The sequence below is a fragment of the Cervus elaphus genome, chromosome 16 (assembly GCF_910594005.1).
Source record: "Cervus elaphus chromosome 16, mCerEla1.1, whole genome shotgun sequence".
Classification (NCBI taxonomy): Eukaryota; Metazoa; Chordata; class Mammalia; order Artiodactyla; family Cervidae; genus Cervus; species Cervus elaphus.
The window spans coordinates 28,103,445-28,247,623 of NC_057830.1; the positions used below are offsets into that span (position 1 = coordinate 28,103,445).

At 41.2% G+C, this 144,179-nt stretch overlaps 1 protein-coding gene, 1 non-coding gene and 1 pseudogene across 2 annotated transcripts; 2 read left to right on the plus strand and 1 right to left on the minus strand.

Annotated features, from left to right (window-relative positions):
• The first annotated feature begins 4,845 nt into the window (after positions 1-4,845).
• Positions 4,846-68,474, plus strand: HSD17B3 (hydroxysteroid 17-beta dehydrogenase 3). The gene is made up of 11 exons (XM_043927671.1): positions 4,846-5,326; positions 9,918-9,964; positions 39,413-39,488; positions 41,297-41,404; positions 42,446-42,513; positions 43,679-43,714; positions 46,783-46,817; positions 47,965-48,046; positions 48,582-48,647; positions 51,620-51,769; positions 67,715-68,474. Exons 1-11 carry the CDS (start codon positions 5,173-5,175, stop codon positions 67,823-67,825), a joined length of 933 nt encoding a protein of 310 aa, XP_043783606.1. The 5' UTR covers positions 4,846-5,172; the 3' UTR covers positions 67,826-68,474.
• Positions 15,834-38,483, minus strand: LOC122709868 (annotated as a pseudogene).
• Positions 37,588-37,694, plus strand: LOC122673091. Its single transcript, XR_006334582.1, has one exon. It is a non-coding gene; the product is annotated as a U6 spliceosomal RNA (small nuclear RNA).
• Positions 68,475-144,179: the final 75,705 nt, after the last annotated feature.

A 144,179-nucleotide genomic window follows, 5' to 3' on the forward strand; every position in this document is an offset into this window, starting at 1 on the left:
CTTTACCAACTGAGCTATCAGGGAAACCTTTGTGAAAGCTGCTCTCCATTTCTGGATGACATTTGATGACACACATCATTAGAAAAAATTAGTTTTGTCCTCTTTTACTGAAAACTTGGCAACAAAGTCAGATTCTCTTCAGGTTTCTCTGGTGTGAAACTTCTTATAATTCTTTCCCCTAACACATACCACAACTTACACAGATGCTTCAGGGGGAAGGCCACGCCCTTACAAATATCTTACAGCCTTCTTCAGGCCTCTTTCTTTCTCTGAATTTCTCCAGTTTCCCACCCCCTTGGCTCTCCCCTCCACATTTTATCACCTTGAGTCCAACCATTGTGTCCTCTGGGACAGATAAACACAAAACAAATATTGATAAATGGGTCAGTTGTGAAAGAATTCATTCTGTTCTTTGCCTTGTTTGTTCTTCTGCATTTCCTCGTCACTTAACTCCACAGGCTTCCAGCCGAGATCCAGCCCTCCTCCCTGAGGCTCTGCACCTTGCCCCCAACCTGTACCAGTGTCTGTCACCTGTCTACCAAAGACTTCTTTAACAGGACAAACTTCATTGCACCCACACAAAATAAAGGCTAATTTTTCCTTTTTCCTTAAAGAGTGAATATTTATTGAGTGGGCTTCCCTGGTGGCTCAGACGGTAAAGAATCTGCCTGCAATGCAGGAGACCCAGGCTTGATCCCTGAGTTAGGAAGATCCCCTGGAGAATGAAATGGCAACCCACTCCAGTATCTTGCCTGGAAAATCCCATGGACAGAGGAGTCTTGCAAACTATAGTCCTTGGGGTCAAAAGAAGTCAGACACGAGTGACTGACAACAGCAACATTTATTGAGTCAGTTCAGTTCAGTCACTCAGTTGTGTCCGACTCTTTGTGACCCCATGAACCGCAGCACGCCAGGCCTCCACCCAACTCCCGGAGTCCACCCAAACTCACGTCCATTGAGTCGGTAATGCCATCCAACCATCTTATCCTCTGTTGTCCCCTTCTCCTCCTGCTCTCAATCTTTCCCAACATCAGGGTCTTTTCAAATGAGTCAGCTCTTTGCATCAGGTGGCCAAAGTATTAGAGTTTCAGCTTCAACATCAGTCCTCCCAATGAATACCCAGGACTGATCTCCTTTAGGATAGACTGGTTGGATCTCTTTGCAGTCCAAGGGACTCTCAAGAGTCTTCTCCAACACCACACTTCAAAAGCATCAATTCTTTGGCACTCAGCATTCTTTGTAGTCCAACTCTCACATCCATACATGACCACTGGAAAAACCATAGCCTTGACTAGATGGACCTTTGTTAACAAAGTAATGTCTCTGCTTTTTAATATGCTATCTAGGTTGGTCATAACTTTCCTTCCAAGGAGTAAGCGTCTTTTCATTTCATGGCTGCAATCACCATCTGCAGTGATTGTGGAGCCCCCTGAAATAAAGTCAGCCACTGTTTCCACTGTTTCCCCATCTATTTGCCATGAAGTGACAGGACCGGATGCCACGATCTTAGTTTTCTTAATGTTGAGCTTTAAGCCAACTTTTTCACTCTCCTCTTTCACTTTCATCAAGAGGCTCTTTAGTTCTTCTTCATTTTCTGCCATAAGGGTGGTGTCATCTGCATATCTGAGGTTATTGATATTTCTCCCAGCAATCTTGGTTCCAGCTTGTGCTTCCTCCAGCCCAGTGTTTCTCATGATGTACTCTGCATATAAGTTAAATAAGCAGGGTGACAATATACATCCTTGACTGCTTTTTTTTTTAACCATATAATTATATTTTATTTAATTTTCAAGTTGGAAATCATCATGAGTATTCAGGTTTTTCACTGTACATTTTAGTATAGTGTAATTATTATGGCAAAAGATTATGTGTGAAATGCATATAAGTTATAAAGCACTGTATTATATTGTGTGAACACTCATGTACATGCTACTCAGTTCAAGAATCACATGATACCAGTAGCTTATACCTGCCTATAGGAATTCTCCATCATATCATTTCTCCCCAGATGAAACCACTTTCTTGAATTTTGTGTTTATCATTCCATTGTTTGTAACAACAATTTTATCACATTTTAACATAAGCAATATATTGCTTTATATTGCTTTTTTGAGTTTATAAAATATCAGACTTGTAATATTCTGGCATTTGCTTTTTTCCGCTCAACATTATGTTTCTGAATGTCACATGTCGTTCTGTTTGACTGTAATTCATTCATTTGCACTACTGTATAATATTTCACTGTGAGAATAAACTCATTGGGATAGTTCCCCGTTTTTCCTCTTGGAACAATGCTCTTTTGAATATTCTTCTACTGGTCTCCAGTTGTTATGTTAAGGAGCTGTGGGTCAGAGTACTTTTGCTCTACAAGGCAAAGTCCCAATCCAAAGGAATTTATTTGTCATGGCAGGAGACCCAACCACAAGCAATAAATAAGATAAGCCAATAAAAAATATGCTCAGAAGAAAACTAAACCAGAGTCACAGGACACCCTGCTGGGCATTGGCCAGGCCTTTCCCAGACCTTAGTAAAAACAATATTTGTTGTCTTCATGTTTGTCAAACACCTCAGCCTCTCACTCCTTTGGGAACATTTGTGGATGAGCTGAGATGGTTGATCTATACTATCTGCTTCTGCCAACTAACCATCAGTAGAAAGAGTAATAATTAACCAAGATAGGTAATCCCTGTAATGTGCTTAGTGCAGATTTGGGTACACAAGACATAATAAATAAGGGGCAGTTGGAAAAAATGGGAAGGAGTGGGGAGCTACCATTGGCAAAGGCCATCTCATTTGCTCTAATTTTAGTTTAATCTCCATATTACTTGTACTTTCTTCAGGTAGCCAGCCCATAGCTTTATGAACAAGTGACAATTGGAACTGAGAAGCTGCTCCAGATAAGGACCTTAGTTGAAAGTGCTAGGGTAAATACATGGCATGGTTTAGAGAGGAATGCAGGCTGAACTTGACAGTAACTTGTACCTCTCACTTTCCTTCCCGGGTCTCCTTCTCACTGAAGGATCTTGCTCATCACCTGACATACAAGCAAACCTATCTCCAAGGTTTTTAATCTGAACAGCTGGAACATAAGAGTTGCCATGTTCTGGTATAGGGAAATCTGCAAGGGAAATAAGTTTTGACATTCGAAGGTAATATCAGAAGCCATTGCTAGACTTAAGCTTGAGATGACTATTAAGCATTCAAATGGAGGTGTTAATGTTGCTGCTGCTAAGTCGCTTCAGTCGTGTCCGACTCTGTGTGACCCCATAGATGGCAGCCCACCAGGCTCCCCCATCTCTGGGATTCTCCAGGCGACAATGCTGGAGTGGGTTGCCATTTCCTTCTCCAATGCATGAAAGTGAAAAGTGAAACTGAAGTCGCTCAGTCATGTCCGACTCTTCTTGACCCCACGGACTGCAGCCTACCAGGCTCCTCCGTCCATGGGATTTTCCAGGCAAGAGTACTGGAATGGGGTGCCATTGCCTTCTCCAGGTGTTAATGTTACTTGCTTTCAAACGGAAATACAAGTATGGATGAGCAGCCTGGTTACCACTGAAGTTATACATTTAGGGGTTCTCAGTGCACAAAGTCCTTAGAGTCAAGAGATTAGGTAATGTCATCAAATGAGTAAGTGTGGACACCAAAGAGAAGAGGGCCAAGAGCTGAATATGAGGACACTCTTCTTGGATGATGTCAGAGTCTCTCCACTCCCCTGTTTCAGTGTGTGACCACTCTCCATCCCTACTTCCAAAAGGTCACCTTTTCTCAGCATCAGATTATGTAATTGTCTTGGAAGAAAAGCTATTACAAACCTAGACAGCATATTAAAAGGCAGAGACATGACTTTGCCAACAAAGGTCCATATTGTCAAAGCTATGGTTTTTTCAGTAGTCATGTATAGATGTGAGAGTTGGACCATAAAGAAGGCTGAGAGCCGAAGAACTGATGCTTTTGAATGGTGGGGTTGGAGAAGACTCTTGAGAATCTCTTGGACTGCAAGGAGATCAAACCAGTCGATTCTAAAGAAAATCAACCCTGAATATTCACTGAAAGGACTGATGCTGAAGCTGAAGCTCCATTACTTTGGTTATCTGATGAGAAGAGCTGATTCACTGGAAAAGACCCTGATGCTGGGAAAGACTGAGGGCAGGAGGAGAAGGGGATGACAGAATGAGACGGTTGGATGGCATCATTGACTCAATGGACATGAGTCTGAGCAAACTCCAGGAGATAGTGAGGGACAGGGAAGCCTGGCGTGCTGCAGTCCGTGGGGTCACAAAGAGTCAGACACTACTGAATGACTGAACACCAACAACAATTATTTGAGTGTCTTTGGTGGCTTCCTCTTACTTGAGTAAAGTCCAAACTCCTCACCAGGAGTATCTGGCTCCTCCACATGCCTCCATCTTACTGTATTCTTTCCTTTTGTTCTGTACACACCAGATCCACTATGTAGTGCTATTTATTCCTCAAATACATGCATCTTTCTCATTTCAGGTCACTTGTACTAGCTGTTCCCTCAGCCTGAAGGGGGAAACTTATCTTTGTAGGGTTTTCTCCTTTCCACTCAAATTTCAGCTCAAAATACCACCTCTTCACAGAATTTTTTTCTGTCACTCCACAGCACTTTTTTATGGCACTGATATGTGACATTATCTTACTTATTTGCATATTGACTGTGATTCTCAGCTCCCTCTGGCAGTGATTGGCCGTGTTTACTATTCTCTATTCCCAAGGCCTCAAACAGCGATTCCCACCTGGTAGGCAGTCAATAGATAGTTGTTGATTAAGTGAATGAATGACTTTTAGAATTTTGCATAGTTTTTAGTATCTATTTTAGCTTCCAGATTTAAGGAGGAAATGCTGGGCTGCCATTTTTCTTTGTCCAGGCTTTATCTTTATATTCACCTTTGACTTCTTTAACACTCCCCTGCCTCGCAAAAGCCCAACAGTGCTATAAGGATATTAGAAAGAATATTTTATTCCAAAGCCAATGAATCAGAGGATTGTGTAAAGAAGTTACTCTAATCTGAACGCCTTGACACAGTGACTCATTGGAATGTTCCCAGTGACTCCAGAAGGGGACTGACGCTCCCGCAGAGCAGCCACGCTCACCTCGAAGGCTGTGAGGGACCGGACCAGATCTGAAACAGCATCTGCCGTGGTGCCATCATGGGGGAGGTTCTGGAGCAGTTCTTCATTTTCGTAGGGTTGCTGGTTTGCCTGTTCTACCTGATGAAATGCGTGAGATTCTCTAAATGTATTTTCCTGCACTTCTGGAAAGTTTTGCCAAGATCTTTCTTGAAGTCAATGGGAGAGTGGGCAGGTAAAGAAAGCTTTCCATCTTCTGTTTTTTTTGTTGTTGTTCTTATTATTACTTAGATCTCAAAAGATATATATCTCAAAAGATATATTGTTTCTTTTCCTTTTGAGAGCAAAGATGTAATTCCTTTGGGTTAATTTGCGGGGTTGGAAAGGACAAATGAAATTGACTGAAAAATGTGATGTGCAGCATCAGGAGAGTCATTCAGGAAGAATGTGACTCAGTTCTTCCCTGTGTGCTTTTCCTCCCATCCTCACTAGTTGGGCTTTCTTATTTTTGGGGTTTCTGATGATACAAATCATGGATGAGGCAGAAAATTATGTATCCTCTTCCCCAGATTTTCAAAAACCCAGAGTGCTTTCATTTTCTTAAACGGAACTTCAAAATTCTGAAATCCAATAATAATTTAAATCCATTTTATTATAATAATTTCTCAGAGACCTTTCACAAAGTGAGGGTAATGCAAAATCAAGGCAATAAAGATCTCTGTGGAGACATGTTTTTAAATGGTTATATTCAGAATCTGGGTCTGTTTTATGTCCCAAGTAGATTGATTAATCACTGTCTCTCAATAGAATTTAGCTCCTGAAACTGCCATGCAGAATTTCAGCTCTATACTGAGTTTAAGGTGAAGAACATGAGGCTATAGTTTCAGCATCTCCTTGAATGAAGTGCTAGGTTTGCATTTCAAAGTTGGTATTATGTGCTGGTGTCAGTCTATCAATAACCAATGATGTGACCTGGCCAGCCCTTGTGGGTCTTACTATGATTGCAAAACGCCTTTCGGCACCATCAGGAAACTTAAGGAAAAATAAAGGTTTATTACTTACAGGGCCTGTAAATTATATAGCACACCTGGTTCCACAACAAGGTCGTGTGTAGAAAGAGAGGGAGAGAGTGAACGGGCCTGGGGTTCTGCTTTTATTTTATTCTGGGGTGGGGGCCTAGGGTTTCAAGAACTTTTTCTTTAATGGTGAATTTAAAACATAAGAGAGGGAATTTAAAGTGCAGGAAGAGAAAAAACAAGTGGTCAAAATGGTCAGTTATTGAAACCAACCAAGGTTTTTAAAAGATAGATGCTTGTTCCTTGAAAAAAAAGCTATGACGAACCTAGACAGCGCATTAAAAAGCAGAGACATCACTTCTTTTTTTTTTTTTTTTTTTACAAAGGTCTGTATAGTCAAAGCTATGGTTTTTCTAGTAGTCAGGTACAGATGTGAGAGTTGGACTATAAAGAAGGCTGAGTGCTGAAAATTGATACTTTTGAATTGTGGTGCTGGAGAAGACTCTTGAGAGTCCCTTGGACAACAAGGAGATCAAATCAGTCAATCCTAAAGAAAGCAACCCTGAATTTTCATTGGAAAGACTGACACTGAAGCTCCAATACTTTGGGCACCTGATGCAAAAAGCTGACTCATTGGAAAAGACCCTGATTCTGGGAAAGACAGGGCAAGAGGAGAAGGGGGTGGCAGAGGGTGAGATGGCATCACTGACTCAATGGACATGAGTTTGAGCAAACTCTGGGAGATGGTGAAGAACAGGGAAGCCTGATGTGCTGCAGTTTTGTGGGGTCGCAAGGAATTGGACACAACTTAGCAACTGAAGAACAAAATTTTTTAAAAAAGAGACCTCATGTGGGGGAGGTTGCCTGGCCCTTTACGTTATCCTATGGCCAACATAACTTTTATTAGCGATCCCCATCTTTAAAGTAGATGCCTCTTTGAAATTGATGCCTAACCGGCAATCAAAGCATAAGCTAAGCACTTGCATTACAAAAAGGAAAAAAACAAAATCAAAACCCAGCTGTCAGGTTTTATGCTACAATGGGGTAGTAAGAAATCCAGTGACCTTAAAAAAAAAAAAAAGAATTTAAGAGGCTTTAGGAATACAATCCCAGGCTAAATAGGAGAGATTGTAAACAACCTTATAGGAATGCCAGATAAAATACAGGGTACTCAAGTTATATTTGAATTTCTTATTTAGTGACAAATAAATAATTTTTAATATATGAAACTCCAGTTATTACGTGGGATATTCGTATATTAAAAAAATATTTGTTGTTTATCTGAAATTCAAATTTAACTGGGCATCCTGTGTCCTTATTTGCAAAAGCTGGCAACCTTATACCTTCAGCACTGGAAATGAAAAAATTATCATATGAAAATTGTTTGGCATGAAAAAATGTGTTTTTAACTGTTGCTTGTTATATCTGGAGAGAGAGAGAGAGAATATGTATGTGTGAGAACTCCTTCCTCTCAGGTCAGTAGGAAGTTTCCAATGTACTTGCCGAGCAGTCTGAACTTGAGTGTTCTGGATCCAAAAGTCCTGCTCCACACAGATTTAAATGCCATTCTCTGAGGGGTTAGAACTCAGCCCTTCTAGGAACAAGCATTCCAAAAGAAGTTCACATATGCAGCCATTTGTGGCCGATTTCCTAATTTTGTCACTGGTATCCTCTATAGAGGTGTGGGGCCAAGATCAGAGCCTGGGTTCAGATCCTGCTGCCATCAGCTTTAGCACTGCGGCCTTGATTGGGTTAAGAACTTTCCCTTAGCTTCCTCATTTATAAGGGAAAAGATGGTCCCCGCATTGCAAGCTTGTTTTGAATGTTAGATGAGATGGTGGCTGTGGGGCTGCCCAGCCACACGCGCTTTCTGTGTTTCTGTGAGCCTGACAAGGAAGAGCTTTATTGGACCTACGATGCCTGTTGCACCTTCTCCCTAAATTCAAACAGCCTCATCTGTCACCCTCACTCCCAACTCCCATGAAGAAGCTGCTAGTGGGAGCCCAGGTGGCTGTGGAGTGTCAGAGCCTGGACCTAATTTAACCTGTGTCCCAGGGCCGATCTGGGACTGCTACACACAGGAGCAGGAGCGGAGGCAGCCAGGAACCTCAGAAGCCAGCCGCCTCCTCTCTTCTGCCTCCTGTCCATCTCATGCTGCGTAAAGCTGCTGTGTAATTTAGCTGGTAAATAATTAGGTCTAAGTCAATAACAAACGAACCCCCCAAATAAAGTGCATGGCAGAAAGTAAGCACTCAGAAGATGCCAGCCACTTAGTGACCGTATCTTGACTATATAGTTCAGGCCTGGTACGTGGTGATTTGGAGGATGCCTGTAAGGAAGGGGAAGATGGAGCAGAAGACAACGGAACCCTGAGCATAGTACCTCTACCAAGCAAAACAGGTCATATGCATGGAGTCACTTAAAAGTATCCAAATAAACACGTAAAATAATTGGTAATGATTAAAATGAGGGTGCTTCTGCCAGCGTGCTGCTTGAAGTTTGTAACTAAATGCACACACAGCTTTCGTACACACTTTTGGAAAGCATATCCTTCGATTGTTGCTGCAAAGGTAAATTGCAGATAGGTATATACTGAATTGTAGTTTATTTTGAAATGATGGCATTCACACAATTGAGTTTTACTCTAGAGCTCAGTCATTAAATATGTATCTGCTGTTATACAGTGGAAAATTACCCAGTTATAAAAGGAAAAAATCTGAGTCAGTTGCAGTGAGGTAGATGAACCCAGAGCCTGTTACACAGAGTAAAGTAAGACAGAAAGAGAAAAATACTATATATTAACACATATATATGGCATCTAGAAAAATGGTACTGATGAACCTATTTGCAGGGAAGGAATGGAGATGCATATGTAGAGAATGGACTTGTGGACACAGTGAAGGAAGGAGAGGGTGGCAAGAATTGCAAAAAGTAGAATTCACGTATATACACTATTATGTGTAAAATGGATAGCTAGAGGGGAGCTGCTATATAACACAGGGAGCCGAGCCTGGTACTCTGTGATGACCTAGAAGGGTGGGATGGGGTGCAGGGAATATATAATTATGACCAATTTCCATTGTTATAAAGCAGAAACCAACACAACACTGTAAAACAATATTCTTCCAATTAAAAAAATTTTTTTAATCTATGTGTTATGGACTATAAAAAAGGACTAGATGGCACATCTCACGGTCATCTATTAATCAGTTGATCTAGTGAGCACAAATTCTTTAGGTTCCTTCATGTCACTCCATCCTCTTTTTGCATTTCTGTATTTTCCTCATTAAAAGTTCTCTATCTTCCATGGGTTTTGATTTCTGCTGTCCTATGAGGGTGAAGATAGGAAATGGGGAGAACTTGACTTTCACTAGGAATCTTGAAACATCCTTACAGTGACAACTGGGTGTGTGGGTAGGGAGATAATGGAGTACACTGCTTGTCCTTGATGAATTAAGGCTTAGAACTGTAAGCCCTTATGGGGTCTGAATAAAATGTTCTCTGGCTGAGACACTTTGTTTCATTTTGGACCATGTTTTCCATAGCCTCAGCAACTCTTCACCTCAACCCCATCCAAAAAAAAAAAGCTTCATTTTGAAGTTTAGTGAAGGAAGTCAAGGCTGGAACATTCACAGTTAAGCAAAGTTGGTCACAGTTGAGCAGAGTTGGGTTAGAGAGTAGGAGGGCATTGCTTTGGAATATTATATTGTATCTTAGAGAGTGGGCCTGCAGTCAAATGTAGCCAGCAAGAAAGAAGATCTTAAAGATTAATTAATTCTATCCTTTAAAACCATTTATGCTTTTTTTCAGTGATCACTGGAGCAGGAGATGGGATTGGGAAAGCTTACTCATTCGAGGTAGGTTGTTTTCTTGAAGACTTTCTCCTCTCCTTGTATTAAATACACCATGGTCGTGTGTCACCACAAACACTACTGTTCTGATTATAAAAGCAATAGACATTCTTTTACAAAGAAAACTATTTTCTATGGAAAAGGAAATTTAAAAATCATAATCTCACCCTCTGGCTACCTTAAAAAAATACAATGATATTCAAAGGTGGCAGTATCTCTCCTTAGGAGTTGTTTTAGGAATTTATGGGGGCACTGTTATTTTCTAGGGTAATTGTACCATAAGCATTTATTATACTTAAAACAATAAAAAATGATAAACTACTTTCCTTGTGTTTATCCTTTACATCATAGCCAGGGCATATGTTAATTTAAAAATCATTTGTGTGGGTAGCATATGTATATAAAACTTTCATTTCAAAAAGATTAATGACCATTAAAAAATAATATAAAGAGAGAAGCTGATAGAGTTGAGGGTCACTGGTATGTGATGTCTTTGAGTGTTTCCTTCTAGGCTTTTTGTTTCTCTGTAGATAGGTAGCAGGTAGTTAAGCTTTTCTAAGAATGCGTTTATAGGATATGTAGTTTGGTAAGCTATTATAAGGTTTCCCATGTGGTGCAGTGGTAAAGAATCTGCCTGCCAATTCAGGAGACACAGCAGAGTGGGTTTGATTCCCAGGGACAATACTCTGGAGTAGGAAAGAGCAACCCACTCCAGTATTCTTGCCTGGAAAATTCCTTGGACAGAGGAGTCTGACAGGCTACAGTCAATGGGGATCACAAAAAGTCAGACATGACTTAGCGACTAGGCAGTGGTCTAGGGGTCAGGAGCTATGTATTCTAGTCCTCACTCAGTCTGCAGATTTTGGACAAATTATATATCCTTTCTGGGCTTCCAGGTCTTTACTAGCCCAAAAGATACCATTTAAGAACTTTCAAATTCTGTTTCTGTTCTAGACGAATTCTAGCTTTGCTCTTGTAGAATCTTATTCTTCATTTCCTTTCATTCTTTTCTAAGGCTGTGTTAAACAATTTTCTGGGATCTTTCTTTCATGCAAGATTTTCTCTCTTCCGGAGAACCTGTTCTTGTCTCCCTGCTAATTGCTGCTTCAAGGAAAGCAGTTCAGTCTGGAATACTATGGACTGTAATAGTTAAGAATTTGAGGTTGAAAATTAATTAGTGTTTTGCCTGATGTCCAAATCCCCCAGCGGGAAGAGAGAAGGCTTCTAAGACAATGCAACTCACAAAAAGGGAAGTTTATTACTGACTCGAGCCAGGGCTCCTGCCGCATCCAACGCAGTGGTGCAGGGTCAGAGAGCCCCGAGCCCCAGCTGTTACACCAAATTTATAGGGTGTGCATAAGCGGTTGGTAGCTGGCTTAAGCGGATTGGTTGCATGTTTGCAAAGCAATTTTATTGGTACAAACTTTCACAGGCTTTTGTTCAAACTTAGGCGTTCGCGGGATTTTCAGCTTTCCCTCGCTATGTTCCCTTTGTTCTGTTTTGGGCGCCTGTTGATTGGCTGGCTCCAGGTGGCCTGATGGGGGTAGGGAATCTTACATTTCATCTTACATTTTCGGGAAACCGAAACTTAGGTCCGGGTCACCTGTCATAGTGTTAGCCCTGGCAGCCTCACATTCCCCCCTGTCTTTGTTTCTGTGGAAGGCCCAATCATGGGTCTTCTATATCATCTGTGGGGACAGTCGAATACTGAGATCTGAGTAACATTAGGTAGACGGACAGGCAGTGTGTTTTCCCTAACAACTCCCCCTTGAGAGACTTCATACTCAAGATGCTTTTTGGGAATTGGGGCAGAGGTCTCTTTCTTCTGTAACTTCTTCCTGCTGTGCCTGGGCGTAGGCCTGCCTAGCAGAGCAGAAGTCTCTCTATACCTGACCTAAGTTGGAGTGTTTTATATCTGAAACCAGCTTTTACTCTTGTAATAACAGCAACTTAGTTTGAAACTGTTGGCGCCTCTCAGAGGTAAAATAGACAGGGGCCAAACAGGAGACCTAATAGGATGGTCATCACTGGTCCCCAGAAACAGGAGGCACCACTGGGATGATTGGCTGGTGGTCAAGCAACAGAGCTGTGTTCTAGGAATCTTATGTTTAGTCTGAAGTTACCATCTTCCACCTGGGTGGGGGCTCCAGTTCTGTAGAAGAACTCAAAAGACATTGTTATGCATATTTCTTTGAGTAGGAACCAGGACCCGTCTCAAGGCTGTACCACCATTTGATTGTTTCCCCTCTGTTTCTGTATTTCCTCCCTTCTCTGATTGGCAATTGTTTGAATATACCCTTTGGAACTCAGGGAAGGTCAAGGAGGCTGAATAAAGCCTATGTTTTACAGTACAGCAGGTCTGTACTCCAGAGTCGCCACCCCACAGAGTCCTGCTCAGCTTTAATTTAGGGAACAGGGCAACTATGACTGTGATAATCTCTTGTCAAAATGGGGCATAGGACTGCCTCAGCCTGGAGAAGAGACACTGAATTGGAAGTATTCCTGAGTTCCAAGTCTTAGATCTGAGCCTTGTATGATTAAAATCTCAATCCCTTGGTCTGCCATTTTGTTGTAACATACCCAGTTAGTAGTAGCTGGAGAAGGGATAACTGGAGTTTTAATAGACAAAGTAAATCTCTTTCTTTTAGAAGAATAGGCCTGAAACCCAGTCTGGACCTGGCACTTCAGGGAGACTTGTAGCCAGGTGGCCAGTTGCCTAGTTTTATAAAAAGTAAGGTAGAAGTTACTAGCTTCCAGCAGACATTGTTTTGAGAATGGTGGCATCTAAGCCTGACACAACTCAGCACCCATAGTAACACCTGGTTATTTCCCAGGATGTCTGAACCATAGCTGAGTACTCTATTTTGACTTTTAATTGTAAAATTTTTCTTTAATAGCCAAAGCAGATGGCACCATTCATGATGTCAGTGTTTCTCTAGGTATGAGAAGATGCAAGAATTGGGACTCATAAAATCTCCTGAAAAGATCTAACTATCTGAAGGCCTGTTCTGCCAGTTTTTCCCAGAGCACGGAATGCCTCATTCTTGATCTTCACCCTGAACTCCTTTCAGGGCCGTTGAAAGCAGTTGCAGTGGCCATGATATAATCGCTGTAGATGTAGATGGCAAGTGTCAATCTTAGGGGGGGCATTTCAGGACCATTTTATCCTATGGTGCTGAGAATGTCCATTCTCAGGTTTGGCAAAGATTTTGTCGACCGGCCACTCAATGTGCTGTTACTGGACTAGGCCATAAAACAGTATCTAAAATTCTCTGGACCACCTGTCTTACTAGCCTCTTGGTCCAGGAAAACATTCCCTTTTGTTGCTTTTTCTCATATCTAGAGTTACACTGTCATGATCATCGATCTCATAGGGAACTATATATTATTTTATCAGAGGCCTCAGTCACACATTTGGCACTGTAAGAAACAGCAATTTTGTAAAACAGGTGAAATACAAGAACATAGCCAGCAGTACTAGTAAAGTCACAAGTAAGACCTAAGAGCTTCCATTAGATGTAGCCCAGTATATCCCAGGTAGTCTGACTTAGTCTACTCTGTATGAATCTTTATCTTTCAGGGAAATTATACATTGGCACCATCATCTATAATGCACATAGCCCAGTTTTCTAGTGTTACTAGACTGATTATCTTTAGTATGATTTAATTGTTTTTAACACAGAGGAGACTTTAATCCCAAATCACCATAGCCTGGTGTTATCTATATAAATCTATCTCATAATTGTGGGAGATTTCTTTTTCTTTTGCTAAAACTTTTCTTATTGCTCTGATTGAGCTTGAGGAATAGAAAAAGGCTCAAATTTATAGCCAGAGTCAGAATAAGCATTATTAATTGGCCCAGTGAGGGGATCCCGTCTGGTAGTATCATAGTGACCTGAATATGATTATAATTTTTTAAGTAAATTTCCTCAGGGCCAACCAGTTAGAGTCTTGTAGTAGAGAAATTTACCAAGGTAACCCAGAACTAGATACAGGTAATTGGCCAGAAACCCAACAATTGGATTGATTTCTAAAACTGGCATAGAATCAGGCCTATGATAGAAAAGCATTTGATTTATATACAAAGGTCTAAGAAGTCAAGAGAACACTATAAACGATCATACGAATCAGGTCCAGCATCTTGAACAAGCTGTCTACCTCTGATGTTGTTGTCTTCTCATCCTGGTGTACTGTAGTTTCTCTTGTTTGAGAATCATTTTAAGGTGAGATCAGGTCAGCTGTCTTCTCTATAGACCAATCCAGTGTAGGGGCCTTTGGAAGTGGGAATTAATCTAAGAGTTAATTTCCCTTCAGTTTCATTGTGCATGAGCTAGTTAAGAGTACCTGATAAAAAGTCCTTCCATCCAGGGTGGAGACAGTCTCTTAAATTATGTCTTTTTCCAGTCCTGGTTGCAGGTCATGAGGCATCTGATCTTCATCCAAAGATAGATTACTGAGATAAGCTTCAGAAACAAACTTTCACATTAAAATCACATAACAGAATTGATCATAGACTTTTTATTTTGCTGAAACACTTATAGGATCTCAGACTGAACTTTTAATATAAAACAGGGCTGGGAAACTCACACCAAAGGCTTATCACAGATTTTGCCTAACAAATCTAGGTGAACTCTTTTCTTTTAAGGTCTCAAAAATTCCTTGAGATTTTTGTACCTGTTAGTGAGATAACCTTTTTAGCTCATTTGATAAACTTACTGGAAACTTAAGAGTTTCAAATTTCTGGAGGAGTCAGATAGAGAGAAAATATAATTGTTTTGTTTATAACGTGTAATTTTACCAAATTATTTTTATAATTAGTTTGAGAGGAAGGTTTTCTCTACTCCCGGAAAACACATGATTTAAACCTGTAATTTCTCAGATAGAAACCATAAAAGTTATAAGCATATTCGCTGGTTCATTCAGTCCTTTGTTAACTTTTGTGAAGTCATCAGGTTTTTCATCAGAATATCAAGACATATCAAAATGTTAAGAACTCCATATAATTTCTAGGATATCTGTATTAGTAATTTTTCATACATTATAACATGAGTGGATTTATTACTCATTTGATAATCTTTTTCATGTAATTTAACCAACCAAATAAACAGTTTAATATATCTTTGGGATGTTTCAGGGGCCCTCTGAAACACCCCCAAAGTTAGCTAGATGTCAAAGGAACTTCAAAAGAATTCGATTCAGGAAGGTTTATCGAAAAGATCAATTAAAAGCTTTATAACATTTGGTCAGATTCAGTCAATGTTGATGGGTGTATCATTTAACTTGTTGATATGTCACAATGGGCGCAAATACCAAGGCTCAAGGTCTAGTGAAAGTCAGCTCCGCCATCTTGGACCTAATTGGCTCTAGCCAGTTTTCTTATGACCGTGTCATTCTTAACAAAATCCATTTATTTAACTAATTGTAATCTAATTTTAGAAACTCCTGATCATGCATAACTCTTTTTAGTATTTTTTACACTTTTTTTTACTGAAAGCACACTTGCTTTTCTTTAGCAACCAAGAGCTAACTTTTATATTAGCATTTTATAGATTGGTGAGCATAAATACCAGTGATAATTTTTAAAACCCTTGTTTTCTTAAAACATTTTAGGATGGCATCAAACATTATTCATTTATAGTCCCAAATCTCTTTAGTTTTTCTGTAAAAGGAAATCAGTGTTTAGTAGTAAATGTTTCAAAATCTTATTTCATTTGGAAATGACCTAATTATTTAATAGACTTCCAATACTTAGTTTAGCACAACCCTTAGAAATTCAAGTTACACCAATCTGGAGAGACCATTTTAAACAGATATTCTTAAAGAATAATTATTCTTAATAGAGTTTATATACAAACTCATACCTCATTTACATTTTTTAGAAGTTTTTTTTTACTTGAGGTAATTTCCTTGTCGACAAACCTGTAACAGGCATAATATTTAACTTATATTAAACCTAGGCACAATGAAAACATTTCACTTGATGTTAATTACTCTAAGACATGTCTATATTAGATAGGTCAACAAACAAACATTAATATCAGGTAATTAATACTGAATATTTCCCAGTTCACCTAAACCTGGAATTTATTGTTTAATTTAGAATTATTTGATTTGTAAGCACTTACCCCTTCTTAAGCCAATTAAATAGAGCTCATTTACAAATTAACCTAAAAATATTTTCCAGAGATAAAGACATACCAAAACATATTTAGACAGACACAGTGCAAGATCTATCTTCATTTTCTAAGTTTGGTCATGAATTAGATATTACAATGTAAAATTTAAATAAATAACATTTTTAAAGGCTACTTTTTTTCCTTTTCTTCTCAGTCTCAGGAGTTAAAGATGGTCTAGATGAGTGTTCTTGAGAGCCCTGGTGTCAAGGCACAGGGAAAGAAAATCAAGTTTTAACAAAATGGTGGCAGGTCTAAATGGTGGCCAGACAAAGCAAAATAGCCGTCACAAATCACAACACAGAACAGAGTTAAAACACATGTAAACCTTGCAGTCCTCATCAGACACTCTCTTAAATACAAGAATACAGTCTCTCAGAAAACCTTCTATAGAGACACAAAACTTCAGATGTCTTCAAAGATTTCAAAAGGAGGAAAGGAAGCCAGGTTGAAAGAAGGAGGAGGAGGAGGACCAGAGACAATGCCGGCACACACACAAACACGGAGAGCCGAAGACAAACACACGGACAGACAAACATCGGCCGACAACACAGCGCTGGGTTTTCGGGCCCCCTGAATTTTCTTGCCTCCCGGTAGCAGATTCACCTTACCGAATGGTGTCCACTGTTCACCAGACTTGGGGTCGGGAGAGGAACTTTCCTTCCTGCAGAGCCGGCTGCCTTCCAGCGCGTCCGCTGGCCTCGGCCTTACGCCGGCTGGAACGCCCAATCCGTTTCCCCCTTTACAGAAAGCTTTCTTCTGAGCCAGATACCTTCCTGCTTCACAACAGGGCCTTGGATTTACACTGGACTTTCCTGTCCTGCCTGAGCACCGGTGCTATTATTTATCTTTCCCCTCTGTCTTGGAAGTGTTCTCTTCCCCCGGTCAAGGGATCCTGGACGAGCCCCCAAATGTTTTGCCAGATGTCCAAATCCCCGAGCGGGAAGAGAGAAGGCTTCTAAGACAATGCAACTCACAAAAAGGGAAGTTTATTACTGACTCGAGCCAGGGCTCCTGCCGCATCCAACGCGGTGGTGTAGGGTCAGAGAGCCCCGAGCCCCAGCTGTTACACCAAATTTATAGGGTATGCATAAGTGGTTGGTAACTGGCTTAAGCAGATTGGTTACATGTTTGCAAAGCAATTTTATTGGTACAAACCTTCGCAGGCTTTTGTTCAAACTTAGGCATTCGCAGGCTTTTCAGTTTTCCCTCGATATGTTCCCTTTGTTCCGTTTTGGGCGCCTGTTGATTGGCTGGCTCCAGGTGGCCTGATGGGGGTAGGGAATCTTACATTTCATCTTACATTTTCGGGAAACCGAAACTTAGGTCCGGGCTGCCTGTCATAGTGTTAGCCCTGGCAGCCTCACAATTAGATCCCTGTCTGTTCAAACTCTGCCTCCAGCATGCTTACTGCAGAATTTCCACATCAATAAACTGGAGGAGATGATAATTCCATCTAGGCTTTTGTAAAAGTTAAATGGATGAAGTGGGCAAAATGCTTTGCATAGAGTAAGCTCTCCAAGTTTAGCCACTATTATTATTGGATGTATAAGCTGCCTTTTCTCTCCCATATATTGCTTTTTTGGTGGGGAAGAATATGTGTGGTACTTACCCAAATTTTTACTCTTTCTATTGTTCTTTCTTCTTTTTTTTTTTGTTCTTTCTTCTTCCCTGCTGTTCCAAGATTTTTTCTTTTCTAATTTCCTATCTGTTTAGAGAAGTTCCTGTAGCTGTTCTTTTATAGTAGTTCTGCTGGTGGCACATTCTCATTGTTTTTCTTCATCAGAGAATGTCTCAATTTCCCCTTCATTCCAGAAGGATAATTTTACTGAATATAGGATATATAGTTGACAATCCTTTCCTTTCAGCACTTGGAAAATGTTGTGCCACTTCCTTCTGGCCTCTATGGTTTCTGGTGAGTCTCATGTCATTCAAATAATTTTTCTCATAGGTAAAGTGTTGTTTCTCTTTCATTGCCTTCATTTTTTTGTGTGTTCAGTTTTCAGGAGTTTAGTTATGTTTCTTGGTGTGGATTTATTTGAGTTTATCTTCTTTGAGATTCACTTAGCCTCTTGAATCTGTAAGTTTATACATTTTCACAGATTTGAGAATTTTTCATTCATACTTTCTGCAAATATTCCTTCTGCCTTCTTCTCTTCTGGGACTCTGGTGACACAAATGTGAGACTTTTCTTGTAGTACTTCCTTGTAGGTCTCTGAGATGCTGTGCATTTTTTTCAGTGTATTTTTTCTCTGTTTAGATTGCAGTTTAGTTGCTCAGTCATGTCTGACTCTTGTGACCCCACGTACTATAGCCTGCCAGTCTCCTCTGTCCATGGGATTCTCCAGGCAAGAATACTGGAGTGGGTTGCCATTTCCTTCTCCACTGTTTAGATTGGATAATCCCTACTGTTTTATCTTTAAGTTCATGGATTCTTTCCTTGGTCTTTCCATTCTGCTACTGAGCCCATCGTTTGAGATTTTAATTTCACTTTCTGTACTTTTCAGTTCTAAAATTTCCATTTGATTTTTTTTTTTTATATCTTCTATTTATTTGCTAAACCATTCTATTTTTCTTTTGTTTTACTTGGGTTTGTGATTGCTCTCTGAAGTGTTGTTATGGTAGCTTTTTAAAAATTCTAATCAGATAATTCTAATATCTATGTCATCTCAATGTTGGTATTTGTTGATTGCTTTTATCTTACTCAAACTGAGATCTTCTTGGTTCTTGGCAGGTTGAGTTTTGTTTTGTTTTGTTTTGTTTTGTTTTTAATTGAATCTTGGATATTTTTGGTTTTAAGTTGTGAGACTCTGGATCATATTTAAATTTTCCTATTTAGGTGTATATAGACATTGCTTCAGCAGGTGGAGGGGAGGGTGCTGGCATTTTTCTATCAGGTGAGGTAGGAACCCAGGTTTTCCACTTGGCCTCCACTGGGGGTTGCTGGATATGGGTAGGAGTTCTGGCTCCTCACAGGCCACTATGGATTTTGGAGGGAAAGAGTGCATCGTTACTGCTCTCCACAAGTGGTACTTGGAGACAGTGGTCTCACTGTTACTGCAGTGATGGTATAAGACCTGAATCTCCACTAGGCTTCCTTGGTCATCATCAAGGAAGAGGGGAGAGAGCTGAGGGGTGCTCTGGCACTGTCAGATAGAAGTGGAAGCTCAAGTCTCAGATGACATGAGGGGTGGGATGGCTGGGATGAAAGTCCTGGTATCCTGCTCAGCCTTATCTGATGCCAACCTGGCAGGGGTTGGAATCCTTGTTAAAGCGGTCTCCCCAGGGTGGAAGTGTCAGCTGCCCCCTCAACCTTTGGAGGCGAGGGTAGCAGTAAAAGCTTATATGTGTATATATATGTTTGAGTTGTTTGCCTGCAGTAAAGCAGTTATTTTCTAAACCGAGCCTTGCTAGGGTGCCCCTTTTCTAGTCCTTTTGTTAGAGACAGCAGACTCTTGTTGGGACTTTTTATGTCTGTATCTGTTGGTGTTTCTGAATATCCAGCTTCTCCAGCAATAAGTCTGGGATATATGAGACAAAAATAAAACCCAGGAAACCATGGCTGGTTTCCACCAGGTCTCAAGGCCCATAGCTACTCTTACTCTCTTTTGGAGTCTTCTTATATTTAGTTTATGTATTATGTCCACGTTGCCTGTTTTAGTTGCATTTCATGGTAGAAATAAGGAAAAGTATTTTCACTCCATCTTTCTGGAAGCCTATTCTATATTGCATTTTAACCTAGTCTGTATTTATAATTAGAGAAGCAAGAGGGACTTTGTCTCCTTTTAAAGGAATGTCAACCATTACTGGAAGCAGGTGAAAAAAGTGTTTGAGAGGGATGGCATGGAGGAAGGAGGACAAGAATGAGCCTGCTCTTCACACCTCTGAAGCCTCTGCTTCACTCTGTATTTCACACCATTTCTGTTCCTTTGGCACCTGAATTAAAGCTTTTCTATTTACTGCCTCCCAGAAAAAGCGCTGTCTTCCCTGGCGTTCCCACCACCTTTTATAGATTAGCGGTGACTGGCACCTTCCTTGACCCAGGCCCTAACACACAGCAGAAGGAAAACGGCCTGTTCATCATAGCAGTAGCCATTCTTCTTTAGCCCAGTGCCCAGCAGGGAATTCTGGGAGAGTGAGGGCTTCTGGGGCTTAACTCCCTGAAGCAGGGGTGCGGTAAAACCCATGTATGGAGCCTGTCAGCCTGGACATTCTAGAAACAAGATTGAGCCCTGCTCAAATGTGCAAAGGGAACAATGCTGGCCCAGACAATCAAGTGTTCACCATGCCCCCCTCCTGGCTCTGACCACTTCACATGGAACCTTTAAAAAGTCTATGGCTCTTAAAACAAAAGGCACGATTCAGGACAGGCTGGAAGCCCATAGGCAGAGAGTCCTTTGTGCTGAAAATGCAAATTGTTTTCCATTTAATGGACAGTTTCCTTTTCAGGAGGCTGATGAAGTGAATTGTGAGACCAAGGTGCTTAATTTTTAGCCATGTTTTGCTAGATGCCCAGACTGAAAATGAGGGCTTGTGGGGGGTGGGAGGTGGGGGATTTTCCAAGAGAGAAAGAGAAGACCTCATGATATCACTAGCCTTAAAATTGGACAGTTCTTACTTTTAATTTTCTATTTATTTTGAAAGTTTTAAAATAGACTTAAGTTTTTCAAGCAGTTCTAGACTGACCACAGAATCTTGCAGAAGGTGCAGCGAGTTCACATATACCCCCTGTCCCCATAGACATTCCAGAGTGTCAAGTTTGCTACGATCGGTGAACATACACTGACACGTCATTATCACCCAGAGTCCATAGTTTACCTTGGGGTTCACTCTTCTTGGTTTAGTTTTTCCATGGTGTTTTTTTTCCAGAGGGAAGTGTGGTATGGGCACCACTGAAAATGTGTTTCCTTAGGGACCCTCTGCCCACCCTCTCCTTTGTTCAGTCTGGTCTGAATGAAGCTTTCTCTCTCTCAGGTCAGCCAAAATTGACATAAAAGTCTTTGAGAGATTTTCCATGGCTTATTTCCTTTCCTTAGCTATGTTGCAGCCAAACTGTCTGTGAGTAAATTTCTTTGCATGTCATTTAAAAATATACTAGGAAATCAACTATTTAAAGAAACAACAAATGCAGAATGAAAAAAAAGGGAAGGTGTTAGTCACTCAGTCATGTCTTGACTCTTTTCTACCCCATGGACTGCCAGTCTCCTCTGTCCATGGAATTATCCTGGCAAGAATACTGGAGTGATAGCCTTTCCCTTCTCCAGGGTTTCTTCTGACCCAGGGATTGAACCCAGAATATCACTCCTAATTATATCATATTATACATATATATATAGATGTCTTTTTACAAAGTGAAACCTTTACAGATTCCAGGCCAGGGGTGGGACTTGTAATAATACTTTATTACTGAAGATCAGCTGTTAGACTGAGTATAATTTGCTTTAAAATACTTCAGCATGCATAATATGATATATATGTGAGTCAGTTATTTTGAACAGTTTCTTGAGGTATAATTCACATACCATAAAATTCACCTAAGTGTACAGTACAATGATTTTTAGTAAATTGACCAAAGATTTCACCATCATCACTCTCCAGTTTTAGCACATTTCCATCATCCTAATGATCCTAATGAAGCTGTAACTCTAGTACTTTAGCCACCTCATGCGAAGAGTTGACTCACTGGAAAAGACCCTGATGCTGGGAGGGATTGGGGACAGGAGGAGAAGGGGACGACAGAGGATGAGATGGCTGAATTACATCACCCACTTGATGGGCATGAGTTTGAGTGAACTCTGAGAGTTGGTGATGGACAGGGAGGCCTTGCGTGCTGCGATTCATGGGGTCGCAAAGAGTCAGACACGACTGAGTGACTGAACTGAACTGAACTGAATGACTGTAATGAGATCACTAACAACTGGTCATGGTTAATCCCCCATTCCTACCCCTAGTCCTAGGCTGCTGCTCATCTTTTCTGAACATTTCATACAAATGCCACCACACAATATGCAGTCTTTTGTGCCTCATTTCCTTCAGAGTATTTTTGAGGTTCATCCATGTTGTAGCATATGTCAGTGGTTCTTTAGTTTTTATTGCAGAATAATATTCTATCATATGAATATGCCAGTTTGTTTATTCATTTATTAGCTGATGAATATGTGGGTTGTTCCCACTTGGAAGCTATATAATATGCTGCTGTGAATATTCTAATGTGCTGTTTTGCATGGATGTAAATTTCCATTTCTCTTGAGTAGATTACCTAGGAATGGAATCACTGGGTTGTACAGTAAATTTGTCTTTAAGATTAGTGAGTCCCCGTTTCTGCCATGGGTTAACAGTTGAAGATAATGTCCAGAGGTGGTGTGTGTTGAGTTTCCTCTACTTGCCCCCTCAGGATTCACTCTCTGCTCTTCTTCACCCTCTTCTGTGCCCCAGGAGGCTGACCTGCACCAAGGACCTCAGCTGGCCTCTGGTTTCAGCAGGGTTTGTGGGGGTTGGGAGACAGTGGCAACAGGTAAGAGGGGCCAGGAACATGAAGCTGGCTTTCTCTCTGCTCTTTCTGTGGGTCAGGGAGGGCTGTGTCCCTCTGCTAAAGGCCAGAGCTCTGTTGAGCAGCCCTCTCCACCTTCTGGTTCTGGTACCTATTCATCTCCCAACACTTTCAGTTTCACAACTGCTGTTGTTAATAGCTCCAGAATATCGTGGGTTTTCCACACACTACTCACGCTTTGTAGATCAGCCTTTTATTAAACTCGCTGCAAGTTACCCAGAGAGTGTGCTGTTTTTGCCAAGACTTTGGCTCAATCCAGGTTTCAGCTAATTTTTAAAGATGCTCAATCAGAGTTCATCAACATCTGTGCTTCAGTTAACTTGACTTGCATTAGAGAGTTTGCCCCTTAGCCTAAGAAATGTCATAAAGAATTTTCCTGAGGAAGTGTCTTCCAAGATGTGTGGATTTGCTAGAAGTATTGCACAGGCACTTTTGCCCTCCTGTGAACAAGGATGTGGTATCCGTGAGCACAGCAGAGTGGTGTTCTTGACCTTGAATGGATTTGGCCCTGTGTCCTGCCGAGAGTGGAGGATTCTGTCACCTAACCCTGCCAGAAGTTTGACTGCACCCTGCCCCCAGAACATGATCATATGTACCTGGGATGAGCCTTCACAGAGTGCCTAAGGGACAGATGGCTGGGACTCCACTAAGCTATGATAACAGGTTCATAATTGCTTTGATGCCTGCTTACTGACAGATGTTTTTGTTGGTAGGATTTGGTCTGAGACTTGTTTGCATTTTGCAAACACCATCTGCTGGCTAGTTGTTGGGGGAGGGGAGATCCGTAGCCAAAATCTACCTCTAATCACTGAAGACCACAAGAAAACCCAGTGATTGTGAACTATCAAATAGGTTAGACCCATGAGCATATTTAATGCCTCCCAGGGTTCCAGTCATTCAGAGTTCTAGTCAGCTCTGCCCAGCCCTTAGGGAGCATATGCACTGTTACCTAATTTTCCTGTATTTATTTAGTTCTCCTTTAACTTTTTTTCTTTTAAAAAACTAACCTTTTAATTTTGAGATAATTATAGATTCATAAGTAGCTGTAAGAAACAATACAAAGAGATCCTACGTACCCTTTACCCAATCTTGCAAAGTTATCATATAACTCAGGGTATCAACATCCATACAGTCAAGATACAGAACATTTCCATCACCATAAGGAACCCTTGTGTGACTGTTTTATAAATACCCCCACCTCCACTTGTATCCTCCCTCCCCTCTTTCTTTCTTTCTTTCTCCTTCCTTTTTTCTTTCTTTCATTATTTCTTTCTTGAAGTATAGTTGATTTATAATGTGTTAATTTCTGTTGCACAGCAAAATGATCAGTTATATATATATATATACTCTTTTTCATATTCTTTTCATTATGGCTTATTATAGGATATTGAATATAGTTCCCTGTGCTACAATAGGACCTTGTTGTTTATCCACCCTATACAAAATAGTTTGTATCTGCTAACCCCAACTCCAGATCCTTCCCCCCCCCACCTCTCCACCCACCCCGGTAATCATGAATATCTTCTCTACGTCTCTCACTTCTTTCTTAACCTGTGGCAAATGCTTATCTGGTCTCCAATTCTATACCATGGTCATTTTAAGAATGCTATATAAATGGAATCATATACTTTGTAGTCTTTTCGAATTGGTTTTTTTCTGCCCAGTATAATTCTCTGCAGATTCATCCAGGGTGTCCCAATATTTTGTTCCTTTTCAGTACTAAAGAGAATTCCATGGTATGGAGGTTCCACGTCTGTTTCACCATTCATCCATTGAAGGATATTTAAGTTGTTTCTGTACTTCGGCAACACAAATAAAGCTTCTATAAACATTTATATATAAGTTTTGTGTGATTATAAGGGCTATTTTTTTTCTGAAATAAATGCTCAGGAGTGCAATTTCCAGCTGGTGTGGTAGAATCCCCATGGACAGAGGAGCCTGGCAGGCCACAGTCTGTGGGGTCACAAAGAGTACCACACTACTGAGCGATTAAGGACAGCACAGCGTGGTAGCTACATGTTTAGTTTTTTAAGAAATTGCCAAAATATTTCTCAGATTTATTGTACCATTCTCAACACTGTGTGAGTGCTCCATTTTCTCCACATTCTCACCGGCATTTGGTGTTGCTACTGTTTTTTTTTTTTTTCTTTCTTAGCCATTCTGGAGCTGTGCAGTAACATATCATTGTGGTTTAGATTTGCACTTCCCTGATGGCCAGTCATGTTTATGTCAGCTCAGTTCAGTCGCTCAGTCATGTCCGACTCTTTGAGACCCAATGGACTGCAGCACACTAGGCTTCCCTGTCTATCGCCAACTCCCAGAGTTTACTCAAATTCATGGCCATTGAGTCAGTGATGCCATCCAGCCATCTCATCCTCTGTCATCCCCTTCTCCTCCTGCCTTCAATCTTTCCCAGCATCAGGGTCTTTTCAAATGAGTCAGTTCTTCACATCAGGTGGCTAAAGTATTGGAGTTTCAGCTTCAGCATCAATCCTTCCAATGAACATTCAGGACTGATCTCCTTTAGGATGGACTGGTTGGATCTCCTTGCAGTCCAAGGGACTCTCAAGAGTCTTCTTCAAAACCACAGTTCGAAAGCATCAATTCTTCTGTACTCAGCTTTCTTTATAGTCCAACTCTCACATCCATACATGACTGCTAAAAAACCATAGCTTTGACTAGATGGACCTTTGTTGGCAGAGTAATGTCTCTGCTTATTAATATGCTGTCTAGGTTTGTCATAGCTTTTCTTCCAAGGAGCAAGCATCTTTAAATTTCATGACTGCAGTCACCATTTGCAGTGATTTTGGAGCTCAAGAAAAAGTCTGTCACTGTTTCTACTGCTTCCCCATATATTTGCCATGAAGTGATGGGACCAGATGCCATGATCTTAGTTTTCTGAATGTTGAGTTTTAAGCCAACTTTTTCACTCTCCTCTTTCACTTTCATCAAGAGGCTCTTTAGTTTTTCTTTGTTTTCTGCCATAAGGATTGTGTCATCTGCATATCTGAGGTTACTGATATTTCTCCTGACAATCTTGATTCCAGCTTGGGCTTCCTCCAGCCCAGCGTTTCTCATGATGTACTCTGCATATAAGTTAAATAAGCAGGGTGACAATACACAGCCTTGATGTACTCCTTTTCCTATTTGGAACCAGTCTGTTGTTCCATGTCCAGTTCTCACTCTTGCTGCCTGACCTGCATACAGATTTCTCAAGAGGCAGATCAGGTGGTCTGGTATTGCCATCTCTTGAAGAATTTTCCACAGTTTGTTGTTGTCCACACAGTCATAGGCTTTGGCATAGTCAATAAATAGAAGTAGATGTTTTTCTGGATCTCTCTTGCTTTTTTGATGATCCAACAGATGTTGGCAATTTGATCTCTGATTCCTCTGGCTTTTCTAAATCTAGCTTGAACATTGGAAGTTCATGGTTCATGTACTGTTGAAGCCTAGCTTGGAGAATTTTGAGCATTACTTTACTAGCGTTTGAGATGAGTGCAATTGTATGGTAGCTTGAGCATTCTTTGGCATTGCCTTTCTTTGGGACTGAAATGAAAACTGACATTTTCCAGTTTTTTTCTGTGGCCACTGCAGTTTTCCAAATTTGCTGGCATATTGAGTGCAGCACTTTCATAGCATCATCTTTTAAGATTTGAAATAGCTCAACTGGAATTCCATCTCTTCCACTAGCTTTGTTTGTAGTGATGCTTCCTAAGGTTCACTTGACTTCACATTCCAGGATGTCTGGCTCTAGGTTGGTGATCAAACCATCGTGATTATCTGGGTCATGAAGATCTTCTTTTTTGTGTAGTTCTTCTGTGTATTCTTGCCACCTCTTCTAAATATCTTCTGCTTCTATTAGGTCATACCATTTCTGTCCTTTATTGTGCCCATCTTTGCATGAAATGTTCCCTTGGCATCTCTCATTTTCTTGAAGATATCTCTAGTCTTTCCCATTCTATTGTTTTTCTCTATTTCTTTGCACTGATAAGGAAGGCTTCCTTATCTCTCTTGCTGTTCTTTGGAACTCTGCATTCAAATGGGTATATCTTTCCTTTTCTCCTTTGCCTTTTGCTTCTCTTCTATTCACAGCTATTTGTAAGTCCTCCTCAGACAACCATTTTGCCTTTTTGCATTTCTTTTCCTTGGGGAGGGTTTTGATCCCTGCCTCCTGTACAATGTCACAAACTTCCATCCATAGTTCTTCAGGTACTCTTTATATCAGATCTAATTCCTCCAATCTATTTCTCACTTCTACTGTATAATCATAAGGGATTTGATTTAGGTCATACCTGAATGGTCCAGTGGTTTTCCCCAGTTTCTTCAATTTAAGTCTGAATTTGGCAATAAGGAGTTCATGATCTGAGCCACAGTCAGCTCCCGGTCTTGTTTTTGCTGACTGTATGGAGCCTCTCCATCTTTGGCTGCAAGGAATATAATCAATCTGATTTTGGTATTGACTATCTGGTGATGTCCATCTGTAGAGTCTTCTCTTATGTTGTTGGAAGAGGGTGTTTTCTATAACGAGTCTGTTCTCTTGGCAAAACTTTATTAGCCTTTGCCCTGCTTCATTCTGTACTCCAAGGCCAAATTTGTCTGTTACTCTAGGTATTTCTTGACTTCCTATTTTTTTTTAAATTTTAAAAAAATTTTTTATTAATTGGAGGCTAATTACTTCACAACATTTCAGTGGGTTTTGTCATACATTGTTGACTTCCTATTTTTGCATTCCAGTCCCCTATGATGAAAAGGACATCTTTTTGGGGTGTTTGTTAGTTCTAGAAGGTCTTGTAGGTCTTCATAGAATGTATATGTTTTTAATTCAAAGAAGTGTAAGGAAGAAAAGAGAAAAAAAGGTCATTATCTCTTTGCCCAGATAATTCCTATTAAAGATAAAATAATACAGGTATAAAATTAGAAAACTCAAGTAGCACAGAAAGGCATAGAAAGAGAAATAAAGGACTCTTCTCACTCCTGCCCTTACCTGGCCCTTCTCTGTAAAGGTCACCAGCGTTCACAATGTCTTGAGATTCCTTTCAGAAAAGGTAAAGGAAAATCATGGCTATATCCATACTTACATGTTGATATGGAGGTTGATAGTACAGAGTAATTTCAGCATAACAATCCAGAGACTTTCCTGACTGGTGAGTGGCTCTGTCTAGTTCCTTCTGTCTTGCTTCTTCATCTATCCTGTAAGCCTTTGTGCTGCTCTTCAAGATTGGAGCTGGGTCATAAGCATATCTGTGTCCTGCAGCCCATTGACAGTACTCAGTCCTGCAACCAGAAGAAACACCAGGAGTGTCATCTGGTCACATGCCTGGGAAGAAGAAGGAGACAAGTTTTACTGGCCCATTAGCAGTCTCTGAGCAGAAATTACCTTCTGTTTACCTTTTGCCCACATGAGCACAAATGGGATCCTGCGTCCCACAACCATAAACCCTTGTTTAAACTTTGCTTGTTCATTTAATAATGTAACAGGGAGATCTTGCCATAGCAAAGGCAAACAGATAGCCTTCATTCCTTTTAATGATTTCAGGTTATCCTATCCCAGCAATGTACTATGTTTCTTTTATTTGGATGGGCTTGCCTTTTATTTTTGTATTTACAATAATGTTTCAAGACACATCTTTGAAGATAAACCTACATATATCCAAGAATACATCCCTATCTGAAAGACTGCTGGATCAATGGGTGTGTGCACTCAAGTACTGGATACCATTGCCAGATTGTCCTCTATACTATTGAACCAATTTTAACTGATCCTCTACTACTATGAATGTTAATATTTATACACATATAATATGTTTAATATATATTTAAACATTATAAGATTTACTTTTCATCACTCTAATATATGTAAACATACATTCTTGGCTATTAATGCGTTCAAAGTGCTAGAAGCAAAATATATGACTAAAGATTGTCTGGTTTAATTTCTTCATACCTGGGCAACTCTAGTGCCATCCCCCAACATCTGGGATGGTAAAAATGCTACAAGCTCCAGTGTGTCAGACAAGCTGTTAGAATTCTTCTCAAGACAGATCTGTATCTGTATCTGATCCTGGCAGATACAGGTAATGGCACAGAGTTGCCTCTTCAATTAAAATCCCTTGACTCAGCCCAACCCAAGAAAAACAACTGCTTTACTCTATTCTTGAATATTATCTTACATATACTGGCAATATATGATGGTGTCTTATGCTGTTTCAGCAAGGAATTTCTTCTTCCTAATGTCTAAATTATTCCAGTCTAAATTACTCCAGCTGCACTGTAAGCTTATTTGCTTTCATCTTGCCTTAAATGAAAGCAGCAGCTTTTAATTATATTTTCTTGGATTCATTGCTTTGTTCCTGTGTGGCTTGACTTCAACCCTGTAATTTCTGATTCAGGCTTTGAATATCCTAAATTCACTGTGGTATGTTGTGGCTATGTGCATGTGCATGTGTGTGGAGGGAGGGAGATGTACCAGACAAGAATGTATATAATGTCTAAGTGAAAGTCGCTCAGTTGTGTCTGACTTTTTGCGGCCCCATGGACTGTAGCTTGCCAGGCTCCTCAGTCTATGGAATTCTCCAGGCAAGAATACTGGAGTGGGTTGCCATTTCCTTCTTCGTATAATGTCTGAATGTGATTACAAAAATAAAAATTAAAATGAGTGCAGTATCCCTTATCACCAAGCTTAAGAAATACAGCCTCACCAGTTCCCTTGAAGCTTGTCATACAAACACATGTGTCTTGCCTTTGTCTTTCCCCTCCTTCACCCCGGTAGATGTAAACACTATCATGAACATTGTGTTAATAATTTCCTTACTTTAGAAGAGTTCTGTAGCATGTGTGTGTCTCCCAATACACTTGGTTGCAATTCTTGATTTGAACTTAATATAAATTGATTCATATGTCTTTTGGAATCTGTTTCTGCTTCTGATCAATACTGTGCTTTTTGAAATTCATTCATGCTGGTGTGTGTAGAACTCGGTTCATTCATTTTCAGTATTGTATGGTATTCCATTATATAAATTGACCTGATTTAGTTATTCATAATAATTTAATTCACAATGGCCACAGATAAACCTAAGATATTGGTGGCTGGAACAGCTAAGTGTCCCCCAAATCTCTATTCTTCCATTGTGTAAAGTTGTAGCCGGTAGGCAGCTATCCAGCCAGGGAATTTCCCAGACTCCCTTACATCTAGCTGGAGTTTTGTGACATTTGCCCAGTGAAATCAAGTGGAAATGATGTGTGTCACTTGGTCTAGGTGGTTAAGGAAGGGTTGTATCTTCTCCACCCTCTTTCAATCCTCTCACTGGCTGGATGTCAACAGCCAGGGCAACCTTAGAAACCTAAAGTTGAAGGTGGCAATGTCTTTCTCAGTTGTGAGTCCTAAAGAATTATGTGTAATACAATCTGTTATATAAGATAAAAACCAACTTCATTGTGTGAAGCCACTGAAATTTTGGAGTTATTTGTTATAGAAGCTTAAGTTATCCTAACTAATGCAAACTAACGAGAAATTTCCAAGATTTTTATGAAAAAACTTCTAAAAGTTTTAGGAGAATGCAGAAGATCTGAATAAATAGCATGTTATGGATGAGATAACTGATTGCTACAAAGATATAAATTTCTCCTTAAACATCTCTAATTTCAATATAATACATTAAAAATACAATTTTACCATTTACTTGGGAAATTAAACAAAGAAGAAAACACAAAAACATTTTGAAGGAAAATAACAAATAGTAGAGACTTCTTAAGACACCAGATATCAAAGCCTATTATAAGATGATCAGAAGTGGCACTGACACAGAAATTAACAAACAGTCCAGACCAACAGAACAAATAGGTCAAAGACAGACCCACATACATATGAGAACTGGGCATACAACTAGTATTTCAAATCAGGAAGAAAACGGATAAATTAAAAAATGTTGCCAAGACAATTAGCCACCCATTTTGAAAAAAATAATACTGGATGATTTCAACCTCACACTATTCTCAAACAATAAACAACAGCAACAAAAATCAACAAACTACAAAGGGTTATAAGAAAATGTATTTATATCCTTGAGGTTAGGGAAAATCATAAAGGAAATTCCAAAAAATAAGGAAAATATTAACAAACTTGATAACATTAAATTAATATTATATTATATATTGCACCATAAGCAAAGGAGAAAATAGTTAATACCAAATAATTAATATCAAGAATATATAAAAATCAAACTCCTACAAATTGATGAGAAAATGAAAACCCAAAGAGTAGAATGGGCAAAGGGTATATGCTGGTTATATCTAGACAAACCTGTAATTCAAAAAGATAAATGTACACCTATGTTCATAGCAGTGCTATTTACAATAGCCAAGGCATGGAAGCAACCTAAATGTCCATTGACAGATGAATGGATAAAGATGTGGTACACACATACAGTGGAATACTACTCAGCCATAAAAAGGACTAAATAATGCCATTTGCCACAACATGGATGAAACTAGAGATGATCATACTAACTGAAGTAAGTCAGAAAAACACAAATATCATACAACCTAAAATATGACATAAATGAAACTATCTACGAAACACAACAGGCTGGAAGTTGCCAGAGGGGAGAGGATTAGGAAAGGGATATATTAGGAGGTTGGGGTTATCAGATATTAGCTTTTATACAGAGAATGGATAACAACAAGGTCCTACTGTATAGTACAGAGAACTACATTCAATATTCTATGATATGTACCACGTCTTCTTTATCCATTCCTCTGTTGATTATACACAACGGAATATTACTCAACCATAAAAAAGAATGAAACAATGCCATTTGCAGCAACATGGATGGACCTAGAAATTGTCGTACTGAGGGAAGTCAGACAGAAAGACAAATATCATATGATATCGCTTATATGTGGAATCTAAAAGAAATGGTACAAATGAACTTATTTACAAAACAGAAAGAGCATCACAGTTGTAGAAAATAAACTTATGGTTACCAGGGGAGATTGGGATTGACACATACACAATCATATATATAAAATATATAACTAATAAGAACCTGCTATATTGCACAGGGAACTCTACTCAATACTCTGTCATGACCTCTATGGGAAAAGAATCTAAAAAAGGAATGGATAACTCATTCACTCTGCTGTAGAGCAGAAACTATCACAACATTGTAAATCAACTATACCCCAATACAAATGAAAAATATAGGCACAGTGGGAAAATTTTTCAAAAAAGGTGCACATAAAGGTTCATTGATGATGGGTGAATAAACAAAATGTGATACAGGCATATAGCACAGTATTTTTCAACCTTGACAAGGAAGGAAATTCTGACATACCTACAATGTTGATGAATCTTGATTACATGCTTAGTAAAATAAACCAGTCACAAAAAGAGAAAAACGAAATATTCTATGATAAACCATAATGGAAAATAATATTAAAAAAGGAATGTATATATATGTATAACTGAATAACTTCATTGTACAGGAGAAATTCCCTGGAGAAGGACATAGCAACCCATTCCAGTATTCTGGCCTGGGAAATCCCATGGACATAGGAACCTGGTGGGCTACAGTCCATGGGGTCACAAAAGAGTCGGACACAACTTAGCAACTGAACTACGACAAACAACAGCAGAAATTAACAGTACATTTAAAATCAATTATACTTCAATGCAAAATGATAAAAAAGGTATATGCTGGTACATGTGTGTGGGTGTTCAATTGCTCAGTCACACGTTTGACTCTTTGTGACCATCTATGGACTGGAGGAGCCCCCAGGCTCCTCTGTTCATGGGATTTCCCAGACAAGAATACTGGAGTGGGTTGCCATTTTCTCCTCCAGGGGATCTTCCTGATCCAGGTTCAAAACTCGCATCTCCTGTATTGGCAGGTGGATTCTTTACCACTGAGCCACCTGGGAAGCCCTACATGCTGGTAATTCACATATAAACATACAAAAATATTCAGTCCCACTGATAGTTGGAGAAGTGCAAAGAAAAACAGTAAAGGGATATGATTTTTTTGACTTTTAGGTTGAAAAAGATAGAAAAAGTTTCTAATGTAGGATATAGGCCAGAGTGTGGAGAAGTATCTATAACTATTTTTGATGGTACAGTTTTAAAGTAGGGCATTTTAGCAGTATTGTGAAAATTTAGAAATAATGTACCTTTTAACCCAGCAATTCCACTTCTTCTTGGCTATCCACTTTAGGAATTAATTCACTTGTATGTACAAAGAAGAATATTGAAGGGTTTTCACTGTAGTGACATTGATAACAGGAAAACTTCAAAACAGCTTGAATGCTCACCCAAAAGTGAACTAAAGAGCACTATGAAGTAATAAAAAAAAGTCAAGTGGCTCAGCATGGACTATAGTAGAAATAGATGCATTACTTAGAGGTAAGACAAATCATTAAGTTAAAAAAGACAAGCTCAGAATACCCCTTGGGGCTTCCCAGGTGGTACTAGTGGTAAAGAATCTGCCTGCCAATGCAGGACATGTAAGAGATGCGGGTTCAGTCCCTGAGTCAGGAAGATCCCCTGGAGGAGGGCATGGCAACCTACTCCATTATTCTTGCCTGGAAAATCCCATGGACAGAGAAGCATGGTGGGCAACAGTCCATAAGGTCGCAAAGAGTCGGACACGACTGAAGTGACACACACAGAATGCCACTTATAAAGCGTGAAAAAAAGAAACCCCACAAAACAAACTTCTATTTCTGTATGTACTTATGGAAGCATGTAGATGGAGAAAGTTAGAAAAGAAGATCAACACCAAACTAAAGATAGCAGGAGCCTAGCAGTGATGGGGAAATGGGACTGTGAGGGCAGTGGGGACAACTTTTGCAATACTTGTGTATTTAATACTGTAATTTAATAAATCAAAATAGAAAAAGACATAATGCTGAGGTTTTGAGTCCACAGATTCCTTTTTTTTTTTTTTTTTTTGCAAAACCAAATTTTACTTAAAACACAAATATGTTACTTTTTGCAAACAAATTCACGACACATATATAGATAGTGAGGTTAAATAGCCACTTATCACTCATTTAAGTCTACAGCACCTCTCAGGTGCTAAAAGAGTGGCCCCATGCCCTTGGACACAGGTGTCTGGGGTGGTTCTAGGTGACAGTTCGGGCTAAAATTTAATGCCTTAAATATTGGCTTCACGTGAGTACAACACAATGGCAGCTCTTGATATTATTAAAAAGGGAGCAGTGCACTAAAGGGAAGGTTACAGAGAGGTTTGGTAAATGACTGATTCTCACCACATTAACACGCAAACTTCAGTTACTGTATCTGCCATTCTGAAATTGGTATAGAAACACCCAGGAAGATGTTAGCTTCCTTCAAGGCTAGTTGTAGACCAGGACATACATTTTGGAAGTTGGTCCCTTGAAGTGTCTGTAACAGGAGTGTCCTTGAGATGCTGTGGTGGCAGGACAGATCACTTTCTAGAAGAGTTGCCTGGGGCCCAGCAGCTTCATCCTTCATGCCTTCCTTGGTGCACGTCCAGTTTGGGGGGCATTCTCTTGCCTGGCAAATCTCATGGACGGAGGAGCCTGATAGGCTACAGTCCATGGGATTGTGAAGAGTTGGACACAACTGAGCGACTTCACTTCACTTCACTTCCTGGGGTAGACAGGGAAGAGACTCTCAGTAAATTAGGTGAGAATACAGACTTGGGCTTCACACTCCACCCTGCAGTCCCCCTTAGCCCGTGTAAGCGACTTAGGAAGAAGGAATAGCAGCCAGCAGGGTCTGAGCGGTCGTCTGTACTCCTGCTGGGGTCTCGGTTTAGTGGCTGGTGGCTGAGTGCTCTGATGAGGGCTGCTATCTCCTTTCTGCAAAAGCACCAGTCCACATAGGTAGGATGCAGGTGGGACTGTCCTAGAGCCCCCCAGTGACAGGTTCATGAGACAGTGGTAGGGAAGCAGCTTAATGGTCTGGCTAACACCGTTCTTTCTGAGAGCTGCTGACCTGTGAAGGAGAAGCTCTAGTCCTTGGTCTTTAGTGTTTCTGGTGGAGCAGCAAGTGGAAAACCTGGGCTACATGTAGTGTGGACAAGCTGGCGTGCTGGGCACAGAACTGCCTATGAGGGCAACGACCAGTGCTTGGGGTCTGCTTGGTAGGTGTCTGCTCCAGACAAGGTGACTTCCACTTCCCTCAAGGGAAGAAGAAGGCCTGGACCCCCACCCATGTGGGGAGGCAGGGCTTGAAGTGGTCTCTCTCCTCCCTGCTGGAGAGTCAAATGTGGTTGAAATCACAACTTTGACAGACCTTGTTTAGCCAGTTTTTGTTTCCTTGCCAAAAAAAAAAAAAATGCAGAGAACCAAATTCTAAATGACAATAAATACATTTTTTCTCCACAATATTGCTTAGGAAAATCAAGAGCCAGCAATCCAGTCATCCTGAAGGTCCTAAGAGTCACGGGCAAATGGGGTTTTCCTGGTGAGGCAGATCCCTGCCTGGGGTGGGCTGGTTCTGTGCTGAGAGGCATGTTGGGTTACATGACACCCAGGGGATGTGATCCTCGGAAGAACAGTGATCCCAGAGTGAAAAAATGAGACCCAAACCAACCAGGGGCCTGCTCTTATTGGCTTTAGGCTGATGCCAGAGCTCTGCTAATGGATACGGGGAGGTGGGCAGACACCCCCAAGGGGTTGTCCTTGGCTAGGAGGGAAACTGGCAGAGGGGAGGAGGGTTCCATAGTGTGATTTCCATGTCAGAAAACCCCAAGTAGCCTAGATTAATGCTCTAACAGGTCAACTCTAGAAATCCATCATTTGCAGCGAGATCTGGAGACCAAGGTCTCTACCAGATGCTAGCGCAGTGGTAATGATGATAGCAGAAGGCTGGGTGATTCAGAGATGAGAAATGCTGTCAGGATTCACCACTTCACATTGTAAATCAAAGTCCTGATGCCAGACCAGTCCCAGGCACAGGATAAAAAGAAGCCATAACAAAATTCCACACTTTGTTCACAGAAGAACATAGGAGGGGGGTCCTAGTAATACTGTGGCAGTGTGCTGTGCTTTGGAATGGAAGCAATGTCTCTCCTAGGAAGCAAGGGTGTGGCAAAGCAGTGGTACCAGCCAGGGAAGGCCACCATCTACACTCCAGTGCTGGAAGCCCACCTTTGGACTCATGAAGTGCCAGGAGCACCACGGAGGCCAACAGGGCTAGAACTGCTGCATGAAAGAAAGTGAAATTGAAAGTCGTTCAGTGGTGTCTGACTCTTTGTGACCTCATGGAGTATACAGTCCATGGGATTCTCCAGGCCAGAATACTGGAGTGGGTAACTGTTCCATTCTCCAGGGGATCTTCCCCACCCAGGGATTGAACCCAGGTCTCCCACATTGCAGGCAGATTCTTTACCAACTGAGCCACCAGGGAAGCCCAAGAATACTGGAGTGAGTAGCCTATCCCTTCTCCAGTGGATCTTCCTGACCCAGGACTCAAACCAGGGTCTCCTGCATTGCAGGTGGATTCTTTACCAGCTGAGCTACCAGGGAAGCTCCAGTGAAGCATCTGTAATGAGGGAACACTTGGTTCTTGGGAAGGTGGAGAATGAGTTCCAAGACCACGAGCACCATGAACTCAAACCCAGTTAGATCGCATCTGTTGAATTGAAACCTTTCTTTTAACTTGTCGATGAGCTGCTCCATGTCACACTTGTGGAGGTCGCTGCTGGTCTTGGGGCAGAGCCTGCAGTTCCACTTGTTGAGCTCACCCTGCAAGACCAACTTCTCCAAGTACGGGTAGACATGGACACCGTCAGGGCTCCAAACCACACTTCCTGGACAGGTTCGGCTTTTCTGGTTTTAAAGTTCTAATTTTGCTTAGCATTAGCTCGATATGCAGGGACTTTTCTGGGACGGTTTCGTTCAAGTCCTTCTTGAGGTTGGAGGGCTTCACGCACCCTATCACAGTGGAGATGTAGCAGATGAACACGAGGGTGGAGTTTGTGCTTGCCACAGGGTCCCTAAGAGTCATCCAGGAAGTCGGGGTTGTACTCCAGGGCATCCCCGCGTTGTCCCCGAGTTCTGAGCCGGCAGAGTGTGGGGACGCTGGACCGGGGCTGTCTGTCTTAAGTGTGACCAGGGTGTTGGTGGAGTACAGGAACTGGACGTAAGACACAACCTTTCCATTTGCCCCCAACTGGAAGACTGTCTCAGAAGAGCCGCGGGAGGGATGCGTCTGCTTCTGGCTGTCCACCCTCAGGTCACTGACCCGCAGCCTCCTCCGTAGGGTGGGCCTGAGAAGGCTGCACACAGGGACCCCTAGGCGCAGATCAGCGCAGTCCTGCTCTTCCTGGAGTCATACTGCCTTGTGTCCTGATGAAGTGAGTCTCCTCCATGCCTTTGGGTCTGGGGATCCAGATATGTTTGGTTCTTTGAATGAGGCACACCCCACTGCGTCTTTCGAGGGCAGGCCACAAGCCTTCTCTGGCACTGTCTGTCTAGGCTCTGGCCCAGTCTGAGGGCTGAGCAGGCCCGGGGCGTCAAGGCCCTGCCCTTGGTTCCAGCAACAGATGGCTGTGGCAGGCGCAGCAGGTGCTTCTTAGCTCACAGGCCCAGACTCTGGGGCTGCCCGTCAAGGGAGAAGGTTGCAGCCTGGTTGCACGTCGAGTCCCCTTGCCTCTGCAGCACCTGCTGGGTCGGGTGGCCCTGGCAGCCTGGCCGGGGACGGGCCTGGGAACAAGCGGGGTGCTGCACATGCTATGGCCACTGCCCTCAGAGACTGTTAACTGGATGGTTTTGGTGGGAATTGTTTTGTTTGTTTGTTTGGTGTCTTCCTGGGTGATTCTGAGACCACAGGCTTGAATATTGGCTATTGGAGACTATACGGTAAAGTCCTCAATTCAGCTGAAGTGTTTTTATAATATAACTTGTTAAAATTGGGCACAGTGTTTGCTTTGGCAGCACACACGCTAACACTGAAGCAATGCAGAGAAGATTAGCATGGGCCCTGTGCAAGGATGACATGCAAATTTGTGAAACATTCCATATAGTTGTTAGGGTGGCAAATTTTACATCATGTGTATTTTACCACGGTTTAAAATTGTTAACAGTTTCATTTAATTAAAAACATTAAGAAGGATTTCAGTTAATTGAGCCATGTCGCCATAGTCTGAACTTGGGTTGGAAAAGAATTTCCAGGCAGAGTATTTCAGAAAGGAGTGAGTTTATTAAGAACAAAAAGCAGAGATAATGAAGGTGCTGCAAGCACAGTGGGCTGACCTCCTGACAGACCAGGGGAGAGTCCCCAGGAAGCTATTAGAAGGTGGATTGGCTCAAGGGAGAGCCCAGGGAAGTAATAGATATTTCTGAACAGATAGTTCTGAATGAATTGATACTTCTGAATAGATAGTGAGGGACACTGCAAAATATAACAAGCCGACTTCCTGACAGACCAGGGAAAGATGACTCTTCGTGGGTTAGTAGACAATTTTTGGAGCCTCAAGACAAAGAAAATTCTTGCTGGAAGGGTAGCATTAAGTGATTGGTTAGGGTACTATAGGGTGGGGAGCGGGGTTTTTGCCTAATAAGGGGTCAAGAACTGGCGGATAAGGATTGAGGGCTTTCGGCAGCGGTTACAAAGGGGCTCAGTCATTTCTGGAGATGACCTTGGCTCTGGGCTCCGCCTCTGTGGCCTTGGCGCGCGGCCTTGCACCTGTGGGTTTGGGATAGGACTCCACAAGTCCTTTGTCACTAATTCAAATATTGTCTGTTTCTCTCCAGATGAACGTTGGTTTTCCCGTTTTTCTTCAGGCAAAACTCTGTCTTTTCTTACCTGTAGCATTTTTAGGTGTGAGGAGTCTGGGCCAGTCTGTGACCTCCCAGCACACGTGTCCTCTGGGCCATATTAATGCACACCATTTCTGCACATTGTTGTTCTGCCCCTGTGAGTCGAGGCATTGTCCATTCTGAAGAGAGTTCCTTCTGATCTCAGGAAAACATCCCTTTACTCTCCAGTTCCCTATTTCATTTTCTATCCTGTTGGGAGCAAGAGAACAGAAAGAGAGGGATCGGGTCCATGACTGTGCCTGAGTGAAGAGAACCGCAAGAAGAACATCCTTGTGAATAGGAGGCAGCTCAAAAGTTGCTGCAGAATTTTTTTTTTTTTTATTATAGGTTGCGGCCCTAGACCTTGTTACATAGATTATAGTATAAAATCCCCCAAATTCTGAATTCCAACACACATCTGACCTTTAATGCTTCAGGTAGAGGGCATTCAGATCGTGGATCTGTACAAAAAAGCACTTAGAATAATAGTTCCTGGCATGTAATATGAGCTCAGTTGCTTCTGTCTTGTCCGACTCTTTGAGACCCTGTGGTCTATAGCCCTCCAGGCCCCTCTGTCCATGGGATTCTCCAGGCAAGAATACTCGAGTAGGTTGTCATGCCCTGCTCCAGGGCATCCTCCCACCTCAGGGACTGAACCTGCGTCTCCTGCATTGTAGGTGGATTCTTACTGCTGACCACGAGGGAAGCCCTGGCATATAATAAACATACACAAATAAACTACTGGTATTATGTCACCTTTAGCCTGGCCCAGTGTGGCTGTTTTACTTAACCTAGAAACCATTGTCACATTGTGCACATTTACACTTAGGAAGATCAAGCATATCACCCTATGACCAAATGGGTGATGCCCCAACTCACTTTAATATAACAAGCCTTCCTTTCTGCTTATCATCTCCTTTTTGGTTTTCCCATCCCTACCTTCAGTTAGCAAGACAGGGATTCAATGTTGTGCTTATCAGCCGGACACTGGAAAAACTACAGGCCATTGCTGCGGAGATTGGTGAGTAACTCCAAGAAATAAGGGAGATGTTTGTGGAGCCCACTTGCCAGGTTTGCTCACATCCTTCCTATAGAGGCATCTGTCAGCCTCCCTACATTTGCTCTCTGGTGCCTGGGGTACCAGCCTCCTTCGGGGAGCCCAGTTTACAAAGTTAAGGGCAGGACATAAGTGGCTTTAGCTCACTTCAGTTCATCAGTGATTCTTTGGGCTTCATGAAGCAGAAACACATTTACCCTACAAATAGATCCATTCCTTTCTTGGGTCTAGTGTCTCTGTCTCTAGAATCAGAGCCCCTCCCCAGAGGCCTCAGCTCTCCGATTGCTTCAGTTACTTCCTTCAAAAGCAGGGACTTCCCTTCCCTATGTCTGTGCTTTGCTCCTTGCAGAGGGTTGAGAGACAATGCTCACTGCTTGTTGTTAGATTTAAAGAAAAAAAAAAAAAAGATTTGATTCAGGGCTGCCATGTATGGTGTGAAGGTTGTACACTATACAACCCTAAGAGATAGGGTTTATATTATAATATTTCATTTTGATGATCCACTCTGAAGTGTTTTTAGTTAACAGTAATGATCGTCATATCCCCTTCTGAGCATTTGAATTTTAATAATTAATTACTAACTTAGTGATTAATAAACTCAACGCAAAGGAATGAGTTTTCAACTATGAAGACTCATGAAGACCATAGCAGGCTGTCTGGGGACAGTCTTATTTCCCTGGAAGAAATTCGGGAGAAGAGAAGACCGTGGGGGAGTATGTGGCTGAACAATCACAGTGAGGAGGCTCAATGCCCTTGAACCAGTGAATTCTGCTTTTGTTTTCTGACTGGATCTGAAATAACTTTGAGCAGGACTATGACGTTCTTCAGTATTTTCCTTACTGTGCACTTTTCATTGTCTTTTTGAAAAGCAAGTAGTGTCGTTGAAGTGTCCCCAGACTATGCCTAAAGATCACTTGCCCCAGAAATATTGGATCTAACTCCAAAGCTGAGTGGGCAGCAGCTAGTGAAATCTGCCTGCAGTTTTTATATCTAAGAAAAAGCTCCCACAGAAGGAAAGTTCACATGGACTAGTGACATAGTTCACATAGACTCTTTCCATATAGACTAGTGGAAAGAGGATTGAACTTGGAGGGAGCAGCGGGTGGGTGCCCTTGGTCAAGCTAGTAAGCTTCTTAGAGCCTTAATTTTCTCCTCCAGAAAGTGGAGACAATACCTACTTCATTCTTGAGACTATTAAAAAAAATGTACTCTGCATGTAAATGTTTTTATATATGCCAAAGTGTTGGACAAATGCAAAGGGTTTCTGAGTGTATGTGGAGAGGACCTGATACTCACTGAGCACAAGGATCACACTTTGCTCTGACAGCCCTTAGTCTGTAGGTCTGAAACTTGAGCATGAACCACAGTTACCCCCAGTGTGTGTGAAAACAGATCACCAGGCCCACTCCCAGGGTTTCCTGGTTCAGTAGGTCTGGGTGGAGCCTGAGATTTTATTTCTAACAAGTTACCAGTGATGTTGATGCGATGGTCTGTGGACCTTGCTTTGAGAACTATTGTATTAAATCTGTTATAATGCCTTTGCTTGTCACTGCAGTGAATCTTAGAATCACACAGAAACCATCATTCACAAATCTTTTAACACATCCCAACATTTATCTGAAGCCATTTCTTGTTTCTAATTAAGATGATGGGCTTGTGCTCTTAAAGTGTCTGTTCTGTTCAGATAATACTCAGGGAGTAATAGGGGAACAGAGACAAGAGGGGGATTTGGACACCTGTTCATTGAAAAATAACTGTTGTCTCTAATGCAGAGTGGACGATAGGAAGTACCGTGAAGATAATACAAGCAGATTTTACCAAAGATGACATCTATGAGTATATTAAAGAAAAACTTAAAGGCTTAGAAATTGGAATTTTAGGTACGTAAATTGCAATAATGCAAAGCTTGTCGAAATAAGTCAGTGAAATAATGATCTTAGTGAGATTTGATTATTCAGTAGTAGCTTAAATTTAACCCATGACTGTAAGCTGTAGCATTAAACCAAATATTAAAGTTCAGTTCTACAAAAGGCATTACTGGATTAACAAATCTGCATATGGTTTTGGAATGTAGCAAACCTACATAATATCAATCTTCCCAACCATATTTCCTGGTATTAAAATATTTTTCTTTCACTGAATGATGACATTTGACAGGAATAGGGAAACTTTATTTCCCAAATAGGTCTAATGGAATTAGTTTAATAAACAAACATTGCTGTGATTGATTCATGTAGTAGTGAGTAAGTATGGTTATTTGAGGATAGAGTTTCTAATTTGGGAAATAAGATACAATTTTTTTTCTGTGATAATTTATAGATGATCTGTTTTGTGATCACATACACAGTACAGTGTGTTGTAGAGAGAAGGAGGATTTTGATTTTCAAAATAATTACATGTTTACTAATAATAATGTAAAATGTACTCTAGGAAAACTAGAAAGAGCAGATGAACACATAAAAGAATTATGAGTTCCTTAAAATCTTTAACAGCCTGAGATAGCATCTTGGTACATATCTTTCCAGATACATACATGCATATTTTGAAAATGAGGATTAAATTTACATACTGTTTTGCAACATTTAAAAAAATTATACATCAAAAATGTTCTCCCAGGTTTTTAAAACTCTGAGCAGTCATTGTTTTGAATGACCGCATTGCATCCCACCACATGGCTGTATCATGATTCATTATATCTGCATTGTATTATTGGACCACAGTTTTTTCTCTTCCAATTTCCTCACTGTTATTGAATTATGTTGCAGTGAACAGCCTTTTATATACATTTTTTTGGTACATGCTTTCTTGGAAAACTTCCCAAGAGAAGAATTTCTGGGTTGAATATGACAATTTTTAAGGCTTTCAATAGACATTTGCCATGGAGTCTTCTGATATCTTTTTGTTTTGCCTTTCTTGGTCAGTCAACAATGTTGGAATGCTTCCAAACCTTCTCCCAAGCCATTTCCTTAACACGCCAGATGACATCCAGGTAGGCTTGTACTGTTCTGTGGATGTTTTCCTCTCCCCCAGTCCTGAGCCCGCAGCTGGGTAATACCAGGGCTGGGAAGGGGTGATGGGAGTGTGGCCAAAATTCTGCAATCCAGGTGGATGACGGGAGGTGTCGCCTTCAAGTACTCACCTGAGTACTTGATACACAGTGAAGGGTGTCACTGTTCCGGACTATCTCTAGGAAAAGAATACCTTCCTTCTTCTCCACACATCAAAATTCACTTGTCCCAGTCTTTTGGGGGCTCCACACTGTGCTTTATAAGGGAGGTAATGCTGCTAACAAATTCATAGCTCTGGATTCAGTGGGAGAAAGCCAGGTCTTTGGCTTTCTTTGCCTTTCAAGGTCATAAGGTTTGTTCAACTTTCAGTGTGAGGGAAGTCCATAATACAGACTTTGTGGCTGAGGGTGTTGTAAATTCAACAAGCTTAACTCAGACCCATGACTGTCATTGTTGGTCTTAAGTAAATTTAGTATGCATTAACAGTCTTTGAAGGCACTGTATTTTGACTCTTCTCTAGGCTTTGACCTTTGAAATCAAAGGGTTGTACTAATTTTTAACAGGCTATGATGCTTCTACTCCCCAATCCTGCAAGTAGTCCTAAGGTTCTATGTAAGCCCCAAGTATACCACGTGGATGAATAATGCCGGATTGCTTGGACACTGCTGAACCTCTCACCAAACCTCTTCTGGCCACATATCTAACTCCATGTTCCCTGTTTCTGGCATAAGTCTGTGTCTTTTCATTAAGCTCATTCCATTCCTGCTTCTCTTTATTTATGTCTGCATTTGTACTTGTCTATGTGTCTGTCCCTCTTTCCCTCTTTGTTTGTCTTGGGTAATTCTAGTAGTTTCTTTATATGGCTTCTGTAGCCCAGAACCTCTAACTTGTATTATACAAGCATTCATCTTTATAATCTTTATGTTAGTGTCTTCTAGACCCACATATACTAACCTCCTTTCCTTCAGCTGGAAATTAACCATCTCCCTTTGAGAAACAGTGTCCATATTCCTCCCTAAATTTTCAAGGAAACTCTTAACTGAGGCACACTTTTTTGCCCACTTTGTGGTTCTTTAGCACTGAATATTTCTCAAGAGAATTTCTCAAATGATCCAGCTAAATCATGATTGTGATTATTTATTACAGAGCCTCATCCACTGTAACATCACCTCAGTTGTGAAGGTATGTAATCAATGTATATGCTCAATGCATTAAAATGTAGTAGCTGTTGGAATTTGGCAACTCAGGAGAACTGGCCCCTTCCCCGTAAATGTCGAATTCTTTAAAACTGAACTGTACTTGATTGAAAGACTATGTAGTAGCCTTTTAATTGTCTTTTTTTTTTTATCAAGAAAATACAGTGGATTCACTCTCCCTAGCATCTGAATCTTATTTCTGCATTCAGTTTTGTCATATGTCAGAACATATGAGGCCTGATGATGATGAATTCAGGATTCCAAAGCAACTTATAAAAATTAGTACCTTCCTCTGAATTTAGTCTTTGTAAATAGAGGAAAGCTCACTCTGTTTGGAAAAAGGACAGAGACTGTGGTTTGAATTTTATAGACTCTTGTTGTTAAAAAAAATATTTGTTGAATTGAAGTTCAAGTGCATATGTATTCTGATTCCAGATCAGTTACTAGTTAAGTAGACAGCACTGGGAATGCTATTAGCTCCCTTGAACCTCATATTCTTCATCTGCTATTAATGTATTGAGGATTGAACTAAATTATATGTCAAGTGCCATTCAGCACTCAGGTCCTTTTATTAGAATTTACTGCATAAGCATATATAGCCATGACTACCACAAAGCTATCTTATGCTGTACCTTTCTGTGAATAAAAAAAAAGGTAGACAAATTGTCTGGGCAGACAGTTTGGAGAAAGATGCTGCCTGAGAGCGGACATAGCCCTATGCTTGATGAGTAGATGATGCTTTTGTGTGAAAACAATGTTTCCTTTACCTCTGAATGATGAAAGCCATCTAACTGGCTTGAGTGAACCCTGGTCTTTTAGCCCACACTCACTCCCACAGCTGGGCATCTTGTTTGGTACACAAAATTCCCAACTGTGCATGGAAGCTCTCATAACTGCTCTGGATGGTTCAGTGGAAAGTCAGCAATGAATCAGGCATGACTGATTTCATGAAACCGGAACCCTTGTTGGAAAGCAATGGGAAGCACAGTCTCATCTTCACTACATGCACTGGCAGCAGAAGACTGCTTTCCAGAGGAAAGGGGGATAGATGCTGAGCAGACCAAACCTTATCAGGTAGATAAGGTTGAGCTGACAAAAATTATTTTCACCATTGGTTTGTTTCTTTGTTTGTTTTGGTAAATATACATTCTTTTTATGCTGAGCAATCAATGGCTTTTTAAAATCCCCAGCCCATATAACTGAAAGTTTTATATGTCCTGCTGTTGTCTGCAGCCTTACCACTAAAACCTTTCCATTAATGTATACACTGATCTTTTAGTCTTGGTCCATTTGATCACAGGGTTTCCCAAATGTATTTGACAACTTTCTGACTCTTTTAGCAGAAAAATGCTTTGATTTTCTAAAAAAATATATTTTATACATTGGTAGATGCTAACTTTCTTAAGTGACAAAGAAAACAAATTGAAGGTTAACTTCTAAGTATGTCATGCCCAAGATGGCCATGCTAGTTGGAAACATGACTCAGTTCAGTTCAGTTCAGTTGCTCAGTTGTGTCCAACTCTTCGTGACCCCATGGACTGCAGCATGCCAGGCCTCCCTGTCCATCACCAACTCCTGGAGCTTGCTCAAACTCATGTCCATCAAGTTGGTGATGCCATCCAACCATCTCATCCTCTGTTGTCCCCTTCTCCTCCCACCTTCAGTCTTTCCCAGCATCAGGATCTTTTCCAATGAGTCAGTTCTTCTCATCAGGTGGCCCAAGTATTGGAGTTTCAGCTTCAGCATCAGTCCTTCCAATGAATATTCAGGACTGATTTCCTTAAGGATGGACTGGTTGGATCTCCTAGCCGTCCAAGGGACTCTCAAAAGTCTTCTTCAACACCACAGTTCAAAAGCATCAATTCTTCAGTGCTCAGCTTTCTTTATGGTCCAGCTCTCACATCCATGCATGACTACTGGAAAAACCATAGCTTTGACTAGACAGACCTTTGTTGGCAAGTAATATTTCTGCTTTTTAATATGCTATCTAGGTTGGTTGTAACTTTCCTTTCAAGGAGCAAGCATCTTTTAATTTCATGGCTGCAGTCACCATCTGCAGGGATTTTGGAGCCCAAAAAGATAAAGTCTGTCACTGTTTCCATTGTTTCCCCATCTATTTTCCATGGAGTGATGAGACCAGATCCATGATCTTAGTTTTCTGAATGTTGACTAGTATCATTTAATTATTCCAAAGGAACCATCTGGAAACACTAGAGTTCTCTATCAAGGGCAAAACTGGAGAATGAATTTGAGGGCAAACGGAAGGTAGGATAAGAGACTAAATACTGGAACCTTTGAGACAGGGACCCACAAAGTCCAGTGTTGTCTCTCTAATTGGGATCATTCACCCAATCAGGTTTTTGGGAGACTTTGAGAAATGTTGTCCAATAGTGCTCCACCTTAATGAAGTTAGGAGAATCAAGGCAAGGGTGTTGCTCCAGAACTGGCAGGGAAGACCTCTTCCAGGGGCAGTAAATTGGAGTGGGGAAGGGATTTTTCAATCCTGTTGTAACTCCAGCAGACCAGCAGACATGTATCTAGGGAGCTATTTCATAGACCACATGCAGGCTAACAACACTGCTGTTGAATTGAAGAGCTGTTCTTCTTTATCTCGTACCTTGTATGTGAGATGGACACGTGTTAGGTTTCCTGATGGTCCCCTAATTCTAACTCCTGTGTGAGTTTTATAATGGCCAACCTACTTTTACCTCTCTGCCAGAATGAAGGGTATCTGGGAGCCTCAGTGTTGGTCCCATAGCCATAAGTCAATTCTATAGCTTTTCACTCCATTTTCCACAAAGACTTCAGTTTTATGAAGAAGAAACTAGAGGCCTGTGACCTGTTTGCCATTTGTTTACGATGCCTGCTGTAGGTTCTAGCAGACTCTAATGTTGCCAAAATTACCTCCAGTGAGTGTCAGCAGATTTTCAAGGCCATTTGAGAAGCTGAAGTTCTTTCTCCAGTTTCTTCCAGCGCCTATTTCCCAAATTCCCACTGCCCATTGCTACTTTGTTTCTTTAAAGGTCAGGGCTTAACTTTGGCCTTCTCTTATAGATGACACAGCTGATTCTGAAACACATGCAATCAAGGTAAGTTCTTTCCTTGAAAAAACTTGGAGCAGCCTGTGCTGCCTGGCCTGGCAGTCAGCTGACTTAGGGGTCAGGGGGACAGGGTTCATCTGCTGTTGCTTTAACAAATGATGAAACTGTGGTGAAAGGACATGGAGATTATGGGTTGAAAGCCTAACATTCTGGACCAGGCCAGCTTTGCCAACAGATAAGCATATTTGAAGGTCAAATGTAGCATATACTGGAGGGAGGAAGAAAACAGCAATTCCAGCAGACCTTGTATTAAAAAAAAAAAACTAACTCACAATGAGCTTAAAAGAAACTTCAGAAGTTGGCCTGAGATCATTTCTTTGTTATTATGCATTTCAACTCTTGTCAGAATGAATATTCCAATTTAGGGGTAAAAATCACTATCCCATCAGTGTCTATTTATTCCACATTTTATTTTATTTTATTTATTTTTATTTATTTATTTATATTCCACATTTTAAATTACCCTAGTACAATGCCCATTTGGGAACTGGTTTTTCTCAGGTGGTATTCATTAAAGCAAATGGTTGATAGTTTTATCTTCCCTAGAGAAAGAAGGGGCTTGGCCCTGGTATTCAAATTTGAAGTTTCTTGGTTTTTCTGGATAGAATCCATCTACTAGGAAAGGGTTAAGGATACTGAATTTCCAAAGGGTAAGAACCTCAGAGACTTGTGTAGGAGTGCCTGTGTAAGCTGATGATGGACTGTCAAATTCCACCCAGGACAGGATTCTACATATGACATCTGTCCTGTTGTGGGTCATTTTTACGAGTCAGAAGGGACTTTGAGCTCATGTAGTCACGCTTGAGAGAGAAGGCTCCCTTCCCCCTGAGTCTTGTCTGAGCTGAGTTGGTTCTCTGCATTTTCGTGGGGGATCTTTGCTGTATCTGAGCCCCTGTTTCCTGTCACCAGCCCTTGAAGTCAACTGGCTACCAGCTGACATCACCGTATGGTAGTATTGTTCATGATGGAGGTGAAGTTGGACTCACAGTTCTTGGAAGCCAAATGCTTAGCACACACACAGAAACCTAGAGAGGATGGAAGTTTCTTAATGTTCACATGAGTCCCTTTATATTCTCCCTTCTCAAGGTGTAATCAAGTATCAAAGTAACTGAAACTTTGTTTCATTGCCTGTTAGGCAGAAAGGTCTCATCTTGAACATATCTTCTGGGGTGGCCCTCTTTCCCTGGCCTCTGTATTCCACCTATTCAGCTTCCAAGGTGAGTGACAGATGGAGTCCAAGTTTCCTTCTCCTTCTTCCCCTTGGTTTTCCCATTTAGTACTTTTCCTTCAGATCATCTGGCAAGCTGATAGGCAGATTTGCCTAGAGGCACTCTTCTAGGTACAGGGAGCTAGTCCACCAGTATCTGGGTGCAAATCTGAAAAAGATGTGCCCCTGGGCTGATGAAGACTTGCAGTAGCCCAGCCAGGCAGTTCAGCCCCCTTCAAATTCCAGCCCCCTTTCACTTCCTTGCCTGGGAGCTGGTGCACTCTTCATGCCAGCAAGTAACATTGTATTGATAGTTTCTTTCCATCCCAGAGACCTCTCTGGGTATAACATGGACAGGAGGTGGCCCTAAGTAGGTATTTATTACAAAGTGTATATTCCTGCTCTTTGAGGAAGCTCTTCCCAGACCAGGAAATGGAGTTCTGAATAACTCCCATCAAGGCGAGCTCCCTTGGTGTCCTTTGAAATCTGAGCACCTTGCCTCTGAGAGAGAATCAAGTCCTTAGGTGTTTCTCCTTCTGTTCCAGGCTTTTATGTGCACATTTTCCAAGGCACTGCAAGCAGAATATAAGGAGAAGGGAATCATCATCCAGGTGAGGTCAACAGTTCTGAGTCCTTGGGAATGGGAACTCTGGACCCCATGGAGCCAGGGCCATTCCTTCCGGCAGGACGGGCTGAGCATGTGTGACTGGGAGAGAGGGTCTGTATGACACCACGTGGGTTCCTGTGACCCTTGAGGTGGCAGCGGGGCCACCATGGTTCTGCCTGTTGCTGCCCTCATCCGTGCCCTGAGTGCCGGAGAAGGAAATGGGAGTGGGGTGAGTGAGTGCTCAGAAACGCTTGCCGCCTGATGCTGCCATCAGGACAGAAATTAGGATCTTGTCTAACCAGCCTTTACTCTCTGACCTAGATCCAGAAGATAGGCTCATGTGGGAGGAACTATGTGTGGGGAACAAACAAAAGAAAACCGGATATTGGTCTATGTTGGAAGGGGGAGAGAGTGCTGTGTTTGCTTGCCGTTCACCTGTGATGGGCCCCAGAGATTCCCACACTCTGGTTCTTGAGCAGCTGGGGGAGAGGCTCTCTGCTTTCTCTTTCTCCCACACTGACAGCACAGACATGGAGTTGACCTTGTTTGAACTGTAAACAGAGTTGGATCATCACTGCTGTCCTTAGCCTGAACAATATGCCATGTGCTTTCTCTGGCAACACAGTTAACTCTTAAGTGGTTCTGGAACCTTGAATAAACAGTTTAGAGAGGTTTTTTGTTAATTGTTTGCAGAGAAGTTTGATGACATACTATTATATATGAATAGGGCTTCCCATGTAGCTCAGTTGGTAAAGAATCTGCCTCCAGTGCAGGAGACCTGAGTTCAATTCCTGGGTCAGGAAGATCCCCTGGAGAAGGAAATGGCAACCCACTCTAGTATTCTTGCCTGGAGAATCCCATGGACAGAGGAGCCTGGCAGGCTATATATAGTCCATGGGGTCACAAGAGTTGGACACCACTTAGCAACTAAACCACCACCATTATATATGAAAAAGGCACACTCATAGTTATATTTTTAAAATTAGTGCTGTACATACCGATTTTCAACTAAAACACTCAGGTGGCCATTCTTATGAATTAACCAGCTATAGGATAAAGCTTATTCAATAGGCAGGTGTGAGTTAATAGGAGGAACTGTGTAAATAAAAGCATCTTCCCAGTTATAGTGAGTACAATCCCATTCTCAGCCTTGTTGAACTGAAGTCTTACTTATCAAATATTTTTCCCTTCTATCCATTCTGCAGCTCCTAGCCAAGGACAGATTCCTTTTGCAACAGCATTACTCTGCATAAGCTAATTTTGCTGCAGTAAAAAATAATTCCTAAAATGTCATTAATTTAAAAGCACAAAGATTTATTTCTCATTCGCCCCCAACTATAGGAACCTATGAAGTGCAATTCTATCATGTGTTTGGAAGAAAGAAGAACTAGAAATATTTGGTGAACAGTGCTAATGATTACCAGAGCCACTTGCTTCCTGGCCATGTGACAGTCTCAGCATCATCTTGAGCTTGATAGCTGTGGGCCAGAGATACTGTAGCTGCTAAGTCAGTGGGTTCTGTGGAGCAGAAGATATGGGAGAAGTGGGGTAGAAGAAGGGAGCTCCTTCTCTCAGGCAGAAGCCTTGGAGCTGCTACCAGTCCTGGAAAAGACTCTATGATGTTTTGAAAACTAACTGGTCTCTCCAAACACGCATGTAATTGGTACCCGATGAATATTTGTAAAATTCCTGAGGGAGTGTGCACTGTACACTTGGGTTTGATTTTCAAATCCCAGTGCTGCCATTTATCCTCGGAGTGATTTTGAACAGCCTGTTTAAACTCTCTGAGCTTGTCTCCCCATCTGTAAAAAGGAGTTTAAAATAGCTGCTTACTTCTCTGGGTTACTGTGAAGATCTAGTGAATAAGTAATTATGCAAATTTTTACCAATATTTATTGAGCCCTTGTTTGGTACAGAAAGGTGTTTTGTCAACCAAAACTCACTGTGGGAATGGAAACACTTTTATTATTTCCCTATCTGAAAACTGGGTTTGAAAATGCATGCTTCTTATATTTCTCTAAGGGTACACTTAGAGATCTTTGGAAGAAAAGTATTATACAAACTAATAACTGTCAATTTCCGTGAGAACAAATTGAATTGAATTGACTGATACACATTGGATTCAACTGTGAAACAATGTAATTTCAAGTGTGATTAGAAAAAAAAGTGATGTGACAGAAATTTCAAAAGTAATGTGAAGAAAAAGAAAACAAACATGGGTTTTTTTCCCCCCTTAAAGATGCCAAGGTCTCTATGTCAGGGACTAAAGTAAGAAACCCCATCATTAAACCTCATGCCAGGCCACATATGGTGAGACCACCGGTGGAAAGATGGTGGGGTTTTCAGAGGCCAGTGTGCTGCTGTTGTTTTTTCTTACCAGAATAGGAAAGATTATGAGGTATGTGCCATTCCTGGCTCCTAACTGAAGTGTGAAAGTGGGAATCTAAAGTACTTGAAAGTGCTCCAACTTTGGTCACATGTGTTAGAAATAAACTTCTGTGATATCTCTGCCAGATAAAACATAGGCCATCCAGTTAAATTTGAATTTCAGATAACAGATGATATTTTGAGAGTAAGTATATCCCATTAACACTTGATATATAATTAAACTAAAAAAATTTTCCATTGTTTGTCTGAACTTCAAGTATAACTGGATGTCCTGCATTTTCACTTTCCAAGTGGGGGACCTGGGTTCTAAGAGCTCATGTTCTCACTCACACTGTGTGTATTTGAACCACCTGATGTAGTGTGACCAAGGCATCATCCGGAGTTGGTTGCTAAATTAAGCCAGAAACCAACCTCTCTGATCCCAGCTCTGTGCTGGTTCTACACCTTTCACTATTCTATTATCACATATTGTCCTGAGACTTTTTAAGGGAAGAACAGAATTTGAACATGAAGGGATGATAACGTGGGTGTTAATTTCTCAGGGCTGAGCAGATTTTCCTGTGTCATGGTTTCCATTTCCCGTTGCAGGTGTTGACGCCGTATGCTATTTCAACTCCGATGACAAAGTATCTAAAAACCAACATGATAACCAAGACTGCTGATGAGTTTGTTAAAGAATCACTGAATTATGTCACGATTGGAGATGAGACCTGTGGCTGCCTCACCCATGAAATCTTGGTAATTGATAACTTCTCCTTTCTCGAAGCAAGGGAGGACAGACATGCAGGTGGCCCCAGCAGGGATTAGTCAGCTTCTCCTTGCGGTCGGAGCTTTCGGTAGGGTAGTGATGCTAGAGGTATGCTGCTGAGGGTAATCCAGCCCATGAAAGGTATATTTAGCAAGGGCTAGGAGAAGCTGGAGGGCTGGATGCACAGCTCTAGATGACTCCAAAGTTGGCATATCTCATCCTTGGCTGCCTCACCTCTCCCCTCAGAAAGTGAAGTGATTCCCAGAGCTTTGTGAAGGTTAGGCCAAAACACAACGTGCTTCTCTGTAGGGGCTGTCTATGTTTCTGGCCTTCTGTGCCAGTAAATGTTTAACTTTCCAGGAAAAAAACAAAACAACAAAACACCTTGACTTGTAGCATTTACTGATTACCATGATTGATGTGAAGCTACCAGTGTGTTGTCACTGCACATGAATTCGGGAGGAAGCTCACAACTGGCTCTCGTGAGCAAGTACAAGACGGTTCCTGTACACTATGGACTCCATCAAATGTGGAAATAGTCTGAAGTATGTGGCATGAGGAGTTCTGGCCATCCCTGGGCTGTTTTTAGAAAAAACAAAACAAAATATGAAACAAAGGTAGAGGAGGTGCACGCTAATACTGAAAACAAACAGTGCCAGGATAGTTCTGTTTCCATCATCACCAAAGAATTTTAGCCAGATATTTACTTTTCCTTCGTATATCAACTCTCTCCTCTACCTCATATGCTTTCCTACTGTGGGAATTCAGTTCAGTTCACTGGCTCAGTTGTGTCTGACTCTTTGCGACCCCATGGACTGCAGCACGCCAGGCCTCCCTGTCCATCACCAACTCCCAGAGCTTGCTCAAACTCATGTCCATTGAGTCGGTGATGCCATCCAACCATGTTATCTTCTGTCGTTCCCTTATCCGCCTCCTGTGGGAATTATCTCTTTCTTTCTCTCTCTGATGCTGGAGGGATTCATAGGGCAGTGCACTGAATCCTCCCAAAGCATTCGGCTATCTCCTGGGCCTCAGTACTGAGGCTGTGGCAAGAGATACTGAATGTCTCAGCTGATTACTTGCTGCTTTTACTATAGAATGTCGACAAGGTGTAGAATCACCGTTTGAACTCACATTGCAAAGTAGACAACCAGAAAGAATATAAGATCTTTGTTGCCAATTGCTGATCTTGTTTTTCTTCAGACCACTGCTTTCTGCATGGCATGAAAACAAATTAGTGGAATGTCTAGTGAATTTTAATTTAGTTTGATCTGATAATCTAAACTGTGCATTTAGGAAATATGCTGCCCATTATTTAGAGAAAAATGTTCAGTCTCACTGGAGTGTCCCTTCTTCCTGCCTGTCTAAGATGACACTGGGGAAAGAGTACCTATGATCTCCTACTGGTCCTTAAGTGTGTGTGGCTGGTGTCCCCTCGTCTCCCTGATGATTGCTCTCCTTGCTGGTTTATGTTCGTGGGAGTGAGAGGGTGACTCTTTCTGTCCTTTGGCTTAGCTACTGATGGCTGCAGATCCCTGAATCTCTGCTATCTCCTTCATCCCGCCAGAGGCCAGCTGTCCATCTGCAGCTTTGGTTAACAGAGGCTCTCTGCCTCTCTACTCTGCATCAGCACCAATATGAAGTGAGAGGTGCTGGAAAATCAAATCTCAGCATCTACCTTGCTAAGCTGAGATAATGTTCTGCGGCTGCACTCCAAAAGAGTGGAGACAATAAACCCTCCTTGGCCATCCTTACTTATTTATCACACTTCCCTATCATTCACCCCAGGCCCCCAGCCCTCCAGCCTGAGCCCAGAGGACAAACATATCAGGGAACACACATCTGGCTATGTCTCACTCTTTCTCTTTTCTACTTCCCACCATCTCCAGGGCTTTTTGAATGCTTTCCCACTGTCACATCCTGTCCATCTCAGAGGGATTTAGTGGGTAAGACATCCTCTCCATCCCTTAGGAGAACTCTGTACTTGCAGTCATCCAGGATATTGATGTTTTAAATGGAATTCATTAGCATTTAGAAAATGTTTTCTTGAGACAATAGCATGGCTTGCAAGATTATTGTCTTGCTACATACTGTGATACAATTCTAGATGTCAAAAGTTGAATTAAAAAAATTTTCTCTTTGATTTCTGATGTAACAAATTCAAATCTCTACTGGCAAACAGAAGCCAAAAACAGAAGAAGAAATTCTGTGCCTGGTGAAGCAAAAGAGAAAACAAGGAAAACATGTAAATCATTAAAACCATTGAAACCAATTTTGAATATGCCAGGGTGTAGAAAGATCATTGAATCTAAAGTTATGGGTAATCAAATGAAATCAACCAGCAGACAAGCAAGTCTTCCACTTCAAAGAGTTGAGGTCAACACAGGATGCTGTCTACCCCCAAGGAATTTTGGGGGCAACAACTGAGGTGGGACTGGAGCCTCTACCTAAGAATCCATGTGGAACTTGAGGCTTCATAGTTATCTCATTTAATCCTCCTAAACATCTTGTGAGACAGGACATTGGCTCCCCTTTTACTGCTGAGGAAACCGAAGCTCAGAGCTGGATCAGATCAAATGAAGCTCAGATGGATCCGGTGGCCTAAGAGCACCGGGCTTGTAATGGTGAAGCAAGGGTTGAAACCCACTTTGGCCTGATGCCAGACTTTTCCTGGTCCCCTCTACATGGTGCCTCCAGGTTGGAAGAAGGTAGATAAAGATGGGGATGGGAGAGGGGGCTTTTTAGAACATTTTCTTGGAGCCGGAGATTTCCATTTATTTTATCTATGGCTGACTTCAGTCATCCAGAACATTTGGTTCAAGACAAGGCTAACGATGTATATCTATGGATGATTCATGTATGACAGAAACCAACACAATATTGTAAGTCAGTTATCCTCTGGTTAAATTAATTAATAAAAAACCCAACGTTAATGGTTTTGTTGTGAAATAAAAAAGTTCTGGCTGGGAGAAAAATGAAGTTTTTGAAGAAGTTGCATTGATTCATAGAACTGGCCAGTGGAAGAAGAATTATTCTGGTTCAACAACAGAAGTTCAACTAGAGGAAAACTTGAACCTTGTAGGGAGTAACCCTATTTCTTCAGGCAGTTTGAGCCTTCTGAGTTTTGCACTCCTTTGGGGTATCCCAAAGCAGGAAACTAAAGATGGTTTCTGGGATGTTTTGTAGGTCGACTGAGGAATGTTCGATTAACAGGATGACATTGTGGATGAAATAATTGCTCTTACCTAGACCTGTCTTATAGGACACAAATGTAATTTGAGGCCAAGAACCTTCCAAGACCTGTGCCTCTTGCCTCATATGTATGTAAATAGGCATCTGTGCCTCAACTTGCGGCTTCCCCTCTTTTTCAAAGTAAATACTCCACGATAATAATCTATGCCTTACAGAGGAGCCTGGTGGGCTGCTGTATTTGGGGTCGCATAGAGTCAGACACGACTGAAGTGCCTTAGCAGCATGACTGATTCATTAACTCTTTAAATGAATTTTTTTCTTCCATTTTTATTGGGATTTAATTGATATACAGCATTCTATAGATTTACAGTGTACATCATAATGATTTGACTTACGTGAAATGATTAGCACAATAAGTTTAGTGACCATTCATCATCTCATACAGATACAAAATTAAAGAAATACATTTTTTTGTTTAATGAGAGCCCTTAGAATTTACTCTCTTAACAACTTTCATGTATATAATACAACATTTCTCATGTTGTACATGAGAAAATCCCTGGTATTTTCTTATCTTTTATTTATTTATTTTTTTATTGGAAGAGACAAAATTAACTTTTTTTATTAGTAGATGATAATACTGAATACTTAGAAAACCCAACATAGACTTATAATGTAACCATTAAATTTCTTTCTTTCTTTCTTTTTCATTTATTTTTATTAATTGGAGGCTAATTGCTTTGCAGTATTGTAGTGGTTTTTGCCATACATTGCCATACATTGACATGATCAGCCATGGATTTACATGTGTTCCCCATCCTGAACCCCCCTCCCACCTCCCTCCCCATCCCATCCCTCTGGGTCATCCCAGTGCACCAGCCCTGAGCACCTGTCTCATGCATCCAACCTGGACTGGCGATCTGTTTCACACTTGATAATATACATGTTTCAATGCTATTCTCTCAGATCATCCCACCCTCGACTTCTCCCATAGAGTCCAAAAGTCTGTTCTATACATCTGTGTCTCTTTTTCTGTTTTGCATATAGGGTTATCGTTACCATCTTTCTAAATTCCATATATATGTGTTAGTATACTGTATTGGTCTTTATCTTTCTGGCTTACTTCATTCTGTATAATGGGCTCCAGTTTCATCCATCTCATTAGAACTGATTCAGATGTATTATTTTTAATGGCTGAGTAATATTCCATGGTGTATATGTACCATAGCTTCCTTATCCATTCGTCTGCTGATGGGCATCTAGGTTGCTTCCATGTCCTGGCTATTATAAACAGTGCTGCGATGAACACTGGGGTACACGTGTCTCTTTCAGATCTGGTTTCCTCGGTGTGTATGCCCAGGAGTGGGATTGCTGGGTCAATGGCAGTTCTATTTCCAGTTTTTTAAGGAATCTCCACACTGTTCTCCACAGTGGCTGTACTAGTTTGCATTCCCACCAACAATGGGTTCCCTTTTCTCCACACCCTCTGTTTCTTATCTTTTAAGTGGAAGTATGTACCTTTTGAGTACTTTTCATTCACATACCATATCCTCATCTCTGGTAACTGCAAATCTGATCTCTTTTTCTATGTGCTTGTTTGTTTTTAAAGAATAATTGACTTACAATTTTATGTTAGTTCTTGTTACACAACATAGTGATTAGATACTTCTATAAATTTTAAAGTTATCACCATAAAGTCTCTCACTACAGAAAGATATTATATAATTATTGACCATATTTCCCACACTGTCCATTTCATGCCTGTGACACATTTGTTTTGCAACTATAAGTCTGTGCCTCTTAATCTCCCTCATCTATTTTTCTCCTCCCACCAACCTCCCTTCTGGCAACCACTTGTTTGTTCTTTGGATCTATGTTTCTGTTTTGTTATGTTTGTTCATTTGTTTCATTTTTTAGATTCCACATATAAAAGAAATCATAGAGTATTTGTCTTCCTGTCTGACTTATTTTACTTAGTGTAATACCCTTTAGGTGCACCTATGTTGCCACAAATGGTAAAATGTTATTACTTTTATGGCTGAGTAAATTATATATAATATATAAATTATTACATACACTAATTATTAATGTATAAATTATTACATCATATATATTATACATATATATCACATATTCTTTATCCATATATCTACTAATGGGCACTTAGGTTGCTACCATATTTTGGCTACTGTAAATGATATTGCAATGAACATAAAGGTGCATGTATTTTTCAAATTAGTGTTTTCATTTTCTTCAGATAAATATCCAAGAATGAAATGGCTGGATGCTCTCATAGTCTATTGTTTATATTTTAAGAACTCTTCATACTGTTTTCCATACTAGCTGAGGGTTCCCTTTTCTCATATCCTCATCAGTACTTGTTATTTGTTGTCTTTTTGACAATAGCCATTCTGACAGGTGTGAAGTTCTGTCTTATTATGACTTTGATTTGCATTTCTCTGACGGTTGGTGATGTTGAGCATCTTTTCATGTGCTTGTTGGATATCTATATGTCTTCTTTGGGAAAATGTCTATTCAAATCCTCTGCCCATTTTTTCTTTTTTAATTAATTTTTAAATTGGAGTATAGTTGATTTACAGTGTGTTAGTTTCTCCTGTACAACAAAGTAAATCAGTTATACATGCATGTATCCACTCTTTTTTCGATTCTTTTCCCATATAGGTCATTACAGAGTATTGAATAGAATTCCCTGTGCTATTCAGCAGGTTCTTATTAGTTACATATTCTGTACATAGCAGTGTATATATGTCAATCCCAGTCTCCTAGTTTATCCTCATCCCTGCCCCTGCTTTCCCCCCGGTAACCACAAATTTGTTTTCTACATCATCTGTGACTCAACTTCTGTTTTGTAAATAGGTTCATCTGTACCATTTCTTTGGAGTACACATACAAGCAATATTATATGGTATTTATCTTTCTCTAACTGCACTCAGTACGATAATCTCTAGGTCCATCCATATCACTGCAAATGGCATTATTTCATTCTTTTTTTATGGCCAAGTAACATCCCATTGTATATATGCACCACATCTTCCTTATCCATTCCTCTGTTGATGAATGTTTAGGTTGCTTCCATGTCCTGGCTTCTGCCCATTTTAAAAAAATAATATTTATCTATTTTTAATTGATTGATTGGTTTACAATATTGGTTTGATTTCTGTCATACATCAGCATGAATTAACCATAGGTGGACATATGTCCGCTCCCCCTGAATCTCCCTCCCACGGGTTTTTTTTTTTTTTGATGTTGAGTTTTATGTGATCTTTGTGTACTTTGGATCTCAACCCTTATTGGACAAATCTCTTGCAAATATCTTCTCCCATTCAGTAGGTGACCTTTTTGTTTTATTGATATATCCTTAGCTGTGCAAAAGCTTTTTAGTTTGATATAGTTTCCTTTGTTTATTTTTGTTTTTGTTTCCTTACCTGAGGAGATACATGCAAAGATATTATTAAGACTGAGGTCAAAGAGCATATTACATATGTTTTCTCCTAGAAATTTTATAGTTTCAGGTCTTATATTTAAGTCTTTAATCCACATTGAATTTAATTTTGTGCATGGTGTGAGAAAGTGGTCCAGTATGATTCTTTTGCATGTAGCTGTCCAGTTTTCCCAATTCCTTTTATTGAAGAGAGTGTCTTTCCACTCTTGTATATTATTGTCTCCTTTGTTATAGATTTATTGCCCACGTCAATGTCAGTTCAATTCTCGGTTCTCTGTTCTGTTCCACTGGTCTGTCTGTTTTTGTCACAGGATCATACTGTTTTGATTATAGTAGTATAGTTTGTATAGTACAGCTTGAAATTAGGTAGCATGATACATAACTGTTCTTTTTCAAAGTAGTTTTGTTTATTCTTTTGTGTCTTTTGTGTTTCCATGAAAATTTTAGAATTATTGTTCTACTTCTTTGAAAAAATGCCATTGGCATTTTTATAGGGATTGAATTAAATCTGTAGATTACCTTGGGTACTGTGATCATTTTAACAATATTAACCCTTCCAATTCACGAACATGTTGTATCTTTCCACTTTTGTGTCACCTTCAGTTTCTTTCATCAGTGACCTATAGTTTTCTGAGTATAAGTCTTTTAACTCCTTAGGTAAAAGGTCTTTTTTTTTTTTTTTTTTTGATGTAGTGGTAAATGAGATTGTTTTCCTAATTTATCTTTCTGATAGTTTGTTGCTGTTGTATAGAAACACAGCAAATTTTTGTGTATTAATTTTGTATCCCAAAACTTTACTGAATTCATTGATGAGTTTTTATGGTTTTCTTGGGTCTCTTTAAAATTTGTTATGTATAGTGTTAAGTCATCTGCAAACTGATAGTTTTACTTTGTCCTTTTCAACTTGGATTCCTCTTGTCTGATTTCTTTGCTAGGACTTCCACTAATATGTTGAATAAGAGTGATGAGAATGTTCTGATCTTAGAAGGAATGCTTTTAAGTTTTTCCTCATTTAGTGTGATGTTAGTGGTGGGCTTGCCATATATGGTCTTTTTTATGTTGAGGAAGTTCCCTCTATACACACTTTGTTGAGAGTTTTTATCATAAATGGATGTTAAATTTTGTCAAAACCCTTTTCTACATCCATTGAGATAATTATATGATTTTTATTCTTGAATTTGTTAATATGGTATATCACATTGATTGATTTGTGGATATTGAACAACCCTAGCACCTCTGACATAAATCTCACTTGATCATGGTGTATAAGCGTTCTAATTATTGTTGAATTTACTAATATTTTGTTGAGACTTTTTGTATCTATATTCATCAGTTGTATGAGCCTGTAATTTTCTTTTTTGGTGTGTGATACCTTTGTGTAGTTTTGGTATCATAGAATGAGTTTATATATATATATGAGTTATATATATATATTTATATATATATGAGTTTATATATATACATTAATATATAATATATATTATATTGTATTAAATATTTATATTGTATTTTGTATTAATTAATTGATTGATTTAATTAATTAATTAATTAAATATTGTATATTGTAGTAAATATTTAAAATATTGTATAAATATAAATATATTTATATTATATAAATGAGTTTATATATATGTGTGTATATATGTATACACACATTTACATATATATATTCTTTTTCAGTCTTTTCTATTATGGTTTATAACAAGATATAGGATCTTATTATTTATCTACTTTATATATAGTAGTTTGTATCTGCTAATCCCAAACTCCTAATTTACCTCCCTCCCCCCTGCTATCCCTTTTGGTAGCTATAAATTTGTTTTCTATGTCTGTGAGTCTATTTTTATTTTTTAAATAAGTCCATTTGTTTATTTTTTTTAAGATTCCACAGGTAAGTGATATGATATTTATCTTTGACTTACTTACTTCACTTATTATGATAATCTCTAGGTCCATCCATGTTGCTTCAAATGAAATCATTTCATTCATATATATATATGTGTGTATATATATATATGCATATACATATATGCATATATATATACACACACACCACATCCTCTTTATTCATTCATCTGTCAGTGAATATTTAGGTTGCTTCCATGTCTTGGTTATTATAAATAGTGATGCTATGAACATTAGGGTGCGTATATTTTTTCAAATTCAAGTTTCTCCAGATGTATGCCCATGAGTAGAATTGCTGGATCATATGGCAACTCTATTTTTAGTTTTTTAGAGACCATCCATACTGTTTTCCATAGTGGCTGCTCTAAATTACATTCCTATCAATAGTGTGGAGGATTTCCTTTTCTCCACACCATCTCCAGCATTTATTATTTGTGGACTTTCTAATGATGGCCATTCTGACTCATGTGAGGGCATTATAGTTTTGATTTGCATTTCTGTAATAAATAAGATGTTGAGCATCTTTTCATGTACCCATTGGCCATCTGAACCTTGAGTATTCACTGGAAGAACTGATGCTGAAGCTGAAGCTCCAATACTTTGGCCACCTGATACAAAGAGCTGACTCATTGGAAAAGACTCTGATTCTGGGAAAGATTGAAGGCAAAAGAAGAAGGGGGTGGCAGAGGATGGATGGGTAGATAGCATCACTGACTCAATGGACATGAATCTGAGCAAACTTAGGAAGATAGTGAAAGACAGAGAAGCCTGGAATGCTGCAGTCCATCGGGTCACAAAGAGTAAGACATGACTTAGTGACTGAACAGCAACAATGTCTTCTTTGGAGAAATGTCTGCTTATGTCTTCTGCCCATTTTTCAGTTGGGTTGTTTGGAGGTTTTTGAGTTATAGGAGCTGTTTGTTTATTTTGGAAATTAAGCCCTTATTGGTTGCATTGTTTGCAAATATTTTTTCCCAGTTCATAGGTTGTCATTTTGTTTATGGTTTCATTTGCTGTGCAAAAGCTTATAAATTTGATTAGGTTCCATTTGTTTATTTTTGTTTTTATTTTTATCGCCTTAGGAGATTTGGGGAGTTTTTTTTTCCTTTTAGTATACTTTATTCTATAGAATTGATATAATGAAGTTGAAAAAGGTATCTGGCATAACTAATTTATAAAAAAAATTCTAATATTAAGATCAAAACTCTAAGCTGTTTTAAATTTACAAAATAATAAAATGAACAAATATTGTACATACACACACCTTAAAAATTCAGCAATATTTATATATGTTATCTTTTTTGTTTTTCTTTTTTCTTTATAAAATAAGAAAAAAAGAATTCTGTTCCCCTTCCCGCTCCCCCCTCCTGCCTCCCTCTCCATCCCATCCCTCTGGGTCTTCCCAGTGCACCAGCCCTGAGCACTTGTCTCATGCATCCAACCTGGGCTGGTGATCTGTTTCATCCTTGATAGTATACTTGTCTCAGTGCTATTCTCTCAGAACATCCCACCCTCGCCTTCTTCCACAGAGTCCATCTGTACATCCTACTGTACATCTGTGTCTCTTTTTCTGTTTTGCATACAGGGTTATTGTTATCATCTTTTTAAATTCCATATATATGCGTCAGTATACTGTGTTGGTCTTTATCTTTCTGGCTTACTTCACTCTGTATAATGGGCTCCAGTTTCATCCATCTCATTAGAACTGATTCAAATGAATTCTTTTTAACGGCTGAGTAATATTCCATGGTGTATATGTACCACAGCTTCCTTATCCATTCATCTGCTGATGGTCATCTAGGTTGCTTCCATGTCCTGGCTGTTATAAACAGTGCTGCGATGAACATTGGGGTACATGTGTCTCTTTCAGATCTGGTTTCCTTGGTGTGTATGCCCAGGAGTGGAATTGCTGGGTCATATGGCAGTTCTATTTCCAGTTTTTTAAGGAATCTCCACACTGTTCTCCTTAGTGGCTGTACTAGTTTGCATTCCCACCAACAGTGTAAGAGGGTTCCCTTTTCTCCACACCCTCTCCAGCATTTATTGCTTGTAGACTTTTGGATAGCAGCCATTCTGACTGGCGTGTAATGGTACCTCATTGAGGTTTTGATTTGCATTTCTCTGATAATGAGTGATGTTGAGCATCTTTTCATGTGTTTGTTAGCCATCTGTATGTCTTCTTTGGAGAAATGTCTGTTTAGATCTTTGGCCCATTTTTTGATTGGGTCATTTATTTTTCTGGAATTGAGCTGCAGGAGTTGCTTGTATATTTTTGAGATTAATCCTTTGTCTGTTTCTTCATTTGCTATTATTTTCTCCCATTCTGAAGCCTTCAGAATGGGAGTCTTTTTAATTACTGATTCAACTTCATTACTGGTAATTGGTCTGTTCCTTCGTGGTTTAATCTTGAAAGGTTGTACATTTCTAGTGATTTGTCCAGTTCTTCTTGGCTGTTCATTTTATAGGCATGTCATTATTCATAGTAATATTTTATGATCCTTTTTATTTCTGAGATGTTGGTTGTAACTCCATTTCTGATTTTACTGATTTGGATTCTCTTTCTTCTTTCCTGATGAGTCTGGCTAAAAGTTTATCAATCTTGTTTATCTTTTGCAAGAAGCAGATATTAGTTTCATTGATTTTTCTATTGTGTTTTAGTCTCTATTTCATTTATTTCTGATTTGATCTTTATTATTTCTTTACTTATCCTAACTTTGGGTTTTGAGCTTCTTTTTTTTCAGTTCCTTTTGGTGTATGGTGAGATAGTTTTTCTGAGATTTTCCATGTTTCCTGAGGTAGGCTTGTATCGTTATAAACTTCCCTCTTAGAACTGTGTTTGTTGTTCCCCATGGATTTTACATCGTTATTTTTGCTTTCATTTGTCTCCAGGCAGTTTTTTATTTCTTCAGTGATCCACTAGTTGTTTAGTGGCGTATAGTTTATGCCACTAAACAATGTTCCACATGCTTGTGTTTTTTCAGTTTTGTTGTTGTTGTTTGATTTCTAGTCCCATAGTGTTGTGGTTAGAAAATATGCCTGGTATGACTTCAATCTTCTTAAATTTCCTGAGACTTCTTTTGTGGCTTACCAGATAATCTATCCTGAAAAATGTTCCATGTGTACTTGAAAAGAATGTGTATTCTGCTGCTTTGGGAAGGAATGTTCCATATATATATATGTATTAAGTTCATCTGTCCTAAGGTGTAATTTAAGGCCTGTGTTTCTTTATTGATTTTCTGTCTGGATGGCCTGCCCATTGATGTAAGTGGGTGTTTAAGTTCCCCCACTATTACTGTGCTCCTGTGAGTTTCTCCCTTTATGCCTGTTAATATTTGCTTTATGTATTTGTGTGCTCTTATGTAGGTTGCACATATATTTACAATAGTCATAGCCTCTTGAATTGATCCCTTGATTAATATATAATGTCCTACTTTTTCTCTTATTACAGTCTTTGTTTTAAACTGTATTTTTCTGATATATGTGCTGTAACCCAACTTTCTTTTTATTTCCATTTGCGTGGAATACCTTTTTCCATCCCCTCATTTTCAATCCGTATGTGTCCAAATTAATTAATTAATTTGGTCACAGTGCCACAGCTTGTGGGACCTTAGTTCCCTGACCAGGGATCAGACCTGGGATCACGGCAATAAAAGTGCTGAGTCCTCACAATTGGACCAGCAGAGCATTCCCTGTGTGTGTCTTTAGATTTGGGGTGAGTCTCTTGTAGGCAGCATAAATACTTGTCTTGTTTTTATATCCATTCCACCACTCTGTGTCCTTCGATTGTAGCATTTAATTCATTTACATTTAAAGTAATTATTGATATCTATGTTCTGCCATTTGAACTGGGTTGTTTTTGTAGTTCCTTTCTAAGTTTTTTCCTTGCTTTCCTTTAATTTGATGACAACTGTTAATGTTGTATTTAGGTTCCTTTTTCTTTTGTGTGTGCATATATCTATTACAGGTTTTTGGTTTGTGGTTACCATGAGGTTTATACGTAGCTGTCAAGCCCTGGCGTGGAGCAGTCCATGGTGTCACAAAGAGTTGGACACAACCAGGCGACTGAACAACATATACACATGATTGTTTTAAGTTAACGATTTCTTAAGTTTAAACACATTTTAACAACTCTGCATTTTTACCCCCTGCCCCTCCATATTTACTTTTTTGACATTATAATTTGTATCTTTTTGTTTTGTTTATACCTTGACTACTTATTGTGGATACAGATGATTTTACTATTACTTTTTCCTTTTAACTTTCCTCCTAGCTTTACATGCGGTTAATTTACTACCTTTACTGAATCTTTGGCTATACTGATGAGATGTTTTTATTTAGTACTTTTTGTATTTCTACTTGTGGTCTTTTTTCTGCCTAGGGAAGAAGTTCCTTTAATATTTCTTGTAAAGCTGATTTCATGGCACTGAACTCTTTAAGCTTTTGCTTGTTTGTAAAACCTTTGCTCTCACCTTCAAATCTGAATGAAAATCTTGCCAGGTAGAGCATTTTTCATTGTAGGCTTTTCACTTTCATCATTTTCAATACACATGCCACTCTCTTCTGGCCTGCAGTTTCTGATGAGAAGCTAGCTGATAGCCAGTTGGGAATTACCCTCTATGTAACTTGTTGCTTTTCTTTTTCTGCTTTTAATATTCTCTTGTTGTCTTTAATTTTTACTGTTTTTAATACAATGTGTCTTGATGTGGTCCTCTTTGTGTTGATCATGGTTGGGATTCTCTGTGCTTTCTGGACCTGGATATTTGTTTCCTTTCCCAGATTAGAGAAGTTTTTAGTTGTGATGTCTTCAAATATCTTCTTTTTATGTTTTTTCTTAAAAAAAAAAAAAAAAAAAAGCCGTTAACTTCTCACTCTGTTCATCTTTCACCATTCTGCTCCTGAATTCTTTGAGCATCTTTCTAATCATTACCTTGAACTTTATCAGATAGATTGCTTAACTTCACTTCACTTAATTCTTTTTTCTGGTGTTTTATCTGGTTCCTTCATTTGGAACATATTCCTTTGTTGCCTTATTTTGCCTAATTTACTGTTTTCATTTCTGTGTATCTGGTGGGTTGGTTAAATTTCCCTATCTTGAAGAAGGGGCCTTTTGCAGGAAATATCCTGTATATCCTAGAAGTATACGCTCCTCTGCTCAACAGAGCTATATATTCTAGGGGCGTCCCCATGTGGACTGTGCAAGCTCTTCTGTTCTGGTGGGCTGATTACTGTGGGTGGTCTGATAAGCTTGGCTGGCTTCCAGTTCTGTCTTTTTCAGAGGCTGCTGGTGGGTGGGTCTAGGTTCTTAGGAGTCAGGTGCGAACTCCAGGGGGGCCCTAGGGCTAATGCTGGCTCACTGGTGTGTGCAGTCAGACTTCAGGGTGGCTGGTTGCAGGGCTTGGCATCCTGGATCTAGTGTAGGTCTACTAGAGGATGGGGCTGGTTCTTCACATGGCTGGCTGCTGAGTCTGGTGTTCCAAAGCTGTAAGTGGGGTCTGATTCCAGGGCAGCTGTGAGTCCCATGGTGTCTCAGAGCTGATGTTAGCCTACTGGTGGGTGGACCTGGTCTTGACATGTTAGGTTGTGGGAATGTTGCATTCTTGGAACTAGTGTCCATCTGCTGGTAGGTGAGACTGGGTTCAGAGGCCAGTGACAGCCCATTGGTGGGCAGAACCAGGTCTTGGGTTCTCTGGCTGAAGGGCCTGTGGGTCTTGGAACCGGTGTTTGCCTGCTGGTATTCAAGACTAGGACCCAGAGTGTCCTGGAGCTAGTGACAGCCCACTAGTGAGTGGAACTGAGTCCCAGGGTCTCTGACTGCAGGCCCTGGGAGTCCTGGAGTTGGTATTGGCTTGCTAATGGGCAGGTTTGGGCCTGACAGCTGACCATAGGGCCCTGAGGGTCTTTGGGCCAGCGCCAATACACTGGTGGTTGGGGCTGGATCCTGGGGAAGCTAGGTGTTCAGGAAGGTGTCCTAAGAAAGCCAGCCTACTGGTGGGTGGAACTGTGTCCCTCTCTGGCTAGTTGCTTGGCCTGAGGAGTCCCAGTGCTAGTGCTGACAGGCTGGTGGGTGGGGCCACGTTCTGACACTAACAAGCTGGTCGGAGGATTCCAAAATGGTGCTTACCAGCATCAGTGTCCTTGTGGTAGAATGAGCTCTCCAAGTGGCTGCCCAAGGGTCTATGTCTCCAGAGTGAGCTCTAGTTGTCTCCTACCTTTTGGGAGGCTCTCTACGATCAACAGGCTCTTTTCAAATTACTGCTTCTGCCCTGGTTCCCAGAGTGTGTGAGATTTTGTGTGCACCCTTTAAAAGTGGGGGTTTCCTGGTGGCTCAGTCAGTAAAGAATCCGCCTGCAATGTGGGAGACCTGGGTTCAATCCCTGGGTTGGGACGATCCCCTGGAGAAAGGCATGGCAACCCATTCCAGTATTGTTGCCTGGAGAATCCCCATGAATAGAGGAGCCTGGCAGGCTATAGTCCATGGGGTCACAAAGAGTCAGACATGACTGAGCGATTAAGCACACAGCACTTTAAAAGTGGAGTCTCTATTCCCTAACCCCCCTCTGGTTTTACTGAAAGTAAGCCTGCTGACCTTCAAAACTAAACATTCTGTGGCCTCATCTTCCTGACACAGGACCCTTGGGCTAGAGAGCCCAGTGTGGGGCTCAGACACCTACTCCTTAGGAAAAACCTCTGTGCTTATAATTATCTTCCCATTTGTGGGTCTTCTACCCAGAGGAAAGGGCCTTGACTATACCACGTTCCACCACTTTTACTCATCTCTTTGTGGTTCCCTCTTTCTATCTTTAGTTGTAGGAGATTTTTTTCTGCTAGATTTCAGGTCTCTGTCATTAATAGTTGTTCTGCAAATAGCTGTAATTTTGGTGTGCCTGTGAGAGGAGAGGGACTCAGCATCTTGGCCATTTTCCTGCATTAACTCTTTCAAGCATTCAGGTACACCATTGTATCTCAGCATTGTGTCAGGTGATGGAAAGCATTTCTGATTCTTTCTTGGAATCTCATTTTAGTAGAACTTTGGTAGAATAAATATGAAGATACTGGGAGATCAAGGACCAAGAGAAAGGTGCTCACCAAGAGAAGGAAGATAAGGAGGGTGTTACTATGGACAGAGTTCTCTTAATTTAGAAATATATCACAACTGATCTGACAAGTGACCACTTTGGTTCCTGAGAAAACCTCATTTGCTAAGAAAGTGTCATACATAGGACATTGAAACTTTAACAACTACTTGAAAGGTTTGGTACTTAAACTCATTCATCAGATATATATTTTTAAAGGTGATGCATATAAACTGAGATATTATATTGCATCTTCCTTGCCCCTCTTCTCTCCCAGACACTCATGTTTTTGTCTATTCAAGGCTGGCATTCTGAACCTGATCCCATCATGGGCCTTCTACAGCAGTGCATTTCAGAAGATGCTCCTGACTCGTTACGTGGACTACCTCAGGAAGAATGCCAACATCAGATAGTGTTGATGAACTCGTGTGCCATCCAGCATTGCTTTCTTCACCAGATTCTGCACTGGCCACAGAGGACCCAGGAACAGACCAGTACCTTTTACCTCCCTGAAACTGGAGGGCCCATGTCACAGACACAGCACAGAAAACTCAACTTTTTTTTTTTTTTTTTTTGCAATTTTAGTCAAGTCTGGAGATCTTTGGGAGAGCTGTGATATAAAAACATGTGTTGTGCAATGGGGTTTTCATAGTTAGAGAAGGTAGAAGTGTATGTAATACTGGAAAATTTCTGTATGGAATTATATAATGTGAGAAGAAAGCCTCTGATTCTTTGAATATTGAAAACAATTATACCTAGTAATCTACTTTTATAGCTATATTATAGAATGTCTGAAGTCACTAAGCTTTATCAAGATTACAGTAGTCCTTGAGTAGTCACTGGTTCTCAAACTGTTTTCCTCAGAGGCCCAGGAAACTGTCTAGGAGAATAGGTGGGGGCAAAGGTTACTCCAGGACAGTTTCTGGCAACCCCTTGTTTCACCTAATGCTGCACCAGATTTATCTATTTCAATTTTACTTGGAGTTCTATGTAAGACTGTGTTTATAAAAATAAAAACAAAAAATGATACATTGCTAAATAAAAGTAGTTAAAAGAAACGACTGTTCTAGTGCAGGAGTTGATATCTGCAGAAATGAGGTTTTTACAGGTCTCCACTTCTTGGGGTGCTGGACTGAGGGTTTCAGCTGTCAACATATATGGGGTGGCATGTTGGGGAGTTACTCATTCACGTCTTGAGGGAGTCGAGGGAGGAGCATGCCAGCTGGTGAGCTGGTGTTGTCTGGCGTTAATGAAGCGTGCCCCCCTTAGACACCATCATGCTCCAAGCACTGGCAGTGTTTGGTGGCATCTATCTTTTCTGAGACTGTCATTTGCATTTGTGGTGTGAGCAAAGATTATGTGCTGCTTCTCTGGTTATAAAAAGAGTCTTGGAGATTTGGTTGGAAGTTATGGTACATTTAGGTGTTTTGGAGGAAAGCAGAGGATAGAACATTTAAAACCTTGGTAAACTTAGAAAGGGAACTATAAATCTGTTCTGAGGAAAAGACTGGGAAAGTTTATTTATTTGAAAGTATAGATATCTACCTATATTTTCTCAGTTATGGGTAACTAATAATTATAAACACAACATTTTAATGTATTGATTACTTACTGTAGGGAAGCCTGTGACTGGACCTGACCTAATTTGTCCCATTGATTATCTTTCTCTATCTATGAGGCAGGCTGGTTGTGTGCAATCTCTTTTTTATGATGAAGAATCAAATCTCCTTATCAGCCAGTATCCCAAGAGGAAACAGAAGGCATGATTGAGAAATGTGAGGAATTAATTGCAAATATGTGGGGAGAGTGTTAGGTAGGTCACCTGAGCTAGTGATCGACGGGTGCTTTTACTACCCCAAGGTCTGAAAGGGCTAGGAAAGGAGGAAATATTAGGAAGATTTGGAAGGAGAGAGGCAGAGAGAGAGGGGCATTGTATAAGAAGCACTGCCTCAGAGGAGCTGTGACCTTTGACTGAAAGATGCTACTAGGCTGTGGCCACACGATAGAGAGGGAGAGGCGAATTGCGACATTGTGATTTACAGTAAGAAACATATATTTCACTTTCATTCCCATTTGAAACTTCCTAAATGTAAAGATCTATAAATATGTCAATTGTTATTCATAGTTAACCCCTTTTAGCTGCACTGAGTTTAAGTTAATGAGGTCGCTTTTAGAAAGCCCCTGAAGATGATATTAGTTGCCAAGGGACCAACCATGTGGCTAGAGTTGGAACTTTTAGCCCCGCTCCTCAAATTTTGGGGAGAGGTGAGTAGTGGAGATTGAGTTCAATCACCAGTAACCAAAGATTTAATCAATCATGACTATGTAATGAAGCCTCCACAAAATATGAACTACAATTATGGGGTTTTGAGAACTTCCAGGTTTTTGAACATGTGCAGGTGCTGGGGGGGTGGGTATCATGCCCACAGTGGGTGTGGAAGCTCCCCATGCATTCCCACATACTTTGACCTATGTCAAAGCATCTCTTTCATCTGGCTGATCCTGAGTTGTGTTCCTTTGTGTATAAACTGGTAATTTAGTAAGTAAGCTATTTTCCTTAGAACTATAACCTATTCTAGCAAATGATCACACCTGAGGAGGGGGTGGTAGGAACTCCTGATTCAGGTAACAGCCTGAACTTCAATTCCCATATTAAAGTGGGAGCAGTCTTGAGCGACTGAGTCCTGAACCTGTGGGATCTAACGCTATCTTCAGGAAGATAGCGTCAGAATTGAGTTGAATTGTAGGACATCCAGCAGGTGTCCAAGAATTGCCTGGTGTGGGAAAATCTCCCCACACAGCTGATGATCAGAATTACTTGAGAGTAGCGAGAAGGATGAATGGAAAAAAACAGGGGTGTTTTTCCTTTACTGGAATGATATCCAAACATTATTCTCTTGTCTTCTGAATCTCCAGCTGGTGCCTCCCACTGGACATATCCAACTGGAAACTCATTGATGTATTTCATAAGATCAGTCTCCTTAGATACCAAGGTGCGGGTGGGGGAGGGAGAAGGGTCGAGACTGGATCTGGAGGAAAGGGTTGCAATATACATTCCACATATTAAGAGATTTCCCAAAGTTGTACCATTGATAGTTGGTAGCACCTGGATTGGGACATTAAACTTCTTTTCTTACTATACTTCACTCTATGCTTCAAAGGGGGTAAAACTTTAAGCCAAAAAAATATGTATCTCATTGTGAAATTTATGATAGCAAAGTGGGAGGTATTTAAAAGACATTAAATGCTCATCTACTTAAATGTGAGACAATTACTCTTGCTAGCTGTACCAGTTAATACTGCTATGTAATAAGTGGCTTCCCAACTTAATGGCATAAACTGACAACCATTTTCTTGTGCTTATGGATTTTGGTGGTCAGAAAGGGCACAATGAGAAGGTTCATTTTGCTCCATGATATCTGGGAGCTCAGCTAGAAAGACTCAATGACTGGAAATGGTTCAGCTTCTGGAGATGGCATCATTGGAAGTATTGCTTGGTTACATGTCTGACAACTGATGGGAGTTGTTACCTGGGGCCCTAGATGGGACTGTGAGATGGAAATGCATACATGACTTCTCTAAATGCTACTTGGTCTTCCTCACAGCATGGTGGCTGTGTTCTATGAATGAGCATCCCAAAGAAAACTAGGAGGGAGCCACAGTGTCTTATATGACTTCACCTTGGAAGTCACATGGCATTATTTGAAAGCCCTCTCAGATTCAGTGGGAGGGAACACAAACTCCACCTCTTGACGGGAGAAGTATCACATGTAATAGGAAATATTGTTGTGAACCATCATTGGAAAATGAACCACACTAATTAATCTTACTATAGGTTTGTCCTGGCCTGTATCAATTATGGAAAATAACTTGGCATTTCAACTATCAATGGAACAACTTATAGAAGTGTAGACATTGTGTTTCTAAACCTTTATTTCAATCCCTGGTAAATTTGCCTTTGGGGAAGAACTTATACATCCAGTAGCTTAGGTGAAAAAAGGAATGCAGTTCAGCTAATAAAACCAGGGCCAGATTTTAGATGTAATTTTTAGCTGTGTGAAATAAGGGTTTTTCTGGTGTGTTAATCCTGGGTTGATTTGAAGGACTGATTATCTAATGAGATTTTTGAGGGTTTTTAAGAGAGAATTTCCTCATAGGAAAGTCTTAAGATATTGGACTGGATGAAATGAAGGTAGAAAAATTCTGTATTTTAAGATCTTTATTCCCATCACCACTAGCACTAGATAATAACTTGTTGAGTACTAATAATGTGTCAGTTCAGTTCAGTCGCTCAGTCATGTCTGACTCTTTGTGACCCCATGGACTGCAGCACGCCAGGCCTCCCTGTCTATCACCAACTCCCAGAGTTTACTCATACTCATGTCCAATGAGTCGATGATGCCATCCAGCCATCTCATCCTCTGTCGTCACCTTTTCCTCCAGCCTTCAATCTTTCCCAGCAACAGGGTCCTTTCCAATGAGTCAGTTCTTTGAATCAGGTGGCCAAAGTACTGGAGTTTCAATGTCAGCATCAGTCCCTCCAATGAACATTCAGGACTGATTTCCTTTAGGATGGACTGGTTAGATCTCCTTGCAGTCCAAGGGACTCTCAAGAGTCTTCTCCAACACCACAATTCAAAAGCATCAATTCTTCGGCGCTCAGCTTTCTTTATGGTCCAACTCTCACATCCATACATGACTACTGGAAAAACCATAGCCTTGACTAGACAGACCTTTGTTGGCAAAGTAATGTCTCTGCTTTTTAATATGCTGTCTAGGTTTGTCATAACGTTTCTTCCAATGAGCAAGCATCTTTTAATTTCATGGCTGCAGTCACCATCTGCAGTGATTTTGGGGCCCCCAAAGATATAGTCTGTCACTGTTTCCATTGTTTCCCCATCTATTTGCCATGAAGTGATGGGACCAGATGCCATAATGTGTCAGGACTATGTAAACCCTTCTTATGTAATAACTTAGGAAATAGGTAAGAAATCACATTATCATTACCTTCATTTTATAGATGAGGAAAGTTAATTGTGAGCCACAGTGAATTGAGCCACAGAAAAGTTGAGTAAGTTGTACAGATTCACCTGACCAGTGAGTGACAGAGCTGGGATTTGAAATGGGTCCTCTTCCAGTGTCTGTTGGCTAAAGCACTACAGTATAGCCTTACCTGTCTGGATAAGATTCTTTAACTGGAATTAATAGCAAGGGGTGAACACTATTGCCCCCACCTCTGTATTTTTCACTTACACATGTCGTGAAGAGAGAGGTGGAATCCGGCTTTGCAACCAGGCCCACGTGTCTTGATTTCAACACTGACCATTTTCCAAATTTACCATCATCTGGGAATCATTTGGGAACAGGGAGGCTTGCCAAATTTCATGGAACTTTTGTTTCCGCTGAGTAGTACTGGACTCTTGTTTCTTTTTGTTTGGAGGGCTTAGGACCCCAAGGACAGCATTAGCAGCTGGTCGTCCTTCCAGCCTTCCATCTGTATTACCTCCCTAGATGCCAAAGGCGGAAGAATCTCTCTGACAACACTTGGAGCAGGAAAATGAGGTGATTATGGGCTGCTGCTCTGAAAAAGTTGGGAGCTATTGCTGGGGCAGTTCCCTCAGGCATCATCCATTTCTTGTTCTTGTGGGATGGGAACCAGAATGCCCTACTTCAAAAAGATTTTTTAGCCAGTGCTTGCCAAAGAAAGCTTAAGACGGTCATCCCAAGGTCAGCATGATTTTAATCATGTTTGTCTGCTTCCGATGCCAAAAAAAATGACGATGATTCTCATTGTAGTTTATCCACTGTGCTTAGGACTCAGTCTGTTTTAACTTGTGACTGCCCTCTAATGGTCTAGGACAGGCACTGTTGGGTTTTTCTCCATAATCCTGTAGGAGTTTTAGAACAGAATCCAATTTGGGGAAAGGAATCTCTCAGATTATTTTTAGTTCTTTTTTAAACAATGGAGGTATAAGTGACCCATGGGGCTTCCAAGGTGGTGCTAGTGGTAAAGAACCTGCCTGCCAGTGCAGGAGACATAAGAGACGGGTGGGGAAGATCCCCTGGAGGAGGGCATGGCAACCCACTCCAGTATTCTTGCCTGAAGAATCCCCATGGACAGAGGAGCCTGGCAGGCTACAGTCCATAGGGTCGAGAAGAGTCGGACACAACTGAATCGACTTAGCATGTACACACATCATTGACATATAATGCTATATTATGAAAAAAATATTTGCAATAACATTATATTTCAAGTGTACAACATAATACATGTATATATTGCAAAATCCTCACCACAATAAGTTTCATTAACATTCATCATCACGCATGGTCACAAATATTTTTTTCTAGTGATGGGAACTTTTTAGATCTAGTCTCTAAGCCCCTTTAAAATATACAACATAGTATTGTCATCTTTGGGCTTCTCAGGTGGTGCTAGTGGTAAAGAACCTGCCTGCCAATGCAGGAGACGTAAGGGTGGCAGGTTCGATCCTTCGAACCTGAGGGCATGGCAACCCACTGCAGTATTCTTGCCTGGAGAATCCCATGGACAGAGGAGCCTGGGGAGCTGCAGTCCGTATGGTCGCAGAGAGTTGGACATGACTGAAGCAACGGACCTTGCGGGCACATTTACCTTTAGTTGCCATGCTTCACATTATATCCCCAGGACCTGCTTGTCTGGGGGTGTGAAAAGTCATAACTGGATGTTTTTACCTTTTGACCACCCTCCCCCACCCATTCCCCCACTGTACCCTGCCTCTGCTAACCATTAATCTGCTCTTTGTATCTATGAAAGTGGGTTTTCAAAAAAAAAATTCCACATATAGATGAGATCATGTTGTATTTGTCTTTTCTGTCTGACATTTGTCTTAGCATATTGCCCCCAAGGTCTAGCCCTCAATTTATTTTCTGAGCTGATATGTGAGTGCGTGTGCTTGTGTATCTGTGTAGGGTGTCACCAGGAGAGAAAGAGCAGGTAGAGGGGAGAGAAGGAGAGAGAAGGGGGTGGTTCAGGCTGTAATGTCAGTGATGGAGAGTGGTAGATGAAGCTTCATTTGCTTGCCCGCTGCTCATCTCCTGCTGGGGGCTCAGGTTCCTAAGAGGTCTGGGATTGGTAGCAGTCTACCCGCCCAGGGACTGGAGACCGCTGGGCTAAGGCACTTAGCCTTTTCAGTAAAATTACTTCAAAAGTAAAATTAGAAAGATCTTATTACATAATCTAAAATTTTCTATTCAGCTCTTCTAGTCTATACATCTCAAGTAAGTTTTGAAAATAAACTTTTTCTCAATCTTTAAAAGATAATTTTCCTTCCTGTAAAATACATGCAGTGTAGGAAATATAGGAACTATAGAAGAAAGAGAAGAAAATAAAGACCACCATTTATCCCATCACCCAGTATTAACCATTCTTCACTGGTTAAGGATTTTCTTTTCTATATTTTTCTCTCAGTGGGTGCCTGAGACACAGACTTTACATTCTGCATCTCCCTTTAAGATTATAGCATGGAATTTCCTTGTGCTAATCAGTATTCAAAAGATGATTTACAATGGTTACTTAATATGACTGAACATATTTATCATTTTTTTGCTTTGCATTTAGATATTTTCTGATTTTTAAAATTTTATAAATAACTTATAATAATATATTAGATTGGCCAAAAGGTTCATCTGGGATTTTCCATAAGATGGTATTTATTAGACTGTAAATCATTCACAAAGCTGAGCAGCAACTGACAATTAGTTTTAGAACATGTCATCACCCCACATAGGAAGTCTATACCCATTAGCAGTCATTCTCTAATCCACATGCCCCCTCCTTAGCCCTAGGCAACCACTAATCTACTTTTTGTCTCTATGGATTTACCTACTTTAGACTTTTGGTATAGCTGGAGTCATATAAAACATAGGTTTTTTCATTGGCTTCTTTCACTTAGCATAATGTTTTCAAAGTTTACCCATCTTGTGGCAGATATCAGTATCTCATTCCTTTTTATTGCTGAATAATATTCTATTTTATGAGTAATATCACCTTTTATTTGTCAGCTCGTTTGATGGATATTTAGGTTAGTCCTACTTTTTAGCTGTTATAAATAATGCTAGTATGATCATTTTGTACAAGTTTTTGTGTGAACATGTGTTTTCATTTCTCTTGGGTATATATATACCTGGGAGTGGAATTGCTGGGTGATATGGTAACTCTATGTTTGACCTTTTGAAGAACTGCCAGACTGTTTTCCCACATGATGATACCATTTTTACATTACCGCCAGTAGGGTTTAAGGGTTTAAGTATTAAGGGTCCTCCACATCCTCACCAGTGCTTATTATCATCTATCTTTTTAACTATAACCATCTAGTGGATTTAAAATGATATCTCACTGTGGTTTCGATTTTCATTTCCTTGGCTAATGATGTCAAGCAGTTTTTAAGTGTTAATTGGCCATTGCTTTATTTTCTTTGGAGAAATGTTTACTCAGGTTGTTTTCTCATTTTTAAATGTTGGTGTTGTTCAGTTGCTCAGTCATGTCTGACTTTTTGCGACTCCATGGACTGCAGCACGCCAGGCTTCTCTGTTCTTCACTATCTCCCAGAGCTTGCTCAAACTCATGTCCATTGAGCCAGTGATGCCAACCAACCATCTTGTCCTCTGTCATCCCCTTCTCCTTCTGCCTTCAACCTTTACCAGCATCAGAGTCTTTTCCGGTGAGTCATCTCTTTGCATCTCATGTGTGTATGAATTTACATTACTGGTTATTTTTTGAAGTAGGATTTCTGGAAGGAAAGGTCTAAACATTAAATACACACACACACAAACAACAACAACAAAAAAACAAACTCCTTATGCTTATTACCAATTGTTTCCAGAAAAGTTGCATAAATTTATACCTCCATCTTTAGCAGTGGTCCTCAATCATGGGTGTGATTTTTCTCTCCCGGGGGACATTTTTCAATGTTTGGAGATATTTTGGTTATCTGAACTCAGGGAAGGAGGATACCACTGGCATTTCTTATGACTAGAAGCCAAGTGTGCTTCTAAGCATCCTACAATGCACAGTTACAGCCAACTGTCTTGCTGTTCACACTGTCTGCACTGTTCATTGAATACAGGTTAGGCAAGACTCAGAGCTAAGAGGCTGAAAGAAGACGCGAGGAGCCACAGGAACTGCAGATATGTTTATTCTTTCCTGGCGGGCATGGCGGCCATAACACAGCCTCTTTCCTGGCTGACGCAGCAGCTGTCGCAGCCGCCACAACATGACTTCACAGAGCATAACCACGGTGTCGCTCCAGTGTCGCTCCAAAGCAGCAGCAGCCAGGGCTTTCATGGTGGCGCTCAGACGGGCCTAACGCACAGGGTAGCTCGTGACCAAGTGAGCACCTCACGATGTGCATGCGCAATGCTGTAAGTGATGTCAGCTGTTACACAGCCAATCACAGTCATTGTTTACGGAACATGGGGCAAGAGGGCATGAGAGTGTGGGCGAGACAGCCTGACCGGCTCCATCTTGTTAATTTCCCCACAGTGTCTATCTCAGTGTACCCAGGTTCCTGCCAGCTTATTACTGCTTTATTCCTAAGGTGTCCGAGTTGGTGGCTGAATCTCACACATTTAAATGCCATCTGCATTTCAGTAGCAAAATGGAAGAAAGGGGTGACAAAAGTGGAACAAAGAGTGTATGCCAGTTTTATTTTAAGAAACATTTCTATTATATGATAGAAGTTGTATTCCTATTACATAGTAAAAGCTATATTCTTTTATTTCCCACAGGTAGAAACTAGCTGCAAGAGAAAGACATTCTGTGACAACACATGCAAACCTCAAGACTTCTATTATGTGAAAAAAGGATAACAGAAATGGGGAGAGGACAGCAGTCTGTGCATAGTTTTTGCTCTCCTTTTAGAGATAAGGACCTGGAACCTCAGGGACACATATAAATGCCAGACCTGAGATTTGACCCTAGCTCTCTCTGATAACAAAATTCGTGTTATTTCTACTATATCACATCACATTTCATTTAAAGTTTTAATGAGATACCAAGACATGAATCAATTATAAAACAAGGCAGATATTTTTAAAGTGTTAGAACATGTGTTAGAGAGCAGTAGGTCCCCAGTTCTAGCTGGGGTCTTATAAGCTCCCGTGTGCCAACCTCATGCCAGAGCTGTGACTCACCCTTTGAAGAGAGCTCACACGAATCTGTGACAGAGGCCGCCGAGTGGGACAGTGAGTTGGGAAGCTCATCAGACACGTTGGTTAAACCTGGGAATCAAGAAGGATAACACATGCGTTAAACATTTTAACTTAAAAAATTATTATGGAAAATTCCAAACATAAACAAAGCAATCACAGTAGTTTAAGCCACCCTCATTATACTTTTCAACAATGATCAACATTTTGCTCTTCTTGCTTCATCTATAACTTCATCTTCTTCCAATCCTCCACTTCAATTTTTAAATTCCATTTTCTTTAGGTTACATTTACATACATTAAAATATACAAATCTTAACTACACAATTTTGAAAATGACAGGTGTGATCCATGATCTTATCTAGTTATCAAACATTTTCATTACCCCAGAACATTTTCTGAATTCCATCAGTTTAGATTAGTTTTGCCTGTGCTAGAATTTTATATAAATGAATCATATAGTCTTGGTTCTTCTGTGGCTGACTACTCAGTATCATGTCTGTGAGTTTCACCTATGTTTTTTCAACCATTCCTTTTCAATTTGGATATTATTTCATGTAAGAACATATCACATTTTGTTTATCCATTCTTCTCCTGATGGACATTTGGTTTTCCAATACACTCATAAAACTGTATTTCTTTGGCAATCTTTTGACACAGGGCCAAGTCCTTTCTTTTAAATATGGTCCCACTGATTGGAATTGCAACTTGTCTTTCTTACATAAATCACACTCATATAATGCATCAGTTATAGCATATAGACTTTATTTCTTTAAAGAGGAATGAGAACTTGACATTTAGAATCAATTTGAATGCAGAATCATTTTGGAGTTTCAAAACCCCCCAACAATATTTCACAGTTGTTTTGTCCACATCTGATTCTACTGTGATAATTTTTATTGATTTCCCGTTATTGAGTCTTGCCAAAGCACTAACTTTAGTTTTTGTAATATTAATAATAATAATCTTTCTTTTCATAACAAGATTTTGTTGGTTTATATAATTTTTGATTCATTAAATAATTCTAATGGTAAATGCAACAGACAAAAATAGGAATAACACAATTCTCTTCATAAGCACTAAATTCTTTTGGTAGGAAGAAATGAAAGTGTAGATAACAGAGAGGAGCATTATACTTGGTAATAAATGTTTAATTAGCGTAGTCCCTGATTTGTTGTCATTGTTTTTCAGAGAGAATTAAAAGTACCTGTTTGCTCTGGTCACTGTTGTTGTGTAATGAATACACCCAAATTTAACAGCTGAAAGAAATTATTCTATTATGCTTGTGGCTTTTGCAGGTTTTGAATTCAGATAGGATATAGTTGGAAAGACAAATGATGAAATGGTTGGACGGCATCACCAATGCAAAGGACATGAACTTTGGCAAACCCTGGGAGATGGTGTGGAGGAACAGGGAGGCCTGGCATGCTGCAATCCATGGGGTCACAAAGAGTTGGACATGACTTGGTAACTGAACAACAACAAAATAGTGGGAAAGACTTGTACCTGCTTCAAGACACATGAAGCCTCATCTTCACTGGAAGGTTTGCTGGATGGAAGTGACAGTATCTGACAATTGATGTGAGCTATTGGCTGGGCCCTCAGCTAGGGCTGTCAGTTGAAGCCTGTCCATGTGGCTTGGGCCTCCTCACAGCACAGAGATCTTGCTTGGCAGCTTAGGGTTTCAAAAGACAGTGTTCCAGTGAATTTGTAGAAAATGCACTGTTTTTGACCTAGTTAAGAGTTATTCTGTTCTTTACAAATAGCTGATAATGAATATATTTTTATGGACTTTTTTGGCCATCCATTTTGTGGGCTTTCCTAGTGGTTCATCATCTACTAGAATTTTAAAAATCTCAACTGGAATTCCATCACTTCCACTAGCTTTGTCGGTCGTAATGCTTCCTAAGGCCCACTTGACTTCAAACTCCAGGATGTCTGGCTCTAGATGAGTGGCCACACCATCTTTGTTATCCTGGTCATTAAGACATTTTTTTTTTTTTATTAGTTGGAGGCTAATTACTTCACAACATTTCAGTGGATTTTGTCATACATTGATATGAATCAGCCATAGATTTACACGTATTCCCCATCCTGATCCCCCCTCCCACCTCCCTCTCCACCCGATTCCTCTGGGTCTTCCCAGTGCACCGGGCCCGAGCACTTGTCTCATGCATCCCACCTGAGCTGGTGATCTGTTTCGCCATAGATAGTATACATGCTGTTATTTTGAAATATCCCACCCTCACATTCTCCCACAGAGTTCAAAAGTCTGTTCTGTATTTCTGTGTCTCTTTTTCTGTTTTGCATATAGGGTTATTGTTACCATCTTTCTAAATTCCATATATATATGTGTTAGTATGCTGTAATGTTCTTTATCTTTCTGGCTTACTTCTCTCTGTATAAGGGGCTCCAGTTTCATCCATCTCATTAGGACTGATTCAAATGAATTCTTTTTAACAGCTGAGTAATATTCCATGGTGTATATAAACTATATAAACTAGTACAGCCGCTATGGAAAACAGTGTGGAGATTTCTTAAAAAACTGGAAATAGAACTGCCATATGACCCAGCAATCCCACTTCTGGGCATACACACTGAGGAAACCAGATCTGAAAGAGACACATGCACCCCAATGTTCATCGCAGCACTGTTTATAATAGCCAGGACATGGAAGCAACCTAGATGCCCATCAGCAGATGAGTGGATAAAGAAGCTGTGGTACATATACACCATGGAATATTAAGACATTTTTAGATAGTTTTTCTGTGTAGTCTTGCCATTTTTCCTTAATCTCTTCTGCTTCTGTTAGGTCCTTACTGTTTCTGTCCTTTATCATGCTGATCCTTGCATGAAATGTTCCCTTAATATCTCCAGTTTTCTTGGCAAGATCTCTAGTCTTCCCCATTCTACTGTTTTCCTCTACTTCTTTGCATTGTTCATGGAAAAAGGCCTTCTTATCTCTCCTTGCTATGTTAAAATGCTGCACTCAATATATCAGCAAATTTGGAAAACTCAGCAGCAGACCTAGGACTCTAAAGGTCAGTTTTCATTCCAATCTCAAAGAGAGGAAGTGCCAAAGAATATTCAAACTACCAGATGATTGTGCACATTTCTCACGCTAGTAAGGTTATGCTCAAAATGATTCAAGCTAGGTTTCAGCAGTGTGTGAACTGAGAACATCCAGTCCAAGCTGGGTTTAGAAAAGACAAAGGACCAGAGGCCAAATCGCCAGCATTTGTTGAATCATAGAGAAAGCAAGGGAACTCCAGAAAAAGCATCTACTTCTGCTTCTTTGACTACACTAAAGTGTTTGATTGTGTGGATCACAGCAAACTGGAAAATTCTTAAAGAGATGTGGATATCAGACCACCTTACCTATCTCCTGAGAAACCAGTATGCAGGTCGAGAAGGAACAGTTATAACTGGGTGTGCAACAACTGACTGGTTCAAAATTGGGAAAGGAGTACAACAAGGCTGTATATTTTCACCCTATTTATTTAACTTACATGAAGAGTACATCGTACGAAATGCCAGGCTGGATGAATCACAAGCTGGAATCAAGGATGCTGGGAGAAATATTAACAACCTCAGATATGCAGATGATATCACTCTGATGGCAGAAAGTGATGAGAGCCTCTTGAGGAGGGTGAAAGAGGAGAGTGAAAAAGCTGGCTTAAAACTCAACATTCAAAGAACAAAGATCATGTCCTCTGGTCCCATCACTTCATGGCAAATACAAGGGTAAAAAGTGGAAGAAGTGACAGATTTTCTTTTCTTGGGTTCCAAAATGACTGCAGCCATGAAATTAAAAGACACTTACTCCTTGGAAGAAAAGCTATGACAAACCTAGACAGCATGTTAAAAAGCAAAGATATCACTTTGCCAACCAAGGTCTGTATAGTCAAAGCTATGGTTTTTCCAGTAGTCATGTATAGATGCTGGGAAAGATTGAAGACAAAAGGAGAAGAGGGCGTCAGAGGATGAGATGGTTGGTTTACATCACCAAGTCAATGGACATGAATTTTAGCAAACTCCTGGGAGATAGTGAAGGACAGAGAAGCCTGGTGTGCTGCAGTCCATGGGGTTGCAGACTCGGACATGACTTAGCAACTGAATATCAATAACCACAGAAATATTTGCTTTTGAGACAGCATTCAGAAGACCCACAATATCTCATGATAGGTGATGTTAAGTTTGAACACTGTTTAAGTTGGTAACCATAAAGGCACTATTTTTCTCATTGTAGTTAATAATTATCTTGTAGAAAAATACTTTGAGACTATGCAAATAGCCAGTTACTTCTCATCATAATTTTGCTGATTATTTTTTTAAAATGCATCCCATGGAATTTTTCTTTATAGGAGTATAATTGCTTTACAATGTGTGTTTGTTTCTGCAGTATGACAAAGTGAATTAGCTATTTGTATACATATATCCCCTCCCTCTTGAATCTCCCTCCCACCCACCTCCCATCCTACCCCTATAGATCATCACAGAGCACCAAGTTGAGCTCCCTGAGATATACATCAGCTTACAACTAGTCATCTATTTTACACATGGAAGTATACACATGTCAATACTGCTCTCTCAATTTGTACCACTCTCCCCTTCCCCTGTAATCACATGTTCATTCTCTGTCTATGTCCCTATTCCTGCCCTGCAAATAGGTTCATCTGTACCATTTTTTCTAGATTCCATATATATATATGTGCATTACTATACAATATTTGCTTTTATCATTTTGACTTACTTCACTTTGTATAACAGATTCTAGGTTCATCTGCATCCCTACAAATGACCTAATTATGTTCCTTTTCATGTCTGATTAATGGTCCATTGTATAAGTACCATGTCTTCTTCATCCATTCATCTGTTAATGGACATCTAGGTTGCTCCCATGTCCTGGCTATAGTAAATAGTGCTGCAGTGAACACTGGGGTAAATGTGTCCTTTGGAATTATGGTTTTCTCAGGGCATATGCCCAGGGGGTGAGCATATGGTAATTCTATTGTTAGTATTTTAAGGAGCCTGCATATTGTTCTCCATAGTGTCTGTATCCATTTATGTTCCCACCAACAGTGCAAGAGTGTTCCCTTTTCTCCACATCCTCACCAGCATTCCTTGTTTGTAGATTTTTTGAAGATCGCCATTCTGACTAATGTGAGGTGATATCTCATTGTAGTCTTGATATGTATTTCTGTAATAATGAGAGATGTTGAGCATCCTTTCATGTGTTTATTAGCCATTTGTATGTGTCTTTTTTGGAAAAACATTTTATTAAGGTCTTTTCCCATTTTTTGATTGGGTTGTTTGTTGTTTTAATATTGAGCTGCATGAGCTGCTTGTGTATCTTGGAGATTAATCCTTTGTCACTTGCTTCATTTGCAAATATCTTCTTCCATTCTGAGGGTTGTCTTTTCATTTTGTTTGTGGTTTCCTTTGCTGTGCAAAAGCTTCTAAGTTTAATTAGGTCCCATTTGTTTGTTTTTATTTTCATTACTCTAGAAGGTGGGTCAAAAAGGATCTTGCTGCAATTTATGTCAAAGTGTGTTCTGCCCATGTTTTCCTATTAACATTTTGTAGTATTTGGCCTTACATTCAGGTCTTTAATCCATTTTGAATTTATTTGTGTGTATGGTAAGAAAGTGTTCTAATTTCATTCTTTTACATGTAACTGTCTAGTTTTCCCAGAACCACTTACTGAAGAGGCTGTCTTTTCTCCATTGTATATCCTTGCCTCCTTCATCAAAGATGGGGTGACCGTAGTTGCGTGGGTTTATCTCTGGGCTTTCTATCCTGTTCCATTGTCTGTATTTCTGTTTTTGTGTCAGTACCATACTGTCTTGATTACTGTAGCTTTGTAGTATAGTTTGAAGTCAGAAATGTTGATACTTGGAGCTGTTTTTCTTTCTCAAGATTGCTTTGGCTATTTGGGGTCTTTTCTTTTTCCATACAGATTGTGAAATTTTTTGTGCTAGTTCTGTGAAAATTGCCACTGGTAATTTGATAGGGATTGCATTTGATCTGTAGACTGCTTTGAGTTAGTATAGTCACTTTCACAGTATTGATTCTTCCAATTCAAGAATATATGTCTCTCAATCTGTTTATGGCATCATTGATTTCTTTTATTAGTGTCTTATAGTTTTCTGCATACAGGACTTCTGTCTCCTTAAGTAGGATCCAACCAGTCCATCCTAAAGGAGATAGGTCCTGGGTGTTCATTGGAAGGACTGATGCTGAAGCTGAAACCCCAATACTTTGTCCACCTCCTGCAAAGAGTTGACTTGTTGGAAAAGATCGTGATGCTGGGAGGGATTGCGGGCAGGAGGAGAAGGGGATGACAGAGGATGAGATGGCTGGATGGCATCACCGAGTCGATGGGCATGAGTTTGAGTAAACTCCAGGAGTTTGTGATGGACAGGGAGGCCTGGTGTGCTGCGATTCATGGGGTCGCAAAGAGTCGGACACGACTGAGTGAACTGACTGAACTGAACTGAAGTAGGTTTATTCCTAGGTGTTTTATTCTTTTTGTTGCAGTGGTAAATGCAATTGTTTTCTTGATTTCTCTTTTTGATAGTTCATTGTTAGTATATAGGAATGCAAGAGATTTCTGTGTATTAATTTTGTATCCTGCAAATTTACTAATTCATTGATTAGCTCAGCTAGTTTTCTGGTGGTATTTTTAGGGCTTTCTATGTATAGTATCATGTCATCTGCAAACAGTGACAATTTTACTTCTTTTCCTATTCGAATTCTTTCATTTCATTTTCTTTTCTGATTGCTATGGCTAGGATTCCCAGAACTATGCTGAATAATAGTGGTGAGAGTGGGCACTTCTGTATTGTTCCTGATTTTAGAGGAAATTCAATTTTTCACCTTCGAGAATAATGTTTACTGTGGGTTTGCTAGATACGGTCTTTATTATGTTGAGTTATGTTCCCTCTATGCCCTCTTATTGGAGAGATTTTTTATAAGTGGGTGTTAAATTTTGTCAAAAGCTTTTTCTATTAAATATATCTATTGAGATGATCATATGGTATTTATCCTTCTGTTTGTTAGTATGGCATATCACACTGATTCATTTGTGTATATTGAAGAAATCTTGCATCCCTGAGATAAACCCCACTTGATCATGACATACTATTGTTTTAATTCTGTTTGTTCTATTTTGTTGAAGATTTTTGCATCTATATTTACCAGTGATTTGACCTGTAATTTTTTTGTGTGATATCTTTTTCTGTTTAGTAACAGAGTGATGGTGGCCTTGGAAAATGTGTTTCGGAGTGTTCCTCCCTCTTCAATTTTTCGGAAGAGTTTGAGAAGGATAGGTGTTAGTTCTTCTCTAAAGGAGGGCCAAGAGGAGCTATCCACATTCAAGTCAGGAGGGGTGGCCGTGAGAAGATACCCCTCGTCCAAGGTAAGGAGCAGCGGCTGCGCTTTGCTGGAGCAGCCGTGAAGAGATACCCCGTGTCCAAGGTGAGAGAAACCCAAGTAAGATGGTAGGTGTTGCGAGAGGGCATCAGAGGGCAGACACACTGAAACCATAATCACAGAAAACTAGCCAATCTGATCACAGGACCACAGCCTTGTCTAACTCAATGAAACTAAGCCATGCCGTGTGGGGCCACTCAAGATGGTCGGGTCATGGTAGAGGTCTGACAGATTGTGGTTCACTGGAGAAGGGAATGGCAAACCACTTCAGTATTCTTGCCTTGAGAAGCCCATGTACAGTATGAAAAGGCAAAATGATAGGCTACTGAAAGAGAAACTCCCCAGGTCAGTAGGTGCCCAATATGCTACTGGAGATCAGTGGAGAAATAACTCCAGAAAGAATGAAGGGATGGAGCCAAAGCAAAAACAACACCCAGTTGTGGATGTGACTGGTGATAGAAGCAAGGTCTGATGCTGTAAAGAGCAATATTGCATAGGAACCTGGAATGTTAGGTCCATGAATCAAGGCAAATTGGAAGTGGTCAAACAGGAGATGGCAAGAGTGAATGTTGACATTCTAGGAATCAGCGAACTAAAATGGACTGGAGTGGGTGAATTTAACTCACATGACCATTATATCTACTACTGTGGGCAGGAATCCCTTAGAAGAAATGGAGTAGCCATCATGGTCAACAAAAGAGTCCAAAATGCAGTGTTTGGATGCAATCTCAAAAATGAAAGAATAATCTCTGTTAGTTTCCAAGGCAGACCATTCAGTAGAACGGTAATCCAAGCCTATGCCCCAAGCAGTAATGCTGAAGAAGCTAAAGTTGAATGGTTCTATGAAGACCTACAAGACCTTTTAGAACTAACACCCAAAAAAGATGTCCTTTTCATTATAGGGGACTGGAATGCAAAAGTAGGAAGTCAAGAAATACCTGGAGTAACAGGCAAATTTGGCCTTGGAGTATAGAATGAAGCAGGGCAAAGGTTAATAGAGTTTTGCCAAGAGAATGCACTGGTAATAGCAAAAACCCTCTTCCAACAACACAAGAGAAGACTCTACACATGAACATCACCAGATGGTCAACACCGAAATCAGGTTGATCATATTCTTTGCAGCCAAAGATGAAGAAGCTCTATACGGTCAGCAAAAACAAGACCGGGAGCTGACTGTGGCTTAGATCATGAACTCCTTATTGCCAAATGCAGACTTAAACTGAAGAGAGTAGGGATAACCACTACACCATTCAAGTATGACCTAAATCAAATCCCTTATGACTATATAGTGGAAGTGAGAAATAAATTTAAGGGACTAGATCTGATAGACAGACAGCCTGATGAATTATGGACAGAGGTTCATGACATTGTACAGGAGACAGGGATCAAGACCATCCCCATGGAAAAGAAATGCAAAAAGGCAAGATGGTTGTCTGAGGAGGCCTTACAAATAGCTGTGAAAAGAAAAGAAGCAAAAAGCAAAGGAGAAAAGGAAAGATATTCCCATTTGAATGCAGAGTTCCAAAGAATAGCCAGGAGAGATAAGAAAGCCTTCCTCAGTGATCAATGCAAAGAAATAGAGGAAAACAACAGAATGGGCAAGACTAGAGATCTCTTCGAGAAAATTAGAGATACCAAGGGAACATTTCATGCAAAGATGGGACCGATAAAGGACAGAAATGGTATGGACCTAACAGAAGCAGAAGATATTAAGAAGAGGTAGCAAGAATACACAGAAGAACTATATAAAAAAGATCTTCATGACCCAGATAATCACAATGGTGTGATCTCTCACCTAGAGCCAGACATCCTGGAATGGAAGTCAGGTGGGCCTTAGAAAGCATCACTATGAACAAAGCTAGTAGAAGTGATGGAATTCCAGTTGAGCTATCTCAAATCCTGAAAGATGATGCTGTGAAAGTGCTGCACTCAGTATGCCAGCAAATTTGGAAAACTCAGCAGTGGCCACAAGACTGGAAAAGGTCAGTTTTCATTCTAATCCCTAAGAAAGGCAATCCCAAAGAATGCTCAAACTACTGCACAATTGCACTGATCTCACACGCTAGTAAAGTAATGCTCAAAATTCTCCAAGCCAGGCTTCAGCAATACGTGAACCGAGAACTTCCAGATGTTCAAGCTGGTTTTAGAAAAGGCAGATGAACCAGAGATCAAGTTGCCAACATCTGCTGGATCATCAAAAAAGCAAGAGAGTTCCAGAAAAACATCTATTTCTGCTTTATTGACTACACCAAAGCCTTCGACTGTGTGGATCACTATAAACTGTGGGAAATTCTGAAAGAGATGGGAATACCAGACCACCTTATCTGCCTCTTGAGAAACCTATATGCTGGTCAGGAAGCAACAGTTAGAACTGGACATAGAACAACAGATTGGTTCCAATAGGGAAAGGAGTATGTCAAGGCTGTATATTGTCACCCTGCTTATTTAACTTCTATGCAGAGTATATCATGAGAAACGCTGGGCTGGAAGAAGCACAAGCTGGAATCAAGATTGCTGGGAGAAATATCAATAACCTCAGATATGCAGATGACACCACCCTTATGGCAGAAAACTAAAAAGCCTCTTGATGAAAGTAAAAGAGGAGAGTGAAAAAGTTGGCTTAAAGCTTAACATTCAGAAAACTAAGTCATGGCATCTGGTCCCATCACCTCATGGGAAATAGATGGGGAGACAGTGGAAACAGTGTCAGACTTTAATTTTTTGGGCTCCAAAATCACTGCAGATAGTGATTGCAGCCATGAAATTAATAGATGCTTACTCCTTGGAAGGAAAGTTATTACCAATCTAGACAGCATATTAAAAATCAGAGACATTGCTTTGCCAACAAAGGTCCATCTGGTCAAGGCTATGGTTTTTCCAGTGGTCATATATGGATGTGAGAGTTGGACTGTGAAGAAAGCTGAGCGCCAAAAAATTGATGCTTTTGAACTGTGGTGTTGGAGAAGACTCTTGAGAGTCCCTTGGACTACAAGGAGATCCAACCAGTCCCTCCTAAAGGAGATCAGTCCTGAGTGTTCCTTGGAAGGACTGATGTTGAAGCTGAAACTCCAATACTTTGGCCACCTCATGCGACGAGTTGACTCATTGGAAAAGACCCTGATGCTGGGAGGGATTGGAGGCAGGAGGAGAAGGGGACGACAGAGGACGAGATGGCTGGATGGCATCACCGACTCAATGGGCATGAGTTTGAGTAAACTCTGGGAGTTGGTGTTGGACAGGGAGGCCTGGTGTGCTGCGATTCATGGGGTTGCAAAGAGTTGGACACGACTGAGCGACTGAACTGAACTGAACTGAAATGTTTGATAGAATTCACCTGTGAAGCCATCTGGCCTTGAGTTTTCATTTGTTGAAAGATTTTTAATCACAGTTTCAAATTCCATGCTTGTGATTCGTCTCTTCATATTTTCTATTTCTTCCTGATTCAGTCTAGGAAAGTTATACTGTTCTAAGAATTTGTCCATTTCTTCCAGGTTGTTCATTTTATTGGCATATAGTTTAGAGTGCTCTCTTATGATTCTTTGTATTTCTGCAGTATGAGTTGTAACTTCTCTTCTTTCATTTCTAATTTTACTGATTTGATTCCTCCCCCCACCTTTTTTTTTTCTTGATGGATCTGGCTAATGGTTTGTCAGTTTTGTTTATCTTCTAAAATAATCCGTCAGTTTTAGTGATCTTTGTTACTGTTTTCTTCATTTCTTTTTCATTTTTTTCCTGCTCTGATCTTTATGATTTCTTTCTACTAACTTTGGCTTGTTGTTGTTTTTCTTTCTCTAATTGTTTTAGGTTCAAGTTTAGATTTTTTATTTGAGACTTTCTTGTTTGTTAAGGGGGGACTGTATTGCTATAAACTTCCCTTTAAGAACTACTTCTGCTGCATTGCATAGGTTTTGGGTCACTGTCTTTTCATTGTCTTTGTTTCTAAGTATTTTTTATTTCCTCTTTTATTTCTTCAATGATCTCTTGGTTATTTAATAGCATATTGTTTTGCCTCCATCTATTGTATTTTTTACAGTTTTCCCCCTTGTAATTGATATCTAATCTTACAGTGTTGTGGTTCAAAAAAAGGTTGGTATGATTTCAGTTCTCTTAAGTTTATCAAGGCTGGCTTTATGAATCAAGATTTTATCTGTCTAGGAGAATTGTTCCATGTGAACTTGAGAAAAAAGTGTTAAAAAGTGTATTCTGCAGCTTTTGGATGGAATGTCGTATTTGTTGTGTTGAGTCACTAAGTCATTTGACACTTTGCTACCCCATGGACTCCAGCATGCCAGACTCCCCCGTCCTTCACTGTCTCCCAGAGTTTGCTCAGATTCATGTCCTTTGAGTCAATGATGCTATCTAACCATCTCATCCTCTGCCTCCCCCTTCTCCTTTTGCCTTTAATCTTTCCCAGCATCAGGGTCTTTCCCAATGAGTCATCTCTTTGCATTAGGTGGCTAATTATTGGAGCTTCAGCTTCAGCATTAGTTCTTCCAATGAATATTCAGGGCTGAATTCCTTTAGGGTTAACTGGTTTGATCTCCTTGCAGCCCAAGGGACTCTCAAGAGTCTTCTCCAGCACCACAATTCAAAATCATCAACTCTTCAGTGCTCAGAGTATTACCATTTTCTTAATTGTTTTGGACTTGTTTTTGTAGGTCATTTCCTTCTTTTGTGTTTCCTGCTTAGAGAAGTTCCTTTAGCATTTGTTGTAAAGCTGATTTGGTAGTGCTGAATTCTTTTAACTTTTGTTTGTCTGTAAAGCTTTTCATTTCTCCATCAAATCTGAATGAGATCCTTGCTGGGTAATCTTGGTTGTAGGTTTTCCCTTTCATCACTTTAAATATATCTTGCTACTTCCTTCTGGCTTACAGAGTTTCTTCTGAAAGATCTTCTGTTAACCCTATGGAGATTCTCTTGGATGTTACTTGTTGCTTTTTCTTTTTTGCTTTTAATATGTTTTCCACTTGTTTAGTTTTTGTTGGTTTCACTAATATGTTTCCAAATAATAGCAAGGAGCAATAAGAAAGCCTTTCCAAGTGATCAATGCAAAGAAATAGATAAAAACAATAGAATGGGAAAGACTAGGGATCTCTTCAAGAAAATTAGAGATACCAAGGGAACATTTCATGCAAAGACAGGTTCGATAAAGGACAGAAATGGTATGGACCTAACAGAAGCAGAAGATATTAAGAAGAGGTGGCAACAATACACAGAATAACTATACAAGAAAGATCTTCATGACCTAGATATCCATGATGGTATGATCACTCACCTAGAACCAGACATCCTAGACTGTAAAGCCAAGTGGGCTTTAGGAAGCATCACTACGAATAAAGCTGGTGGAGGTGATAAAACTCCAGCTGAGCTATTTAAAATCCAAAAATGATGCTGTAGAAGTGCTGCACTCAATATGCCAGCAAATTTGGAAAACAGCAGTGGCCACAGGACTGGAAAAAGTGTTTTCTTTCAATCTCAAAGAAGGACAATGCCAAGAAATGCTCAAGCTATCACACAATTGCACTCATCTCACATGCTAGCAAAGTAAGGCTCAAAATTCTCCAGGCTAGGCTTCAACAGTACATGAACTGAGAACTTCTAGATGTTCAAGCTGGATTTAGAAAAGGCAGAGGAACAGGAGATCAAATTTTCTAACGCCTGTTGGATCATAGGAAAAGCAAGAGAATTCCAGAAAATCATTTACTTTTGTTTCTTTGATTATGCTAAAGCCTTTGACTATGTGGATTACAACAAATGTGGAAAATTCTTCAAGAGATGGGAATACCAGACCACCTTATCTGCCTCTTGAGAAACCTGTATGCAGGTCAAGAAGCAACAGTTAGAACCAGACATGGAACAACAGACTACTTCCAAATCGGGAAAAGAGTATGCCAAGGCTGTATATTGTCACCCTGCTTATTTAACTTATATGCAGAGTACATCAGGCAAAATGTTGGGCTGGATGAAGCTCAAGCTGGAATCAAGATTGTTGGGAGAAATATCAATAATCTTAGATATGCAGATGACATCACCCTTATGGCATTAAGCAAAGAGGAACTAAAGAGCCTCCTGATGAAGGTTGAAAGAGAAGAGTGAAAAAGATGGCTTAAAAGTCAGTGTTGAAAAAACAAAGATCATGGCATCTGATCCCATTAGTTCATTCAGTTCAGTCAGTCATGTCCAACTCTTTGACCCCATGGACTGCAGCATACCAGGCCTCCCCGTCCATCACCAACTCCTGGAGCCTGCTCAAACTCTTATCCTTCGAGTTGGTGATGCCATCCAACCATCTCATCCTCTGTCATCCCCTTCTCCTCCAGCCTTCCATCTTTCCTAGCATCAGGGTCTTTTCCAGTGAGTCAGTTCTTCACATCAGGTGTCCAAAGTATTGGAGCTTCAGCTTCAACATCAGTCCTTCCAATGAATATTCAGGACTGATTTCCTTTAGGATGGACTGGTTGGATCTCCTTGCAGTCCAAGGGATTCTCAAGAGTCTTCTCCAACACCACAGTTCAAAAGCATCAATTCGTCAGTGCTCAGCTTTCTTTATAGTCCAACTCTCACATCCGTACATGACCACTGGAAAAACCATAGCCTTGAACAGATGGACCTTTGTTGGCAAAGCAATGTCTCTGCTTTTTAATATGCTGTCTAGATTGGTAATAACTTTCCTTCCAAGGAGCAAGCATCTTTTAATTTCATGGCTGCAGTCACCATCCACAGTGATTTTGGAGCCCAAAAAGATAAAGTCTGTCACTGTTTTCACTGTTTCCCCATCTATTTGCTGAAGTGATGGGACTGGATACCATGATCTTAGTCTTCTGAATGTTGAGTTTTAAGCCAACTTTTTCACTCTTCTCTTTCACTTTCACCCAGAGGCTATTTAGTTCTTTTTCACTTTCTGCCATAAGGGTGGCGTCATCTGCATATCTGAGGATATTGATATTATTGATATTTCTCCCAGCAATCTTGATTCCAGCTTGTGCTTCATCCAGTCCAGTGTTTCTCATGATGTACTCTGCATATAAGTTAAATAAGCAGGTGACAATATACAGCCTTGATGTACTCCTTTCCCTATTTGGAACCAGTCTGTTGTTCCATGGCCAGTTCTCACTCTTGCTTCCTGACCTGCGTACAGATTTCTCAAGAGGCAGGTCAGGTGGTCTGGTATTCCCATCTCTTGAAGAATTTTCCAGTTCGTTGTGATCCACAGAGTCAAAGGCTTTGGCATAGTCAATAAAGCAGAAGTAGATGTATTTCTGGAACTCTCTTGCTTTTCCTATGATTCATTGGATGTTGGCAATTTGATATCTGGGTCCTCTGCTTTTTCTAAATCCAGGTTGTACATCTGGAAGTTCCTCTGTGTATTCTTGCCTCCTTTTCTTAGTATCTTCTGCTTCTGTTAGGTTCATACCATTTCTGTCCTTTACTGTGCCCATCTTTAGTATCTCTAATTTTCTTGAAGAAATCTCTAGTCTTTCCCATTCTATTGTTTTCCTCTATTTTTGCACTGATCAGTTAGGAGGTCTTTCTTATCTCTCCTTGCTATTCTTTGGAACCCTGCATTTGAATGGGTTTACCTTTCCTTTTCTCCTTTGCCTTTAGCGTCTCTTCTTTTTGCAGCTATTTGTAAGACCTCCTCAGACAACCATTTTGCCTTTTTGCATTTCTTTTCCTTGGGGATGGTCTTGATCCCTGCCTCCTGTACAATATCACGAAACTCCATCCATAGTTCTTCAGGCACTCTGTGTATCAGATCTAATCCCCTGAATCTATTTCTCACTTCCACTGTAAAGGGATTTGATTTAGGTCTTATCTGAATGGTGTAATGGTTTTCCCTACTTTCTTCAATTTAAGCCTGAATTTGGCAATAAAGAGTTCATGATCTGACCACAGTCAGCTCCCCAAAACAGCTCTCTTGTTTTTGCTGACTGTATTAAGCCTCTCCAGCTTTGGCTGCAAAGGGTAAAATCAATCTGATTTCGGTATTGGCCATCTGGTGATGTCCATGTGTAGAGTTGTCTTGTGTTGTTGGAAGAGGGTGTTTGCTCTGACCAGTGTGTTCTCTTGGCAAAACTCTATTAACCTTTTCCCTGCTTCATTCTGTACTCCAAGGCCAAATTTGCCTGTTACTCCAAGTACTTCTTGACTTCCTACTTTTGCATTCCAGTCCCCTATGATGAAAAGGACATCTTTTTGGGGTGTTAGTTCTAGAAGATCTTGTGGGTCTTCATAGAGCTGTTCAACTTCAGCTTCTTCAGCATTACTGGTTGGGGCATAGACTTGGATTATTGTGATATTGAATGGGTTGCCTTGGAAATGAACAGAGATCATTCTGTCCTTTTTGAGATTGCATCTAAGTACTGCATTTTGGACTCTTGTTGACTGTGATGGCTACACCATATCTCTTAAGGGATTCTTGCCCACAGTAGTAGATATAATTGTCATCTGAGTTAAATTCACCCATTCCAGTCCATTTTAGTTCACTGATTCCTACAATATTGATGCTCACTCTTGCCATCTCCTGCTTGACCACTTCCAATTTGTCTTGATTCATGGTCCTAACATTCCAGGTTCCTATGCAATATTTCTCTTTACAGCATCGGACTTTGCTCCTATCACCAGTCACATCCACAGCTGGGTGTTGTTTTTGCTTTGGCACCATCCCGTCATTCTTTCTGAAGTTATGTCTCCACTGATCTCCAATAGCATACTGGGCACCTACCAACCTGGGGAGTTTCTCTTTCAGTGTCCTATCATTTTGCCTTTTCATACTGTTCATGGGGTTCTCAAGGCAAGAATACTGAAGTGGTTTGCCATTCCCTTCTCCAGTGGGTCAAGTTTTGCCAGAGTTCTCCACCATGACCTGTCCATCTTTGGTGGTCTTACATGGCTTGGCACATAGCTTCACTGAGTTAGACAAGGCTGTGGTCCATGTGATCAGATTGGTTAGTTTTCTGTGATTGTGGTTTTCAGTCTCCCTCTAATGGAGAAGGACAAGAGACTTATGGAAGCTTCCTGATGGGAGAGACTGACTGAGGGGGAAACTGGGTCTTGTTCTGATGGGTGTGGCCATGCTCAGTAAATCTTTTTTCCGATCCCATCACTTCATGACAAATAGATGGGGAAACACTGGAAACAGTGACAGACTTTATTTTCTTGGGCTCCAAAATCACTGTGGATAGTGATTGCAGCCATGAAATTAAAAGACACTTGCTCCTTGGAAGAAAAGCTATGACAAACCTAGTCAGTATAGTATCATGTATCATCTAGACAGTAATCATGTATAGGTGTGAGAGCTGGACCATAAAGAAGGCTGAACCATCCAAGCATCTCATCCTCTGTTGCCCCCTTCTCCTTATGCCCTCAGTCTTTCCAACATCAAAATCCTTTCCAATGAGTCAGCTCTTCATATCAAGTGGCCAAAGTATTGGAACTTCAGCATCAGTGCTTTCAATAAATATTGAGGACTAATTTCCTTTAGCATTGACTGGTTTGATCTCCTTGCTGTTCAAGGAACTCTCAAGAGTCTTCTCCAGCACCACAGTTCAAAAGCATCAGTTCTTCAGCGCTCATCCTTCTTTAGATTTTAACCCGAGAGAAATGAAAATATATCCATACAGATTGAACATAAATGTTCATAACAGCTACCTCTCTAAGAATCTCAAACTGGAAACAATCTAAATGCCCATCAACAGGTAAATGAAAAAATTTATCATTGTAAGTCAATCTTATTATTCCAAAAACAAAGATCATGGCATCCAGACCCATCACTTCATGGCAATTAGATGGGAAAAAAGTGGAAACAGTGACAGACATTATTTTCTTGGGCTCCAAAATCACTGCAGATGGTGATTGCGGCCGTGAAAGAGTTGGACTGTATGCTAGGCATACGCTTAATTTTTAAAGAAACTGTCAAACTATTTTCCAAAGTGACTACACCATCTTAAATTCCCACCAACAATGTGTGACTGTCCAACCTCTTCACATTATTACAGAATCTGAGTTTTTAAGTGACTCACTATCCCTGCAGCGATAGTGAAGCAGCAGGCCCTCTACCATCTGAGACTGTTCGTTGGCCACTACAGACCCAGGCAATTCTTCCAGGGACTTATCAGCTGGGAGGAGGTGCAGAGGGTTGGGCAAAGTGAAGTGCCTCAGGCTGAGACACGATGAAAACAACACACCCACGAAAGCTGTGAACTATTCTAAGACCTCGATGTTTTTTTTTCAGACATTCTTATTGTCTATGCCAGTTAAAATTCTAACATTAAAGTCTATCTCAAATTCTATCTCTCTTCACACTCAGAATCTTCTTATCACTTGACACCTCTTCTATATTGATGCTGCAGAAAGAATATAAGGTTTAGAGGTGGGTACATGTAAATTTTAAATATTATTTAATTTCTCATACTTAGCTGCCTGAAAAATGAAGATAAGAGGATGTGGAGGTTGGGTTGTTGTGAAATAATGCAGCCAGGTGAAGCCTCCGAGCTGGTACAAGAATCCGCCTGCAATATGGGACAGTTGGGTTCAATCCCTGGGTTAGGAAGATCCCGTGGAGGAGGGGAAGGCAACCCACTCCAGTATTCTTGCTGGGAGCATCCCCATGGACAGAGGAGCCTGGTGGGCTATAGTCCATGGGGTCACAAAGAGTTGGACTGACTGAGTGACTAAGCATGCGGCAGGTGAAGCCTCCAGTACCTGGCTCATCACGGGTACCCAACAAATGCCATCGCCTCTTGTCTTTCTACTGTAGACATTTATGCATTTGGCCTTTTTTTCCTTTCAAGAGCAGATTTTATTATATACACTCAATTTTATTGTATACACAAGACTGTGTTCTCACAGCATTGCTCTATAAAAACTGTGAGGACGTTTTGGGTAACATTCATTTGGGGGCCATTAGAATCACTGAATGGAGCTCTGCCTTCTGGGGATTCCTAGTGTGGTGATTCTGGCCTACTCCAGACATCTTGTCATCTTGCTAAGTTTTTCTTTTTTTCATTTAATCAACAGTATGTATTGTATCTAATATATACCTGGCCATAAGAAGGCGCCGAAGCTGTCCTGGATCTCATGGTCCAACAGGGGAGATAGCTAAATCACCCTAGAAACGAGGGTAGAATTATAGTTATCACAAGTACCTGGAGAAGAGGACCCAGTGCTGTGAACATCTGGAGATTTCCACTAGTCAAGGAGGTCGAGAAGCAGTGCTGGGACTAGTGTGAGGCAAGGGAGGCGTTCAGGATGCAGAGTGTAAAGCGTCCCCACTCTCAGTCATGGCCCTGCCAGCCTCCACTGCAGAGCCTATTTTACATCTAGTTTGGAAGTAAAGATCAGCCACTGTTTGGGCACAGACAGTTTGCTGATCTCTACGTGTGTGTGTGTGTGCACGCACATGTGCCAAAACATAGAAAGAATGGGATTTAGCAAGGTCATCAATAGTTCCTGATGAATTGGAATCTTTTATCCAGAGTTAATACATGCAAACTGCAAGGGGCTCAGGGTTCAGGTCTAGTTCTGGGGGACTGAGAAACTGGGTCTGTCCTCTCACCACCCTGATAGTTTGGAGAATGCACCTGGCTAAGCTCTCAGAGGTGCTGCTCACCGAGAGGGTACCAGAAAGCAAGCCCACCCCACTCCCCCTATCAGACCTCTTGCTTCTGCTCCGAGGAAGGTGTCTGTCTCCCCAAGGTTCACGGAACTTTTGCAAAGTGCAGCGGAGCCTCGTCTTCCACAGTTACAAAGCTTTGCTCTTAGGGTGACTTTGTAGCCCCTGGGACTCAATGAACATCAAAGAAGAAGCTTACAACTTTAGCATCCAAGAAAGGGGTACAGCCTTCACCCTCCCCATCTTCTACTTGAATCTTTGGCCCAAATCACGCACCGTTTGGCTCATGGCTCTGCAGAAAGGCACAAGCATATTTATGCAAAGTCATGCTATTTCTCTAGTACTAGGTGTGGTCCATCTGCAGGCTGGTCAGTGACCCCACTCTAAAAGAACGTGGGACTAAACACATTCTACTTTCGCAGGCAAGGGAATTGGATACAGAGAGGCTGAGGTTAGTGGCAGTATTTTGTGATGTGAATGTGAACTGGATAGGACACTGTCCAGAGTCCTATCCAGGAGATAGCCTTTCAGATTGCTCTCAGATAGTTCTGAGAAACTGCTTCAAAGAGGTCAGTATACATGTGATTTTGGAGAAGGGGGAGCACATGCAATCAAGCATATATTTTTAAGAAGGATGTATTTATTTATTTGGCTGCATCGGGTGGTATTTGCAGCATGTCGGATCTTTATTGTATCTTTTGTTGTTGTGCATGGGCTCCAGAGCACACGGACTCATGTGGTATCCTAGTTCTTTGACCAGGGACAAGCAACCTTGCATCCCCTACATTGCAAGGTGGATTCTTAATCACTGGACCACCAGGCAAATCCCCAAGCGTGTGCAGACGCGCGCACTTGCGCGCGTGCATGCACGCACACACACACACACACACACATATTTTTTTGTCAGAAGGTTTCTGCTAGTCTTGTGAAGTTTACTGTGGGGAGCAGATGTCACCATGACAGATTTTTAGCACTTTTCTAAACATGAGGAGATGCAAGAATTGGGCTCATAAAATCGTCTCCTGAAAATATCTAACTATTTGAAGACCTGTTGGGCCAGTTTCTTCCAGAGCAGAGTGCCACCCTGAACTCCTTTCAAAAGATGCTGAAGTTCAGCAACTGTAGGGGCTCTTTAATTTAATCTTTGGAGAGGTAGATGGCGAGTGCCAGCTTGTAGGTGACAGCCACTTGGCAGAGGCCATGATGTGGCACAGACTCCAGTGCAGTGTGAGAGGGTAACAGGCAGGAAGGCCAGGGGTCTTCTTTAAGCCCTGGGGATCAAATCTATCCCAGTTTTTCAGGATACAGTTCAAAGGAGTGAGGCTGGAATTGTTAGCTCCCATCTGTAAGAGAGAAAAAAAAGCGACCAGCGCCATTTTTTCTACCGGAGGCGTCCCTCCCTGCTCTAGATGGGGGTGTAGACAGACGTTACACCAAAAGCTTTTCCTTCCTGGTTAGACTTAGTCTGTCCCTCACCAACACAGGCGTCACACGCGTCCCTCCCGGTTCTACCACCGAGACGGGGTGGGGATGCACCAGGGGTAGACCCGATGGCATCCCTTACTGACATCCAGCCCTTCACCTCGCTCGCCTCTGATGCCACCCGGGGTGCAATTCTTCTGGAATGCCTCCCAAGCTAAGACCGCTGGGGGACACATTCGTCACCTGAGTGCCTGTGCACGACCCTGAAGATATTCCTGGTCGCAATAAGACCTGCACGAACTTAAGACTGAGATGCTCCTTCTAAGCGTCACCACACCAGTATAAGAGCCTCCTCTGGTCCACTAAGAGCCAGTGTTGCCAAAGGAAAAAAAACCATTGCAGTTCCAATCCAAGTAACCTTTAACCTCAGAGATGCTCTGGGAGTTACAGCTCCATCTAGCTTCCGAACTTTCCATGCCTAGCGAGGCTAGGCGCTTCCTGACTACCAATCCCAGTTTGAGACCTAGACCACAGTAGAGTAGCAACATAGATTACAAGTCCCTGGAAAGTCTATGATCCGATAGATAGGTTAGTACTTCTAATTCCCAAGGAGTTATGAAATGGTCAAAGGGACCGAAAAGTTTGACCGAGAAAGGAGAGTTCGGTCCACACGCTTTGCCCGTTTCTGGTCGGTTCCTGAAGGAGACATTGGGTGCCTCTTGGCGTTGGCAGGTCGGTATAAACCCCTGACAGGTTTCTGCCATAAGCCTTATGAGATCACCGCGGGAACGCTGAGCAGGGCTCCTCACTTGCTTCGTGCAGGGAGTTTCACTCATTCACACAAGCACACCGTAGAGTTAGTAAAGTACAGCGGAAAACGTGTTCGCTAGGAGAACAAAGAACTAGCGCTCCAAGCATCCTTACCTTGTCCTGAAGGATCCCGGACGAACTCCCAAGATGAAAGGTTGTTGCTGAACGATAAGACGCGGGATTCTTGGCCTCCGGAGGAGACAAATTCAATCTGGGGCCAGAGATGCGGCTGGATCGCTCAGAGCTTTTGTGTAATGAAGTTTTATTAAAGTATAAAGGAGATAGAGAAAGCTTCTGACATAGGCATCAGAAGGGGGCAAAAGAGTAACCCCTCTCCTAGTCATTAGCTGTATGTTATATAGTCACTCACAGTCTGTTAATGAAAAGAAAGGAATGTCATAAAATTTAGAATGGCACCAGATAATTCATCCCTGGCCATAAAATGATTGGCTTGAATCTTGTAGAAGGGCAGAATACCAACAAATAGTTTCATTTACATAGATTAGGGGAACAATACCTGAGTAAGTAAGTTAGGCCGTTTGGCGGAACCAACTTGAAGATAGAGTCTGGGGTATAATAACATGGCTTAAGACAACATTTCCATAAGAAAAAGAAATGTATTGGTTAACTCAAGGTTTGAGAGTAGTTAGCGTCAGGTGAGACCAGGTGTCATGGCAACACAGCATTTTAAGAGAAACCTCCTTTTAAATTTGTACAGAGAAGAAAAAATATCGCTGTTTTTTTCTTCCTGCCGCTTAAGAGAGAGAACAGTGCCTGGCATTTGCAGCCTCTTTCCTCCGTTTGGAGACCCCTGGCCTTGCTGCCTGTTACCCTCTCAAGTGGATACCCCATTGAGGCTAGACCTGCACTACAGTGGAAGGGCCGGTTCTGTCCTTGGATTTCACCAGCCCCTGCCGCAGCGCAACTCTGCCCTTGGCCTCACTGAGGTGGGCAGAGAGATCTCTGTCCCTTAAAGCCAAAAAATTCTGGGTGAGCCTGAGAGCTGGACTGGACTGTGTTGGAGGATGTTCAAAGGACAGAGTTTTGTTGAGAATCCCTTTGAAACCGTTCAGTTACTATTTGCTGTGTGTGTGTATATGTATGCGTTTGCAGGGAATGGTAAAGCCTGTATCACACACATTATCTTATGTAATATTTATAACAAACCTGTGATGCAAACAACACAGCTTTAAACTCTTTTCCTCCCTTGGCTGAGAACAGAGAATTTCAGCACCTTGCCCAGAGTTCTAGAGCCAGACCTTCAGCCTACAGCTGTAACTCCCTGTTCGGAGTGTTCTTCCCAGCTTCAGGTTAACCCATCGCCCATACACCATTATGATACATGCAAGCTATGGTTACAGTTTAACTTCCACACCTTTACCAGGCCGAGGCGAGGAGCGAGGGGCAAGGGAAGAGCATGCCGGCCCCGCAGGTCATGCCCAGAGCTGCCGCACGAGGGCACTGTTCCTCCATGATCGCGTCCCAGGGGCTTCCTCTCCGAAGCAGTTCCCTGGCACTAGAGACTTCTTCAGCCTCAGGATTCTTTCAGTTCTCCTTTCTCGGGATGACTGCAAGGTGGTGGAATGGGTTTGATTCATTGGTACATCTTCCAGAAGTTAAAAAGAAAACAAACCCAAACCTGTGGGCTGGATAATGAGCTCCCCACCACCACCACCACCAATGAAAGTCGGGCAGGGCAGCGTTTTGCATCTCTTGTCAGCACAGCCTCCGTTTGCTCTTACTGACCTAGCTGGGGTCTATCTGTCCAAGGTCCTACCCAGACGTCCAGTTCCAGCTTCTGCTGAATGGGATACAAAGCACAGACTTGACTCTGCTTTAACGTAACCCTTCCCTGAGACAAGTGCAGGGTGGTCAGGCTGGCCTGGAAAACCATTCATGGTTGTTATGGAGGATTTGGTCCCCAGGCGATCTGTCCTTTGTCCTATGACAAAGCTGCCGCATCCACCCAGGCCTGGCAGGCGTTGCCCAAAGGAGGGCAAAGGAGATGTTCTCCCAGGTCCACTCTGCACTGGACTTGATGAGGGGGATACGCGTTTAGGTCACCGGGTAGTTCTTGTAGCTTATCTTTTTACTAAGCGTGATGTGGGGATTTTGTTCAGTTTCCCGAACAGATGCAAACAGAACACCATCCCTGTAAATTAGGAGACTCTGACTGTGACCTCCTGGCCTCTCTGGGAAGGGGCGCCAGCAGGACCCCCACTCTGGCAGGCACCCCGCCGCGGGGCTGCTCATACCCGGGGGGAGGCCAGCTGCAGCTTTGGACTTGAAAGAAATTCGCTCTGCTCTGGCTTATGTCGGAAGGAGCTCTGGAAGGGCTGGCCTCCTCTCAGCTAGCTGGGGGGCCAGTGGCTGACGAAGATGACCTGCAGGCCTTATCTGCACTTATCTCTCAGTAAAGCCCCTCAGAGGCCGCTTTGTGTGTGTCTGGCGCTCTGACAGCTCCGGAGGGCAGGGCGGGGCCTTTGTTCCCCGACTGCTGGGAACTTTGCTGAGAGCAATAATCTATCCTGTGGGTTCACAGCACAGGCTCTGAATGTGGACGTATTTTCTTTCTGAAAAGTTCTTTAAATTTTTTTTTTAATTCAGTACACTTTTATTTTTTAACTTATTATTTTGAAATAAATTTGAGCTTATAAAAATGTGGAAAAATTATACAATGAATTCCCATATCCCCTTCACCCAGATTGCCTCAGTAACAGCATTTGAGACTGAGTTGCAGATACAATGCCCCTTTACCTCTCAAGCCTTCAGTCTGTATTACCTAAAATTACGACCAGTCTAAAGATCAAATCCAGCAGTTAACACTGACACAGTAATAGTTCATCTGCAGGCCTTATTCATATTTCCCCCATTGCCCCAGAGATGTCTTTTTCTGGATCACATCTTGGGTTAGCTGTTGGTTCTCTAATTTCCCCTCATGTGGAGTAGTTCTTCAATGTGCTTTGTCTTTTATGACCTAGACATTTTGGAAGAATATAAGCCAGTTATTTGGTAGGAAGTCCCTGAATTTGGGTTGCCTGACATCCTCTCATGATCTCACAGGGCTCTCTACCCAAGGAGGCAGAAAGGTCTGCTTGCACCATTACTAGAGCTGTTACCTTACCATGGAAGAAGTCTGCAAGGTTTCTCCATTGTAAAGTTATAGTTTTCCCCTTCATAATTCACAAGTACTTAGGAATATCCTATTTTTAATATACATTGTATGTTTTAGATAATTTGAAAAGTAGAGTCAAGGAGAAGGGGGAAAAAAATCCCTCACAGCCCTCCAAAGATCAATACTGTTTTCATTTGAGTAATTACTCTTCTTGCTTTCATTGTGTCTCTGCTGCCAGTCCTCTAATCCAGCCAGAAGTGGTGGATTCCTGTGGCTGATGAGTTCATACGCCCCGGCCCTGCACCGTGGTCTCATTCCTCCGAGGGCATTTGGAGACTGCCTGAAATAGAGATGTGGTTGTTTCAGATCTGGTGTTGGGAGGTGGAGATGTTTTAAGTAGGTGACACATTTTGATTCCTCCAGGACAGGCACATCTGTCCAGATAGAAGAGAGAAGAATGAAGTCAGCCATTCAGGCAACCTGGGTCCTCATCACTTGAGGACTGCAGAAGGGCGTGGGGTTGGCCTTGTGCCAGGGAAAGATGGCCAGTAGCAGGTGAGCACAAAGCCAGCTAGCACAGCAGAAGACCGGAGCACAGTTTCATGGGGAAATGTGGGAAACACATCTTGGAATCAGCCAGCTCAAGGCCCAAGAGAGCTGGGGGATTGACATGTCAAACTTAAGAGTAACTGACTTATAGACTTCCCTGGTGATCCAGTGGTTAAGAATCCACCTGCAATGCAGGAGACATAGGTTCAATCTCTGGTACGGGAGGATTCCACATGCCTTGGGGCAGCTAAGCCCACATGCTGCAACTACTGAAGCCTGTGTGCCCTAGGGCCCGTGCTCTGCAAGAGGACAACCTACCACAGTGAGAAGCCACTGCAACTAGAGAGTGACTCCTGCTTTCCATAACTAGAGAAAACCTGCATGAAGCAATGAAGACCGAGTGCAGCCAAAAGTAAATATATAAATAAAAATGGAAAAAGAAAGAAGAGTATTTGACTTAGGGTCTTACTGGGAATGGCAGGGGTACGTTAGCTCCCCAGGCTTTCCTGCCTGCTGTGGGTACCTAGCAGAGAGACTTCTGAGGTTCTGGGGTAAAGGCTCAGGCCAGAGATGCAGACACTGTCAATGGGAAGCTGGAGATCCTAGGGATGTGACCGGAACAGAGAGATGTAAATTGTTTACCAGCAAGTCCAGTGAGCTCTGTGTCCAAAGTATATCCCTATTCACTCATTCCTCTCTATTTCAACTGCCACGAGGGCCACTATTCCAGACTGAGGCTCTGTCCCTGGGGTAGCTTCTTAATGTGTCTCACTCCCATGGATCTTTCTTTACGCAGTAGCCAAAATGACTTTTTGGCCATCTCATGCAGCTTGCAGGATCTTCGTTTTCTGACCAGGGATTGAACACAGGCTCCCGGCAGTGAAAGCTGGGAATCCTAACCACCAGGGAATTCCCTCCAAAATAATTTTTTAAAAATATGCTTCAAACTAGCTATTTCCTTGCTCAGAACCCTCTACCAGCTTTCCATGAGATTGGGGTGAAGTCCAAGGCTTTGTCTTCTTTAGTCTTTTGTCCCTACATGATCTGGCCACATTTGAATGTGTTTTCCATGCTAGAAACTTGGAAGTGCTTGGATACCACAGAATACAGAAAGAAAGGAAATACAAGTTTGCTGAACATATGCTGGTGCCCATCCCCAAGCTGTGTATTCACGTGTTTACATCTATTTAGTATTATATCTTGTTCTCCTGCAACACCTCCTTCACTTACTTCTATCCAGGGCACTGACTTTCTTGATGTTTCTTGGACCTGCTAAGCTTATCCCTACCTCAGGGTCTTTGTACCTGCTTACTGTTCTGCCTGGAGTCCTCTTGCCTTAGATTTTAGTATTCCCATCTCAGCTGGGAGGTTAGCACGCCCAGCACAGATTCCCCCCGCGGGGAAGTTCTGCATTGCCAGGTCAGGAGCTCAGGCTGGGTAGGGAAATGAAGAAAGATGAAGAGATATGAAGGGGCAGGATAAGGGAGTACACAGTCGCTTCAGCAGCAGCGAGGTAGAGGGCGCTGAGCTGAGGTGGATGGCTGGAAGAGAGCAGGGAGCCTTGCTTGGTTCTGAGAGGTAGAGGGAAGGCAGTGCTGAGGGGGGTTGACTCGAGTGCTTGTGAAAGTCGTCGGGGCCAAGAAAATAGAGGAAGGGACTATAAGCCAGATCACGTGGGGTCCTGGACAGTGTTACGGAAGAGGAATGGTTATTCAGAAAAAAATGTCAAGATCTTGAGGTAGATAAAAATGATTTTAGATCACCATTAGCCAAACTGGTTCCAATTACCAGAAAACTCATTAGTTTCCACAGAATGAACTTCAGCCAAATTAATGTTGAGGGTATCCTGAGTGTGGGCAGTCCTTCAGGTCTTTGGACATGAAGAGCAGGCTCTCTGGCAGGTTCCTGAAATTTAGGAGGTGGGTTGATCATTTGAGGAGCAGCAGAGGACCCTGGCAGTTGGAAATATAAGTTTTTCTCATGATTTAGGTAGGAGCGAAAAACAGCAGGGGAACAAAGAATGGGTCAGAAGAACCACCCAAAGCACACCTTTAATTTTCCAACAATTTTAAATTTCAGGGAACCAAGCTGCCAGTCGACCAATGTGAATCTGGTTGTTGGAGATAATTCTCTGTTTTAACGGTCTGTTCTCTTTTGGGGCAAAATGTCTTGGTGTGGTGAGATGTGGTCTATCAGGTTCTTCTGCAATAGGCCTTGGAGGTTCTAAATGAACGCCTGGAACCTGACTTTCTTTGTTTCTGCCACTTCTCACTCATGATGCCTTTGTTCTGGTGTGCTTGCTTTTTTTTTTTTTTTTAACTGTGTTACTTCTTGCCCTAAGAAAGTTTCTTGTGAGAATTCTTTGAGGTTTGGAATGAGGCAGTTTCTTCAGAGAAGATCTGTACTTTTCTCTGCCACCTGAAGCCACTAAATTCACAGCTTGATGTTTTGTCTATTTGGCTGCAAATACTGCTGAGGGTGGGCTTGTTGGTACAACTTCTCCATGATTGTACTGCTCCCCACCCGCCCCACCCCTCCCCACTCACTCATCTCAGAGGCAACTTTTCTTTGTTGTTCCCCTGGGGAGGAAGGGGGCAGCCTCATGGGTCACACTTTTATACTAGACTTCCCATGTTGGGTGGTCTCTAGGTGTCATCTTCTTCCCCAGAGCTTCCTAAAGCTGTAAAAGTTTGGAGCTCAAAAGTGCCAGCAAATGCCCCCAAGGCCAAGAGCTTCAAATCACAGCTCTCTTTGTGTTTCTGGTTTCATTTAGATTTGGCCTGATAATGATCAAATCTTTGATGCTTTTAAAAGACAGAACAATCATCAGCATTTTTGGATGCTTTCAGGGTGCTTGTGAGAAGGGATGGTTTAAATACTGGCCAGCCTAGTACCAGAAATCATAGCAACTCCACCTGAAGATCTTCACACTATTCACCTTTTACCCCCGGGTCTTGCACCCTATCAGCAGTGCAGGAGGTGGCTATGAAGCGAAATCATGTTGCCCAAATGGATTTTGATATCTGTCCTCACATCTTACTGCCTTTCATGGTGACCTATGAGCGGAGTGATTCCTAAGAGTTCAGTACTTTGGGGCAACCAATGTATCAGGCTGTGTCAGCTCTCTTTTCCTTCCACCTCCAATCCTGAGATGTTGCAAGTGGTTTGTTTGAGAGCCAAGGGGCTTCCACTCTAGGGATTTCAGACAAAGGTCAAGAAAGAAAATGTTCTTTTCCTGGGTCATGAGAGAGATTCTAAATAAAGGAATTTATACTACAAGGTTTTAAACATGGATTCCATAAAGCATCTTTCCCTCGATCTTGCTTTAAACCAGATTTAAAGAACTTACTCAGTTCATTCCAGAAAGAGGGTTTTATTTTGTAATTACTGTTTTGTGCCTGTCACAATTATTCCTGGAGTCATTGAGTGATGATGGGTCCTTTATGTTTTGTGTGTCTGTGTATGTGCACAAGTGGGTCTATTATAGATAATGGAAGATTTAGAATTCCCCTGTCCATCCTGTTTCTTACCAGCCAGTCCCTGGCTGGACAAATATTTTAGATTGTGGTAGTTCTCAAAAAAATTTAGAACTCAGAAGTGCCCTATTACTTACAGAGTTTTGAATGATTCATTTAATTTTTCTGTAAATTGAGAGGAATAACGCACACCTCTCTGGGCTGTCATAGATATAACGAGATGGAGTATGAGGAAGGACTCTAACCCTCTCTGCCCTATGCTGTTGCCATTTTGACTATCTGCCTGTACTGAGCATCTTCTGTGTTAGGTTCTCTGTTCTAGGTTCAGGGCATTCAGAGCTAAGTGAGAGCTGGTTCTGTATTTTAGAACACAGGTCAGCCCAATGTGCTATAAAGACCTTGTACCATGTCATGAGTATAGCGTCTTCAAACTACCTGAGGTTTTGATAGTACAGCTTCTTACAATGGTAATTTAGACATCAGGAAAAATCATAGACAACAAGAAGATAATATAGTATATTGCATTTGTAGTATAATTGATAATGTAGTATATTGCATTTGTTCAATATTTTAAAATTTTAATATTGGATTTCAACTCAGGTGATTCTCATATTAGCCCTGTGTGATGGGCAGGGACGTGTATCTCCATTTAACAAGGAAGGAAACTGAAATTCAGAGGAAACTAGGAGAGAGGAAGCACTGCCCAGGAGAGGCTGCTGGTGCTTCAGTGAACACGTTCTCCTGGTGCTCTAGTGTTGTTTCCAAGAGCATCAAATATTCTTTCATGAAAGAAGGTGATCGTTTTCTTCTGCTGTGTTATCCATAAAAGCTCAATGACCCTTTTCATCATAGTCTCACAGAGTCCGTCTTCCGGTCTTCTTAGTTGGTATAGTTGAAGGTGCTGTTCATTATATGACACAGGGTCTCCTTCATGAAAACTGAATACACGACTGGTCATTATTCTGCTGGTGGTGGGCTGAGGCTGGATTCTAACTTTCTCAAGCTGGATTCTGTCATGCTGGGTGCACATATTTGAACAAATGATATGGTTTCCCTGTTTGTATCACCTACTAGAAACCTCAGGCCAATTTAATGTCCAGCCGTCAAGAGTGTAGAACATAACACATAATAGTACATGCTTTTATATTGGTTCCTCTTTATATCTTTACTCTGGCCTTTCCCTTTTCTTTCCTATACTTGTATAATGTGTGTTAGTTAGAATACTTGTTATATGAGTGTTAATCACTCAGTTGTGTCCGACTCTGCGACTCCATAGACTGTAGCCCACCAGACTCCTCTGTCCATGGGATTCTCCAGGCAAGAATACTGGAGTGGGTAGCCATTCCCTTCTCCAGGGGATCTTCCTGATCCAGGAATTGAACCTGGATCTCCCACACTGCAGGCAGATTCTTTACCATCTGAGCCACCAGGGAAGCCCTAGTTATATAATAATAGTTAATTATATTTTATTCCCCTTAATAAATGACCTAAAAAACTTTTTAGAAACCAGTTAAAGAATAACTGCCCAAATAAAGAAATAAATAGTGTTAGAATATATGTGTGTGGGGGAGAGCAAATTAGCCAAGATGCTGTGGTCAGGCTCTCTTGCCCCACATTTTGCAAATAATGTTTGTATAACAGCTAAGATCACTTATAACACTGCACGTGCGTGCCATGAGGTACTCACGTGGTCACGAGGTACTTGCTTGGTCCTGGGTCACTTTGTGTGGTATGCCTGTGGGGGCTCCACGCCTTACTGCTGCATCATGGCTGTGTCCATTGGGTCAGCCACGAGAGGAGAGAATATAGTGTGTCTGCTGCTATGGCTGCCGTGCCCGCCAGGAGAGAGATTGTGTTGTGTTAGAGTATGCTGTTGCCAGAAAAGAATAAAAGTGTCTGCAGTTCCTGAGGCTCCTTGCATTTTCTTCTGGCCTCTTAGCTAGTGAGTGCCATGCCCACCCTGGGTTCAGCGAACATTGTGGAGAGTGTGAACAGCAAGACTGGTATCATGTACAGGATGACAAGCAATACGATATGGTACAAACTGTAGATGTTAGAAGAACTGGAGAACAAATGCTATTATGAGCTGAATCAGTCAATGAATGCTTCATGAGGACAGTGATATTTGAGGTAAAATTAATTTAATAACTATGAAAGTGATACCAAGTGAAGAAAGCAGGGTGACCAAAAGAATGAAGTTAGGAATGGTTGTGGCGTTTGCTTTGAGTTAAAAGTCTGTATGAATAAATAGTGGGAAACAAGAGTGGGTACATAAGTGGGGCCAGTTGATGGATAAAATCTGCTCAGAGAACTTGAATTTGATTTAAAAAAAAAAAAGTTTCTCATTAGACATGACAAAGTGGGTCATATGTTTTTATCTCTTATCCCTCCAAAAACTCAACCAAGGTGACAAAAAAAGGAAATACAAGTGGACAACCTACAAACGCCAACATAAGAGTAGAAGAGAGATTTGGGGAAGTCTTTGCAAGACAGAGACCTGCTAGAGAAGTAGTAATGGGCAGAGCAGGACCCATGAAGTCCATCCTAACTGTCATCAGAAGGGACACAGGTGAGAAGAGAGCCTCCTTGTCACTCAGAACTTGTCAGCTCTCAAAGACATCAGGCACAGTGGCGGGTGAAGCCAAAAGCTAAGGGCTGATAGAATTCTTGCTGAAGGTGCCCATTCACCTGTAAACTGTGAAGGTTTATTTGTCGAGACTTTGAGGCAGATCAGCTCTGGGGTCGAGGACACCAGATACAGCAGAGAAGAGAAGGGGCAGACGCAGGGCTGAAAATGGGAGGGTGTGGTGAAAGTTGTCATATGGAGAGGTGGGAACTCCACATTTCTTAACCTTCTTTGCTGTGGGAACATCAGAAAACAGATACACACTACTGGCTCTGGCCCTGGCCAATCACGGGTAAGGACTGAAGGAGCCTTCTCTTAGGAAACCAAACGACCTCAGAGGAAAGAGCTCTCAAGACCGACATGCAGGATTGCCGCAGAAACCAAAGACCCAAAGGGTGCTCCACCAGCTGGGACGCTCTGGCCCTCCATGAGCTTTCAGTCAGAATTTAACTCCTCAGTTTAAACATAAGGAGATAGTCCTTATCGTTTAACGAATATTGTTGACATAACAGAGGCAGAATAAAAGAACATAGGAAAAAGGGAGGAAATGCACAGAACACAGGAAAACAAGGGAAAAAAAAACACAAAAAGAATCTAAGAAAAAAGTAATACAATGTATCATAAACAAGTATAGGACTCTTTTTAAAAGAAATAATAGAAAAGCCAATCAGATGAGAACTTAAGAAATAAGAACTTCTGAAACTTAACCAAAAAATAGCAAAAGTATTATCAGAAGTTAAACTAGAAAATAAATGTCTCAAAAGGAAGCACAAAAAAATAAGAGGTGGAAAAAAAGAATATTAAATGTAAGAAACTTAAGAGGATCGATCAAGGGTGCTAACAATGAAGAAGGAAAAGATGGAAGTTGAAAAAGAGGAAATAAAAAATAAAAAGACATTTTGTTAGAATTTATGGATGAATCTCTAGAGCTGCATTGTCCAACATGGGAGCTGTTAACCACCAATGCTAAGTAAATTAAAATTAATTGAAATTAAATGAAATTAGTTGCTCTAGGCTGAAAGCATCCACTAGGCACCAGTAGAATGAATGAAAAAAACACTCACTCTATGATATTCTATTGTGGAATTTCCTCTACCTCCAGGGATAGAGATAATATATGAAGCCCTCTGAGGGTGAAGGCCCCTCCTGGTTGCTGGTAAACCCATCTGACCTCACCAGCCATGGGGAAGGATGTTGAAAGCTCCCTTCCCTGGCTTAGTTAGTTATATCTGCTCATCTAAGGATAAAACTCAGAGCTCACCCAACCCTCTCTAGGGGCCAGGCACTGCTGATGAGTATGTGACATAGCTTGTGTTGTTTTTCTGTCATTCTAAGCCCAAGAGGTTGGTTCTTCTGTGCTCATTTTCCTTAAAAGAGAGGGAAAATTAAGTAACTTGCCCAAGGTCACACAGCTAAGTCTTCTGTTTCTAGGATCTTCTGCCCTAACTATTGGACTCTACTGCTGTCCTTATGCTGTGTCTTAGGGTGGAGGGGGGAGGGGGTGATCTTTGATTTAACCTTTAACTCATCACAGGTTTTAGTAGTGAGGGTGCTAAGAGCATAATAAAAAAGCAGAAGCCTCAAAAGAATAACCCTTCTTCATGGTGAAGTGTCAGACTTAAAAGTCTAGATGATTTAAGGAAAGGTTTCCCTAGCATCACCTCAAGACAAGCCACATGTTGCATGTAATCCAAGTGATGCCTCAAACCAGGTCCCATCTTGGGGGTGCCTTCTGCTGGCCCCCACTCATGGTTCTGTCCCTCAGCAAAGCAATGGAGGGTCCTGAGGGAGGGTAGGGATCCTAAGGAAGGGGCAGAATGATAACTCTTGCTTTAAACTCACAAAACCTCACTGCTTTCACCACCAAGAGTGCAGAGGAAAGAATTAAGGCCTGAGACAAAGGAGGCCCCAGCGGTGGCATCTTAAGGTGGGATACAGCAAAACTTGTGGGAGGCTTCAACTTTTTAAAACCTGTCTACCTCTATTTAGGTACTTGCCCTGAGTCTTTCAGGAGTTCTTTCCTTCTCAATCCCTTCATTTATCCGTGCTTTGGTCTAAGGTGTTTCACAGCGTGGTGATAGCGCACACTTCCTCTCTACAATATATTTCTTTTTAAATGCCTGTTAACTCATTTCAAAGACAACATTAGATTTTGATAATGTGCATACTTTTTTCTGCTATAAAACTGAAGCTTATTCGTGGGTAAAATAACAAGACCACAGGGCAGTTCCAAGTTGAGGAGGCTGGAGGGGGTGTGGGGTTGTCTGGGGCGAGGATGGGAGTGGTAAGGCACACAGTGGTCTCAGGCACCAGTACTGGGAAGGAGGGAAAAGAAAAAAACAAGAAAGGCAAAATTAAAAAAATTGTGCAGCCAGATGACAGTTTTGTGGCAAGGCAAACATCTCCCCATTCCAGAGTAACTTGCGACTCATGGGGGCTGTCCTTGCCTCTGCCGCTGATTGCTGTCATTGGGGGTGGAGACATCCCAGGTATCCTGAAACACACTGGCTTGCATCTGTAACCCATTGGAAGATTCCTGTCCTTGTGGCAGAGGAGTGTTGCCATTTGACACATGTAACCATGTGTGTTCGTGTAAACAGCACGAGTGCCCTCAATTCACATGACTGCAGCCTGTTGGAAGTGCAGAGTTGTGAGCTGAACACTAAATCAGATGCAGGTTTTTCAGAGCCTCTTTTAGATGGGGGTAAGCCCACCCTTTTGGTAACTGACAGCACAATGGAAAATGTGAAGTTCTGTTCTGAGAACCAACTAGGGCATCTCAGCGGAACAGCTCACAAGAAAGACGTTTGGGTTTTTAGCAGCTGAACTGGAAATGTCCTGGTAACCAAATGGGAAGCATTCTGTCTGCAAGCAAGTCAGTGACCTCAGCTGGGGCTCTGAGATGTGCAGGTAATCCTCACACCAGAAAGACTCACTGATAAACTTGGAACTGATTCAAAGGAGCAGAATTCTTTTTCTTCATTAACCAAAATAGGCACTACTGTTAAAGTTTGATTTCTACTAGATGAGATAGATTAGATCACACACCAAGATGAAAGTATTATAGTTATAGTCAGATGAAAAAAAAAAAAGAGCCCATACATGTATAAAGCAAGATGCGTAAATAATCCACAGGTACATTTTGTCCATCCCCATCTTCTCGCCTGAATTGCCATCTTGCACCCTTCACACCACAGTATCATTGGTGAGGAGACTTGAGACCTTTTTGTCTGGGTCTCCTACTTGTAGTTATTTTTGTCACAAATGTAATGCTTTTAAAATAGCCTCTTGTCGTTTCAGGCCTAGTGCTTTTCTAAGCTGTGATGAGAAAAAGCTATGACAAACCTAGACAGCACATTAAAAAGCAGAGACATCACTTTGCTGACAAAGATCCATATAGTCAAAGCTATGGTTTTTCCAGGAGTCACGTGTGAATGTGAGAGTTGAACCATAGAGAAGTCTGAGTACTGATGAATTGATGCTTTTGAACTGTGGTGTTGGAGAAGACTCTTGAGAGTCCCTTGGACTGCGAGGAGATCAAACCAGTCCATCCTAAAGGAAATTAACTCTGAATATTCATTGGAAGGACAGATGCTGAAGCTGAAGCTCCAATCCTTTAACCACCTGGTACAAAGAGCCAACTCACTGGAAAAGGCCCTGATGCTGGGAAAGATTGAGGGCAGGAGGGGACGGGGACAATGGTTGGATGGCATCACCAACTCAATGGACAGGAGTTTGAGTAAACTCTGGGAGATGGTGAAGGACAAGGGAGTCTGGTGTGCTGCAGTCCATGGGGTCACAGAGTTGGACATGACTTAGGACAATAATATGAGACAGGCTTTCTTTAAATCTCCTCCTCCAATTTTCCCTCTAAATTTTGTTGCTGCAAAGGAGTTTTGCCTCCTGCCAAGTGAAACTACTGATACCTTTCAGGAATATGAGGGCATGGTGGTGAGGTGGACTGCAGAGTTTATCAGTCAGGATATACTGGGTTTTGCTGCACAATCAGACCCCAACTCTCAGTGGTTAAAAAAAGACTTATTTCTCACCCACATCATAATATTATTATGGGTTGGCTGCCACTCGGCTCCACGTTAGCTGTGTTCTGAGATTCAGGCTTCAGGAACTCTTCTGTCTCGAGCTCACTGGTGTGACAGAGGGTGAAAAGATGCAGTTGAGATGCAGTTGACCACATTTGGCTTTGAATGCTTCTGCCTGGAGCTGGCACATTTCATTTCTGCTTGCATTTCATTGACCAAACAGATCACTCAACCATTCCTGTGTTCTTTGGGAGTGAGTGAGTGAGAGTCACTCAGTCGTGTCCAACTCTTTGCTACCCAGGCCAGAATACTGGAGTGGGCAGCTGTTCCCTTCTCCAGGGGATCTTCCCAAGCCAGGGATCAAACTCTGGTCTCCTGTATTGCAGGTAGATTCTTTACCAACTGAGCTATCAGGGAAACCCAAGAGAACACCTAACTCTTTTTGGAGGAGAGTCTCTGTGCTGCAGTTCTTGGGGTCACAAAGAGTCCGTTCATGGGGTCGCAAAGAGTCAGACATGACTGAGCGACTGAACTGAGCTGAATTCTGTGCTGGGCGGGGGAAGGGGACCAGAATACTCCATGGAGCCATCAGGAGTTGGCACTAAAAAGGGGCTTTCTGTTCATTCTTGGTCTCAGGCCTGAAATTACTGGACTAAACTTAACTATGTATACACATTTTCAGGAAAAGTCTAAAGTTGATTATTCCATTGCAGGAGGCACCCTGAAACTCTGACATTACTGTTCCCTGAAGGATCATTTGGAGCAGGGGTAATGTGTGAAGAACATTTTCTCTCAGTTCCACCCCTGTCTTTGAAGCTGAGCCACACATAAAAGTCCCAGCTCAAGCCTAGGCCTGCCCAGCCTGGGCCAAGCCACACTCTCCTCCCAGCCCTGGAGAGCCTGCCTGCATACCCTGGGTGGCCCAGCCCTCCGGAGGCATCTCCCTCAGGACAGCAGAGCCCCTCCATCCCATCTGGACCCCAGAGCCCAACTGTCTTGGCTGAGGCTGCCCAGGGTGTCAGTCAAATTCAAGAATATTCTTTTAATACTGAATTACCATGTAGGGTTGGCGGGGCTCCCTCCGCCTGACAGATGGCGAACACATGCCTCGGGCAGCCCAGCTCTACACATCAATCTCTCTCTGCTGGCTTTCAGCACATCCTTTCAGCCAAAGCTTCTTTCTAGCTAGCTTGAAGTAGTAATGCAGAGTCTCTTCTGAGGGCTTGGGGGTGTGAAGAGATTTTTTGGAGGAGGGGTAGGATGTTTGGATGCTGCTATCAAATGCTGTTAGATAGATAATCAGATTTTCCCCTGGCCGGATCTGGCTTGTCCTCTGCTGGTTGGCCACTGTAGCAGCTCCCGTGTGGGCAGACGGGCCTGGAAATCATGCCAGCAACTGGGAACCATTTTGGGGTTGTAAGATCGAACCCTTCCCATTATCACTAGGCTTTTCTTTTACTTTGGATTTCAAAATCAATCTTTTTTCACATCCCTTTAAGAAGCTTAGAGCATGTTGGAAAAGACAGCTTATAAAACTTCTCAGTGACTGGGTGGGAGAGGGGGATTTCTGTGAGCTTGTTTGGCAGGCCAGCAGAGGAGCCAAGCTCAGTTGTGGGCAGGGCATCTGATACAGTCCTCGTGTCTGAATCCCTAAGCTGTTCCCGCTCATTCCCATATGCACTGACAACTTCTAAGTAACTATCTCCACATCAGACGCTTCCACAGAATTCCAGCTTCACTCCTGCATGGACAATTGCCTTCAGGGTGTCTCCACGTGGATGTCTCATGAGCATCTCAAACTTCCCACAATGAAAACCAAAGTCACGATTTTTTATTTTGAAACTCATTTCTCCACCTGTTTTCATCATCTCAGTAAAACTTGCCACCTTCTTCATCTGCTCAAGGCAGAAACCTGGGAGTCAATCTTGATTTCTTCCTTCTCTCTCCTCAGCCTACCTTGCTCTTTACACACCTGTTTCACTAGCAAATCCTTTCCAATTTGCCTCCAAGGTATACCTTAAGTCTGCCCACTTCTCTTTGTCTTCATGGTTGCCCATCATGTGAGCTTCCATTCCTTCAGCTCAGACCATTACAATAGCCCTCACTTCTGCTCCTGTCTCACCCACACCCTGTCCAGGTCTGTTTTCCATGCAGCAGCCATTGGGATCTTCCAACATGAACTAGGTCATTTCAGCATTGGGCTAGGAGCTCTTAGAATGACTGAAGAGGCAACCCTTCTCTGTGGCACACACAAGCTGGTCCCTGGCTCTCATCTTCACTGCATGTTGAGCTGCTGCATTCCCCTTTTTATTTTTACAACTTTCCAACAATACTGGCTTCTTGGAGTTTGTTGCTCTTGCCCAAACTCTGTCTAACTCCAGGGACTTTGCACATACTTTCTCTAGTGCCTAGAATGTTCTTGCTAGCTCTTCACTTGATCAGCATCTTTCATCATTTAGGTCTCAGCTTAAAAGTTTGTAGCTTGGGAGAGACAGCCAAGATTGCAGAGTAAAAGGAATCTACCAAACTCAGGACAATCTGTAGAACAATCATTGTTAAAAAAGATTGTGCCAGGAAAGATCTTTTACACCTAAAGACATGAAGAAGGAACCATGATAAGACTGGTAGGAGGGGCAGACTCACAATATAATGCAATCTTATACTTTGTGAGTTAAGTGGGTGACCCACAAATTGGAGGATAAATATATTAGAGATTCACCCACAGGAGTGAGAGTTATAAGACCCACTTCAGGAGTAAAGCATCAGGAGGAGAAGCCTCTATAATATTTGGCTTTGAGGGCCAGTGGAGTTGATTACAGGAACTCCATAGGACTGGGGAAAATAGAGACTCCACTTTTAAAGGATGTACACCAAAATCTCACATGTACCAGGACCAAGGGCAAAAGCAATCATTTATAGGAGCCTGGGCCAGATATACCTACTGGTTTTGGAAGGTTTCCTGGAGAGGTAGGGGGTTGCTGTGGCTCACTCTAGAGATGTAGCCACTGGTGATTTATATATCAGAAAGTATTCATCTGTGTGAACCCTCCTGGAGGCTGACATCTTGACATCAAGACCTGCTCCATCCAACAGCCTGTAGGCTTCAGTCCTGGGATGCCAAACAACAAATTGGGCAGGGAAACAGATCTACCCATCAGCCGACAGGCTGCCTAAAGATTTCCCGAGTCTACAGCCCCCTCTAGACATGCCCTTAGACATGACCTTGCCCACCGGAGAGAAGACTCTGCTCCACCCACTGAGGGGCGGGCACTGGCCCCTTTTGCCAGGAGGCCCCACCACCCTCTAGACCAGTCTCTCCAGGAGGCAGACACCAGAAGAAAGAAAACTCCAGCCTTGCAGTCTGAAGACTGAGTCTGCAAACTCAGGCCAGACACTCCCCTAGGGACCCACTCCCCTGGGGACCCACTCCCCTGGGGACCCAGACACTACCCAGACACCACCCACTACAGCTGGCCCCTGATTCTTAGCTGATGAGAGGGGACTGCCCTGTTGGAACACATAGGACGTCTCCTACAAAAGGTCACTTCTCCAAGGTTGAGAAATGTAACTAAACTGTCAGATACATAAAAATACAAATAGTAATTTAGACAAAATGACGCAACAGAGGAATATGTTTCAGTTGAAGGAAAAAGAGAAAACCCTAGAAGAAGAACTAAGAGATGTGGAGATAGGCAATCTACCTGAGAAAGAGTTCAGAGTAATGATCATAAAGATGGTCAAAGAACTCAGGAGGAGAAGGAATTCTCAGAGAGAGAAAAATAGAAAATTTTAACAATGAATTAGCAAATACAAAGAATAAATAGAATTGAAGAATATAATAACTGAAATGAAAACTATACTGCAAAATCAATAGTACCCTCAATGAGGCAGAAGAATAAACCAGTGAGCTGGAAAACAGTAGTGGAAATCATGGCTGTTGAACAGAAAAAAGAAAAAAGAACGAGAAGAAATGAGGACAGTTTGAGACCTGTGGGACAACATCAAGCACACTAATATTCATCTTGTAGGGGGACCAGCAGGAGAAGAGAGAGAAGAAATGGCCTGAGAAAATATTTGAAGAGATCATAGCTTAAAATTCCCCTAACCTGGGAAAGGAAATAGTCACCCAAGTCCAGGAAGTGCAGAGTCCCATATTAGATTAACCTAAAAGGGAACACAGCAAGACACATTGCAATCAAACTGAAAAAATTAGAGATAAACAGAGAATATTAAAAGCAACAAGAGAAAAGTAACAAATAGCATACAACAGAACTCCCATAAGATCATCACCTAATTTTTCAACAGAAACTCTGCAGGCCAGAAGGGAGTGGAAAGATATATTTAAAGTGATGAAAGAGAAAAACATACAACCAAACATTCTCTACCCAGTGCAGCTCTTATTCAGATTTTAAGGAGATATCAAAAGCTTTACAGACAAGAGAAAAAAAAAAAAGCAAAAAGAATTCAGCATCACCAAACCAGCTTTACTACAAATGCTTAAAGAATTTCTGTAGGTGGAAAAGAAAATGTCACTACTAGAAACAAGAAAATTACAAAATGGAAAAGCTCACTGGTAAAGGCAAATATATAATAAAGGTAGGAAATCATCCACACATTAAGCTAGGGTGGTTAAAAGACAAGAGTAGTAAAATAATTTGTATTCAAAATAAGCAGTTAAAGGATATACAAAACAGTTAGATGTAAAATTTTACAATTACATGTAAAATATAACATGAGAAACAGTAATCACGAGGGGAGGAGAGTACAAATGCAGGGTATCTAAAATGCATTTGAAATAAGAGATCAGCATATATATATTATATATGTATATATATATATATATATATATATATATATATATATAAAGAGAGAGAGATTGTTATACAAAAACTTCATGGAAACTGTAAACAAAAAATCTATAATAGATATATACATAAAAGATAAAAAGGAATCCAAATATAACACTAAAGAGAAGGGAACGAAAGAAGAAAGAGGGGGGGAAAGACCTACAAAACAATTAATAAAATGGCAATAGAAACATACACTTTGAAAATTACCTTAAATGTAAATAGATTAATGTTCCAACTGAAAGACATGGACTGGCTGAATGGATGCAAAAAGAGGATCTGTATATATGCTGCCTGCAAGAGACTCACTTTAGATCTAGACTCACTTTAGATTTTACGTACAGACTGAAAATGAAGGGATGGAAAAAGTTATCTCATGGAAATGGGAATCAAAAGAAAGCTAGAGTAGCAACACTTACAGAAGACAAAATAGACTTTAAAATAAAGACTGTTACAAGAGATAAAGAAGGACTCTACATAATGATCAAAAGCTCAATCCAAGAAGAAGATATAAAAATTGTAAATGTATATGTGCCCAACATCGGTGCACCTCAGTATACAAGTAAATGTTAATATACATAAAAGGAGAAATGGACAGTAACACAATAATACTGGGAGAATTTAACACCCTGTTTACATTAATGAACAGATCACCCAGACAGAAAATCAATACGGAAACAGGCTTTAAATAGCACATTAGACCAGATGGACTTAATTGATATTTATAGAGAATTCCATCTGAAAGCAGTAGAATACACATTCTTTTCAAGTGCACATGGAACATTCTCCAGTTTAGATCACATGCTGGGCTACAAACCAAGCCCCAGGAAATTTAAGGAAACTGAAACCATATCAAGCAGCTTTATTGACCACAATGCTATGAGACTAGAAATCAACTACAAGGAAAAAAACCTGCAAAAACCATAGACATGTGGAGACTAAACAACATTCTACTAAACAATCAGTGGATCACAAAGAAATCAAAGAGGAAATCAAAAAGAAAATCTAATAAAACTCAAACATAGTAGAAGGAAAGAAGTAATAAAGATCGGAGCAGAAATAAATGAAATAGAAATGAAGAAAACAATCAAAAAGATCAATGAAACTAAAAGCTTGCTCTTTGAAAAGATGACATTCTTAAACCTTTAACCAGACTCATCAAGAAAAAGGAGAGAGGACCCGAATCAATAATCTTTGACAATGAAAAGAAGTTACAACCAACACTAAAGAAATAGAAAGGATCATAAGGGACTACTATGAGCAACTATATGCCAATAAAATGAGCAACCTAGAAGAAATGGACAAATTCTTTGAAAGGTATACTCTCCCAAGATTGAGCTAGGAAGAAATAGAAAATATAAACAGATCAATTACCAGTACTGAAATTGAATCAGTAATTTTAAAACATCCAGGACCAGATGGCTTCACAGGTGAATTCTACCAACATTTAGAAAAAAATTAATACCTATTCTTTTGTAACTATTCCAAAAAGTTCAGAGTAACTCATTCTATGGGCCCACCATCATCCTGATACCAAAACCAGACAAAGATGTCACAAAAATATCAGCAAATCAATGTGATATACCACATTAACAAATTGAAGAATAAAAACTATATGATCATCATCTCAACAGGTGCAGAAAATGTTTTTGATAGAATTCAACGTTCATTTATGATTTAAAAAATCTTCAGAAAGTGAGCATACAGGGAACATAACATAATAAAGGCCATATATGACAAACCCATATATAACAACACTTGAATGGAGAAATGGTGAAGGCATTTTCTCTAAGATCAGGAATAAGACAAGGATGCCCACTCTCACCACTTTTATTCAACATAACTTTGAAAATCCTAGCCACAGCAATCAGAGAAAAAAGAAATAAAATGAATCCAAACTGAAAAAGAAAAAGTAAAATTGTCACTGTTTGCAGATGACATGATGCTATACACAGAAAATCCTAAAGACACTACTAGAAAATTACTAAATCTCATCAATGAATTCAGTAAAGTTGCTGGTTACAAAATTAATACACAGAAATCTGTTGCATTTCTATACACTAGTAACACAATATTATAAAGAGAAATTAAGGAAACAATCCCAATTACCATTGCATCAAAAGGAATAAAATACCTTGAACTAAACCTACCTCAGGAGGCACAAGTCCTATCCTTTGAAAACTATAAGACGCTAATGAAAGAAATTGAAGATGACAAGACAGATGGAAAGATACATGTGTTCTTGGATTAGAAGAATCAATATTTTTAGATTTCTAAAATTTTACTTTAATAAATTCAAGGTGACATCACAGATGACTAAATTTTCTCAAGTTGAATAAATAGCTAAAGTGTAGGTCCAGCAGTGTTAAGAAGCTTCTCTATTTCTACTTTATTCTCAGTACTGAAAAATGTGTTTCTGACACCACATTCTTCATTCCATTAATTGACTGGAGTCCCTTACCATTTTTAAATATGTTTATTTATTTTGAATTGAGTGATGATTACTTTACAATACTGGTTTGATTTCTATCATACATCAACATGAATTAGCCATAGGTGTACATATGTTCCCTCCCTCTTGAATCTCTCTCCCACCTCCTGCCCTTTCCCACCCCTCTAAGGTTATTACAGAGCCCCAGTTTGAGTTCCCTGAATCTTACGGCAAATTTCCATTGGCTATCTATTTACATATATTAATGTATGATTCCATTCTACCCCCTCCATTCATCTCACCCTCTTTCTCTTTTCTCCTACCCTTGTCCATAAGTCTGTTCTCTATGTCTGCAACTCCACTGCTGCTCTGAGAATAGGCTCATCAGTACCATCTTTCTAGATTCCATATATATGTGTTAATATACGATACTTGCTTTTCTCTTTCTGACTTATTTCACTCTGTATAACAGGCTCTAGGCTCACCCACCTCATCAGAACTGACTCAAATGTGTTCCTTTTTGTGGCTGAGTAGTATTCTATTGTATGTATGTACTATAGCTTCTTTATCCTTTCATCTGTTGATGGACATCTAGGTTGCTTCCTTGTCCTAGCTATTGTAACTAGTGCTGCAATGAACATTGGTGGTACATGTGTCTTTTTCAGTTTTGATTTCTTCAGGATATATGCCTAGAAGTGGTATTATGGGTCATATGGTTGTTTTATTCCTAGTTTTTAAAGGAATCTCCATACTGTCTTCCATAATGGCTGCATCAATTTACATTCCCACCAGCAATGAAAGAGGGTTCCCTTTTCCCCACATCCTTTCCAGCACTTGCTGTTGGTGGATTTTTTAAATTATGGACATTCTGACTGGTGTTAGGTGATACCTCATTATAGTTTTGATGTGCATTTATCTAATAATGAGTGATGTTGAGCATCTGTTCATGTGTTTGTTACCCATCCATACATCTTCTTTGGAGAAATGTCTGTTTAAGTCTTTGCCCCACTTTTTGATTGGATTGTTTGTTTTTCTGGTATTAAGTTGTATGAGCTGCTTGTGTATTTTGGAAATTAATCTTTTTCAATTGTTTCCTTTGCTATTATTTTCTCCCATACTGAGGGTTGTCTTTTACCTTGTTTATAGTTCCCTTTGCTGTGTAGAAGTTTTAAAGTTTAATTAGGCCACATTTATTTATTTTTGTTTTTATTTCCATTATCCTAGGATGTGGGTCATAAAGGGTCTTGCTATGATTTATGTCATATAGCATTCTGCCTATGTTTTCTTCTAAGAGTTTTATATTTTCTGTTCTTATGTTTAGATCTTTAATCCATTTTGAGTTTATCTTTTTGTATGATGTCAGGAAATGTTCTAATTTCATTCTTTTGCATGTGGCTGTCCAGTTCTTCCAGCACCACTTATTGAAGAGACTATCTTTTACCATTGTATATTCTTGCCTTCTTTGCCAAAGATAAGGTACCCATAGGTGTCAGGATTTATCTCTGGGTTTTCTATCTTGTTCCATTGGTCTATACTTCTGTTTTTGTGCCAGTACCATACTGTCTTGATGACTGTAGCTTTATAGTATAGTCTGAAATCAGGTAAGTTGATTCCTCCAGCTCCATTCTTCTTTCTCAAGATTGCTTTGACTATTTGGGGTCTTTTGTGTTTCCATATGGATTGTGAAATTTTTTGTTCTAGTTCTGTGAAAAATGCCATTGGTAATTTGATAGGGATTGCATTGAATTTGTAGGTTGTGTCTGGTAGTACAGTCATTTTCACAATATTGATTCTAGAAGAATTAATATCTTTTAAATGACCATATTATGCAAGACAACCTAGAGATTCAATGAAAATGGCATTTTCACAGAACTAGACAAGACATTTAAAAATTTGTATGGAAATACGAAAGACCCCAAATAGCCAAAACAATATTGAGAAAGAAGAATGAACTACAGAAATCACGCTGACTTCAGACTTTATTACAAAGCTACAGTGATTAAAGCAGTATGGTACAGGCACAAAAACAGACACATAGATCAATGTAATAGGATAGAAAGCCCAGAAATAAATCCATGCAATTATGGTCAATTAATCTATGATGAAGAATATACAAGAATATACAGTGGAAAAACGTCTCTTCAATAAGTGGTGCTGGGAAAAGTAGATAGCTACATGTAAAAGAATAAAATTAAAAATTTTCTAACAGCATATACAAAAATAAACTCAAAATGGATTAAAGACTTTAGTGCAAGACTGAAAACTATAAAACTCCTAGAGGAAAACATAGGCAGTACACTTTTGACATATTATAGCAATACTTTTTTTTGGATTCATCTCCTAGATTAATGGAAATAAAAATAGAGAAATGGGGCCTAATTATACTTAAAAACTTTTACACAGCAAAGAAAACCATAAAACAAAAAGATAACATACAGGCTGGGGAAAATATTTGCAAATGATGCTACCAACAAGGGGTTAATTTCCAAAATATACTCTTCAGCTTAATATAAAAAAAAAAAAATAACAAAGAACCCAATAAAAAAAATGGGCAGAAGGCCTAAATAGACATTTCTCCAAATAAGATATAAAAATGACCCACAGGCTAATGAAAAGATAATCAATATCACTAACTGTTAGAGAAATGCAAACCAAACACCTTCAGAATGGCCATCAGTTAAAAGTCTATAAAAAGAAGACTTTGGAGAGGGTGTAGAGAAAAGGGAACTCTCCAACACTGTTGGTGGGAGGGTAGATTGGTACAACCACCATGGAGAACAGTATGGGGGTTCTTTAAAAAGAACCTGGGGGCATATATCTGGAGAGAACTCTAATTCAAAAAGATGCATGCACCCCCATGTTTATAGCAGTGTTATTTACAGTAACCAAGACCTGGAAGCAACCTATATGTCGACTGATAGACAAATGGATAAAGAAGATATGGTATATACATCTACAGCAGAATAATCAGTTCAGTTCAGTTCAGTCGCTCAGTCGTGTCTGACAGTTTGTGACCCCATGTATCGCAGCACGCCAGGCCTCCCTGTCCATCACCAACTCCCACAGTTTACTCAAACTCATGTCCATCGAGTTGGTGATGCAGAGTAATAATCATTCATAAAAAGAATGGAATATTGCTATTTGCAACAATAGAGAAAGACAAATACCATATGATACTATTTACATGTGGAATCTAAAAAAAAGAGAGAAATGAAGTTATTTACAAAACAGAAATAGACTCAGAGACATAGAAAACAAACTTATAGTTACCAAACAAAGTGTATGGCTGCTTATAGTTGGGGGAGGGAAGATAAGAAGTTAAGAATTTGGGATTAACATATACACGCTACTATATACAAAACAGATAACCAACAAGGACATACTGTATAGCACAGGGAACTAAATTCAATATCTTGTCATAACCTATAATAGAAAATAATTTGAAAAAGAATATAAACATACATGTGTATAAACAGATCACTTCGTTAAACACCTAAAACCAACACATTGCAAATTAACTATGCTTCAATTAAAAAATAGCTAATAAAAAATATAAAAGCTGGCACAAGGTAATACTAGATTGAGTGCATGCTCAATCACTTTAGTCATATCCAACTCTTTGTGACCCTATGGACTGTAGCCCACCAGGCTCCTCTGTCCATGGAGTTCTCCAGGCAAGAATACTAGAGTGGGTTGCCATTTCTTTCTCCGGGGGATCTTCCCGAACCAGGATTGAATCCATATCTCCTGAATTGCAGGTGGATTCTTTAGCCACTGAGCCACATGGGAAGCCCATAGATACCAGATCAATGGCACATACAATAAATGGTCAGAGGTCAAAGAAGACAGAAACGACTTTTTAAAAAAGTTTGCAGCTTGAAGGAAATGTGGAGGTGACTCTGGAAAGGGTGATGGGAGTCTAAGTGTCAGGCAGGAATTTATAGGAAGGTTGCATACTGGGGGTGGTGGTCTAAATCAGCCCTATAACGTATTGCTGGGGCATGGTTGGATGCAGATATAGTCCAGGCCAGTGGACCAGTTAGAAGGTGATGCAATAATCCAGGTAAGAGTTTTAAAAGGGCCTGACTAGGGAGGTGACAGAGGAATATTAGGGAATAGGTTGTGGGTATTGGTCCATCTGTGATTGCTGACACAAAATTATCTGAAAACCTGTGTCTGAAATAGAGGAAAACTCTTGCACCAGTTGCTTTTTTTTTTTTTTAATTCCCTTACTCAATCCTACCCTTTCTCCCCGCCCCCACCCCACCCCCTGGCCCAACCAAGGAAGGGTAGGAGGAATGGCTGGTATTTCCAATTTATATGATTCTATGGGATCATTTTGCATCTATGATTTTGGTTGGCTGCCCAGCCTGTCTTGCCTAGGATTTGGGGTAAATTACATTGCTTCCCTGGTGGCTCAGCCGTAAAGAATCTGCCTGTAATGCAGGAGTCTGTCTGCAATGCACGAGACACAAATTTGAACCCTGGGTTGGGAAGAGTCCCTCGAGAAGGAAATGGCAACCTACTCCAGTATTCTTGCTTGGGAATCCCATAGACAGAGGAACCTGGCAGGCTACAGCCCATGGGATTGCAAGAGTCAGACACGATTTAGCGACTAAACCACCACCACCATTACTTAGGTTAAGCAACTCTGGTGTCTTGCACGTGTACTTAAAGAAATCTTCAAGGGCGGAAAGTAGCCAACTTCCTCCAGAGGAAGAGCTGTAAGATTCCCACAAATCTTTTGGGGGGCACCCACCGGGGCAATTCAGGGAGACTATTCTCCAGGGGCAACCTGGCGAAACATTCCTGGGACCGGTTGTCTTACATCACAGCCAACTAAAAGTCTCCCAGAAATGATATGAATCATTACTTACCAAAAATAGTAATGGTGGGAAGAAAACCCAAAGCAAGAGCCAGCTCTCCTTCATGTGCTTTTGCACACCATGTATTTAAAGTCTGTTTCCACATTGTTGACTGACACTGAATTTTTCTTTTAGTGATTTTCCTCATTGTAAAGGTTTTTCTCAACTCAGTGCATCCGCTGCCCTTTGTGTCTGTGGTTTGTTTAGCATCTGGATGAGTAACAAGCTATTCCAGGTTTGTGCAGAGGCAAAAGTCTTACCTATCTTTTCCCGTAGCTTGAATTAATCTACTCAAGAGAGAGTTTCACTAATTTATAATTCTTCATTCACTCTTGAATGTGCAAAGCCATGTTTAGTGTGGAATTAAAAGAAAATGCTAGTTTTGAGGAACAGACCTGCAGCCTCTAACAAAAACCAGAAGTATAGGGGTAAATAAGGAGTCTCTGGCCTCTGTCTGGATCATAATGTGCTTAAATGGTTATAGAAATGGAGGATTTAGGGCATTTAAACTTTTATGATGCTTCAGTTCAGTTCAGTTCAGTTGCTCAGTCGTGTCTGACTCTTTGCGACCCCATGAATCGCAGCACACCAGGCCTCCCTGTCCATCACCAACTCCCGGAATCTACCCAAACCCATGCCCATTGAGTCGGTGATGCCATCCAGCTATCTCATCCTCTGTCGTCCCCTTCTCCTCCTGCCCCCAATCCCTCCCAGCATCAGGGTCTTTTCCAATGCTTAAGACATGAAAAAACCCACAATTAGATACTTTGAAAAAAATAGGCACAATGGTACTTCCTACAGATACCTTTTTGTAGACAGTGAATGATTTATTATTCCAGAGGAAGGGTAAACCATGAGTAAATTCACAATTGAGCAGATCACTTTATTTTATATAATACAAGCCAAGATTTGCCCTCAAGAAGATCAAAGGAAGGAGGCTGGGGTTGATCCATTTGCGATATCTTACTCTCTCATCTTGTGGCTCATTCTTTTGAGATTTGGAGATAACATGGGGGATGAATGAGACTTACTTTGTAGATTTCACCACCCCTCACAATACACACACACATTTTAATCTTGGTATGAAGCTCAGAAAATATCCATGAGTTTTTTCAGGGGCTTAAAATGTTTTATCTATATTTTCTTCTATCTCTATTTTTTCAATTGAATTATAAGTGATTTAATAGATAATATGTATAATATAAAAAATATGCACTATTTAAAAGTATATATAATGAACAGTAAATTACCTCCTAACCCTGTCCCCTAACCAACCTTTGTTATCAGTTACTTTTATCTCTTTCCAGAGACATATGTGTGTGCATGTGGATACATATAGTCAGACATGTGCTAAAGAATGTAGCTGATAGCATGTTATAGCCACTGTTCTGCACCATTCATTATTTACCTAAACAGGATTCTTTGGGATTGAAATTAAACCATTAAATAAATGAGCCCAACTAGGAAACTCTCTTCTGTGAACTGTGTTACTAGTAGCAGCAAGTAATGGGGGTGGATTGCTCTGCTTGTTACGTATTTCAGCTGCTGAAGGCAAAGAAGTGTTATGCACCTATTTTCCAATTTTCTTTTAGCTTTTCTTCTTCAGCTTCCTTCTGTTATTACCTTCCATTTTCTCTTCTTGTTCAATGTCTCTCATTTTTCCTTCTTTTTGCTTCCATGGCTATTTTGCTTTTCCCTCTTTTGTCTCTTGCATACTCTTTATTTCAGCTTGCTCCCCCTAAGAGCTGTTCTTGCTCCCTCTGACACGTTCTCATTTCCTTCTGGTGATTTTCCTTCTTCCTAAAGATTTAGTCCAGCTTTGCATGAGGCAGGCCCTTCATGTCAGTGATTGACACAAGATGCTCTTTTTTGGCAACGGAAGGTCTTTCTTTTTGGTAAAATGTATTAGTCCAAGAGGGTTCTGCTTGGAACTGATGTTATTTCTGGTCTGTAGGGAAGTATTGCTCATCCTTTCAGCTTTCCAGCTGTGTGGAAGGGAAGGAGGTCGAGATGACTTACCCAGCATGTCAGAAGGGAAGTTAGTGATTAAGTGAGATCAGTAATCATCACCATTCTGTCCCCCTTATGCCAACAACAAGCAGTTGTCTGTGAGAGACAGGGAGAAGGGAAAACCAAATAGGCAGAGAAGCAAAAAGAAGGGAAGATGAGAGACACTGAAAAACCATGAGAAAGTGGCTACTAGTAATAGAAGGAAGCTCTGCCGGAAAGTCTGACAAGCCAGAGGAGGTCACTGCAAATGGAGATGACTCAGCGCACCACACCTTTAGGTCTTGAGGAGGAAGGATTTCCCCTCTCTGTCCTTGAATCGACCCTGTGTTCAAACATCAGTTACAAGTGCTGTGTCATGGACCCAGGGATAGAGAGTGATGTGGACAGGAGAGAAAGGGGTTCCACAAAAGTGGTTTGGACACATGCTTTAGGCTTTGCCCAAGGTCCCCTCATTAAAGCCATCCCCAACCACCCTGCTTCCCGCACCGATATTCCTGACCCACTCAGCTTTGTTACCCACTTAGCAAAGTGCTAAGGAGGTAGCTAACATGGTATTTTCCTTGCTGTTTTATTTTATAGGACTTCCCGTCTTCCTTCATTAGAATATAAACTACAGGGCAAAGTTGTTACTGTTTTAGTCTGTTTTTTTCTTTTCTTTTTAATTCTCATTTTACTCACTGCAGCATTCCCAGTTCTCAGAACATGGCCTCACATAGCAGGGACTCATTAAGTGTCTGTTGAATGAATGCGTATTTGTGTGTTCAGTTGCTCAGGTGTGTCCCATGTCCGACTCTTCGTAGGCGTGTCCGACTCTTTGTGACCCTATGGACTGGGGCCTGCCAGGTTCCCCTGTTCAAGGAATTTTATAGGCAAGAATATTGGAGTATGTTGCCATTTCCTTCTTCAAGGGATCTTCCCAACCCAGGGATCAAAAAGGCATCTCCTGCATCTCCTACATCGACAAGAAGATTCTTTACCACTGAGCCACCTAAGAAGCCCATTGAATGAATGAACAGACAGTTAATATGAGGACACTTTGTGATATAACCAGGGCAGGGAGAGCATGGATGTTTCCTTAGCAAAATTATGCCAGGCTTATGGTTCTGTAAGAAATATGGCCAACATCATATTAATTGAAGGAGCATGAATCTCTTAGCACAGATTAGACAGGAGAATCTTAGGAATGAAATCAATACTTGGTGAAGCATGACGTGCTTGCTTTTGGATGTTCTGGGAGCAAACCAGCTGCAGCTGAGTGGAAGCTGTTGGTCGTTCCCCTGGGCTTGCTCCCCTACCTAGAGCCATCTCTGAGAGGCTTCAAGGCCTGAGACTTCCTCCCCTGAAATGAGGGATGACTGCTCTCAGGGAAGAAGAGAGAATAAGCAGAGAATGTGAACAGCTCAGGAGTTCTGCCTTCCTGAAAGGAGTGAAGCCTAAGAGGGTGACCCCAGCCCCATGACACCCATTGCACCCACCGCTCCAGTATGGCCTTGGGCAAAAGCCTTCCCCAAAGCAGACTTCCTTAGAGGAAAGCATTCTGGGTCACAAATTTGATTTTCTCATCCTCCTTTGGGACCCAGGACAGGCCTCATATTCTGTTTAGCTCGGGCAGCATGGCCTCCTCAGTCATTGTCAACTTTCATGACTCCAGGACTTCTCTCCCTATACTCTGGGGGGGCTCTTGGTCTGAGATGACCTGGGCCCCATGCACCCCCAGTCCCCTCTGAGTGTTGTCTTGGTACCTGGCCTTTGCAGGGGTGGGGGTGAGGGGGCTTGCCATAGAATGCAGTGTGTCCTGCTTGCTGTGTGTGGGGCAGGTTTTCTTCTATACTCTGGGCCCTCAGGGTGAGAGGTGGAGTCTGTGGCTTCCTTATTCCCCGTGTTTGTCTGCCTCTCATGTATCTGTTCCTCCTCCTGCCAAGTTCCCTGATTCTTTGAAGATCAAGACATGGATCTCTGCCCCCTCTGAGTCCTCCTTACAGTTATGCTGAGATTCCTGGTGCTGGTCTTCTGGTTCCTCCTGGGAACAGATGGGGGCCTATAATCTTCCCCCCAACCCCAGCTCATGCTCTTTCTCAGGGACTTCAATATCCATGTAGATGGCACCTTGGCTACTTGTCCTTGACACTTTACTACTAATTAGCCTTTCATTACTTCCACTTTAACCATTTGCTCCCAAGGTCACACCCTGGATCTTGTCCTTTGCAGAAGCTGTTTTATCCAAATCTCATTTTCAAACATGCAATTCTCTGACAAGCACTCCCTATTGTTTTAGTCTTCTCACTGCTAAAATACCTTCTTTTTATGGGAGTTCTAATCTGTCACACGCTGTACTTTCTACCTAACGTCTGCTCATAGGCTTTGTTTAACTCACTACCTGCTTAGATGCCATGGTTATATGTGTAGTCATCCCCTTGCTCGTGAGAGCATTCTTTTGGAATGCTCTGTAAGGCAGATTGTATTTTCCAATCCATGTAGCCCTTCCACATGCTCTCCTGCAATGTGACCTTATCACTGTCAATTGAGAGATGAAGTCAGACTCCCTGCCCTTGAATCTAGACTGGCTCATAATCTTATTGTAACTAAAAGAATGCAGTAGAAACAATGAGTAAATTCCAGAAGTAGCTTAGAAATGGCCATCCAGCTGCCCCCTGGTTCTTTTGGTATAATCACTCTAAGGAAGTCAACCAACCAAGTAAGGAGTCCAATTACCCTGAAACGTCCATGCTAAAAAGACCATGTATAGAATCTTGAATCATTAGTCCTTGTGAACCCAGCCTTCAGATAACCCCACCAAGGTGCCAGACATGCAAGTGAAGTGGTCTTAGATGCTCAGACTAGTCTATTTGCCAACTGGGTACCACTGAGTGATGTTTGGCATGCCCTGAGGAGCGGAAGAGTCATCCATCTGAGCTCTGCCTGAATTTCTGACTGTGAAATATAAAAAAAACCACAGTTCTTTTAAGCCACTAGGACTTTGGACAATTTTTCACCCAGTAATCATAGCAGGAATACTTTACTTGAAAATCCTAAGTTTGGTTGAACCCAGTCATATGGTTTCTGTTTTCCTATCCCTGAGCCACTGGAGAAAATGACAAAGTAGGGATGACTGGTTTCACTTTAAACATCCAAGGGACACCACATCTAACCATTCTCCCAAGTTCCAGTGAGCTTGCCCCTCCCAGAGTCATCACTTTCAAACCTTCCCCTTTGCCTCAAATCTCTTCCACTTTCTTCTTCCTCAAGTCATCAGAGAAGAGATGTCAAACCAGCAGCTGGATATATGAGTCTGAAGTTCCAGGGAAAGGCTGGGGATAGAGGTAAAAATTTGAGAGTCATCAAAGTATAAGTGACATTTAAAATTATAAAACTAGATAATATTACAGTTTGAATAGGGTTTGGATGGAGAAGAGATCAAGAGATCAATGAGATCAAGATCTCAAAGGTTTAGAAAGCCAGTAGAGGTCAACAGAATGGATTGAGAAAGATGGTTATGGGGGTTGAGTAAAACCAGGTGAGGGTAGTGTTTCAAAGAGAGAAGCGGAGAACTTTTTCAAGGCAAGTCCCAAGTAGGTAAAGAGGAAATGGAGGGACTTGTCTTTGAAATCTGGAGCTCCCTCCATGGTCATGGGAAGTAACAGAGAGATGTGCACAGGTGTTTCTGGATTCTAGATTACATGATGGGAAGGCAAGGGCACTCCTGACTCATGTTGTTTAACTTCTGTGAAAGGATGCATGTTTAATAGACATTTCAGCCCTAATAAACACAACTCCTTCCTCATCTCCAATGCCTTCCCTACCTTAGTTAATTTTTCACCATCCACCCAGCTGCTTTGATGAGAAACATTTGGTTCCTTACGCTCACTCACACCCTTCATTCAATCTAACAGCAAGTCCTTCTAGCTCTATCATAAAAACGTGCCTCACATCTGATTCCTTCCCACTGTTTTTGTGGCCTTGTTCAAGCCTCCTTCAATTATCACCTGATTATTGCTTTTGCTTATCTCTCACCACCCTGCCAAATCCATTATTCACAGTGCTCTCAAAAAAGAGAAGTTTAAAAAGCATAATCATATTTATCAGCCTCCACTTAAAACCCTCTAGTTCCATCACACAAAATAAAATCCCAACACTACAGGCATGGATAGGCATTGATTTTGGATTTGGTAAACTGATAACTTAGCAGAAGTGTGGGGGCCAAGACCCTGATAATCACCTTCCCAAAGCAGACAGGTCGTAAAACCCAGGTTACAACTGGAATTATTTTTGAAGTTGTGGGTATAGTTTAAGGCTGTTCTGGCCACAGGAATGAGGTCTTGTAAGACAGTGGGACAGGCTCATACTGAGAAAATAGTTCTAGCAGCCTAGTGGTAAGGATACCATCTACCCTTTCCCATCATCAGGCCTATGTGCTCACGGAGAGGCCATGGAGTCTATATTTAAATTTCAAAAGGTAGGCTCCCCGCTAGGCTCCCACTGATACCATCCTAGCTGAGATGGGGAGTGTTGCCTTGATATTGTTCCCCATGTTGCCTCCACTGACCCTTGGGACTGTGATCTTGTAACTGCTGAGTGGTGGTGAAGGCCCTGACTCTCCAATGGGCCTCAAAATACTGTCCTAGCGAGGAGGGTTACTGCAGGTTCCAGAGGTGGAAGTCCAGGCTCCCTACATGGTTTCCCACGGACATGGTAGATGGTATGAGCATGTAGGGGAAGGGTTTTCAATCTCTCAGTAGGTTGAAAGTTTGGGCTTGCCTCTTGACCTTCTCTGACACCATCCTGGTGACAACGTTGGACATCTGGGCATCTTGTTGGTGGGGATGAAAGTCTAGGCTATTCAGCCTTTTCTAGCAGAGATTTACAGGGCCTCAGTATTTTCTGTGGTGTTGGATACAGGACAGCCATTGTCTAAAAGTTCTGTAAAAGACTTTAAAAGGAAACCTCCAAGAACCTTCCAGTTCTTGCTCCTCTCAAAATTGGTCAGAATCCGACTATGTGAATCACAAGCTGGGGGCTCTGTTGAAATAGACACCCTACACATTTTTCTTCAATCCAAAAGTACTAATGAGCACAGACAAAAACAACCTTCAAAAAGTTTTCTGTCTTGGAGTAAGTAAGTTGCTGTGCTTCTGGGAAAGTGATGCTCAAAGGGAGAGGGCACTAACTTTAGCAGCAGTTCTAACATCTTAAAAACACTTAAAAAAAAACTCCAAACAAACAAAACCAATTATATGCTAAGGCAATTGTCCAATTCCACCAGCCATATTTTGCCGCAGAATATTCTAACCACGCTCCTGATACCTATTAAGCTTCTGTGTCCTCAAGAGAGGGATACTCTCTAACAGAGCAGACTCAGCAGGACTGTGATCCTCCAGGGATTCCTCAGTTGACACTTCTTTCTTAGTTGGCAGCTGGCTTTCCAGTTGTTTAACCTTCCACTTGGATATCATTAGTATTTCTTTTTATAGGCTCAGATTGTTGGGTGGTATAAACATTTTGCTTCACCAAATCAGATGAACCCTTTTCGTTTTAATTTTTAAATCAGCTGAGTGCAAGTCCTCAAGTTAAGAAATTGATTGTGAATATAATACATTCCCCCCTTCTGTACCCTGAAGATCAATTCTGGGAGGCTGGCTATTTAAAGATAGAGGTTGAGGGTCTTTGGAGCTCAACAAGGAGCTGTTGTTGAGACAGCTCTTCTGTCTCAACAACAGAAAATCTCTTCTGATTGAACTTAAAAGTTTTAATGCACCTTAAATTTTACTAAAGCTGTTTGTCCAGTTGTGTCTAAAACCTACTGGGCTCATCCCAGGTAACAGTCACGGCAATTTCAGGATGATAATCTAAGTGCCCACTGTGAGAAGGCCCATCAGCAATGTTTTCAAGGAGACTTAGTCTCTCCAAGAAGATAGGACCTCAATATATGAAAATTGGAAGGATGATGAAAGATTCAAATAACTTGAAACCAATGGGTGCCACATGATTAATCAATCAATGACTTGTACATATCTTGCTTTGCAAGAAGGACAGAACTTTTTCCAGTTCTGAGGGGTTGGAGTTTGAACTGATTCAGGGAGAAAAACAAGGTGGGATTTGGAAACATGGACTGCAGTCTAGATATGCATGAGGCATATTCCCAGCAGGGGATTAAAGCATAGATGTTGGAACCCATATGGGGCTTTCTCAGGCAGTGAGAAGACCAGTCTAGCTTAGACAGAGGATCAGCTAAACTGAATGAATGAGAGAAGATTATCATCAGTGTATGATAGGGGCTGGGATATGAAAGGCTTTAAAAATCAGGCTGACAATCAGTTGATCCTTAATGATCACTCCCCAGGTGTGATGCAATGTTCTAAGACTTTTACAGATGTTTTAATTCTCATATTATATTGTTATAGTCAACACTAATGTATAGCTGGGAAAACTGGAAAACTGGGAACTGGTTGGAGTAAGATTGAGGAGCAGGTAGGAACTGCTTTACTGCAGTTCTGCTTTACTGCCTCTTGTTACTGTTGAGCAGTTTAACCAGTCCTCTTGGCAACAGGGACCTATTTACAAATTTGGTGCCTGGTTCTCAGTGAAGGCCAGGTTCACTATTAGCTTATGCTGCATATTCACCTCGGAGTGCTATTGGAAGCTCAGACTTTTCCTGGAACTGCATTTGCATCTTGTTCCTGTGGGACCACAGAAAGGCATTACCAAATCGCTCAGTGCCTAATGCCTGATGGAGACATGGCATGAAGGGTTGAGATGGGACAGCTCCCTCCAAGTGATTTTTGGGCTCTGATCCAGTTGTTCAGAATCTCACATTGAGCCTAAAGGAGCCTGTGTCCTGCCATTGGAGTTGAGAAGTCAGTCAGGGGAATAACATTCATTTATTTTTTACTTCATTCATTCAACCAATATTAAAGTGTCATCTATGCGTTAGGAACTGATCTGGGTATATGGAATATGGGCAATCCAGTCTCATGTAGGTTAACATTAATTAATGAGATAATTTTAGATGTTTGTGTGAGGTCAACAGAATAGAGTGATATAATAAGGAGGAAAATAGGTGGTAGTGGGAGGCCTGAATTCATGACATGTATGATGGACCCGAAAGATTCAAAGGGGAGGCCATGTGAAGAATGGGAGGTACTGCATTCTCAGCATAGGCAACAGAAATACAAAGACCCTGAGTGGAGAGTGAGTCTGATGAGGTGGAAAAAAGAAAGGCCAGTGTGACTGGAGAGGACAGAACAGGAAGGGCGATGAGACATAAAGGATTGGAGAGGTGGCAGGGTCAGGCTAGCTAGGGCCTTTAGAGTTTTAGTAAGGAGTTTAAATTTTATTCTCAGTGTGATGAGAAGTCATTGGAGTTAATGAAGAAGACTCATTTTATTAACATGTCTCTGGAGAGGTTTGAACAAATTTTGTCAAATTGCCCTTCTGAGGAAGAGTCATTGGTGACATATACCTGCTGTTACAGCTAATGGTTGGGTGGGTGAGCACTCTCCCATGAGAAGCCCCCTAAGGTGAGGCAGAGTGTAGGTTGTCCTGGATTCTTCTCAGTGCCTGGAAACCAGAGGGAGCAGCTCTCAGGAAGAATGGATGAGGCCTCCTGTAGGTTTGGGGCATGCCTCACATAGAGGGGTGGGGTCTGTGCCCGCATCCCTTGAATCTCAGTGTATTTGTGGCTGTTTTGGCCAATAGAGTGTGGTGGAGTGCTGCTGGGGGACTTCTGGGGCTGAATCAAAAAAACCAATGCGTAAAAATTGCTCTTGGAGGCCAGAGCTGCCATGTAGGGAGTCCAGCGCTAGGCCACAGAGGCCATATGGGTACAATTCCAGATAAGCCCAGTCTTCCAACCATCTCTGCCAAGGTGCAAGGCATGACAGTAAAGGGCTTGGTATCCATCTGTCAGCTGAATACCAATGAGTGACCTTCATGGCTGCTTTATGAGACTGAAGAATTGATATGCTGAACCCTATACAAATTTCTTAACCATAAAATCACGCAATACAATAAAATGATGGCTGTTGCAAGCCACTAAGACTTGGGAAGAATACACAGAACTATACAAAAAAGATCTTCATGACCTAGATAACCATGATGGTGTGATCACTCACCTAGAACCAGACATCCTGGAATGCGAAGTCAAGTGGGCCTTAGGTAGCCTCACTAAGGAGGCTGATGGAATTCCAGTTGAGCTATTTCAAATCTTAAAAGATGATGCTATTAAAGTGCTACATTCAATATGTCAGCAAATTTGGAAAACTCAGCAGTGGCCACAGGACTGAAAAAGGTCAGGTTTCATTCCAATCCCAAAGAAAGGCAATGCCAAAGAATGCTCAAACTACTGCACAATTGCACTCATCTCACACGTTAGCAAAGTAATTCTCAAAATTCTCTAAGCCAGGTTTAAACACTACAAGAAACTTGAACTTCCAGATATTCAAGCTAGATTTAGAAAAGCTAGAGGAACCAGAGATCAAATTGCCAACATCCACTGGATCATCAAAAAAGCAAGAGAGTTCCAGAAAAACATCTACTTCTGCTTTATTGACTATGCCAAAGCGTTTGACTGTGTGGATCACAACAAACTGTGGAAAATTCTTAAAGAGATGGGAATATCACACCACCTGACCTGCCTCCTGAGAAATCTGTATGCAGGTCAACAAGCAACAGTTAGAACCAGTTGGAATAGACTGGTTCCAAATCGGGAAAGGAGTACATCAAGGCTGTATATTATCACCCTGTTTATTTAACTTACATGCAGAGTACATCATGAGAAATGCTGGGCTGGATGACTGAGCGGAACTGAAGACTTGGGATACTTTGTTAAGGAGCAATAGTAAGGATAATATGAGGACAAGAAAGAATGGTTATACAGGGACAGATTGGCCTGCAGGGTAGACTCCAGTACTCTAGACCTTGGGATGCCAGGCATTCTGTCGGCAGAAGGCTGGGTTCTTCAACTATGGCTGACGTGAGGGTTTTACCAGTCCCTGGGGGGAGGGCAGCGACAGGCCCGATGGCCAGTAGCTACTCAGGAAGGACCTCAGTTATCTCAGGTATATGTTTCTTAGGATCATTTCCTCATAGACTTTCCGTGAAAAAACTGTTCACAGTGTGTTTAAAAGACCCTCAACTACCTTTGGAAGATAATGCCTTTGGCCAGAAATCAAAAACAGCAGAATATTAACTCCAGAGCTGCTTCAAGACCTGTTAGTTCTCTTCTGTGTCATCTTGGTTTTGAGAACTGATTCCATTCTGAGACAAAATATGGACATTGTTTCCAAATCAAATAAATCAAGATTCATAGTCTTATTTCATAATGAAAGCTTCTGAAAAGAAAAAGCTGTGCTGGTCCTAGGTCTCTGTATTGGTAGGATGACCTCTGGGTTGGCTTCTTTTTCTTTAAAGTGGAGTATAATTGCTTTACACTGTTGTATTAGTTTCTGCTATACGATGAATTGAAACAGCTCTAAATATACATTTATCCCCTCCCTCTTGGACCTCGCTCCCATCTCACCTGTGTGTCACAAAATGAATTTATAAATGAGTGCTTAAGAAAAAAATCCCAAAAACAGAAGAGAAAAATTTCTTTGGCAAAATGATAGTGGGAATGGAGTTGTTTTGCTCTGGGGCAAACTTCTTATAAGGATTCCCTGTGGCTATTTCTAGTCACAACGTAAACTGGGTTCCCTTTATTTCATTTATGTTTTATAACTGGCTGTTATTGGCCATGAAACCATATCTTCATTTCTAAAGGTGAGGAGCCTGAGGACAAAGGCACGATGGCTGACTCAAAGTCAGAGGTGAACAGTGTCCACACAGTTCTTCCCCTGGTAACTGGTTAAGAATCACCGGAGGTAATTCAGCCTGTCTCAGACCCTGAGTTCCACAGGTCATTCCATCAGATCTCTGTCAAGAATGAGGTAGTGCCAACAGGTAGAAACTACTAATGGGAATGCAGATTTCTACTTTCCAGAATTCATTAACTATACTTTTGCTCTTTTTACCTTTAATCTCTCTTGCACTTCACTACTCACTGTTGAATACTTTGGGGAACATATTTTATACACATGTATCTACATATGCATGTATTCCTATTAGTTTTATCTAAATTTTCTGTTGTTCACTGATCCCAACTTGGGATTATCTCATTTAATAGTTAGCAAGTATCCATACAATGAGGACTCTATGGAATTTAAAAAAGTTTAAACTAATAACATAGGTTTCCCATTTCTTGAGTCCATACTTACCATGCTCCCTTAGAGAATTACAAGGTTATCGTCAACATGTAGATACAAATAGTTTTAATGTAGGCAGGACATATGAGTTAAAATAAAAGAATAGTTCTGGACACTGAAAAACAGAAAAATCGGCAGAATGCTAGTTGTTCTTATGTACCAAGACCTTAAATTGTTAATCTTCTTGTGATTCACAATTGTGAGAATCCATACTGTTTTTGTCTTCCCATTCCTGATGCTCCATCATAATGCTGCTGACCTGTACACTGAGTTACCAGAAATACAGTATTTGACGTATCTTTTTATGAAGCCACCTAAAACTCACTTTTGAGGAAGGGTCTGCATTTCCTTTTCTGGACAGGGGAAACTGTTGCACTGAAAGGTTAAGTGTCTTGAGTAGATTCGGCAAGCCTGCTGTCTCCTGAGCTCCGCATGTTGTTTCGTTTATTATTTCTCTTTATTGCCTCTGTGCTGGCAATAAAATAGGGTTATAAAATTAGAGGGTGGTCACCACATCCGGTTTCCCAAATTTCCATGTCATATGGGAAGTCCAAAAGTTTGTGATCAGTGCCACTGGGTATTTTCATCTGTCTTAGTTGGGGGCTGTGGAGAGTGACTGAACATAATTAAAAAAAAAAAAAATAGGGGCAAGGAAGCAAAGCCAAGGTTGACATTTGGAGCAAACTTGTGCCTTCTGTGAAAGAAAGGTTAGTTATTTAAGGCACATTCACCACCTTGAAGGCTCTTCTCTTGCATAAGGACCATGTAGGCCACAGACAGCCCCCAGAACCCGCAGCCGGGACCACATGGGCAGAGCCCTTGGCCAGCGGGGTGACCACCCTCTGAACCCAGAGGAGCGCCAGAGTGCAGAACGTGTGTGTGGGAGGCTCAGGCCCTGCCGTGTGGCCCCCTGGCTTTGTCACCACACAGCCTCCCCAAGTCTTGAGCTAACCTGCAGGTTGTTTGACTTTTGTACCCACTGATCACTTCTTTGTAAGTGACAAGGAGTGGCTCTTTTTGAAGAGGGGATACTCAAGGAGGCCTAGCCACGAAAACTATCCCCAGAGAGGTTTTCTTTGCTACTCATCTAAAGCAGAGATCAATTTAAGAAAAAAAGAAGCAACGAACCAGCCAATACTCCCTGTGCCCCTGCCGAGATGTGCCATCTAAAAAAAAAAAAGAAACCTGTTTTCCTGTCTTGCCAGGAATATTTTCTAATGGTGTTGATAACTACCTTTGGGTGAGGGCTACGTAATACCATCTTCTGCAGTTTTTACAACCATTCCATGAGGTAAGCTGCAATATCCCCATGCTACACAGAAAAGGAGCTAGACCTACTTGCCCAGGGTCACACAGCTGCTAACTCCAGCGGGTGTCTGGCTGACTCTGGGGCTCCTATTCATGATTTCCAGGTTAGGAAGGCCCTTGAACTTAATGATCCTGGCTGAGGAGTGATACCGCTCCCAGGGGACATTTGGCAATGTCTGGAGATAGTTGTGATGGCTGGAACTAGCAACTGGCTGGGGAGGCTACTCAATATCCATAGTTCAAAGGAGAGCCTCCGTGATGAAGAATTATCTGACTGAAAACATCAAGGGTCCAGACTGAGAAATCCTGCCATAGATGCTTCCTTCTATTTGTGACATTTAGGTTTAATGTGGTTTACTATGTTGTGAATAATTGGAAAGAGAGGAAACAGTGGGGTGAAAATAAAACAGCTCCCATAAATTGTTACCCAATTGCAATGTCAGCCTGTGCCTTTATGCACAAAGTTCTTCAGAAACCACACCAAAACCACAATACTTTTTCCTTAAAACTTGGGCAAGGTGTGCACACCTAAGGGACTCAATGTCAGGGACAGTTTGCAGTTACTTTCCTGCTACTGTTGAATTTATTCTTTCCTCCCTCTTTGGGATAGCTTCATCTGGATCTCCAGGAGATTCCGAAGGTTGAATGTCGCCCCAGATCCTGGGGTGGAACTTGTTACTGAGAGGTGGGCATGTGACCAAAGCAGAAGGAATGTCCAGATGTTTTCTGGGAATCCTGGAACACAGCTCTCCTCCTCAGGGTGGGTGGGAACGAAGCTTGGATGTCAGGAACAGCTCTGGCCTTTTTCTACTGTGATGGAAGTCTTAGCACTGGTGACAGTCCTACAGCTGGTTGGCACCTGTGGTGCCCAGGGGTTCACCTTCTGTCAGTGGCAGCCTACCTCCTTCTTCATCTCCAAGCTGTCACTTAAACAGTTCCCTCTGCCTGGAATAGCCTCCCAGGGCTTTTTCCTGTTCTCCAAAGCTTAGCCTCATACTCTCTCCGCCATGAAGGCTTCCTTAAATGCTCTAAATTCGAGTCTGTATATTGACTGTAAGAGTTGAGTTATATAGGGCATTTTCATTATTTACCCAAATAGATTATAAGACCCTGGAAGGCAGGCTTGTGTCTTATATTTCTCTATATTCTGTACTTGTTGTCTGGCAAGTCAGAGGGCTGCAGGCATAGAGCCATACAGGCTGTGAAGCTGGAGATCCCATTTGACCTGACTTTTTGGGGAAGAACAGAGTGGTGGCTGGGGGAGACAGGCTTTGTGATGCTAGACTTCTAAGTCCATCTCTGCCATCCTGGGACCCACACATTTGTCTTCAAATGGATCTAGCCAGCTCAGCCTATTGCTTCTGTGCTCTTTTCCTCTCTTTCCTTTGTGATCATTTCACGCTTTTTCCAGCTCCCCCGCTTCTGAGCTAGGGAACTGCTAGCTAGTTTCTTACTTTCTCTGCCTCCTTTCCTCACCTGAACCTGGCTTGCAGGGAAGTTATGAGGCTTAAAATCCCATGTATTGTGGGTACTCACTGAATGGCAGGTGTTATGAAAAGACATGGGGTGGGTGAATGCAGGGGAAGAGAGGGAGATAAATGGTTTTCATCAACTATTTATTATGAAGTTTTTCAGAGTTATGAGTGTCTTATTCACAGTCATTCATTAGACTCTGCTGTCTAGTGTAGTGGTCACTGGCCACAGGTGGCTACAGAGCCCCTGAAACGTGGCTGGTGCCAACTGGCAAGCGGTGCAACTGTATAACACACTGGATTTCAAAGAGTGTGAAAACAGGAATGTACAATATCATTTCTATTTCTTTTTACATGGATTACATGTTGAACTGATAGTTTGGCTATGTTTATAGCCAAGTTATAAAATCTATTGTTAAAATAAATTTCAGCTATTTATTTTTTAAATATAGTTACTAGAAAATGTTAAATTATATCTGTGACTCCCATTGTATTTCTACTGGACAGAGTTGGTCTTGGCAGAGCACTCTGTAGTAGGGCTCCTGGATGTTGAATAGAACTTCCTACCCACATTGCATTCACTGTGATGGCTGAAATCTCACTTTAGCAGCCTCATTATTATGCCCTGGGAAATCTTAAGTCTCCCTAGTGGGTTTTAAGCTGCTGTCAGTCGTCTGCACCCTAGTACTTGTGAATTTTGTGAATGAGCACTGGGTTCCTTTTTTCTTCTCGTGGAAAGCAGGTTTTGGTACGAGAAGGTGGGAAATGGAAGAGTAAGGACCATAAGAACAATGAGTAGGTAAGAGTGGGAAAGGTTCCCCACCCAAGTGGGGTGGGAACCCCACTTCACAACTGTGTCTCTATTCTTTTTGTACTTCCTATAGTCCTGTCACAATGATCTGCATGTTGCTGGTGAGCCCACAATAACTGTACAGACTTGGTGATCAGAAGTAAGGTTTAAAAGAAGGATTCAACTCTACAGGACAATTTCTATTTGGAGTGATTCTGCAATTCTCCAGTGAGCCTGCGAACCATCACTGGATGAGTAGCTGTCAATTCCTTACTGGGTAAGGAGTTTTACTGGGCATTTTTCTTCCCTATCTCTTTTCACAGTGTATTGAGATGGACTCAGAACCATGACTTCATTGACAAGGGAGGAACCTGAAGCTCAGAGAAAAGGTCACGGCTTGCTTTTGATCATATAGAAACCAAAAATCCAAGACAAAATTTGGCTTCTATCATCAAACAACCCAATGGACTGGCTAGATTCTCAAGGGAGGTGAATGCTAATAGACTGTCTCTGGTCCAGAATTTCAATGAAGCACCAAGTCAGAGTGACTGTCATTTGCAAAATGGCCACCTCCTGAAATGGCATTGCTTTGGTGAGCCTGGCTTTTTGCTTTGTACTGCTGAAGTGACTTTAATTTCCTGATATAATTCTGAGGGCAACATTACTGGTTTTTCAAATCATTTCCTCAAAAAAACTTAAATGAGGAAAAATAATAAGTAACTCCCACATCTAGGGACGTGGAAAAGCTACCAGGCCCCTCTCACACTGTGGGGAGCTGTGTTGCCTCTGCTTCTGGGGTGTTAGTCTTGGGAAGACCAACCTCAGAGAAGATACCAATCCTTAAATGCAATTTCACTCTCTTTCTCCCCTCTCTTTAAATTTTTCTCCACGTAAATTAACTCAATTATTTCTTATTCTTTTTTTTTTTTTTTAGAATATGAAAGGTGACTATATAGTACATGAGACTCTACTCAATACTCTTGTATTGACCAATATGGGAAAAGAATCTAAAAAAGGATGGAAATATGTATATCTGATTTACTTTGCTGCACAACTGAAGCTAACACAACATTGTAAACCAACTACATTCCAATAAAAAAATATGTATAAATAAGTCACACACACACAAGAATATGAAAGATGATAAGAAAACCTCTTAGAACAGAGCTTAGTCTAAGGGAGAAATAGTGAACTTAGTTAGCTTCCCTGGTTTATAAAGAAAGCTTGAAGGGAATGTCCCTTGTTAAAAAGTCATGAAGCCAGAAAATGTCACTGAACAATAGTTTTCACACAAAAGGGGGCTCCTGTCAGTAGTTCCCCTCAGTGCCAGGGCTCCCTCAGGAGCAGTGAGTGCCGGATGAGTGCTCTGCTGTGGGTCCCCTCTGTTCCATGTCTTCTCCAGCTTCCCATTTGGTCTCAACAATATTATCCCCCTCTTTGTCCCTTCCTTTTTCATGTCCATTAGGAAGACTACAGGAAAACCGATTTTTATAACTTCCAGTTAAAGACATCTCTTTGGAGGTAAATGCTGTCTGTGCTGAGGTTGGTGTGTGTGTTAGTTGCTCAGTCGTATCTGACTCTTTGCAACTCCATGGACTGTAGCCCACCAGGCTCCTCCTTTCGCGGGATTTTTCCAGGCAAGAACACTGGAGTGGATTGCCATTTCCTTCTCCAGGGGATCTTCCCAACTCAGGGATTGAACCCGGGTCTCCTGCATTGCAGGCAGTCTCTTTACTGTCTGGGCCACCAGGGAAGCCCCTGATGTGCTAGTATTCTGTGTGCTAAATGCTCTCCCTGTCATGTCCATTGTTCTGAAAACACTTAGTGCATTCTGGTGAACCTCCAGCTACTTGCACCTGTGTCTAAGAGCACATTTCCTACCAATCCTATCTCCCAACTATCACAGCCTACGTGTGATTGGAATTTTGTCTAAAATCTGACACTTCACTTGAGAATATTTTCTGAGATCTATGTCAGAAATATATAGATACAGTATTTCTTTCATTTCACTTATTTCTTTTCAGAATACTGCCATGAATTCCTGAAAGGAAATAAAAGATTTTCAATAATTGGAATGTTAAAGGATTAGGCCTCTTTCGGTAGGAAATCACTGAGGATGGTAGACTGCAACCATGAGATCAGGAGACAGTTGCTTCTTGGCAGGAAAGCTATGACAAACCTAAACAGCGTGTTGAAAAGCAGTGACATCACTTTTCCAACAAAGGTCCGTATGGTCAAGGCTATGGTCTTGTGTGTGTATGTGTTTGCAAGTGCATACACACAATGGCCTCACCTATGGCTTTGGAAGAATGACGCCACCACTGTGGAGTCCAGTGATCACGGTCAGAATGGAGACTTCTGAATGGAGATGCAGGACACCTGTGTTCTATTTAATTCCTCATTTGCCATCAACCTTTTTTTGTGCGAGTCACTGTACTGGCTCAAGTTTCCTCTTTGATAAAGTTCAGAAGCTAGTCAGATTATGTCTGTGGCTCTTTTCTATTTGAAAAGCCTACAGGGGACTATTTACAAAGATGTGGACCTGCTGTAGGAAAACCACAAGGCACAGTGCAGGATCTGAGCCTGGTGACAGAGACCTGAATGGTTGGGGGCAGGATCCATAACGACAAACTAGAGAGTGCTCATGAGGGGCCCTTCCTGACAGGAGACTGCTTTGTGGGGAGCAGACAGCCTGAAGCAAGCTCCTTGGGACTGAAGGGGAGAAGGTGAGAATAAATGCCACAGCTCACTCTCCTCCCCTCCTTCAGGTCCCTCTGGGGCTCCCTGTTATCCAAACCCAACAGGAACTCTAAAGGTGAGGAAATCTTGTGGTTGCCATAGGTCAACTTCAGGGCACAGAACAGGTTGGGTGAGCGTAGTGAACAGACCTAGAGGTCCACATGGAAGGGCTCGTGCCCGTTAGCCCTGCCACCTACTATCTGTAAGTCCACTGTGAACTCAATGTGGTATTAGCTTCCTCAGCAGCATCAGTTCCCTCCTTTTTCCTTCTATCCAGAATAAAGAAGATCCAACTTCAGCCAAATATGTCTAAGTCAATTTTAAGGTCCTCACTTTTGTATCCTCCTATATATATGTACTCCTGTTAATAACACATGGCTAATCAGGCTTTGGAATGTATCGATCCTGCATCCCATCCTTCAGTTTCAGCCCCACACTGAGTACCCAACTCAGATTCCCATGGCCTCTTCCTTTTACTGTGTCAAGAGCCTCTTAATTAACCTTTTTGATTCTGCTTGTGGAATCAAATTCTAAAGGCAGAACTCAAATCCTTTTCCTTTCCGAAACTCTTCAATGAGCTCTCTTGTCTGAGGCTCTCATCTGAAGTCCTGAACGTGGCCTCCGACCTCCAACATCCCACAATCTGGATGAAACTCCACCTTTCACTCTTATCCTTGGCCTCCCTTTATGGCCCTGTGTCCCTGCAAACCATGCTGTCCTGCCGCCTGTCCTGCCTCCATGAGGATAATCCTAGTTAAGGAGCACCTAGTGTGTGCTGGGAGCTGTCCTAGGTACC

Excerpts from the sequence above, each read along its gene's own strand:
- HSD17B3 (XM_043927671.1), top strand. The coding sequence starts at position 5,173 with ATGGGGGAGGTTCTGGAGCAGTTCTTCATTTTCGTAGGGTTGCTGGTT. Across the intron at positions 5,327-9,917 it reads GTCAATGGGAGAGTGGGCAG|TGATCACTGGAGCAGGAGAT; the intron begins GTAAAGAAAGCT and ends GCTTTTTTTCAG. Across the intron at positions 43,715-46,782 it reads ACATCACCTCAGTTGTGAAG|ATGACACAGCTGATTCTGAA; the intron begins GTATGTAATCAA and ends CTTCTCTTATAG.